Here is a 144179-nt window from a genome sequence, read left to right on the forward strand (position 1 = left end):
TATCTCTAGAGAGTGGTCCAAAGCCCTCTCTAAACAGGCGCAGTGGCATGTGTAGTGCAACCCTGTCTCAGGCTCCATGTGGCACAGGGGGCATGTCCTAGCCTCTACTCGTACTCTGTTGTATCTCCCAGTCTCGACCCGAAGCTGGTGTGAAGATGTGTGTATTTGGCAATAGCACATTGTATCCCATGAGATAAGTGGGTCTCCATGTATCTCGGTCTGGTCACAAAGCTGTCCTCCGTAAGCTAGAGAAGATGCTCTCTATAGAAAGTCATCTTCGTGTCCAGCTCATGTGCCGACTGTATCCATGTCCTCCTAGTGTCTAGTTGAGTGAGGTCCTCACGGATGACCCTAGTGATCTCGAACTGTGTAATAGTCAGAGTGGGTGCATCCAATGAGGGGGGCAATATGTCCATGCTGAACCATGTGCCTGAAACCAAGATGTCATCTCGCCATACCAACATGGTGTATCTTCCTGCATAGCTAATTGTCGAGAGGACTCAAGTGCTAGGTAGGCGTATATGTCTCTAGGAAGGTCCCACAGGCGGTGTATAAAAGAGATTGATCTGGTGAGCACCTCAACCACTAGTGGGGGGACAGGTAGCTCTGCTTAGATAATGTCACTTGGTGCTGAAGCCTTGGCTCTAATAAGCCGCGAGATCATAAAGACCAAAGGCTTCTCCATGTCTCCCATCCATCAGTGCGACCCGAGATGGTCCAATGAAGGTCCCCATATCTCAGCTCCATAGCGCAATGCGGAAGTCACCAAAGTGTCAAAGAGCCAGAGCTTTGTCCGAGGCTCCTGAAACTAAACCAGTGAACACATCCTCTCCAATCTACCCATTGTTGCAAAGGCTCTGGTCAATCTAGTCTCTACTACTCTCCTCAATGAAAATGTGGGTCCACTAAAGACCACCCTAAAGTAAGTGTAAGCATATGTATACTCCACTGTCTCCCGGCCGTATGTGAATGCGGGTACTGACCTCCTGATCCACTGTGGGGTGGTATTGAACACCATAACCTTGGTTTTACCAAGGATGACAGACAAACCACTTTCATTGGGCAAACATATGTAAAGCATCCAAGTCTCCGAAGAGTCAAAGATCAACACAATATTATCAACATATAACAATAGTGGAATCCATGTCCCTGCCAACTGTGCACCTCTATCACCATCTCTCTCAATATAGTCATAAACCACATCTATGTACGTACCAAAGAGTAGGACAGAGTGGGCAACCCTACTTCATTCCGATAGTGGAGTAACCTAATGTAGATAGCCCCTTTGAAGTGCGTACATGCCCCACTACTGACATGTATAATGCCATGATCCCCCAAGTCAGCTCTGTGGGTGCTCCCATTTCCTATAGTTTGCGCATCAATCTAGCTCTTGGTACTATGTCAAATGCTTTGCGGAAGTCCACAAAGCTACAACAGATCCGTCTCCCATGTGATCTTCCCTCCTCAAAGAGAGAGAGAGAGAGAGAGAGAGAGAGAGAGAGAGAGAGAGAGAGAGATGAAATAAAATGTTATATTAACGTCTTCAAAAGGCCATAATGACCTATGAGACCCGAAAGTTACAAAGTGGTGGATCTGATACAAGTCAGAGTAACAAAATAACCTAACAACAGTACAAAACAAAGACATATACTAAACAAAATAACCTAACAACAGTACAAAACAAAACAGAGAGAGAGAGAGAGAGAGAGAGAGAGAGAGAGAGAGAGTGATTTGTTGAATAATAGTCTTATATTACATTTTATACTTCAATCCTATCACTGTCCTCTTGTAGAGACGGGCCATTTCAAATTTGAACTTGCTTGAACACAAAATCAAGAACGATTTCTAAGATTAATTATTCACTGTACTTCTAGGCAATATGAAGCTACCAAGAATTGAGCTTGAATAACAAAGGCAGAAAAATCATCATCTCATGGGAAGATTGGTTGCAGCCTTCTTGCATCAACCCCTTGGAGGATAAGACTGTTAAGACTGTTAAGACCTCCATCATTTTTGACAATGCATGAAATCAGCACTATTTGCAGTACTCAAGTTCTTGTAGAATCACAAACAGTAAAAATGCACAAGAGATTTTGGTGGCCAGCCATCAACAAGCACGTTACGTAGGAGCATATTGGAGTTGTGTCAGCCTGGAACCTGGATGTGGGACTGAGTAAGATTTCCTGTCATGCCTAGCAAGCCCCAATAGTAATTGTTGATCCCACAGCTTCAAAAATGGTTGCTTTCTCCCCAAATTTACGACATTTGGGAGCAACCGAATTTCGGCACCCATTTCAGATTCTGTCCACAAAAAATGTAATTCCATGCTCTCCTCTGTATTACAATTCCAAATATAAGCACAAACGAACGAAGAGCTACAAGGTGGCAAGGAAGCAAGCTTATGATTAATCATCAGAACCCAACGATCAGCGAATACAGACGTTCTAAGAAAACAAACTCATGATAATCACTCACAGCAATACAGAAGTTTAGTAAATGCCTACCATCCTTCCTAGTGTGCATAGAGAAATTCACAAGTTCCAAGCTATTAACCTACCTCACTTCTGTCTTTCACAGTACAACACTTAAAAGCACACATGAAATGTTCTGATCTAAACTCTTTCAACTTTCTTTATCTGGTGTGACAAACGAATTTAACTATTAAATTGGTTTGTGAGAAAATGGGAAGACAGATCACAAAAGTGTCGATACACTCAAGAGGTCCCATGCACACTCAGCTGGAAGCTCGAATAAGACTGAAGAGCGAGAGAAAAGCTTCAACTATTCCATGCATCAGTAGTGAAAACCAATTGAGCAGAAATGTGCTACGACAGGATTCACATGGCTATTGAAGAACAAAATTACAAGAGACCTAAGATATCAGAAATCTCAGTGTTGAACATATAGAGACGAGGTTAATCAGTATTATGAATCAACAAATTTCAAAGAACTAGCACCGATGGTTCTAGAATAATAAGACAATTGGATCAGAATCTTGCCAAAATCCTGCCCAATATCAAGAACCTACTCTTTGTTTGCTTCTATTCACAATAATAACGCATTAGTTACAACAACTTCAGTATACGACTGAAAACGCATCTGGGACATACAAATAGTAAGTCTTCAGATGGTAAAAACCACCCATTAGAATCATCATTCTGGTACCTTCATTCTAAAGCTCCTGTTTGTGGACTGCCATATCTCAAAAAGTTTGGTGAGGCAAGCTTCCCAGGACTAGGGACAATGCAAATCCTAAGCTTTTCCTTCATATTTACAACAAAGTACAGGAAAATGGAAGATCTTGCAACCCCTTCATACCCTTCTTGCAGAACAGGAGCCATGCGAACTTCCTCCTCAAAGAACGGGTGGTGGCCGCATAAATTCTATCCAACCATCAAATGTCACCTTCGTCAACTGCTAGAAATTTGCATCCCCATAGCCCCTTTCACGCTACCCAAGGGTGACCGAAACCTCTTGAGACACAAATACTCTTGATAGGGGCAGTCAACTCAAGATGAAATCTGCAGTCCTCCTATGACGACATTTGAGAGTAAACAATAAATTTCATGAGAAACAGCTGAAGCTTTGCCATCTTTGTTTCGATCTGCAGCATTTCTTTTCTATGGATGAGGAGGTGCCTTCGACCCTCCTCTGTTGCCTCTATCATGCGACGAGCTGTTTTTCCCAAGCTTAGGTGCCGTCTGAAGGCCTTCTAGAAGCTGCAGACAGAAGTCTGAAGTTACTAAAAAATTACTTTGTGGATTCTCAGTCAGTATGATGCAAAAATATTCAGCGAAAGCTAACTGGAGAGCAAAATGAAAACCGAGGTATTTATGATGCATTCACATAAGAAAAAGTGCTCTAGCACGTTGATAGCCCAGCATAAGTTTGAAAGCTCTAGAATCAACAACCAGCTTCCAAAATACCAGATATGTAAGTTACAGAGTGGTGGAGCTTAAGAAAATAATTGTTAAGTAATGCTCTTTGGCAAAGCTGTAAAATTTTAGTGTCTTAATGTATGCTCTCTTTCTAAGTCATTTCCCATTTGGCCACATATGTGCTTGAGGCAATGAACTTTGTAAAGAGTTGTGCATTCTCACATCTGTCAATGAATGTTCACATGCATATAGCCTGTAGTGCAGATGGGCCTACTTATGAAGTGGATGTGCACATGTATCAAACAGACTTGTAAAATAAACAACAGACTTGTAGCCTCTTCTCGCAAAACCTAAATGCCACCTAAGCGTCATCAACTGATTACAAACTGAATAGTGTCCCTTGCATGACTTTTCCTTATAAACAGGTAGCAATTCACAAATTAACATTATACCTTTGAAGTAGGTTGTATTTTCCTGCTTGTTCTCCTGGGCTCCCAGATTTCTGATGCTGGCTTTCCTACCTCTTTACTCTTCTCGGGCTCTTTGATAGGATGAGAAATTTCTTTCTCACCATTTTTGGCTGAATTAGCAGGTTGCTTTTTGCTCGACACCTCTGGCTTTTTCTCGCTCTCATGATTTGGCTGAGACTCACTGCCCCTGTGAGCAACTTCTTCATTGTCCTTGGAAGGTTGAGTTTCTTTCTTCTTGACAGATTGAGAAGTTGACTCCTTTCCGCTGGCTGGAACCGAAGATTGTACTGCACTATCCGTCACTTGTAATGAGGATTGCTTCTCTTTTCCCTTAGGTAAAACAGTAGACCCATCAGTCTCCTGTGCAGCATGAAAAGGTTCTCTCTTATTTGCATCATTTGGCTTCTCCTTACTTTGTGTTGCAAGAGGAGTCTCTTCACCAATTTCCTCACCAGCAATGGACAAAGTGTGTGCTTCAAAATGAGTAGCATCAGAGGGAAGAGCTTTATCGTCAGATTTGTCTTGAAATTTAAGCTGATTGTTTTCTGACGGCAAATTTCTTTTCTTGATAACTTTTCCTTCCTTGTTTTTGGACACTGACGGTAAACCCTCTTTGTTTGACGTGTTCTTTCGCACAAGAGTCTTGGTAGCCACAACAGTCTTCTCTTTTTTGTTCCTGATGCCAAAAGCTTTTACTTCCAAATTAGCATCTTTCTGAGGCCTTACTTTTGGGTGGTGAAGAGCTCGTTTCTTTGCCTTCGATGCATCTAATCTGCTTGAGCCAGATGATCCTGGAGCAAATACCAAAGCACCTTCGGTTTTATTGTTAGCAACCTTTGTATCAGCTGCACTTGTGCCTGATACTCCTCCAGCTGAACCAAAGTGCTTGCTAACTTCAATCAGCTTTCTTTTCTTTGTGGGCCTCGGAACCCCAAAGACAACCTTTGACCCTTGCTGCTTAGGTTTAGCTACACCTTCTGCAGTAAAACATTTGAAATCTGTAGGCAAGTTGACAGTACTGCTATCAAAGAGACTCGCTTCCTTCTGTACTGCAGAAGCTTCCGCAGCACTCCCTGGCACCGGCTTCTGCTTCATCGAACCACTTGATTGAGCTTTTTCAGTTTTCTGTCGCTTTGCAAGAGGGGTGTCACCCTGAAACATGCAAAAGTAACACCCATAATCAGTAACTATCCCTATCACAATACCCATTATACGTGAACGCCCCACTATATCACCTCATGTGGATCAGTCCTTGCCCTGGAGGATTCTTTCTTCCCCTGCTGGGCATCAGCCCAAAGGACCCAATGCCCATTACTCCACATCAGAGATGGTCTCAACTTTGATGTCTTCACTATCGATGTGTCGCCATCCCCTACATAAGACAGAGAATAAGCAAACTGTATTACCTTCCAATAAAGATCAAACAAGTGTCAGTGAGTCGAGCATACCAGGAAAAAAGACTTTGGCTTTGCTTTCACCGTCCTCGATTATTTCCTTAATCTCCCCTTCCCACCATCTGCACTCTCAAGTTACATATATAAGACTAATTGAAAGCTATGTGTGTGTAACTTACAACAACAGCAACCCTTGCATACCCATCTCGAATCCACGCATCAACTTGATCTCCCACAGACCACTTATGACTTCCCATAGCCTCCCTCCTCCTCTTTCTTGTGCCTTCAAAACCTACGTTTGTATTGGGATGGGCAAACCGTACCCTAGGAGCCTTTCCAGAGGAACCTTTGAGCTGAATCCATTCTTCGAGAGGGCTATACCCTGTTGCAGCATATAGACCCATAAAAAAACGTGCTGGTTCTCACATGCCAAAACGTCAGAAAACTACTCAGAACACCGGATTCATCCTTACCGTCATCTGCCAGCAGATCATCATAAAGAACGAAGACCTTTTCATCATCCACACTTTGAACTCTAGCAGAAAACCATACTCCACGAAGGCCCTTTTCGTCAGACATGACCTGAAAAAACATCAATTATATGGGTCCGGACTCGAGGATAAACAAGGTGGTCAACACTTAATATCTACACATGAAAATTATTTGCAACAAATAGCACAGTGATCTTGCCTCAACGAGAGAACCCGTCACAATCTTATTATCAGCAACTAGAACTTCTTGCTCAGGTCCACCTTCAGTTCTAGTTGTCAGCAAACCTTGTCTAGATGCTGGCACAGTCACTGCCATATGGTCAGTAGCCTTCTGTTTACTAAACTCCTTCAATAATCCTACCCCTAACTCTGTATTGATCCTTGCATCATTCTCTGGCCTGACAGCCATAACACTATCAGATGTCCAGTTGTCCAGCTGCACATCTCTTTGACTTGCAGCCTCCTTACCACTGGTAATCTTCAAGGGAAATTTCTTTTCCCTCTCTATGGACTTTGGTGTACCCGTTCTGCGCGGGGATCGTAGGGCCGTACTCTTTGGCTTGGTTTTAACTTTGTCCTCCAATCTATGAAGTCCTTGAGGACCAGCCTCCAGGAGCATATCCAAAGTGAAAGGCACAGAATCACCCATTGCCATAACAGATCCCACTTGAGTAATAGCATTTGCAGCAAGCTCAGCTGCCCTCACAACTGACTCAAAGTTTTCTGCTCTGACTGTAGCAGCAGAAACAGCTTCAAGCCTTTGCTTAGAAGCCACTTTTGCAGCAGCTAAAATGGAATTACAACTTTCCGGCATACCCCAAGCTTGAGAGGTTGTGTCAGCTTTATTTCCCAGTAGCCTAGAATCAACAGGTTCAGCAGCCTGCTTGCCAGCCTCCAGGACACCTTCACTAATTCTTTTTGCTTGAACAGCTGCCTGATAAGCAGCTTTTGCAGCTGCCGCTGCTGCCTTTGCCACTGAAGCTGCCGTTGCCACTGCAAAAGCTGAAGAGACCAGCTGTGATTCGATGTCTGCAATTAACCCAGCACTTTTTTGCGTTTTCAATTGACTCCATAGTGCCTCGCTCTCCTTCAATGCGGAAGCTGCGAATGATGCTGCTTCCTCTGCACTCACCTGAGCTTGTAACAAGTCTTTCGTTGAGTATTGCAAATTTACTGACTTCTCAAGAAAATTCTCAATCGAAGGGAGATCAGCACTTGGCATATTGGCTGAGCTTGGAGCTGAAACTTTCTTGGCATGCACAGCCACTAACGACGTCTCTTGGCTGGATTTTGGTAATTGTGTGTTTGCAACAACCACAGCAAGGGCTTCTGGAGCAGAGGGAGATGACAAATAGCCTGTGCTAGAAATTCCAAGGCAAGCCTGCCCTGTTTGCAAATGAGAGGTGTTGAATGTTGCTGGAGTGCCAACACCTGGAGTGATGCCAGTTAGATAAGCAGAATTCACATCTGCAGATGCACCATAACTTTCAGAGTGAGTCTTTTTCCTTTTGCGAGGCCGCAGCTCTGACAAAGGCTGCTTATTTTGCAATGGATCAACTATAGGTGTAGGTGTAACAGACATACCCCCTACGACTGGTGTAAAAAGTGTTGTACCGAATGAGCTGACAGGCATGACTGTTCCAGAAGAGGAAGGTGTGCTTCTTCTAGTGTCGGATGTTACATCAGAGTTAACAACAGTCTGGGCATGAGTAAACAAGGGTGGGGTGTTACTGTACACAGCAGCTTGAGTTTGTGGTATCCATGAACCAGGAACAGTAGCAAACCATTGAGGTGCCCCAGTTACAAAAGGCCCTAGAGGTGGTGTGGGAAAAAAAGTTTGAGGTGTCATTTGCTGAGAATCAGCACGTGGTTTGACAGGTTGAATAGTACTCTCATTAAGAGAGGATGAGACTGAGAGTGATGCTGTAGATGTCATAGACCCCGGAGGTGCCACTACAATTGTTTGACTACCCCTGCTGACAGAAATATCATGTGCAGCATCAATAGTTTTTGGACGAGAAGCCTGAGCTTTTGTACCAGAAGCTTCTGAGGCTCTTGCAGGTTGACCTGCGGCGCCCCTACCATCTATCATAGCATTGGTCATTCCAGAACTGCAGTTGGGTTTTGAACCAGCTTCGGCTGCTTTGGCTGTTGTCAACGGAGAATTTGACAATAGAGCAGTATTTGCATGAGAAGAATCTTTCAGAACATCACGGGAGTTTTTAACCTGAATCCTGTCAACAGCTGCCTGCCACTGCTTCTCCCAGACAGCTCTTTCTGATGCTTCAGTGTCCTTGCCTACTTGCCCTGCACCCATTTAAGAAGGTCAGCCACTTGTATGCAATAGGAAATACCTGTATATACATTCAGCTTGAGCTGCAGTCAATTAGGAATCATCTTTAATAGCATCCACTATTGTGCAGAAATGTGACGATAGGATACAAACCTCCAGTAGCAGTTGAAAAGGCAGCAACCATTAACGCCTCTTCTGGAGCCGCCCCCTGGCTGCATCGTCATTATGCTTTTGAATTAAATCAGGAGCTTTCCGGAACAGCAAACCACTACGACGAAGTAAACATGTAAAAGTCCTACTTACATGAGAGAACCATACACAAGAATCTGCGCACGCAATTGCACCTGCTGTGGCTCACTAAAAGGTTGGGAGGATGAAATCATGGGCACTGATGTCTCCAACCCATTAAAACCCGGTGAAGCATGATGCCTGGCAGTGACTGAGGAAACAGTTTTACCAATAAACGCAGGTGTAAGGCAACCCTCTTTAACTGCAGGGGAGGCCTCTACATTCTGAACCATGGGTGAGGACGCTTTTTTTCTTGCCAACGAATTCTTAGTGCTTGGTTTCTTGGGGCTTGCAAAGCCTTCCATACGTTCAGTACCCTTTTTCTGAGCCATACTTTTTGGGGTTCCTTTGCGCCTTCCGAGCCCTTCCGCTCCAGCATTCATTAGTTCTTGATCAGATCGAGCTTGAAGTGGACTTGCTCTAGCACTATCCTTTAACCTATTATTGCGACTGGAAGAATCCGCTTTCCTCTTTCCAGACTTCTCTTGAGAGGGACAGGGATCCTGTAGTTTTTACACCAAAAAACAAAAGCAAACTTAGAGAAAAAAAATCTCAGTACAAAGCTGAAATACAAATTACACAATTCCCAATATGTACTGAATAATCATCGACGACATAGAAACACTAGAGAGTTGAACCGGTATTGACTATAGAAGAGTATTTGACTGTCCAACTGTAAAAGACATATTCCGCCTATATATTTGTGTGGCGCTACCTGAATAAAAATGAGGCTCATTGCACCAAAAGAAGTCACATTCACCACAGCCAATGATAGAGAGGAAAACAGGTGCCCAAAGACTAGACGAAGCGTTGCCCACATACAACTTGGTCTATTAACCGGACAGTGAAGCTTCTTTGATTAGGGGAAGATTAGGAGACACAATGAGGATATCTACGTGCATGTAGCGGCTTCAAAGCTTGCCCTTGACACTCTTCCTTAGCCAAAGGATGATCTTGTTATAGCACATCCGTTGGACTACGGAGACACTGGCCAAGGAGTTTGAGATGACAAACCTCAGTTTACTTCAGAATTTCCTCGGTCTGGAGATTTGGGAGACAGAGGGGGGTATTTTTCTCTCTCAAAAGCCCTTTATCCAGGAATTGTTGAAGGCTTTTGGCATGACCAACTTAAACCTACCACTAATACTATGGATCCCAAATAGAAGTCTTCCCTGTATGACCTCTCAAATGTAGTTGATGCCTCGAAGTATCAGAAACTGGTCGGCTCTCCTCTTTGCTTTTGAACACCCGTTTTGACCTCAGTTTCCGTGACGGACTTCTAGGTTCCTTTACGCAAAAGCCCGCACAGTCACACCTTCAACAAGCTCTTCAGATCTTATGGTATTTGAAACAACCACGATCATTGGGCATTTGTATGTCGCTGGAGATTACTCTTCAAAGATGGAGTGATTCAGATTGGGGTGGAGACCCAAATTCACAACAATCGACCATAGGTTACACCCTTTCGTTTGGTGCAAGAGCGATTCCATGGGGGATAAAGAAGCAATTCATTATTGCCCCACAGAGGCCGAGTATCATCCAGCTCGTAGTGCTACATATGAGTCCGTTTAATTTCGCAGGTTCATCTGATAACCCTACTAATATCTTCACCAAACCTCTTCCACGCGCGACTTTATCCCTTCATGCCAGCTCCCTTTAATTGATTTCCCATCCAAAAACTGAGAGGGGATGTTAAGAGTTTCAACTCCTATCCTATGATGGCTTCCTATTTTCGAGAAGTAGACTAGGGAGTGAGGGTTGTTTTGTGGTTGTGACTAGCCGTATGCAGAAAGACGTACCTTCGCGGTCGCATATCCCGTGTGGGACCCGGTAGGCTCGCATGAGGTGGGGATCCCTATTCCTAGGTGTCTAACGAGTTAAAGTCTATCTTCTACAATCTTCAGGTATGTGTGACTTTATGAGTATGTGGCATAAGTCAGCTACATGGCATGATAAGATGTCTCACTTATTGGCTGAGGTCACTTTGTAGAGAGCACAGCCCACTTATGGGGATGAATGAGTTTCTAGGTATCGGGTACACCTATATAGGGAAACCACCCCCCCCCCCCCAAGGATCGTACTCTCCTATTCAATTGTATATAGCATAGATCTGTCAACCTTGTGGGCAATCACCACACTCTAGCATTTTTTCTCTTGATGTCTCCTCTCTCGATCATTTTCTCTCGTTGCGCACATCAAAAAAGAACTACCAATTCTAGGGCCTCAGGTGCGCCCAAACATGGGCGAGAGCACCTCAAGGAGACCCTAGAAAAAAAATACCCTAAAGCCCTAGTGATTGGGAAATCGGCCTTCAATAAGGGGTAGACAGTAGCCTCAACTTTCAGGCTCATAAAAATTACGCACATCAGTGGGAGTACAGGAACGAGATGGGGTCCTTAGTACAATGATCCTAGGGCCGGAATTCTTTTTAATAAGGCCCTAGAATAAGCTAATTAAGTTGTGTTAAATTATTTGTGCCAGGACGAAATGTTCGGACAAGTGCGAACAGGTGGTGTAGAAGTAGTGTCCGATACGGCATTGCGCCGAGGAGCAGCTAAAGTTTTCTTAAGTAGCATTCATGTGTGCACTTGTGATTTAATTTGCACATTTCATTATTAGCCTAGGAACTTTCAAAAGTTAAAAGTTGAATGGTTTTTAGGTAATTAAGTGTGCCACTTGGCACACTTACCTATGCAAAAGTGACTCTCTCTCTTGCTCTCACCCTCCCTCATCCTCTAGCGCCCCCTCTCTAGCTGGCTATATGAGAGTAGCCTCTCCCCCTCTTATGAGTTCGGCAGTGCACACCCCCCCCCCTCCCCCCCCCCCCCCCCCAAAATAAGAGCGTACTCTACGCGATGGAGTCCTCCATTGAAGCTTGAGAGCAGCCCCTTGCGACATATGTGGTAGTCTCGTGCTCCCATTGTCTAGAACAAGGGCTCTCACAGTCATAGCCACCTTTGTGGGAGGCAAAGAAGGCTTTGTTGCAACATTGCCCTGGGCTGAAAAACTGTTTACCCTGGGACCCTTTCTTGTGGCTATTAAATCCATCGGAATCTCCCTTCGACAGATTGCTGGTCACTCTAGCATTCTCAATCAACTGGAACATATTCATGACAGTAGTCTTTGTGCAGTAGTCCCTGATCTTCTTGGGCAATCATCAACAGTACTTCTCAATCTGTTTTGACAATGGCACAAACCTGTAAAAGAGGTGACTGGCAACAATGCGGCCCAAAACTGTTTATTGTACTCTTCCATATTCGCACACTGTTTAGCATTCAACTCGTGCCATTCTGTCATCACATCCACTTCAAAAGTGTTTGTCAGCCATGGAGGCCCAAAAAGCTGTTTGAATTGGACCCACGTTGTTGGGGCTTGTTTGTGATTCAACAATGCGGTCCACCATTGAAGCGCATTCCCTTTCAAGAAAGTGGCAGCCTTGCATATCTTCGAAGACTCTGTGAAGTTTCCTCCAGCATAAGCTGCATCAAACTATTGTATGAAGGTCAAAGCCTTCAGTTGATCTTCAGTTCCTCGGAAAGTTTCAAACTTCACTCCATGCCAACCTTCATACAGCCACATTGTCATAAACAAGTGCTGGCAAAAGTGGTGCTCCATGATTGTCCATTCCAACACTCGCATCACCAGTTTTACCTGTCATATCTCCATTTTGGGCGTATGGCTGCGAAAAACCAGCCATACCAAATTGTGTTCCTGTCACAAGACGGGCACCACGTGCCAATAGAAAAGAACAGACTGAACAGACTTTTAGCACTTCAATAACAATTGAATTGAGAGAGAGAGAGAGAGAGAGAGAGATGACACGCGACACAGTGGCGGAATTCCACCCCAGAGAGTATTGGCCCCAAACCTTGGCACCCCTTTCGATATTTCTTTATATTGCATCAACATAGTACAAGCCGATACTCTAGACTTTGCACCTTCTCCAGGAAGCATGCGAGAGAATGAGCCCTAACCTCATATTTAAAGGCCCTTGGCCTAAAAAGCAGTTACAGTGAAAAGCATTCAAAACTCAAAAGCTTCTCGTCCAAAAGCAATGCCAAAAAGCTGCCAGCGTAAAAAGCGAAAATCCGTACAATCCTGCCACGTCAGCACTGCCAACGTAAAACGCGGAAATCCGTACAGTTCTGCCACGTCAACAGTCAGCAGTCAGTGGAATTTCCGGAACCGTACAGCTACCACGTCATCTGGTTTTGTCGCAAGCCTTTGTGGGTCCTGCTTTATTTTAATTCCTTGATGTCTCTTGGGGCCCTATCGGACGGGGTCCCCATAAGTTGGTAGAACTTCTTCTTCTGTTACTTGTTCTTCTTAGGGTTTAGGCCCCTCGGTCGGCATCTGCAAGTTGGCTCCATTCTTCAAGACTTTAACACGTCAGCAGTTTGTGACAGTTCCAGGCACTCTAAATTGACCATAGGCACCGTGAAAACCTAGTTGGACACCCATGTTCGCATACATAGGGTTACCCATGCCTGTTTGCATTGTCCCGAACACATTCCCTGACATATAACCTGTGGAAGGTCCAGCCATAGCTTGAAACACTAAACCACCTCCAAAGTGACCAGGATAAGTAATAGGTAATGGAAGGGTCTGACGCATAGCCTATTCATTACTCCCTTGACCATTCACAAACGGTTCCTGTCCAGCTCAACCCCTCCCCTCGCACTGCGCGCAGCCCCCAAACCCCCCCCCCCCCCCCCCCCCCCCCCCCCCAAAATCCCTTGCTCGAGTGCGTCTTGGACCTTCAACAGCTTCATCGGCTTTTGACCCCACTCATGAGATCTTGACTCAGAGAACCCAACAGACCTATCAAAATGAAAGTAGAAAGAGAAAGAGTTCCCATGACAAAGAAAAGAAAGATACACGTCACCGACTGACTCTTAGAGAAAGGGCTACCTATCTCAAAGAGGGAAAGTGTTTTGGTTGCGGGGAATTTGGACAAATCTCCGCAAAGTGACCCAAAAAGGCACAGCAAGAACAGACTGAAGACAGGCCAAAGAGTTCTAGAGCAGCAGAGGAACGTGGCAGAAAAGGCAGATGAAAACAGAATTGGTACCACATTGCGTGGGGCCCGCATTTTCTTTGATGGAGGAGCCAAGGCCAACTTCTTTTCACTTGAATTGGCGGCTCGACTTGGAATTACGCCCGACACGCTGAGGCCACGGGCGGAGGCAGTTCTAGCGGCACCCGGATGGGATGTTGCCATTACACCGATCATTGGCAAACTTCACTTGCAATGTCAAGGGTACTTACGACAAGGACTGCTACCTAATGCCCTTAGGAAGGTTGTGACGTCCTCCTCGAAATCCCTTGGTACCACAGGAACAACGCCGTGGTTGACTATCGGGCTAAGAAAGCGATTTTGACAAATGAAGGGCAAAGAGATTGTACTTGATGAAATTCAGTTTCTTTACTCGATTTTCTGCAGAGAACTGAATGATGATTGAAGGTCGAATATGTTTTGACCTTGATAAAGAACGCCACGATTTTCTCCACACTCATGCCGATTGCTTTTCTAAGGGGCCTGCCAGGCGAGTTGCCACCATCACATCCTGAGGATCACACTATCGATCTGATACATGGAAGCACGCCACGGAACCCGCCACCTTACCGTGTGAGCCGAGCCCAGAATGAAGAGATTATGAACCAAGTGAAAGACCTTTTGGAAAAGCGTCTTATCCAGTCGAGTACTTCATCCTACTGCTCTCCAATGATGTTGGTTTTAAAGAAAGACGGATCTTGGAGAATGTGCATTGATTATAGAGCTCTCAATAAAATCACCATCAAGAACAGATTTCCGATTCCGAGGATCGATAATATTCTTGACTGACTACAGGGATCCTCTTGTTTCAGCAAGATTCATTTGAAAAGCGGATATCACCAGGTCAGAATCGCGCCGAGAGATGCTACCTTTCGGATGAGCTTCGGTTTTATATGAATTTTATGCTCCAACAACTTTCAACCGAATGATGGATAGGATTTTCAGAGAGTACAGATCTTTTGTTGACACTTTCTATGATGACATTATAGTCTTCTCCAAGGATGAGGCAAAACATACACACCATCTGCTACAGGTCTTTCAGGCATTGCGAGATCACAAGTTAGTAATCAATGCCAAGAAGAGTGACTTTTTCTTGCCGGAGATACACTTTTTGGGACACATCGTCTCAGCAGCAGGAGTACAGATGAACCCCGCCAAGATTGAGACGATACGTGATTGGCCGATTTGAAGAATGTCCATGAAGTTAGAAGCTTCTTGGGCTTATGTTCTTACTACCGGTGGTTCATTAGAAAATTTGCAGAGGTTGCTTTCCCTTTGCATATCTTGACAAAGAAAGGAGTCCCGTTCTCGTGGGGACTCACAGAGGTGACTGCCTTTTAGAATTTGAAAGAGAAATTGACTACGGGACCAATTTTGACTTTGCCGGATTTGCAAAAGTCATTCGAAGTATATTGTGATGCTTGTGGTCGTAGTCTGGGTGGGGTCTTAATGCAAGAAGGCCATGTCATTGCCTATGAGGGCCGATTGTTTTCAAGGCCGGAATTGACAGCACAGATTTATGAGAAAGAGCTTTTGGCGGTTATCCATGCTCTTACTCAATGGCGACATTACCTACTCAGAGCCGATTTTACGGTATTCACTGATCATCAGAGTTTAAGCTACTTCTTGTCACAGAAGCAGCTTTTGGAGAAGCAGATGCAGTGGGCTAACATCTTGCCACAGACCCAAATTTTTCAGATGTATTCAGTCGAATACAGAATGTGGAGGTAGTAGCGGGATATTCCATACGAGATGGCTACTTGATGAAGAAAAACGATACTGTGCGTTACACAGCCGTTGAGGGAAAAGGTTCTAACCGAATGCCACTGTCCACCATTTACGGGTGGAGCGTAAATGGTGGACAGTGGAGCGTTACTTCTTTTGGCCGAGACTCAAGAAGGATGTAGACGATTTTGTACGCAGTTGCTTGGTATGCCAGAAGGTCAAGTTTGACAAGCATAATGCACATGGATAGTTACAGCCGTTACCAATACCCACCCGCCCCTAGGAAAGTATTGCAATGAATTTCATTTTTGAAATCCCGAAGACACAGAATGGGTATCTAGCAAGCAAGCTCATTTCATTTACTGAAGAAAACAATTTTAGCAAGATTGTTCATTGCCCAGATATTCACATTACATGGCATGCCTAAGACAATAGTCTCTGACAGAGATCCCTGATTCACGAGTTTCTTTTGGAAGGCTATTTGGGAGAACATTGGCTGCAGTTCTCATCATCTTTCCACCCGCAGCAGATGGGAAATCTGAGATTGCAAATTCAGTCGTACTGGATTTATTGAAGTCTTACATTTATGATCAGAAGACTCAATGAGAAAAGTTTTTGCCCTTGGTGAAATTTGCCTACAATAACACGATCCACTCTTCGACGGGAAAGGGGCCATTTGGAATTATTGAAGGTGCTACGAAGGTTCCACCCTTCCTAAGCACGAAAGATAAGATTTTTGAAGCCCATCAGTACACCAGCGACTTGGACATTGCTTTTGTCAAGGTCCGGGAGGCTTTAGCCACATCTCAAGAAAGACACAAGAAGGCAACAGATCGACACCATCGCAATTTGAAATTAAAGGAAGACGATTGGGTGCTCTTACGATTTGAGAAGGCACGCCTGAGAAAGAAAAAGGGATAGGAGCGGCTTTATCCAAAGCTTAGCATGAGATACTATGAACCTTTCTAGATAAAAGAAAAGATAAATGATGTCCCCTTTAGACTGAAGCTGCCCGATACTTGGAGAATTCACAATGCTTTTCATGTGAGTCTCCTGAAGCCTTTGAAAGGCGATGTGCCCGATGATGGGGAGTCAGATGAGCGACCCGAAGTGGAGGAAAGCGAGGACATCACATGACAAATCACATTCAAATTCATTCTTAATCTCAGACCGTGATTAATCGGCAATGTATTTAGCAATCGCATCTAGATCTAGTCGAAACCTCACAGATGTCCGATAAACTAATCCATTATTGCAATCATGTCTATAGAGATTTATGAGACCGAAATCTTGCAGTCATTTCGTCTATCAGTCACTCAAACAAGTCAAATGCAAATCAATCAGTATCATTTTCGAGAATTCCAATTCATAAAGTCATACAGCAGAATACTATCAGCCCAACAGTATCCCTGAAACCCAAAGGAACATCAGTGACTCTTTATCAAAAATCGGGGTAATTTGTTGACAAAGGAGCGGAGTGACTCCCCTCTTCTGCATGCCCGCTGCACTAGGTTTACCCATGCTGAAATCGGAGTTCTATCCGAGTAGACTATGCTAAACCGAATGCTTCAAGGTAAAGTTTCACAATCTGAGGAGTATTTGCTAGGTCCTCCTCCTCCATCCACTTCGATCCAATGCAGGATAGTTCTTCAATTTAACCAAGAACCGCCCGATCACTTTACCTTTAATCTTTCTAACTTTATGTGCCAATATCTATCCAGGAACAAGGATCTCCTCGTTTTCTTCCACTTTGGGTTGCTCATCAAGCTCCCCATCTTCGGGCACATCACCTTTAAAAGGTTTCAAGAGACTCACATGAAATGCATCCTCCAAGTGTTACACAGCTTCAATCGGAAGGAGACATCATTGATCTTTTTCGAGACCTAGAAACGTCCGTAGTATCGCATACTAAGCTTTGGAATAAGCCTCTCCTTTCCCTTCTCTTTCTCAGGCATGCCTTCTCAAAACATACGAGCATACGAGCACCCAATCATCCTCCTTCAATTTCAAATCGCGACGATGGCCATCTGCTGCCTTTTTCTATCTTTCCTGAGATTTCTGCAAAGCCTCGCGGACCTTGGCAAAAGCCATGTCCAAGTCGCGCGTGTACTCAGCAGCTTCAAAAATCTTATCTTTCGTGCTTAGGAAGAGTGGAACCTTTGCAGCACCTTCAATAATCTCAAATGGCGCCTTCCCCGTCGAAGAGTGTATCGTAGGCAATGAGATGGCCTACGAGAGCATGGATAACCGCCAAAAGATCTTTTGAACAATCGGCTCTCGTATGCAATGAGATGGCCTTCTTGCATTAAGACCGCACCCAGACTACGACCACAAGCATCACAATATACTTCAAATGACTTCTGCAAGTCCGGCAAAGTCAAAACTGGTACCGTAGTCAATTTCTCTTTCAAAGTCCTAAAGGCAGTCACCTCTGTGGGTCCCCATGAGAAAGGGACTCCTTTCTGTGTCAAAATATGCAAAGGGAAAGCAACCTCTGAAAACTTTCTAATGAACCGCCTGTAGTACGAACACAATCCCAAGAAGCTTCTAACTTTATGGACATTCTTCAAATCAAGCCAATCACGGATAGTCTCCATCTTGGCCGGATCCATCTCCACTCATTGTGTCCCAAAAAGTGTATCTTTGGTACGAAAAATTCGCTTTTCTTTGCATTAATCACCAACTTGTGATCTCGTAATGCTTGAAAGACTTGAAGCAGATGTACTCTATGTTCCACCTCATCCTTGCAGAAAACAATGATGTCGTCAAAGAAAGTACCAACAAATAGTCTGTACTCTTGAAAAATCATGTCCATCGTCCGGTTAAATGTCGCAGGAGCATTGGTTAGGCCAAAAGGCATCACCAAAAACTCAAATAACCCAAAAGTCATCCGAAAGGCTATCTTGTAGACATCTCTCAGCGTGATTCGGATCTGATGACTTTTCAAGTCGATCCTGCTGAAGCGCGAGGATCCCTGAAGTCGGTCAAGTATATCATCAATTCTAGGAATCGGAAATTTGTTCTTGATGGTGATTTTGTTGACAGCTCTATAATCGATGCACATTCTCCAAGATCCATCTTTCTTCAAAACCAACAACACTGGAGAGCAATATGGTGAAGTAATAGGATGGACAAGACCCTTTTCCAAGAGGTCTTTCACTTGGTTCATAATCTCTTCGTTCTAGGCTTGGCTCACACTATAAGGTGGCCGATTCGGTGGTGTGCTTCCAGGTATTAGATCAATGGTATGATCTTCAGGACGAGCGGGTGATAACTCACCTGGCAGGCCCTCTGAGAAGCAATCGGCATGAGAGTGGAGAAAATCTTGGCGTTCTTTATCAAGTTCATACATATTTGTCCTATCCTCATCATTCAACTCTTTCAAAAAGATCGAGTAAACAAACAGACTCGATTTCATTAATTTTGAAATGGCAGAAGCCAATACAATAGGGACAGACTCGCCCTTAAGTTTTACATGGAGTACAATGATTCTGCCCTTCTCTGTAGTCAAAGTCGCTTTCCTTGCCCGATAGTCGACCACGGCGTTGTTCTAGTGATACCAGGGAATTCCCAAGAGAACATCACAAACTTCAAAAGGCATTATGTAGAAGTCCTCATGCCCCAAATACCCCTGACAATGCAACCGAAGTTTGCCAATGACACGTGTAATGGCTACGTCCCTGCCGGTGCCGCTAGAACTGCCTCTGCAAGTGGTCCCATCCGATCAGGAGTGATCTCGAGCCGCGTCGCCAATTCTGGTGAAATAAAGTTAGCCTTGGCTCCTCCATCATAGAAGATCAAGGCTTCTTGGTCATTCGCTTTGCCCCAAGCTCGACAAAGTTCTATACTCTCGTCCATCGTGATGGGATCAGTACCTAGTGCCCACGCCATCTGGAACCAGTCCTGTTTTCATCTTGCCTTTTCGCCCACGTTCCTCAGCTACTCTCGAACTCTCAGGCCTCTCATTGTCCTTGTCGTTCTGTTCTTTCTGTGCCTTTTTAGGGGAATTCGCGGAGATATGCCGAGTTTCCCCTAATCCAAAGCACTTCCCCTCCTTGATGTAGAGAGCTCTCTCTTGAGGAGTGAGCTTGGGTCATGCATCCTGTTCTTTCTTTTCTGGGTTACTCTTCCTCTTTCTACTTCATTTTTCGAAGTCTGTTCTGTCCTTTGCGTCATGACCTCATCTGTGGGGTAGGTCAAACTGCCTGAATGAATGGCAAAACCCCGTTTCGCATGACTTATCAACTCTTGAATGGAAGCTGACTTTTGTTCTAAGCAGTGATCTCGCATCTCTGTAGGTAAACCACTCAATCTGTTCTTTGAATGAGATCTTCTTAAATAAAGAGGCGGGTAGAAAAGAGCTCCAGAATCTCTCGCAATAAGCGTCCACAGTATCCTTCTTGGTCATCCGAAGATGGTTCCAAGCAGTTCGTATCTCGCGTTCATACTCTCGAGTCACCCAAGAAGAAATAAAATTCCTTTTGAATTTCAGCCATTTAACTGGCGCTGTCTTGCTTAATAGAAGCGTGGACCACCCAACTTCGAGCATTCCCCTTGAAGTAAGAGGCAGTTCTCCAAATCTTGGAGTGCTCTGAATATCGCCCTCCAAAGAAAGCTATGTCAAGCTGCTGTATAAAAGACAAAGAAGCATCTCTATAACCAAAAAACGTGTCAAATTTAATTGATTGTCCACCTTTCTTAAACTCTCGGACTTTCTTGCTTTTATCTTCAAGAAAGTCATATTGGTTGGCTTTATAAAAATTCTTCTTCTTTGCGTAAAAGCTGCTATCATCAGAGTCCGAACTCTCTGAAGACGAGTCCTCTGTAGAACTCTCAACCACGGGGCAGAGATTTAGGCTTCTTTGCCTTTTTCTTGCCCTTTCCGAAGCGTTGCTTTTTGCTTCGCTTTTTGCCTTTTTTGTCTTCTTCGCTCAAGTCAGAAGAGCTAGAAGAACTGTCAGAAGAAGAAGAAGAACTGGGTACTCCTTCAAATCGAACACGCTTCTTCTGCTTTCTTGCCGATTCAAAAGTAGACTGACGACCCAAATAACCCGGGAAGTCAACGCCTTTCTTCTACTTTTTGCCGTGCTTTTTAGCTTTGTTCTGCGCGTCAAAAAGCTGAGCAATTCGTGCATCAACCACCTCTTCTAATTCTTGCTCTGTGTACATCCTGGGAGTAAAAGGTTTCTTGAGAGCCAGTTTGAGGGGTGGTTCTGTGGTCTGCCGCCACTATGACTGCACCTCATCGAAAGAGGTCTGGCTCATATATTTTGCCAATTTTGGGTCCTTCACGAAATTAAGCATCATCTTTGTTGCATCGCCGATCAATCGTCGACACTCCATCTCTTCGAGCTCCGCCTAAGTAGGCCAAGGTGGGCAGTACTCCTCGCGTGAATTCTCGTTGTGATCTCTTTCCGCATCTCCGGATGCAGAGGAAGTCGACTGATCTCTGCCTAAAGCCATAAGTGCCGCGTAAAAAGGATCGGATTTCCCGTAGAAGAGAAATCGGCCGTGCTCTGATACCACTGTAACAGACTTGGACACTCCAAGTCGAGAATCTACCGCAACACCACAAGAATTCACTCCAAAACAGTTCACAGTTCACACTTGATTCGACACTGGCCCGGCGGAGTTCCGTGCCTAGAGATATTGGCCCCAAAGACTGGCATCCCTTTCGGTATTTCTTTTTTGTATTAATCTGCAACTCAAAGTACAAGCGAGTAGTCGGGACTCACTCTCAAACTCTGCGTCCAGATGCTCTGAGAAGTGAGAGCCCAAACTACCAATTTAATGAGTTTTCAAGGGATGCTAAACCAAAAGCTTCAAAATCAAAAGCTGTAAAAATAAAGCATGCTCAATATTTTCTCTCACAAGCTTCCTCTTTACTAAATAAAGCAAAAGCTCTTTCTTTCTTCTCTTGCGTAGAAAAAGCAAAACAAAAACCAGCCGCCTGCTTTTCCTGTTGCCGCAAAACACGGACGTCCGTACAGCCAACCACGTATTTGCCAATGCGTGAAATGCGCCGCAAATTCTGACAGCCAACCACGTCAGCCAGACTTTCCCGGGGGTCCATTGCCAAAGGGAAGTGTACTGGGCAACCACGTCACCAGTTTGTGACAGTTCCAATCTGGATGAAAGGAGAAGCCAACTCCTTGTTCAAAAGAGCCGAAAAAAGAAGCCGACTTCTTGATCAAAAGAGCCGAAAGAAGAAGCCAACTCCTTAACCAAAAAAAAAAAAAAACAAAACAAATTGATTGTCCCTCGGAATGACCCTCGGAAAAAAAAAAATTGAGTCGTTTTGCAGATATGTTGTAATCGCGGGGGACGATTACTCTCTTTCAGGAAGGAGGGATGTCACAAACTGCTGACGTGTCAAGTCAGTGAAGAACATAGCAAACCTTCAGATCACGGCCGAGGGAACTTATGGGGCCCCGTCCGATGGGGCCCAAGTGACACAAAGGATTAAAATAAAGCAGGACCCACACACACAAGAAGGACTTGCGTGGCAGCTTTACGGAAAATCCGGAAACTGCCACGTTATGATGACATGGCAGACTGTATGGATTTTCGTGTTTTAAGATGACTATTAACGTGGCAGTTGTAGGGAATTCCCTGATTTATGCTGGCAGCTTTTTGCCATTGCTTTTGGACCATAAGCTTTTCGGTTTGAAGGCTTTTCAGGTAAACTGCTTTTGGGGGCCCAAGACCTTTAAATATGAGGCCATGGGCTCATTCTTTGGCATGCTTCCTGGAGAAGGTGCAGAGTCTGGAGTACCGGCTTGTACTGTGTTAATGCAATATAAAGAAATACCAAAAAGGGTGCCAAGGTTTGGGGCCAATACTCTCCGGGGTGGAATTCCGCCACTCCGTGTCGCGTGTCGTCTCTCTCTCTCAATTCAATTGTTAATGAAGTGCCCAATGTCTATTTAGTCTATTATTTTCTATTGGCACGTGGTGCCCGTCTTGTGACACAACACGTTTTGCGAGACTGTCCGTACAATCTGCCATGTCAGCATGTCAGCGCGTTTTGCGGGCGTCCCTACAACTGCCACATCATCAACAGTTTACGTAAATTTTTGTGTGTGTATGTGTGTGAGGGTCCTACTTTATTTAATCTCTTTAGGTCCCTTGGCCCCCATCACACAAGGTCCCATAATTTGATGGGAACTCTTCTTTAAAAATAGGCCACTCGGCAAGACTCTACAACTTTCGTTGCTGCTTCTTCTTCTGTTGCTTCTTCAATTAGAGTTTAGGCCCCTCGGCCGAGATCTGCAAGTTGGCTCCATTCTTTAGTGACTTGATACATCAATAGTTTGTGACATCCCCCCTTCTTGAAACAATGTAATCGTCCGCAATTACAACATAACTATAAAACAACTCAAGTATACTCAAAAATATCCGAGGGACAATCCGTTTTCTCACTCCAGATTGGAGCTCTAGATTGGAGCTCTTGATATCCTGGGTCATTGGTTTCCCAAAAAAAATCTCAAAAATATCCGAGGGTTATTCTGAGGGTCATTCCAAGGGACAATCAATTTTCTCATTCGAGATTGGAGCTCTTGATATCCTGGGTCGTTGGTTTCCCAAAAAAATCTCATGCAATAAGGAGTCTCATTCCAGATCGGAGCTCTTAATATCTTGGGCCGATGGCTTTCCAGAAAAATTTCATCCAATAAGGAATATTCAGTGGTTGGCACATCACAATGCAGCACAAATGCTCACATATGCATATTACAAGACATAGAGACATGAAGCCGCCGATAAACACTCCACTCGCAAATAACCATCTTGGTCCGGGCCATGAGTTGTTCAACGACTCCCTCATCACTCCTCCCACAAATAACCTAAAAAGGCTCGGGTCATGAGATATAGAGGCCTTTTACAACCAAACACCCCCCACATGTTCCCCGCATCCAACGCACTTCCCCTCCCTGATGAAGCGAGCTCTCTCCTCAGGAGTAAGCTTGGGTCGTGCATCCTTCTTTTCTGGGTTGCTCTTTCTCTTTCTACTTTCATTCGCTGAAGTCTGTTCGGCTCGTTGTGTCATGACCTCATCGGCGGGGTAGGTCAGACTGCCAGAGTGAATGGCAAAGCCCCGTTTCGCATGACTCATCAACTCCTAAATAGAAGCTGACTTGTGTTCCAAGCAGTGATCTCGGATCTCTTTAGGTAGACCCAAGGTAAGCCGCTCAATCTGTTCTCTTAACAAGATCTTCTTGAATGAAGAGGCAGGTAGAAAAGAGCTGTAAAATCTCTCGCAATAAGCGTCCACTGTATCTCTCTTGGTCATCCGAAGATGGTTCCAAGCAGCTCGTATATCGTGTTCATACTCTTGCGTCAGCCAAGAAGAAATAAAAAGCTTAAATTTCAGCCATTTAACTGGCGCAGACTTGTTTAAAAGAAGCGTGGACCACCAAGTTCGAGCATTCCCCTTAAAATAAGAGGCAGCTCTCCGAATCTTGGAGTGCTCTAAGTAGCGTCCTCCCGCAAAAGCGATGTCAAACTGCTGTACAAAAGACAAAGCCTTCGAAGCATCTTTATATCCTGAAAAAGTGTCGAATTTGATCGATTGTCCACCTTCCTTAAACTCTCGGACTTTCTTGCTTTTATCTTCCATCAGTATGCCTCTGGTGTAAAGCAACAAGCTCTGATGTGGTAGTAACTCCTCCGGACTCCAGTGGTAGCTCTAAAGAAGTCTGTGGTCTATCTCTAAGACTAGCTAATCTTTCCTCTCATCAAGCTCTCTCTGTGTCTGCGCAGCTCGAGCAAAAACAAACCCAGGCATCTTTGATCCTCGTACCGCATGACTCTAGAGAATGGTCCAAAGCCCTCTTTGAACAAGCAATGGAAGCGGCCTCGTATCTCGTAGTAGACGGGGCAGTGCATGTGTAGTGCAACTCTATCTCAGGCTCGATGTCACACAGGGGGCATGTCCTCGCCTCTGCCGGTACTCCGCTGTATCTCCCAGTCTCGATCCGCAGCTGGTGTGAAGATGTGCGTATCTGGCCAATAGCACATCGTACCCCATGAGACAGGTGAGTGTCCATGTATCTGGGCCTCGTCACAAAACCATCCTCCGTAAGCTAGAGGAGATGCTCTCTGTAGAAAGCCATCTTCGTGCCTAGATCCTGTACTCGCTGTATCCATGTCCTCTTGGTGTCTAGCTGGGTCAAGTCCTAGCGAATGAGCCTGGTGATCTCGGACTGTGTAAGAGTCAGAGAGGGCGCATCCAGTGAGTACTGGAAAGGAGGCAATCTGTCTATGTTGAACCCATGCGCCTAAAACCATGACGTCATCTCCCCATACCAGCATGTTGTATCTCCCTGCACGGCTAACTGTCGAGAGGACTCAAGTGCAAGGCGTGCATATCTGTCTCTGGGGAGTTCCCACATGCGGTGTATGAAGGAGACCGATCTTGTGAGCGCCTCAACCACCAGTGGGGAGGCACCTAGCTCCGCTCGTATAATAGCATGTGGTTCTGAAGTCTTGGCCCTAATGAGCCGCGAGAGCATAGAGACCAGAGGCTTCTCCATGTCCCCCCATCCATCACTTCGGCCTATCCTCCCGTGATGGTCCAGTGAAGGTCCCCAAATCTTAGCTCCATAGAGCAATACAGAAGCCACCAAAGTGTCAAAGAGCCACAGCTTCGTCCGAGGCTCCCGAAACTGGACCTGTGAACACATCCTTTCCAATTTACCCAATGCTGCATGGGCTCTGGTCAATCAAGTCTCTGCTGCCCTCCTCAGTGAAAGTGCTGGCCCACTGAAAACCACTCCAAGGTAAGTGTAAGCATCTGTATACTCCACCTTCTCCTGTCTGTATGTGAAAGCGGGCGCTGACCTCCGGATCCACTGTGGGGTGGTATTAGATACCATGACCTTGGTTTTCCCAAGGTTGACGGACAAACCACTTTCTTGGGCAAACCTATGCAAAGCATCCAGGTGACGTTGCATCCCCTCCGGAGAGTCAGAGATCAAAACAATATCATCCGCATATAACAATAGTGGAATCCATGTCCCCGCCAGCTGTGCACCTCTATCACCATCTCTCTCAATGTAGTCAGAAACCTCATCTACATACATACCAAATAGAGTAGGAGAGAGTGGGCAGCCCTGCTTCACCCCAACAGTGGAGTAAACCGGTGTGGATAGACCCTCTGGGGTGCGTACATGCCCCACTACTGACCTGTATAATGCCATGACCCCCCAACTGAGCTCTGTGGGTACTCCCATCTGTTGTAATCTTCGCATCAATCTCGCTCTGGGCACTGTGTCAAATGCTTTACGGAAATCCACAAAGCTGCAATAGATCCGTCTCCCACGCGATCTACCCTCCTCAATGATGGCTCTGAGTGTCAAGATATGGTCAAGAGTAGAAAAACCCCTCCTAAAACCTGCCTACACGGCTGTGCGCATCCCCTCCCTCTCTGCCCATCTACTCAGCTGCTGCCCAAGAATAGATGCGTACAACCGTGCCAGTGTGAGTCCAATCATGATGGTGCGATAGTTCCCAGGCTCCATAGGGTCTCCCGACTTGAAGATTGGTACAATAGTAGATAGGCTCTAGGTATCAGGCAAGCCCTCACACATGGCACGGTTAAACATAACTGCTAGAAGCTCTGCTAGTAAATCTCTCGCATGCATGAAATGCTCAGCCACTAAACCATCATGATCATATTGCTCTCCCAATCTTCATCCTGTCAATGGCCTTCCTCACCATCTCAGCGGTGAAAAAAACACATGTGTGCGGGCATGGATCGGGGGGTCGGGAAGGGGGGGCTGCTCAGGAACTATGCACAAAGATGATGCATACTGGCCCCAAGCCTCTGTAGAAGTGATGGCAAGGGGGGGGGGGGGGGGGGGGGGGGGGGGGGGGGGGGGTGGTCATGAAAGAGCCTCCACGCCTCACGTGAGTCCTGACTCAAGAATAGCTGGTATAGATCCTGCTCTAGGCGAGCTAGGAATGCCCTCCTCTTCCGCCGCACTAGGCGTCCGAAGTCAATCTGTGACTGCCTATGAGTGATGTTCCCCAAAAGCACCTCCCTCTGAAGTCTAGTTCTAGTGTCCCGGCATTCCTCATCATACCAACTATTATGGGGCATGCTCCCTGAACGGCGTCTCTGCTCAGGTTGGGTATGTGGGTATGCCTCTACTGCTGCATCATGTAGTGTCTGTGTCAGTATAGTAGTAAGCTCCTCCAGAGGTCGCCCTGGTTCCTCTGTGCACAGGCGTCTATAGATCCCATCTATGTATACAGAGTCCGTCTCCCGCGTAAGGTGTAGCGAGTAGGGGGTGCGGGGTGCTGCCCGTAGCCTGTGTGCTACACTAAACTGAAAAGAAATGGTCATCGATATAAGAGCATGATCCACTGCCACACCAACAGGTCTGGGTCCAACCATGAGGTCTTGAATACTAGAGATGAGGCTTGGTTCTGCCATGACATAGTCCACTGTGCTGGCTCCATGTCTGTGTGGGAAGCATGTGAAACCTCCCGAAGCAAGAAACCTCTGTAGGCCATTCCAGATGGCCAGTCCATTTGCGGTGCCCATGTCTATCAGGTGTCGTCCATACTCAGTATATTCCGCATCGTGTGATAGTCTGGACAAGCCCGTCTCTACAACATCTAGCTCCCTCATCATCTCCTCTGAAGTATCATAAAACACTTTCTGGTGATGCGCAGTCCTAGCATTGAAATCCCCTAGAATGATAATGTCACCATCTCTAGAGAACTCCCATATGTCATCATCCAAAATAGAAAAGGGGACTGTCCTCTGGGTGATGCATATCCCGACGTACTCGAGGGAAAGTAGCAAATAGCAATGTAGAGCACCTGCCTGTCTCTGCTTTCAATCTCACCCACATGTACCTAGCTTGCTCATCCCTGCGCCTATATGTATCAATGGCTGCAAGTCCTCTCTAAATAACACTGCCACTCCCCTCGAGCCCCGTCCTCTGTGTTCTGAGCATGTCTCCTGTCTGTAAGCTGTCTCGCATCTGTATCCACTAATGTGAGGCATGGATTGCCCAGGGGCCTGGTGTGTCTTAGAGTAGAAGATGATGTCTCTTCCAGTAAAGCTATCCTCAAAAGCACCCACATCAAGACGCATGGATCCATTACAGTTCCAAGTAGCCACTTTAAGTGTGGTCCCATAAGTCTCGCACCCTCATGTGGAGCGTCGCTCCACTATTACTACTCTTCCATCTCGGTAAAAGGCAATCTTGCCTTTTCCCCTTGCTGCTCTAATCCACGGCATTACTTCTTGCGTATGAGCGATCTACGAGAGGGTAAGATCATCCCCGAGAAAAATGCTCGTCTCTTTAAGAGTTGGCCTTTTCTTCAAGGACTTTTTCGCTTCCAAGGAGGGAAAACGGAGGATGAGTGCCCTTTCTTTCGAGGTTTCCCCACTGCTTCCAATTTTCTTTATGTTGCCCACTCTCCAAGCTCTTGTGTGCGTCGGCTCATGAACCCCCATCAAGGCCATGAGTTCTTTTACCTCTTCGTCCACATTGCCTTTGTCTTTAAGACCGCAAATTCTCACATGTAAAGCGCGCACACGTCTTCTTTGCTCCTCCTCTAGTGTCTGATTAATGACAGTGGGTGTGGACGTGGACGTTATCTCCTTGCCTTTTCCTTTCTTGGCCACCTCGATCCATTTCTCGGCTTCATCCGCCTTCTGCTGAGTTTTGGTAAGAACATCCACCCAAGAAGTCGTCATCTCTTTGTGTTGCTCTTCTCCTTCTTTGATGGCCCGTACTTGCTCCTTGATAGTGTTGATTTCTTCGATTACTGAGGGTCGCAATTCGCTCACTTCCAGTGTGCTGCTTGATCGTACCCTGATGCCCTCAGCAAGCTCTCCCTAAGTCTGCGCAGCTCTAGCAGGAACAATCCGAGACACTTCTGATCCTTATATCTCATGACTCTAGAAAAAGGTCCAAACCCTTCTCTAAACAAGCAGTGGAAGTGTCCGCGTATCTCATAGTCTGCCGGGAAGTGGCATGTGTAGTGCAGTTCTGTCTCTCGCTCTAAGTTACATAGGTGACATATCCTGGCTCATGCCGGCACCCCTCAGAATCTGGAACAAGTCCTGCACTTGGCTTTGGCTTCTTCCCTTTATGGTCTGACTTGTCATCCTTATCCTGTGACTTCTTCTGTGGGCATTCATTTGCAAAATGTCCTTCTTGTTCACAAATGTAGCATTTCTTGGCCTCCCAAAGAGCTTTCCGTTCTTCAAAAGTTTTGCCAGAAAAATGCCTCTTTTGTCCTTGTCCTCGTCCCAAAGAAGACTTAGACTGCTTCTTGGACGTATCAGCTTCTTCCGTGGAGGGCTTCTTTGTGGGAGGCTCAAAAGGCTTTGCTGCAACATTGCCCTTGGCTGAAAACTGTTTGCCCTCGGACCCTTTCTTGTGGCTATTAAATCCATCGGAATCTCCTTTCGACAGATTGCTGGCCACTCTTGCATTCTCTATCAACTGAAACATATTTATGACAGTAGTCTTTGTGCAGTAGTCCCTGATTTTCTTGGACAATCCGCAACAGTACTTCTCAATTTGTTTTGACAATGGCACAAACCTCTAAGAGGTGATTGGCAACAGTGCGGCCCAAAACTGTTTATTGTACTCTTCCAGATTCGCACACTGTTTAGCATTCAACTCGTGCCATTCTGTCATCACATCCACTTCAAAAGTGTTTGTCAACCATGCAGGCGCAAAAAGCTATTTGAATTGGACCCACGTTGTTGGTTCAACAATGCGGTCTACCATTGAAGCGCATTCCCTTTCAAGAAAGTGGCAGCCTTGCGTATCTTTGAAGATTCCGTGAAGTTTCCTCCAGCATAAGCTGCATCGAACTGCTGTATGAAGGTCAAAGCCTTCAATTGATCCTCAGTTCCTCTGAAAGTTTCAAACTTCACTCCCTGCCCACCTTCCTTGTAATCCTTCAGCTGACTCAAACGAGACACGTTATCATAAACAGGTGCCTGTAACAGTGGTGCTCCATGATTGTTCATTCCAACACTCGCATCAACTGTTTTACCTGTCATATCTGCATTTTGTACGTATGGCTGCGAAAAACCAGCCATACCAAATTGTGTTGCAGGCACTCGAAACTGGCCGTAGGCACCCTGAAAACCTGGTTGGACACCCATGTTCGCGTACATAGGGTTACCCATGCCTGTTTGCATTGTCCCGAACACATTCCCTGGCATATAACCTGTGGAAGGTCCAGCCATAGCTTGAAACACCGAACCACCCAGGATAAGTATTAGGTAATGGAAGGGTCTGACGCATAGCGTGTTCATTACTGCCTTGACCATTCACAAACGGTTCCTATCCAGCTAAAGCAAGCTGCTTTGGATCATTGGACACCGCTAGTTGCTCAACCAGATGGGCTTTCCCTCGAGCATCATGAGTCCTCTGCGCATTGGAAATCTCCTTTTCCTGCAACGGCACAGTCATGCCTCGTGTAGGAGGCTAAAAACCCTGTGTCGGAGCCTGTAAGAACTCCTGCATCCTTGGGTTGTTAGCCAACTCCTGAAACATGTCCATGCAGCAACGCAGTTGACTTTTAAACAACCTGTCCTCTTCTTGAAGAGTTGAAGGAATTTTCTCTGTGCCATGTGAGGAAGATCCCTCTTCAGGTACTTGGTCTCTCTTCTCTGCCATATCAACAAGCTCTGTGTTGCTTTCACCCACAACAATCCACGCTGCACTTTTTGAAGAAAAAGTGACTATCCCGTCGATGGAACCATATAACCAGCATGTACAACGTAGAGGGCGGTACTATTTCAATTACCTGTTAATTTTACACAGAGCACTGAGAAGAGAAGAGAACACAGTTGCGTCCAGCAACTAGAATGTCACTGCGCACACGAGACCGACACCCTGTAGGCCCCAAAGACTGGCGCCCCTTTCGGTATTTCTTTATTTAAATTAAGGTAGGCGATCTGAGTACATGTTCATCTGAGTAGATGTTCATCTGAGTAGCCCAACTAGTGGGGCATTACCATATGTGCCAAAGGGGAGAGAGAGATGCACGAGAGCAAGTCATCGCACTACATGAGACAAAGGAGAAGGCAAGCTTTCCATTAAAGCTGTAGACTTGCACCCACTACTCACACACACACACACACTATAGGTCACTTATGATCAAAAATCAGCCTCCTCTCTCAAATTGGGCGCCCCCTCTTCATGCTGGAAGTGGCAAAACTGCCTGGAGCCGCCATGTGTCCAGTTTGCCCCTTTTGAGTTAATTCTCTAGTTCCCACTGACTTATAAAGTTATAAGTGACTTTTCGAGTGGCCTAAACTTCATTTGGCACACACACGCTTCCATACTCATCAGAATTCAGTGCTAACTGGCCCGACCAGTCCCAGATTGACCGACCCAAACTCCCGCTATGAGAAACCTATTCGGCCGCAGCCGTTTCACACTGGCCATGCAATGTCCACTTGCACCTTTTCAAGGGTTCCGGGGAAAACAAGTAAAAAACTTTTAAAAAAATTTAAAAAATTCTAGTACTTATTTACGGAAGGCAACAGGAAAAATACACCTCCTGGTGACAGGGTCCCCATACCTGAACTCCATAGAGCATAGCTGGAGTCACTAGAGTGTCAAAGAGCCATAGCTTTGTTAGCGCTTCCTGAAACTGAACCTACGAACACATCCTCTCCAGTCCTCCCAAAGCTGCATATGCTCTCATCAGTCTAGTCTCCGATGCTCTCCTTAGTGAAAACACCGGTCCACTGAATACTACCCCAAGATAGGTATATGCATCTGTGTACTCCACAGTCTCCTAGCCATTCATAAATGTGGGTGTCGACCTCCTGACCCACTCTGGTGTGGTGTGGTGTTGAACACCATAACCTTGGTTTTTCCCAGATTGACCGACAATCCACTATCACGAGCAAATGTATGCAGAGCATCCAAATGACGTTGCATCCCCTCTGGGGAGTCTGAAATCAGCACAATATCATCAGCATATAATAACAGCAGAATCCATGTCCCTGCTAGCTGAGCCCCCGTGTCTCCCTGCCGCTCTACATAGTCTGAAAACTCATCCACATACATCCCAAAAAGAGTCAGGGATAGTGGGCATCCCTGCTTTACTCCAATAGTGGAGTGGACCATGTCAGACATTCCCTCAGTGGTGCGTACCCGCCCCATCATTGTCCTGTATAGAGCCAGAATACCCCATATCAGCTTTGTACGCACACCCATGTCCTGTAGTCTGTGTATAAGTCTGGCTCTCGGCACTATGTCAAAAGCTTTGCGGAAATCCACAAAGCTACAATAGATTCTCTTGCCATGGTGTCTACCCTCCTCAATAATAGCTCTGAGTGTCCGAATCTGGTCAAGAGTGGAGAAACCTCTCCCGGAACCTGCTTGCCCTGGTGCTCTTATTCCCTCTCGCTCTGCCCATCTACTCAGCTCCTGCTCGAGGACGGATGCATACAACCTAGCTAATGTGTGGCCAATCATGATGGTGCGATAATTCGCGGGAATCATGGGATCTCCTGACTTGAAAATAGGCACAATCGTAGACATACTCCAGGTCTCCGGGAAGCCTTCATACATGGCTCGATTAAACATCATAGCCAGGAGCTCTGCAACATATCCCTGGCATGGATGAAGTGCTCTGCTACCAGACCATCATGATCATGCGCTCTCCTTGTCTTCATCCTGTCAATGCCTTTACTTACCCTCTCGGCAGTAAAGAAAGAACATGTCTCTGGGCATGCTGTAACAGACTTGGACACTCCAAGTCAAGAATCAACCGCGACAGCACCAAATAACCACTTCAAAACAAGTCACAGATCACAATAGATGTAAACTGGCCCGGCGGAGTTCTGTGCCTAGAGATATTGGCCCCAAAGGTTGGCGCCCCTTTCAGTATTTCTTTTTATATTAATCAAATCAAAGTACAAGAGAGTGGCTAGGGTTTCACTCTCAGACACTGCGTCCAGATGCTCTGAGAAGTGAGGCCCTCACCACTAATTTAAAGGTTACAAGGGATGCCCAAAAGCAGAGCCCCAAAAGCTTCAAATCAAGAGCAATTGCTCTCTCTCTCTCTCACAGAGAGTCAAAACTTGAAAGCAAAAGCATTCTCTCTCTTTCTCATATTGTAGAGAAAAAGCAAAATTTGCGTCGCTCATCATTTTCCAAAAAAAATAATAATAATAATAATAGCCTCCGCGATTTTCGAAAATTAGGGTTTTTCGCAAAAATTAGGATTTTGCAGGAATTTTAGGGTTTCTGGCAGAAATTAGGGTTTTTGTTGTCCGTAGCCACGTCATAACTTTAAGACATACCCCCCTCTTGAAAGCATTGTAATCGACCGCGATTACGCCTGCAAAACCAACAAAAGCCATAAACCATCTTAGCAGACACTGACTGTTAGTACCTACGTACTAGGAACACACATCTAGCACATGTACAAAATCGATAGTCACATCACATGACATCACAGGACATCACCAGACATCACATGACATTCAACATTCATTCGGATCTTAGACCATGATTTATCGGCAATGTAGCTAGCAATCACATCTAGGTCCAATCGGGACCTCAACGATGTCCGATTGACTAACCCCTATTGCAACCATGTCTATTCGAGATCAATTAGACCAAAATGCTGCAGTCATTTCGTCTATCAGTTCCTGCACTCACAAGAAGTCAAGAACAAATCAGTATCATTATCAGGAATTCCATTTCATAAAGTCATCCAGCAGAATACTGTCAGCTCTCAATATCCCTGCAGCTCAAAGAGACATCAGTGACTTTAGTATCAAAATCAAGGCATCTGTTGACAAGGGAGCGGAGTGACTCCCCTCTTGTGCATCCCACTGCACCAGATGTCCGGCCAAGCTGAATTATGGGTTCCGTTTGGAGTAAACTATGCTAAACCAAAACATCGAGGTAAAGTTTCACAATCCGAGGAGTATCTGCTAGGTCCTCCTCCTCCATCCACTTCGCATCAAATGCAGGAAAGTTCTTGAACTTAACCAAGAACCGCCTTCGGACTTTACCTTTCTTCGTATCGTTATGTGCCAAAATCTGTTCATGAACAAGGATCTCCTCGTTTTCTTCCACTTCGGGTTGCTCATCAGGCTCACCCTTAATAGGTGTCAAGACACTCACATGCAATGCATTGTGAATCCTCCAAGTATCTGGCAGTTTCAATCGGAAGGAGACATCATTTATCTTGTCAGTGATCTGGAAAGGTCCGTAGTATCGCATACTAAGCTTTGGAAAAAGCCTCTCCTTTCCCTTTTTCTTTCGTAGGCGTGCCTTCTCAAAACGTAAGAGCACCCAATCATCCTCCTTCAATTTCAAGTCGCGACGATGGCGATCCGCTGCCTTTTTCTGTCGTTCTTGAGACTCCTGCAAAGTCTCGCGAACCTTGGCAAAAGCCGTATCCAAATCTCGCGACTACTCATCCGCTTCAAATATCTAATCTTCGTGTTCAGGAAGGATGGAACCTTCGCAGCACTTTCAACAATCTCACATGGCGTCTTCCCCGTCGAAGAGTGTATCGCGTTATTGAAGGCAAATTCCACCAAAGGTAAGTTCTTTTTCCATTGAGTCTTCTCATCCGAGATACAAGACTTCAATAAATCTAAAATCACTGAACTGGCAATCTCAAATTGCCCGTCTGCAAGTGGAACGATGACGAGAACTGTAACTGCGTGGACATTCCTCAAATCGGGCCAATCACGGATAGTCTCTATCTTGGCCGGGTCCATTTGCACTCCTGCTGCTGACACAATGTGTCTCAAAAAGTGTATCTCTAGTAGGAAAAATTCACTTTCCTTTGCATTAATCACTAACGTGTGATCTCGTAATGCCTAAAAGACTTAAAGCAGATGATCTCTGTGTTCTGCCTCAGAAAGTGCCAACAAAAAACCTGTACTCTTGAAAAATCCTATCCATCATCCGGTTAAATGTCGCAGGACCATTGGTTAAGCCAAAAGGCATCACCAAAAACTCAAATAACCCGAAAGTCGTCCGAAAAGCTATCTTGTAGACATCCCCTGGCGCTATCCTGATCTGATGATATCCACTCTTCAAGTCAATCTTGCTAAAGCACGAGGATCCCTATAACCTGTCGAGTATATCATCGATCCTAGGAATCGGAAATCTGTTCTTGATGGTGATTTCGTTGAGAGTGCTATAATCGATGCACATTCTCCAAGATCCGTCTTTCTTCAAAACCAACAACACTGGAGAGCAATACAGTGAAGTACTAGGCTGGACAAGACCCTTTTCCAAGAGGTCTTTCACTGGTTCATAATCTTTTCATTCTGTACTCGGCCCACACGATAAGGTGGCTGATTCGGTGGCGTGCTTCTAGATATCAGATCAATGGTTTGATCTTCAGGCCCTCAGAAAAGCAATCGGCATGAGTGTGGAGAAAAATCTTGGCGTTCTTTTGATCAGGTCAAAACATATTCAACCTTTATCCATCGTTCAGTTCTCTCCCAAAAGAATGAGTCAGAAACTGAAGTTCATCAAGTACAATCTCTAAGCCCTTCATTTATCAAAGTCGCTTTCTCGGCCCGATAGTCAACCACGGCGTAGTTCTTGTGGTACCAAGGGATCCTGAGTAGAACGTCACTCGCGTGCCCTGAACACTCCTGTCATTGCAAACGAGGTTTGCCAATGCTCGGTGTAATGGCAACATCCCATCTGGGTGCGAGTTGAACTACCTCTGCTTTTCTATCTGCCACATTCTTCAGCTGCTCTTGAACTCTCATGCCTGTCGTCGTCTTTATCATTATGTTCTTTCTGTGCCTTTTTAGGGCACTTCGCAAAGATATGTCCATGTTCCCCGCATCCAAAGCACTTCCCTTCTCTGATGAAGCGAGCTCTCTCCTCAGGAGTAAGCTTAGGTCGTGCATCCTTTTTCTCTGGGTTGCTCTTTTTCTTTCTACTTTCATTCCCAGAAGTTTGTTCGGCTCGTTGTGTCATGGCCTTATCTGTGGGGTAGGTCAAACTACTAGAGTAAATGGCAAAGCCCCGCTTCGCATGACTCATCAACTCCTGAATAGAAGCTGACTTCTGTTCCAAGCAGTGATCTCTGATCTTTGTAGGTAGACCCAAGGTAAACCGCTCAATCTGTTCTCTGAATGAGATCTTCTTGAATGAAGACGCGGGTAGAAAAGAGCTCCAGAATCTTTCACAATAAGCATTGATTGTATCTTTCTTGGTCATCCAAAGATGGTTCCAAGCAGCTCGTATATCTCGTTCATATTCTTACGTCAATCAAGAAGAAATAAAAGCTTCTTAAATTTCAGCCATTTAACAAGCGCAGTCTTGTTTAAAAGAAGCGAAGACCACCAAGTACAAGCATTCCTCTTAAAGTAAGAGGCAGCTCTCCGAATCTTGGAGTGCTCTGAATAGCGTCCTCCCGCAAAAGCGATGTCAAACTGCTGTATAAAAGACAAAGCCTTCGAAGCATCTGAGTATCCTGAAAAAGTATCAAACTTGATTGAGTGGCCACTTTCCTTAAACTCTCGGACTTTCTTGCTTTTATCTTCGAGAAAGTCATACTGGTTAGCTTTGTAAAAATTCTTCTTGTTCGCATAAAAGTTTCCGTCATCGAAATCTGAGTTGTCTGTAGACGAGTCCTCAGTAGAACTGTCAGTCTCTGGGCGAGATGTAGCATTCTTTGCCTTTTTCTTGCCCTTTCCGAAGCTTTGTTTCTTGCTTCGCTTTTTACCTTTTCTGTCTTCTTCGCTCGAATCTGAAGAGCTAGAAGAACTGTCAGATGAAGAAGAAGAAGAAGAAGAAGAACTGGGTACTCCTTCAAATCGAACACGCTTCTTCCGTTTCTTTGCCTTGTCAAAAGTCGACTGACGACCCAAATATCCCGGGAAGTCAGTGCTTTTCTTTTGCTTTTTGCTGTGCTTTTTGGCTTTCTTTTGCGCGTCAAAAAGCTCAGCAATCCGTGCATCAACCACCTCTTCTAATTCCTTCTCTGAATATTTCCTTAGAGGTAGAAGGTTTCTTGAGAGCGGGTTTTGGGAGTGGTGTTGTGGTTCTCTGTCACTCCATCTGTACCTCTTCCAAAGAGGTCTGGTTCATATATTCTGCCATCTTCGGATCCTTGGCAAAATTGAGCATCATCTTTGTTGCATCGCCGATCAACTGGTGACACTCCATCTCTCGCCGCTCCGCTTGAGTAGGCCAAGGCGGGCCATACTCTCTGTCGGAATCTTCGTTGTGATCCCTGCCCGCATCTCCAGATGCAGAGGGAGTCGACTGATCCTTGCGTGAAGCCATAGGTGCCGCGGAAAAAAAAAATCGAGAAACGGATTTCTCGTAGAACAGAAATCGGCCGTGCTTTGATACCACTGTAACAAACTTGGACATTCCAAGTCAAGAATCAACCGCGACAGCACCAAATAACCACTTCAAAACAAGTCACAGATCACAATAGATGTACACTGGCCCGGCGTAGTTCCGTGCCTAGAGATACTGGCCCCAAAGACTGGCGCCCCTTTCGGTATTTCTTTTTATATTAATCAAATCAAAGTACAAGAGAGTGGCTAGGGTTTCACTCTCAGACTCTCCGTCCAGATACTCTGAGAAGTGAGGCCCTCACCACTTATTTAAAGGTTACAAGGGATGCCCAAAAGCAGAGCCCCAAAAGCTTCAAATCAAAAACAATTGCTCTCTCTCTCTCTCACAGAGAGTCAAAACTTGAAAGCAAAAGCATTCTCTCTTTCTCATATTGTAGAGAAAAAGAAAAACTTGCGTCGCTCATCATTTTCAACAAAAAAAAAAACCTCCACGATTTTCGGAAATTAGGGTTTTTCGCAAAAATTAGGGCTTGCTGGAATTTTAGGGTTTCTGGCAGAAATTAGGGTTTTTGCTGTCCGTAGCCACGTCATAACTTTGTGACACATGTCTCTAGTGGGTCCCGCAGAGGTGGTTGCCTTGATGCTGTGTAGAGAGATGTGGCATATTCCCCCCATGTCTCAGTGGACGTGACAGCGGGTGGTGGTGAATGCTCGTGGAATAGCCTCCATGCTTCGCCTGAGTCCTGACTTATAAATAGCTGATATAGATCCCGCTCTAGTTGAGATAGATAGGACCTTTTCTTTCGTCGCACTAGGCGGCGAAAGATAATCCGTGACTGTCGATGTGTGGTAATACCCATGAGCACTTCCCTCTGTAGTTTGATCCTCGTCTCTTTGCACTCCTCATCATACCAACTGTTCTGGGGCATGTTCCCAGATCGTCTCCGTGTGGGCTGGCTGTGGGGGTATGCCTCTGATGGTGCATCATGGAGCGTCTCTGTCAAAATATAAGTGAGTTCATCTAGTGGCCGTCCCGGCTCCTGGGTGCATAGTTGCCTGTATATCTCATCCATATACACAGAATCCGTCTCCCTCATGAAGGTATACCGAGTGTGTATGGGGACCCCACCTAATGGAGCTGTGCTGAACTGAAAGGTCAGGGTGAAAGACACGATAGCATGATCAATTGCTACTCCAACTGGCCTAGTGCCCACCATGAAATCCTGAGAGAATGGGATGAGACCTGGCTGGGCCATAACATAATCCACTGTGCTTGCACCATGTCGGTGTGGAAAGCAAGTAAAAGCTCCGGCTGTCGAAAATCTTTGTAGGCCATTCACAATGGCCAATCTGTGTGTGGTTCCCATATCTATAAAGTATCTACCATACTCAGTGTATTCCTCATCTTGTGATAGTCTGGATAGACCCATCTCTGTGACGTCCAGCACCCTGAGCATCTCTACGGAAGTATCATAAAATATTGGCTGGTGGTGGGCAATCCTGGCATTGAAATCCCCTAGTATGATAATGTCACCATCCTTGGAAAACTCCCATATGTCATTATCCAAAATAGCAAAGGGGGATTGTCCTCTAGGTGATGCATATACTGACGTACTAGGAGGAAAGTAACAAATAGCAATGTAGAGGTATCTGCCCGTCTCTGCCCTGAGCCTCACCCACATGTACCTAGCCTGTTCATCCTTGCGTGCTATATATATCATTGGCTGCAGTTCCTCCCTGAATAGAACTGCCACTCCTCCTGAGCCCCGTCCTCGATGCTCCGATCTGGTCACTTGTCTGCACGCTCCCATCTATATCCGCTTACCTGTGGCATGGATTGTCCCGATGCTTGATGCGTCTCACAGTAGAAAATGATGTCTCTCCCCGTAAAGCTATCCTTAAAGGCCCCTACATCAAGACGGAGTGACCCGTTACAATTCCAGGTTTCCATCTTTAGTGTGGTCCCATAGGTCTCGCACCGTCATGTGGGGCGTCGCTCCAATATCACCACCTTTCCATCCCTGTAAAAGGCAATCTTCCCCTTTTCCCTTGCTGCTCTTATTTCCGACATTACTTCTTGCATATGAGCAATCTGCGAGAGGGTGAGGTCATCTCCAAGAAAGATGCCCGTCTTCTTTAGAGTCGCTCTCTTCTTCAAGAAGTCTTTCTTCGCTTCCATGGAGGGGAAGCGGAGAATGAGTGCCCTTTCCTTCGAGGTTTCTCCGTTGCTCCCACTTTTCTTAGTGCCCACTCTCCAAACCCTTGTATGCGTCTGCTCGTTGACCCCCACCAAGGTCATGAGTTCTTTCACCTCTTTGTCTACATTATCTTGGTCTCTGAGGTCACATACCCTTACGTGTAAGGCTCGCACACGTCTCCTTTGCTCCTCTTCAAGTGTCAGGTTGATAATGGTTGGTGTGGGGGTGGGAGTTATTTCCTTGCCTTTCCCTTTCTTGACAATCTCGATCCATTTTTCGGCCTTTTCTGCTTTCTGCTGCGTCTTTGTGATGACATCTACCCACGAGGTCATCATTTCTTTTTGTTGCTCCCCACCTTCTTTGATGGCCCGTACTTGTTCTTTGATCGTGTTAAGCTCTTCAATGACAGAGGGTTGAAGCTCTCCCTCTTCGAGGACATTTTGCGATCGCACCTCTACATACTCTTTCTTGAGTAGTGCGATTTCCTCATCTTGGGCCTTCACGAGATCTTCGAGTGTACGTATCTTGCTTTGTTGTGCTGCACGCGTGCGTCGAGGCCGTTAATAGTACCTAAGAGGTAGCAGTTGATCTTGCAAATGGACTCGCTCAGTTCTTCTTTGCATTTTTGGATGGCATCCTCCACTGGGTCATCCTTGCTATTCGGCTTTCTCATGATTGACAGGCCGCGACAAAGGGAAGAGGAAGAGTCACGGTGTTTTTTTTTTTTTGGTCTCTCTCTACGCGGACAGAGTCGCAGGTTTTCTCTCTCTACGCGGTTTTTTTTTCTCTCTCTACGCAGACAGACCTATTCTCTCTCTACACTCTCGGATTTTCTCTCTCTCTACGCATTCTCACTCTACCCTCAAATCCATTCACTCTCTCTACGTCTAAATTTCTCTCTCTACGCTAGGAAAGACCACTCTCTCTCAACGCTACAACTCCCTCCTCTCTCTACGCTCGTGCAAGAGGGGCCATTCTCTCTCTACGCGAGGAGGGGGAGGAGCAAAGGTTACGGTTTCGAGGAGCGGGTTGCAGAGCACGCGAGGGCGGATGCAGAGCAGCCGCGAGCCGGGGGGGGGGGGGGGGGGGGGGGGGGGGGAGGAGCAAAGGTTACGGTTTCGAGGAGCGGGTTGCAGAGCACGCGAGGGCGGGTGCAGAGCAGCCGCGAGCCGGGGGGGGGCAAAGCAGCAGGAGAGGGAGAGGGAGCGGGAGCACAAGGGCAAGGGGTGCGGGTGCGCACATGCGGGGCGGGAGAGGGAGAGGTTCACCTGCGCAGGGGCAGCAGCGGGGGGCGAGAGGAAGCGGGAGCGTAGGGGCAACAGCGGGGGACGAGAGGAAGCGCGAGCGCATGTGAAAGAGAGAGAGAGAAATGAAATGAGATGAAATGTTATATTAACGTCTTCAAAAGGCCATAGTGACCTATGAGACCAGAAAGTTACAAGGTGGTGGATCTGATACAAAGTCAGAGTAACAAAATAACAACAGTACGAAACAAAGATATATACTATGGGATCCTAGATTGGTCGCTGTGAACTGAGCAAAAATGGGGGGGCGGCTTGCTGGGATAGCTGAATCACAAGAGATCTAGCATCGGTCGTTGGCGGATCTCATCAATCTCCTCCATGGTTAGTAGTCTGACTAGGCGTCTTGCATGCCTGGCCAACGTGCTCCGAATCTTCTGACGTAGCCTCCATCGATATTGTGTAGTCCTCCGCAGTCATGGGTGCCTAGATTTCCCCAGTTCAGTCGGTCGGTCGATCAGTGTGCCTCTGGTGTGAGACGAGGGGGAGCTCTGTTGTGGGAGTGGCTCTTGCGGATGTCCTATGTCTGCTCTGAAGAAGTCTGTAATCCGTCTTTGAGACTGGCTAGCCTCACCATTCATCAGGCTATCTCTGTGTCTGCGCAGCACGAGCAAGCACAGACCCAGGCATCTCTGATCTTCGTATCCCATGACTCTTGAGTGTGGTCCAAAACCCTCTGTGAACAAGCAATGGAAGCGGCCTCGTATCCCGTAGTAGACGGGGCAGCGGCATGTATATTGCAGCTCTGTCTCAGGCTCCATGTCACACAAGGGGCATGTCCTGGCCTCTGCTGATACTCCGCTGTATCTCCCAGTCTCAATCTGCAACTGGTGAGAAGATGTGCGTAACTGGCCAATAGCACACCGTATCCCGTGAGACAAGTGGGTATCCATGTTTCCGGGTCTTGTCACAACACCATCTTCCGTGAGCTGGAGAAGGTGGTCTCTGTAGAAAGCCATCTTCGTGCCCAATTCCTGTGCTGGTTGTATCCATGTCCTCCTGGTGTCTAGCTGGGTCAGGTCTTGGCGGATGAGCTTGGTGATCTCTGACTGTGTAAGAGTGAGAGATGGTGCGTCCAATGAGTACTGGAATGGTGGCAGACTGTCTATGCTGAACCCATGCGGCTGAAACCATGATGCCATCTCCCCATACCAGCATGTTGTATCTCCATGTATGGCTAACTGTCGAGAGGACTCAAGTGCTATGCGAGCATATCTGTCTCTAGGAAGTTCCCATGTGCGGTTTATGAAGGAGACTGATCTGGTGAGCGCCTCCACCACTAGTGGGGGGGCCGCTAGCTCTGCTCGGATAATGGCCCGTGGTACTCATGCCTTGGCTCTAATAAGCCGCGAGATCATAGAGACGAGAGGTTTCTCCATGTTCCCCCATCCATCTGTGCGACCCGGCCTCCAGGAGTGATGCAATGAAGGTCCCCATATCTCAGCTCCATAGAGCAATGCTGAAGCCACCAAAGTGTCAAAGAGCCAGAGCTTCGTCCGAGGCTCCTGAAACTGAACCTATGAACACATCTTCTCTAATCTACCCAGTGTTGCGTGGGCTCTAGTCAGTCTGGTCTCTGCTGCTCTTCTGAGTGAGAATGCAGGTCCGCTAAAAACTACTCCAAGGTAAGTGTAAGCATCTGTGTACTCCACAGTCTCTTGGCCGTATGTGAATGTAGGTGATGACCTCCTGATACACTGTGGGGTGGTATTAAACACCATAAACTTGGTTATACAAAGGTTGACAGACAGACCACTTTCGTGGGCAAACGTATGCAAAGCATTCAGTTGACGTTGCATTCTCTCTAGAGATTCGGAGATCAACACTATATCATCAGCATATAACAAAAGTGGAATCCATGTCCCTGCCAACTGTGCACCTCTATCCCCATCGCTCTCAATGTAGTCAGAAACCTCATCCACATACATACCGAAAACAGTAGGAGAGAGCGGGCAACCCTGCTTCACCCCAAAAGTGGAGTGAACCGGTGTAGAAAGTCCCTCAGGGGTGCGTACATGCCCCACTACTGATCTGTACAATGCCATGATCCCCCAAATGAGCTCTGTGGGTACTCCCATTTCCTGTAATCTGTGCATCAATCTACCTCTGGGTACTGTGTCAAAAGCTTTGCGGAAGTCCACAAAACTACAATAGATCCGTCTCCCATGAGATCTGCCTTCCTTGATGATGGCCCTGAGTGTCAAGATATGGTCAAGAGTAGAGAAGCCTCTCCTCAACCCTACCTGCCCAGCTGCACGTATTCCTTCCCTCTCTGCCCATCTACTCAGCTGTTGCTCAAAAATGGATGCATACAACCGTGCCAGTGTGTGACCAATCATGATAGTGCGATAATTCCCAGGCTCCATGGGGACTCCTGACTTGAAGATAGGTAGATAGGCTCCAAGTGTCCGGTAGGCCCTCACACATGGCACGGTTAAACATAACTGCTAGAAGCTCTGCTAGTAGGTCTTTGGCATGCATAAAATGCTCAGCGACTAAGCCATCATAATCATATGCTCTCCCACTCCTCATCCTGTCAATAGAAGCTCTGCTAATAGGTCTTTGGCATGCATAAAATGCTCAGCGACTAAGCCATCATGATCATATGCTCTTTGAAGGAGTACGAGCAGAAGTGCGACACGAGAGAGAGTGCGAGAAGAAGAGCACGACGATATGGTGAACTCGCTCTACTCTAATATGTAGAGCATAGTGAGTTCTTATTAGGTTTTTACAAAAGAATATGTGTACATACCTGGCGGCCCGCCCACTTACCTGGGCGACCACATTGGGCTTTATACCCCAATAACCTCCCACTTAAAGTCCAATGTGGTACTTTAAGTGTGAGAGAAGCTACTATACAAGCTAATATACAAGAGATGTAGAGAAGTGATGTACTACCCTACACCTAACTGCTTGCGAAAATGCGCAAAGCTCTCTGAGGGAAGTCCTTTTGTAAGTAGATCAGCAGGATTTTCTGTGGTGTGAACTTTGACAAGCTGAAGTTGCTTATCCTCGAGCATTTCCCTGATGGAATGATACTTCACATCCACATGCTTTGTCTTTGAGTGATAAAGTGGATTGCGAGCCAATTGTATAGCACTTTGACTATCACAATATAACACAGGCATCTCTTCTTTGATTCCCAAATCTGTTACTAGTCGATTAAGCCAAATTGATTCTTTGCATACCTCTGATGCTGCAACATATTCAGCCTCTGTAGTAGACTGAGTAACACAATCTTGTAATCTAGAACGCCATGATACTGCTCCACCAACCAATGTAAAGACATACCCTGACGTAGACCTTCGGTTGTCTAAGTCACCTGCATAATCTGAGTCTGTAAAACCCTTTACACTTAGCTCCTGACTCCCATAGCATATACGCATACTCTTTGTAGACAACATACTTCTGACCTTCTCTTGTATGGTCCTATTCATCCTCTCAGCAACACCATTTTGAGGAGGATTGTAAGGAGCAGTAAGTTCACGTTTTATACCTTTTGACTCACAAAAGTCCTGAAAGGCCTTTGAAACATACTCTCCACCATTGTCAGTGCGTAAGCATTTAAGCTTCTTCCCACTCTGATTCTCCACAAGTGTCACAAACGTTTTGAAAACACTAAACGCTTCATCCTTGTCCTTGAGAAACTAAACCCATACTTTCCTCGAGTAATCATCTATAAATGTCATAAAGTAACAAGCTCCCCCTAGAGATAGGTTAGGCATGGGTCCACACAAATCACTATGAACAAGTGCCAACTGTGTATCTCTTCTACTGCTTCTATGCTTATGTGGCTGCTGTGTTTGCTTACCATACAGACAATCTTCACAGAATTCAAAATCATTAAATGAAAAGCCAGGTAAATAACCAGAACGAGACAAGATTTCCATTCCCTTCTTGGACATATGTCCTAACCGGTTATGCCATAAAGAAACGTTCGGCTGCTCGATTACATTGATTACATTTTTAGAGACATTTGATACATAAATCATGTAAAGTCCTCCAGACTTTACTCCATGTGCTACTGTCATAGAACCCTTGGATATCTTCCACATGTTCTGTCCAAAAGTGGTGACGTAGCCAACATCATCAAGTAAACCTGTGTTGATCAAGCTCTTTGTAATTGCGGGAACATGTCTCACATTCTTCAGCGTGAAAGAAGAGCCATTCTGAAACTTCAATTGAACATCTCCAACACCTAAGATCTCACATGTCTACCCATTGCCTAGCCGAACATGATCTTTAGTGGTCACATAAGAGGTAAACCGCTCCTTGTTTGGAGACACATGAAGTGATGCCCCTGAGTCTATAATCCAGTCACTCAGTGCATTTACATCAGATGCTGTAAGAAGAGCTGAGTCCATTGTATTCTTCAAGAAGTAGATGTCTCCTGACACTAGACTGTTACATTGAAGTAAACGCTTTCTGCCAAAGTCAGCATAATGGTAGAAAGTGTCAATTCATCCATTTCGCTCCATTCATCTTCGTCCATATCTTCTGGTTTTATCCCCTTGAGCTTTATAGGTTTTATCTGCTTCTTTTGTACCAACACGTGCCAAATCTGCTTCTTCCACAATGGGAAATTGGTTCCATCCAGCTTCTTGATATTGTAAAGAGCAATGTCCTGTGATCGAGCCATAGCTATGCTTCACACTAGTTTACTTTCCTGGGGAAAATTTGGCAGAGTTTCCCCTGTAAACTGACCTCTGAACCAATATCAACCTGTCAAATGAACCAAGAAAGCTTCAGATTCTGCATAAATTTCGGCAGAGTCTCCTTTGTAAAATGGCTCTGGCGTACTCAAAAAACAAACCAAAAAACAGCTCAAAAAACACTGTCTCTCTGACACTGTAAGCTGCGGGTAAACCTGTCCTGCACATGTACTGTCTCTCACTGTCCTGTAAGCATAGACTGTGACAATGTATCAATGGCAGTAAAGCAAAGATGCAATCCCAACTGTCTAACTCAGAGTCAATACATCCTAGCTGCGTATCTAAGGGTGCTCGAGGGATCGCTCCAAGACCTGTATCACCGAAAGGATCTCAACATTCGAGAATCCCCCAGCTCAATAAAACCTCACTCGACCCTCAACAAAGGCTGCAGTAAATCTGACAGTACATAGACATCCCACAAAGTCATACATCCACAAATTTCCCATTATATGCTGTAACCGCTGCGGCGATTGTTTGCTGCGTGACTCACAGCCAGCAAACCCTCAATAAACATACATCATCTCTGACAATACATCCCATGTGGAAGTACCTGCAATGTCAGGATGAAATCTCGAATATCAAGCAGCAAACAAAAGCTACCTGGAACTAGTGGATGTCGCCTACAGTGTGTGTGTAGATGCGCCCGTGTCGTATGTGACACGTCTCCAAGAACTGTGAGCCGTCCTTCGATGTGTAGACAGCCACAAATCAACACTCTGGGAGTGTCGATATCCTCAGCACCTGCAATCGTAGGCCGAACACCCCAAATTTGCAGAGTCAGATCTGCACCCGCTGAGACCAGGTAGTCGAAAATGGCCTGCGCAGACCTCTGTCGAAGCCGAACAGTGGCCCAGATGACCTCAGAATGAAATTCTGACAACACCAAGCCCTTAGGGCTTTCCCACGAGATTTGGGGCCGTGTCTTCGCTTGTCGAATTTCACTGCAATCTGAGTTGGTAACTCTAGCCTCCTGCAGTGCTGCCCGAAGCCTCAATCTGAGCTCTGATACCAGTTGAAGGAGTACGAGCGGAAGTGCGACGCGACAGAGACTGCGAGAAGAAGAGCACGACAATATGGTGAACTCGCTCTATTGTAATGTGTAGAGCATAGTGAGTTCTTATTAGGTTTTTACAAAAGAATATGTGTACATACCTGGCGGCCCGCCCACTTACCTGGGCGACCACATTTGGCTTTATACCCCAACACTCTCCCAGTCCTCATCTGCGGTGAAAAAAGCACACGTGTGCGGGCATGGATGGGGGGGTTGGGGACGGGCAGCTGTCCAGGTACTGTGTACAAATATGATGCGTATTGACCCCAGGTCTCTGTGGAGGAAATAGCGAAGGGGGGGGGGGACTGCTCATGAAAGAGCCGCCACGGCTCACGCGAGTCCTCACTCAAGAGTAGCTGGTATAGATCTTGCCCGACTCGAGCCAGAAAAGCCCTCTTTTTCCGCCGCACCAGGCGTCGGAAGTCCATCTGTGACTGTCTGTCAGTGACGTCCCCCAAAAGAACCTCCCTCTGAAGTCTGGCTCTAGTCTAGCAGCACTCCTCATCGTACCAGCTGTTCTGAGGCATGCTCCCTGATCGGCGGCTCTGCTCAGGCTGGGTGTGTGGGTATGCCTCTACTGCTGCATCATGTAATGTCTGTGTCAGTATAGTAGTTAGCTCCTCCAGAGGTCGCCCCGGGTCCTCAGTGCATAGGCGTCTGTAGATCCTATCCATGTATACAGAATCCGTCTCCCGTGTGAAGGTGTAGCGAGTAGGGGCTGCTACCCGTGGCCTGTCTGGTACACTCAACTGGAAGGAGATAGTCATCGACACCAGAGCATGATCCACTGCCACTCTGACCAGTCTGGGCCCAACTGTGAGATCCTGGATACTAGAGATGAGATTCGGCTGTGCCATGACATGGTCCACTATGCTGGCTCCATGTCTGTGTGGGAAGCATGTAGAACCTCCCGCCACAGGAAATCTCTCTAGGCCGTTCAAGATGGCCAATCCATGTGCGGTGCCCATGTCTATCACGTGTCGCCCATACTCAGTATATTCCACATCGTGTGATAGTCTGGACAGGCCCGTCTCTACAACATCTAGCTCTCTAAGCATCTCCTCTGAAGTATCATAAAACACTGCCTGGTGATGGGCAGTCCTAGCATTGAAGTCCCCTAGGATGATAATGTCACCATCCCTAGAGAACTCCCATATGTCATCATCCAAAATAGAGAAAGGGGACTGTCCTCTGGGTGATGCATAAACTGATGTACTCGGGGGAAAGTAGCAAATAGCAAGGTAGAGATATCTGTCTGTCTCTGCTTTTAGGCTCACCCACATGTACCTAGCCTGCTCATCTCTGCGGGCTATATGTATCAATGGCTGCAGATCCTCTCTAAATAACACTGCCACTCCCCTCGAGCCCCGTCCTCTGTGCTCTGAGCGTGTCTCCTGTCTGTAAGCTGTCTCCCACCTGTATCCACTGATGTGAGGCATGGATTGCCCAGGGGCCTGGTGTGTCTCAGAGTAAAGGATGATGTCTCTTCCAGTAAAGCTATCCTCAAAAGCACCCACATCAAGACGCATAGATCCATTGCAATTCCAGGCAGCTACTTTGAGTGTGGTCCCATAAGTATCGCACCGTCATGTGGAGCGTCGCTCAAGTATTACCACTTTTCCGTCTCGGTAAGAAGCGATCTTGCCTTTTCCCCTTGCCGCTCTAATCTCCGACATTACTTCCTGCATATGAGCGATCTACGAGAGGGTGAGATCATCCCCGAGAAAGATGCCAGTCTCTTTAAGAGTTGGTCTTTTCTTCAAGAAGGACTTCTTTGCTTCCATGGAGGGAAAACGGAAGATGAGTGCTCTTTCTTTTGAGGTTTCTCCACTACCTTCATTTTTCTTTATGTTGCCCACTCTCCATGCCCTTGTGTGCGTCGACTCATGAACCCCCATCAAGACTGTGAGTTCTTTTACTTCTTTGTCCACATTGCCTTTGTCTTTAAGACCACCAATTCTCACATGTAAAGCGCGCACCCGTCTTCTTTGCTCCTCCTCTAGTGTCTGATTAATGATAGTGGGTGTGGACGTGGGCGTTATCTGCTTGCCTTTTCCTTTCTTGGCCACCTTGATCCATTTCTCGGCTTCATCTGCCTTCTGTTGAGCTTTGGTAAGAACATCCACCCAAGAGGTCCTCATTTCTTTGTGTTGCTCTTCTCCCTCTTTGATGGCCCGTACTTGCTCCTTGATCATGTTGATTTCTTCGATTACTGAGGGTTGCAGTTCGCCCTCTTCCAGTGTGTTTCTTGATCGTGCTTCGGCGAGATCTTTCTTGAGTGACGCAATCTCTTCATCTTGAGTCGTCACGCGATCTTCCAACGTATTTATCTTGCTCTCTTGGATCACCATGCGTCCTTCGAGCATGTTTATGGTGCCTGAGAGATTGCGGTTCATCTTGGTAATGGTCTCTGTCATTTCCTCTGAATGGCATCCTCTAGGGGGTCGGCTTTATCGCTCAGCTTCCTCATGCTTGATCGCCGTCCGAAAAGAAGTCACTAAACGCACGTGTGCACCCACACTAGCAGCGGACGCGGTAGTTGGGCGAGTGGGAGAACACGAGGAGGTATTGAAACCGGCCTGTTCAATCCAAAAAGGGCGGTAGACTTTACTTCAAACCTTGATTTAGCTTTCACCCATTATTAGTCGTCTATTATACCTGCGCTATAGTGACACAAGAGAGGGGAATGGGATACAGATGCTAGAATGCACCTGTATGAGAAGACGGACACCAGATTGGCCCCTAACTTAGGCGCCCCTTTCGATATTTCTTTACTGTTCAAAAGAGGGAATAAACGCTGTGGTTCCCTACAAGCTGCCCCGCACAAACTCGGCTGAATTTCCACTGTTCCAGCCCGATTTCGGTAGCATAACTGTACTAGAACCCTTCACAGTCAGTATTCCCACGCATTGACTGACTTTTCCGACGCATACGGGCACTTTGCAAAACCTGGCGAGAATCTGCAGCATGCTGAATTCTCTGTTTTCAGCCCTGAAAATGCGCCAGATCACCTGTACAACGGTCCCCTTGCGTCCCCGAACCTCCTGGGGGTATTAGGGTCCGTTTAGGGCCAAAACCCTAAACCTGCAAAAATACACAGCAGGCTGTAATTTACTGTTTCGGGCTCCGTTTCGCGTGCCGGTCGCATCCGTAGCAAGTCCTTGAGCTCCCGCACCTGTAGGGCTACTTGCCCTTTGAATCGGACGAGATTTCTGGCGTGAAACCTCTCCGAATTCACCTGTACTTGCGGGGGATTAGCCGCTAGCTAATCCAGTACCTGTGCAAGAGGCTCTTGCCTCGGCAATCGCGCATGAACCCACACAACTGTACATTGGTCAAATGAAAAGCCCACTAGAGGGGCATAACATACTGCCAAAGGGGAGAGAGAGGGCAGTGCGTAGCGTGCAGGGCATCACTCCTGGCACCGCACTGTGCATAAGAGGGAAAGCAAGCACTCCATAGCTCTTAACCTGTGACAAAACTGAAAATGAGGCTCTCTCCTCTTCAAATTCAGCGCCACTTCTTGTTGCATGAGGCAAGTGCACCAGAATGTGCCACTTGGCACATTTACAAGCATTTTCCCGTTTCGGGGTTGCCGCCTAAAAATATCCCAACCGGTTGCCCAGTTGACTTCACGGCAGAGTAAGAAAATGTTCCCTTTGTCATTCCGGAGGTAATGACGCCAACACATTTTCAGGTCCCCAAAATTGCAGTTCCCTAAATTTTAGGAGATGCTGCCATTGTATCTTTCTAGGTCATCCGACCCTCTTTGTACACTGCGGCCACATCCAGAACTGAAATGTAGCCTCTGTAGCAAAGGATTCCACTTTGGCTAGTCAATGACCCCACTTGGCTAACCATAGTCCTTGTCCAACCTTAGTGCTCTCTTGCCCTCAGGCTTGGACTCCCTCTGGACAGTTCCACACTAGCTATGCAATGCAGGGCAGTTAGATTTCCCGAGGGGTGTTTCCAAAAAGTGAAAGTAAATAGATAATAAGAAAGAAATCAACAAAAAGGATAGATAGTAGTCACACGTTGGTGACATACCCCCCTCTTGAAATCTCAAACGTCCTCGTTTGCATCTATGTCGTACATGCTTACTGTCAACACTGATGTATTCAACACCTGTCGACACATATACGACACATACATGCTCATTGTCAACCCTGGTGTATTCAACACCTCGTCGACTCATGTATTGCCTGCGAGTGAACCCTGTCCCAATGAAATAGTGGTAGCTACGCACTCTGCCATTGCTTTGAGTCACTAACTTTCCAATGACAAAATGGTAGCTGCACATTTTGCCACTGTCTTATAGTACACGTTGGATCCCGTAACACTTTCGAGCATACCCAAACCGACAGTTTAAGAATGCAGTTACACATGTACTCTTCAATAGAAGCAATCACTGTATCCTTGACAAACTGACAAGAAATACTCACTTCTATAGCACTAACCAAACTTTTGGACATTCCATAAGAGCAATTGCCAAACTGACAATCTGTACAGCTCTAACATTTATGTAACAGGTATTTCATTTGAGCTCGCTTTAAATACCATGTACATCATTTGTTTCAGAAGCCATTGTCACACTGACAATCCACTTAGCTTTGAAACTCAAGGGGTCAAGGTAGGTTGCAAATCGAAGGCTTCCAGGTAAAGTGATAACACAGTTGGTGACTCTACAAGTTCACCTTCTTCCATCCACTTAGCATCCATTGGTGGATAGTTTCTGAACTTTACCAAGAAACGCCTAGCAACCTTGCCTTTCACTTTCCTTTCTTTGTGTGCCAAAATCTGTTCAGGGACCAAGATCTCGTCAAGTTCCTCGACTTCCGGCTGATCTTCAGCTGGCATATCTTCTGGCACATCACCCACATAGGGTCTGAGAAGACTCACATGAAACGCATTGTGAATCTTCCAACTGTCAGGCAATTTCAGTCTATATGCAACATCACTGATTATGTCGCATACTTGAAAAGGCCCATAGTAACGCATGCTGAGCTTTGGAAACAGTCTTTCCTTGCCCTTCATCTTCTTTAACCTTGCCTTTTCAAAGCGTAAAAGCACCCAATCACCAAGTGAATATACCACTTCACGACGGTGACGATCAGCTGCTTTCTTTTGTTTTGCCTGAGTCCTTTCTAAGGCCACTTTGACCTTCTTGTACATTTCATCCATGTCCTAAACATACTTATCTGCTTCAAATATCTTGTCCTTTGTATGCAGTATGGGAGGAACTTTCTTGCCACCTTCAACTATCTCAAAGGGTGCCTTGCCAGTTGATGAATGCACTGTATTATTGTATGCATACTCCACCAATGGCAAATAATGCTCCCACTTTCCTTTATACTCTGACACATAACACTTCAGCAGATCTAGGACAGTAGAATTTGCCTCTTCTGACTGCCCATCTGTTTGAGGATGAAATGACGAAGAGAATTTGAGCGTGGTGCCCATATTCTCAAACAAGCCTCTCCAGAACAAACTTGTCATGCGTGGATCACGGTCGCTAACAATCGACTGTGGCATGCCATGATACTTGAAAATATTGCTCATAAACAAGCGTGCCATCTGATCTGGCTTTATCTTCTTCCTGACAGGAATAAAATGAGCCTGTTTGCTGAATCTGCAAATAATGGTCCAAATACCATCGTTTCCTGTCTGCGTTCTCGGAAGATCAAAGATAAAATCCATAGCAATACTTTCCCATGGTTTATCTGGAATAGGTAGTGGTTGCAATAACCCTGGTGCCTTTTGCCTGTCAAACTTGACCTTTTGGCATATTAGGCATTCTCGCACAAAGGCATCCACATCTCTTCTCAATGTAGGCCAATAGAAGAATGTCTCAACCGCTTTAACTGTAGCATCGATACCACGATGCCCTACATACGGTGGGACGTGACTCTCTTCCATAACTTTGCGTCGCAATGGCTTTGTGACACACAATCTGCCATGCATCATCATGAACCCATCTTTGAGAAGATAGTGTTCATGACGTTGTCCATCCATTAGTTGCTCGAAGACCCTTGCAAAATCTTCATCATTTTCATACTGTTCTCTCATATCATCAAGTTCATGATGATAAGGAATTGACACAGCTGAAATTTGTGGCTTCCTTGACAAGGTATCAGCCACAACGTTCTTCTTGCCTTCCACATGCACAATCTGAAAATGGAACATGGACAAGATATTTGCCCATCGCATATGCTTCTCAGATAACTTTGTCTGTGTCAAGAAGTACCGCAAGGTCTGATGGTCCGTTTGGACAACGAAATCTGCACCTAGCAGGTAGTGTTTCCAACTTAATAGCGCATGAATCACAGCCAGTAACTCTTTCTCATAGACCTGCATGGTCATCTCTGGCCCTTGCAAAATTCTGCTCTCATAGGCTACTACCCTGCCATCTTGCATTAGCACTGCACCAATGCTACTACCGCAGGCATCACACTGGACCACAAATGACTTCCTAAGATCTGGCAACACAATGACTGGATCTGAAGTCATCTTTTCCTTTAAGAGATTAAAAGCTGAAAGCTCTTTTTGTGTCCATCTAAAGGTGACTGCCTTCTTTTGAAGAGCATGTAAAGGTGAAGCAATCTCAGCGAAATTTCGGATAAACCTTCTGTAATAGGAGCATAGTCCCAAAAAGCTTCGAACATCATGCACCGTCTTCAAATTTGGCCATGACTTGATCGCTTCAACTTTTGCAGGATCCATTCTGACACCATCCTTTGAGACAATGTGTCCCAGAAAGTGAATCTCTTCCAGAAAAAACTCACTTTTCTTTGCATTGATGAGCAACCTATGACTGTGTAGCTCTTTGAACACAATGGCCAAGTGATGCCTATGCTCCTCTTCATTCTTTGAGTAGACAATCATGTCATCAAAGAATGTACCAACAAACTGCTGGTGTGGACGGAAAATTCTGTCCATCATCCTATTGAACATAGCAGGAGCATTTGTGAGACCAAAGGGCATCACTAAAAATTCGTAAAGGCCAAACGTCGTTCTAAAAGCAGTCTTGTGCACATCCTCTGATCTAATGCGGATCTGATGGTACCCACTCTTTAGATCTATCCTGCTAAACATAGCTGTTGCTCCTAATTTGTCCATAATATCATCAATTCTAGGTATAGGGAACCTATTCTTGATGGTATTCTTGTTCAGTGCACGGTAGTCGATGCACATACGCCATGAGCCATCCTTTTTCTGCACCAACAACACTGGAGAACAGAATGGAGATGAACTGGGCTGAATCAGCCCCTTTTCTAACAACTCCTGTACTTGGCCCATTATCTCTTTCTACTGAGCCGCACTAACCCTGTACGAGGCTTATTTGGTGGGCTACTGCCTGGCACCAAATCTATCGCATGGTCCTCGGGTCTCTCTGGCGGTAATTGAGACGGTAATGAATCGGAAAAACAATCACTATACTGTTGTAAAAACATTGACCTTTCTTTATCTAGCACAGATAAATTTGATTCATCACAATCTGACACTTCACGTGCAAAAACCAAGTACGCAGAAAGATGCTTTTTCATTACAGAAGTAATAGCAGAAGCTGATACAGTAGGAATAGACTCCCCTTTAAGCTTTACATCCAGAATGTGAGTCTTTCCCCTGCTCTGTACAGTGATCTTTTTGTTGTAGGCATCCATGATTCCCTGTACACGAAACAACCAAGGAATACCTAACAACACATCACATCCGTCCAGTGGCATGATGTAAAATTCTTCAGCATCTACATAGGACTGGATATGTAGACGCAACTTTCCAATGATGGGTGTCACAGCCTCTGTATGGCCAGGACATGCCAAACCTGCCTCTGCTGTATACCCCATGTCTTCAAGTCTGATTCCCAACTTTGAAGCCAATTCTGGGGAAATGAAGTTGGCTTTGGCACCTGGATCAAAGAAGATAAGCACTGTTTGATCCCTGACCTTTCCCCATGCTCTGCAAAGCTCACTTGCATCTGAATTTGGCTTGTCGCCCACCATATCTGGCACTAGACCAGCCATGGGCTTCTTTCCTTTCTTGTCTTCCTTGTCATCAGAATCAGCTGGCCTTTTCTTTGTAGGACAGTTGTAAGCAATGTGGCCAGGCTCCTCACATATAAAGCATTTGTTCTCTGTCCTCAGGACCTTCTTTTGCTCTTCTGACTTGCGAGGAAAACGTCTTTTCCATTTCTTCGCTGGTCCCTTTTCTGATTCAGCCGTAGCTTTATCTCTCCCTGCACTGGCTAACTCCTGAGTCTCTTTAGGAGCCTCATTGGGAACGTGCTTCTTGGCTGAATTTTTCTTGCCTGATCCTGCCTTGACGCCAGTGTTAAATTCACAATCTTCTCCCTTGAGCAAACCATTGCCAGTGTTTGCTACCTCGATGAGCTGCGTCAAAGTAGTGACTTTTGTCTTCGTGCAGTATTTTCTCAATCCTTTGGGTAGGCCACAACAGTATTTTTCAGTCTGTTCTGTCAATGGCACAAACCTATAGGAAGTTACTGGAAGTAGAGCTTTCCAAAACTTCCGATTGTAATCATCCAGATTTCTGCAAGTAGCAGCATTTAGCTGGTGCCATTCTGTCATGACATCTGCTTCAAAGTCATCAGATAACCATGCTGCTGCAAAAATCTGCTTGAAGTAAATCCATGTGGACGGAGCTTGCCCTTGAAGCAATAAAGTTGTCCACCATTGTCCCGCATTCCCTGTCAAGAAAGTGGCTGCCTTGCGGACCTTTGAAGCCTCTGTAAAGTTCCCCCCTGCATAGGCCTTGTCAAACTGCTGGAGGAATGAAAGAGCCTTCTTCCTGTCATCAAACCCTGTAAAGGTCGTGAAAGACACACCTTTGCCACCTTCTTTGTACGGAGTTGGCCTCTCCAGCGGCGTTAAATTGTCATATGGAAGTGATTGAAACATGAGAACACTATTAGGGTTCATCTGTGTTCCTTGGCCGCTATTAACTTGACCTGGAAATGCCATATTTGGTTGCTGATTTGTAATTCCAGCCATACCAAAATTTGCTTGGGGCATCCCAAATTGGCCCTGAGTGCTCTGAAACCCTGGTTGCATACCCATGACACTGTACATGGGGTTAGGCATCATCGTTTGAGCACTCCCGAACACTGTTCCTGGCGTGTAAAACTGATTTCCAGGTGCATGACCAGCCATGCTCTGGAATACGGATCCACCTCCAAAATAGCCAGGGTGTACTGAAGGTGGTGGGAAGACCTGTTGCATAGCCTTTAAGTTGCTTCCCTGCCCATTAGAACCAGCTATAGGCTGCTGAAAGGTGGCGGGCTGAACTGGTACAGCTTGAAAGACTGGCATCTGAGCCACCTGTTCTTGCACCTTAGGCATAGGTTGTGGAGACTGCATGTTCTCCGTCAAGTGTACAGGTGTTTCCATTGATTGTGCAGTATGAATCACCTGTGCTCGAGCCTTAACAAGCTTTAGAATATGATCCAGTGACCCAACTTGCTGAGACGGAACGGGAGGTTGCAGAAAGGCTAAAAACCTCCGGTTCTGCATTACTTGTGTGAACATAGCCACAGCAGTAGCCAACTGGGTCCTGAATATATCGTCATCTGTCTGTGGTGGTCTTGAAGACTCACCCACTTCATGTGTCTGTTGACCCTGTGAAGAGGAAACCTCTTCAGTCACATCATCAGGTCTGTCAGCCATAATTGCAATTCCCTGTGTCTGGTCTATGATCCCCTGTGTCTTCAAGCCCAAAACTGCCCAAGGCTCACTTCTATGGGAAAAAGTGATTTAATCCCGTCGATGGAACCATGAAACCGGCCTGTTCAATCCAAAAAGGGCGGTAGACTTTACTTCAAACCTTCATTTAGCTTTCACCCATTATTAGTCGTCTATTATACCTGCGCTATAGTGACACAAGAGAGGGGAATGGGATACAGATGCTAGAATGCACCTGTATGAGAAGACGGACACCAGATTGGCCCCTAACTTAGGCGCCCCTTTCGGTATTTCTTTATTGTTCAAAAGAGGGAATAAACGTTGTGGTTCCCTACAAGCTGCCCCGCACAAACTCGGCTGAATTTCCATTGTTCCAGCCCGATTTCGGTAGCATAACTGTACTAGAACCCTTCACAGTCAGTATTCCCACGCATTGACTGACTTTTCCGACGCATACGGGCACTTTGCAAAACCTGGCGAGAATCTGCAGCACGCTGAATTCTCTGTTTTCAGCCCTGAAAATGCACCAGATCACCTGTACAGCGGTCCCCTTGTGTCCCCGAACCTCCTGGGGGTATTAGGGTCCGTTTAGGGCCAAAACCCTAAACCTGCAAAAATACACAGCAGGCTGTAATTTACTGTTTCGGGCTCCGTTTCGCGTGCCGGTCGCATCCGTAGCAAGTCCTCGAGCTCCCGCACCTGTAGGGCTACTTGCCCTTTGAATCGGACGAGATTTCTGGAGTGAAACCTCTCCCAATTCACCTGTACCTGCGGGGGATTAGCCGCTAGCTAATCCAGTACCTGTACAAGAGGCTCTTGCCTCGGCAATCGCGCATGAACCCACACAACTGTACATTGGTCAAATGAAAAGCCCACTAGAGGGGCATAACATACTGCCAAAGGGGAGAGAGAGGGCAGTGCGTAGCGTGCAGGGCATCACTCTTGGCACCGCACTGTGCATAAGAGGGAAAGCAAGCACTCCATAGCTCTTAACCTGTGACAAAACTGAAAATGAGGCTCTCTCCTCTTCAAATTCAGCGCCACTTCTTGTTGCATGAGGCAAGTGCACCAGAATGTGCCACTTGGCACATTTACAAGCATTTTCCCGTTTCGGGGTTGCCGCCTAAAAATATCCCAACCGGTTGCCCAGTTGACTTCACGGCAGAGTAAGAAAATGTTCCCTTTGTCATTCCGGAGGTAATGACGCCAACACATTTTCAAGTCCCAAAATAGCAGTTCCCTAAATTTTAGGAGATGCTGCCATTGTATCTTTCTAGGTCATCCGACCCTCTTTGTACACTGCGGCCACATCCAGAACTGAAATGTAGCCTCTGTAGCAAAGGATTCCACTTTGGCTAGTCAATGACCCCACTTGGCTAACCATAGTCCTTGTCCAACCTTAGTGCTCTCTTGCCCTCAGGCCTGGACTCCCTCTGGACAGTTCCACACTAGCTATGCAATGCAGGGCAGTTAGATTTCCCGAGGGGTGTTTCCAAAAAGTGAAAGTAAATAGATAATAAGAAAGAAATCAACAAAAAGGATAGATAGTAGTCACACGCTGGTGACAGGTATGGCAAGGGAGGGGCAGCGATAGAGTACGGACGCGAGAGAGAGAGAGAGAGAGAGGGAGGGGGAGAGAGAGAGAGAGAGAGAGAGAGTTAAAAGGAAAGCGATAGAGATAGAGTACGGGCGAGAGAGAGAGAGAGAGAGAGAAACAGCACTAAAAAGGGGGGGGGGATAGACGAGAGAGTTACAATGCAGAAAACGTAAAAGTAGAGAGTTCAGGCGATAGGCGATAGAGTTAAAAAAGGGGGGGGGCGATAGAGTTAAAATGTATGTAAAAATGTAAAAAATGTAAAAGGTAAGGAGTTTAGGCGAGTGGGGCAGCGCGACCTATCGCGATAGAGAGAGGGGGGGAGGGGGGGGGGGGGCGATAGGCGATAGAGTTACAATGCAGAAAACGTAAAAGTAGAGAGTTCGGGCGATAGGCGATAGAGTTAAAAAAGGGGGGGGCGATAGAGTTAAAATATATGTAGAAATGTAAAAAATGTAAAAGGTAAGGAGTTTAGGCGAGTGGGGTAGCGCGACCTATCGCGATAGAGAGAGGGGGGGGGGGGGGGGGCGGGGGCGAGGTGGGAGAGCGGCGCTGAGGGGGGCTGCGTGTAACAGCGGGCAGCAGCAGAGCGCGCCGGAAAGAGAGAGAGAGAGAGAGAGAGAGGAGAGAGAGAGAGAGAGAGAGAGAGAGAAATGAAATGAAATGAAATGTTATATTAATGTCTTCAAAAGGCCATAGTGACTTATGAGACCAGAAAGTTACAAGGTGGTGGATCTGATACAAAGTCAGAGTAACGGAAATAACCTAACAACAGTACAAAACAAAGATATATACTATGGGATCCTAGAGTGGTCGATGTGAGCTAAGCAAAAAACTAAGCAAAAATGGGCGGCTTATCACAAAAAATCTAGCATCGGTCGTTGGCGAATCTCATCAATTTCCTCCATGGTTAGTAGTCTGACCGGGCGTCGTGCATGCCTGGCCAGCGTGCTCCGAATCTTTTGACGTAGCCTCCGTCGGTGCTGTGTAGTCATTCGCAGTCGTGGACGCCTGGATTTCCCCAGTTCAATCGCTCGGTCGATCAATGTCCCTCTGGTGTGAGACCAGGGGGAGCTCTGCTGTGGGAGTGGCTCTTGCGGCTGTCCCATGTCTACTCTGAAGAAGTCTGTGATCCGTCTTTGAGACTGGCTAGCCCTGCCATTCATCAGGCTCTCTCTGTGTCTGCACAGCTCGAGCAAGAACAAACTTAGGCATCTCTAATCTTCGTATCCCATTACTCTTCAGAGTGGTCCAAAACCCTCTCTGAACAAGCAATGGAAGCGGCCTCGTATCTCGTAGTAGACAGGGCAACGGCATGTATATTGCAGCTCTGTCTCAGGTTCCATATCACACAAGGGGCATGTCCTAGCCTCTGCTGGTACTCCGCTGTATCTCCCAGTTTTAATCCGCAGCTGGTGAGACGATGTGCGTAGTTGGCCAATAGCACATCGTATCCCATGAGACAAGTAGGTAACCATGTATCTTGGTCTCGTCACAAAACCATCTTCCGTAAGTTGGAGAAGGTGGTCTCTGTAGAAAGCCATCTTCGTGCCCAATTCTTGTGCTGGTTGTATCCATGTCCTCCTGGTGTCTAGCTGGGTCAGGTCTTGGCGGATGAGCTTAGTGATCTCCGACCGTGTAAGAATGAGAGATGGTGCATTCAATGAGTACTGGAATGGTGGCAACCTGTCTATGTTGAACCCATGCGCCTGAAACCATGATGTCATCTCCCCATACCAGCATGTTGTATCTTCTTGTATGGCTAATTGTCGAGAGGACTCAAGTGCTATGCGAGCATATCTGTCTCTAGGAAGTTCCCATGTGCGGTTTATGAAGGAGACTGATCTGGTGAGCGCCTCCACCACTAGTGGGGGAGCCACTAGCTCTCCGCGGATAATGGCCCTTGGTACTGATGCCTTGGCTCTAATGAGCCGCGAGATCATAGAGACGAGAGGTTTCTCCATGTTCCCCCATCCGTCTATGCGACCCGGCCTCCCGTGGTGATCCAAAGAAGGTCCCCATATCTCGGCCCCATAGAGCAATGTTGAAGCCACCAAGGTGTCAAAGAGCCAGAGCTTCGTCCGAGGCTCCTGAAACTGAACCTACGAACACATCCTCTCCAATCTACCCAATGCTGCATGGGCTCTAGTCAATCTGGTCTCTGCTGCTCTTCTGAGTGAGAATGTAGGTCCGCTGAAAACCACTCTGAGGTAAGTGTAAGCGTTTGTGTACTCCACAGTCTCTTGGCCGTATGTGAATGTAGGTGCTGACCTCCTGATCCAGTGTGGGGTGGTATTAAACACCATAACCTTGGTTTTACCAAGGCTGACAGACAAACCACTATCGTGGCAAACATATGCAGAGTATCCAATTGACGTTGCATTCCCTCTGGGGATTCGGAGATCAACACAATATCATCAGCATATAACAGAAGTGGAATCCATGTCCCTCCCAACTGTGCACCTTTATCCCTATCGTTGTCAATGTAGTCAGAAACCTCATCGACATACATACCGAAAAGAGTAGCAGACAGCGGGCAGCCTTGCTTCACCCCAATAGTGGAGTGAACCGGTGTAGAAAGTCCCTTCGGGATGCGTACATGCCCTACTACTGATCTGTACAATGCCATGATCCCCCAAATGAGCTCTGTGGGTACTCCCATTTCCTGTAATCCGCCCATCAATCTAGCTCTGGGTACTGTGTCAAAAGCATTGCGGAAGTCCACAAAGCTACAATAGATCCGTCTCCCATGAGATCTGCCTTCCTCGATGATGGCCCTGAGTGTGAAGATATGGTCAAGAGTAGAGAAGCCTCTCCTGAACCCTGCCTGCCCAGTTGCACGCATTCCTTCCCTCTCTGCCCATCTACTTAGCTGTTGCTCAAGAATGGATGCATACAACCGTGCCAGTGTGTGCCCAATCATAATAGTGCGATAATTCTCCATGGGGTCTCCTGCCTTGAAGATAGGTACGATTGTAGATAGGCTCCAAGTGTCCGATAGGCCTTCACACATGGCACGGTTAAACATAACTGCTAGAAGCTCTGCTACTAGGTCTTTGGCATGCATGAAATGCTCAGCGACTACGCCATCATGATCATATGCTCTCCCAATCCTCATCCTGTCAATGGCTTTCTTCACCATCTCAGCGGTGAACGTGTGTGGGCATGGGTCGGGGGGGGGCGTTTGTCCAGGTACTATGTACATGGATGATGCGTACTGACCCCAGGTCTCTGTGGAGGAAATAGCAAGGGGGGGGGGGGACTGCTCATGAGAGAGCCGCCATGCCTCCCGCGAGTCCTGACTCAAGTATAGCTGATATAGATCCTGCTCGAGTCGAGCCAAGAAAGCTCTCTTCTTCCGCCGTACCAGGAGTCAGAAGTAAATCTGTGACTGTTTGTGAGTGACATCCCCCAAAAGCACCTCCCTCTGAAGTTTGGCTCTACTCTGGCGGCACTCCTCATCGTACCAGCTGTTCTGAGGCATGCTCCCTGATCGGCGGCTCTGCTCAGGCTGGGTGTGTGGGTATGCCTCTACTGCTGCATCATGTAATGTCTGTGTCAGTATAGTAGTTAGCTCCTCCAGAGGTCGCCTCGGGTCCTCAGTGCATAGGCGTCTGTAGATCCCGTCCATGTATACAGAATCCGTCTCCCGTGGCCAGCGAGTAGGGGCTGCTACCCGTGGCCTGTGTGCTACACTGAACTGGAAGGAGATGGTCATCGACACCAGAGCATGATCCACTGCCACCCCGACCAGTCTGGGCCCAACTGTGAGATCCTGGATACTAGAGATGAGATTCGGCTGTGCCATGACATGGTCCACTATGCTGGCTCCATGTCTGTGTGGGAAGCATGTAAAACCTCCCGCAACAGGAAATCTCTCTAGGCCGTTCAAGATGGCCAATCCATGTGCGGTGCCCATGTCTATCAGGTGTCGCCCATACTCAGTATATTCCACATCGTGTGATAGTCTGGACAGGCCCGTCTCTACAACATCTAGCTCTCTAAGCATCTCCTCTGAAATATCATAAAACACTGCCTGGTGATGGGCAGTCCTAGCATTGAAGTCCCCTAGGATGATAATGTCACCATCCCTAGAGAACTCCCATATGTCATCATCCAAAATAGAGAAAGGGGACTGTCCTCTGGGTGATGCATAAACTGATGTACTCGGGGGAAAGTAGCAAATAGCAAGGTAGAGATATCTGTCTGTCTCTGCTTTTAGGCTCACCCACATGTACCTAGCCTGCTCATCCCTGCGGGCTATATGTATCAATGGCTGCAGATCCTCTCTAAATAACACTGCCACTCCCCCTGAGCCCCGTCCTGTGTGCTCTGAGCATGTCTCCTGTCTGTAAGCTGCCTCCCACCTGTATCCACTGATGTGAGGCATGGATTGCCCAGGGGCCTGGTGTGTCTCAGAGTAAAGGATGATGTCTCTTCCAGTAAAGCTATCCTCAAAAGCACCCACATCAAGACGCATAATCCATTGCAATTCCAGGCAGCTACTTTGAGTGTGGTCCCATAAGTCTCGCACCGTCATGTGAAGCGTCGCTCAAGTATTACCACTTTTCCGTCTCGGTAAAAAGCGATCTTGCCTTTTCCCCTTGCCGCTCTAATCTCCGGCATTACTTCCTGCATATAAGCGATCTGCGAGAGGGTGAGATCATCCCCGAGAAAGATGCCAGTCTCTTTAAGAGTTGGTCTTTTCTTCAAGAATGACTTCTTTGCTTCCATGGAGGGAAAACGGAGGATGAGTGCTCTTTCTTTTGAGGTTTCTCCACTACCTTCATTTTTCTTTATGTTGCCCACTCTCTATGCCCTTGTGTGTGTCGGCTCATGAATCCCCATCAAGGCTGTGAGTTCTTTAACTTCTTCGTCCACATTGCCTTTTTGTCTTTAAGACCGCAAATTCTCACATGTAAAGCGCGCACCCTTCTCGTCTGCTCCTCCTCTAGTGTCTGGTTAATGATGTTGTTGGGTGTGGACGTGGGCGTTATCTCCTTGTCTTTTCCTTTCTTGGCCACCTTGATCCATTTCTCGGGTTCGTCCGCCTTCTATTGGGTTTTGGTAAGAACATCCACCCAAGAAGTCGTCATTTCTTTGTGTTGTTGTTCTCCCTCTTTGATGGCCCGTACTTGTTCCTTGATCGTGTTGATTTCTTCGATTACTGAGGGTTGCAGTTCGCCCTCTTCCAGTGTGCTTCTTGATCGGGCTTCGGCGAGTTCTTTCTTGAGTGACGCGATCTCTTCCTCTTGGGTCGTCACTCGGTCTTCCAGCGTGCTTATCTTGCTCTCTTGGATCAGCACACGTCCATCGAGCATGTTTATTGTGCCCCAGAGAGAGAGACTCACACTGCGAGAATCCTGTGAACCCTGCCCTTCAGTGGGGGAGAGAGAGAGAGAGAGAGAGAGAGAGAGAGAGAGAGAGAGAGAGAGAGAGAGAGAGAGCATGTAACTGGGCAAGTGGTTCATTAGAGGAGGTTGCGTGTTACTAGTAAAGGCAAGCAAAAACTTTGTTACTAGAGTTAAAGGCAAGCCCATATGACTTCTGAATCAACACCTAGTCGATAAACAACAAAGGCTACAGGTCATGTGCAATGTGACATGAAACATTTCGAGGTTTTGTCTGTTTCGGGGTTTCGAGGTTTTGAAAGGTTTTGTTTTAGGGCAAGAAAAAAGCGAAACAGGTTTCAAAGTAATACGATTTTTTTTTGGTTTTTTGTTTGTTCAATTAAATCTATATTCATATTTATATGCGCACACACACACATATGTCTGTGTATATGCGAGAGAGAGAGAGAGAGAGAGAGAGAGAGAGAGAGAGAGAGAGAGAGAGAGAGAGAGAGAGAGTATGTAACTAGGCAAGTGGTTCATTAGAGGCGGTTGCGTGTTACTAGTAAAGGCAAGCATAAACTTTGTTACTAGAGTTAAAGGCAAGCCCATATGACTTCTGAATCAACACCTAGTCGATAAACAACAAAGGCTACAGGTCATGTGCAGTGTGACGTGAAACATTTCGAGGTTTTGTCTGTTTCGGGGTTTCGAGGTTTTGAAAGGTTTTGTTTTAGGGCAAGAAAAAAGCGAAACAGGTTTCAAAGTAATACGATTTTTTTTTGGTTTTTTGTTTGTTCAATTAAATCTATATTCATATTTATATGCACACACACACACACACACATATGTCTGTGTATATGTGTGTGTGTGTGTGTGTGTGTGTGTGTGTGTGTGTGCGCGCGCACACTGCATACCCACATCTATAATTATAAGGTGTGTGCATGCATGTCTAAGTAAGTAAACATACACACACATACATATACATTTACTTTCTTTTCTACACATGCACACACTCTCAGATATTCATTGACATGTATAAAGTTAAAGAAACAAAGGAAGGTAGAGATAGAGAAATTGAGTGCCAGACTGTTTTGGAAGCTTCGGGGGGGGGGGGGGGGGGGGGGGGGGGGGGGGGGGGGGGGAAAGCAAATATCAATTTTCTTGCATGCAAAAAAACCCAAATCTATGTTTTTGTTTGTGTCTGCGGAAATTTTGTATCATTAGGATGCTAATTAATGCCCAAAAAAATTTGTATCATTAGCAAGCTAGATATTGCCCAAAACTAGTTGAATCCAAAGCTCTTGTTACAAAGGTTGAAACCTTAAGGTTTTGGTTGTTTCAAGAAGTTTCGCATTTCCCTTGTTTCGCCAAAATGTTTCAGGGTTTGGGTTTCATAGCTATGAAACACGTGACCTGAAACGAGTTTCGCATTTTCGACAGTGCTTTTGAAGCGTGCAAAAAGTTTTGGGGTTTCCATGTTTCAGAGCTGCAAAGCGCTTTTTTTGTGTCACTGTGGGACTCGTGCACTGTTTGAAGATACGATCTAGGATTAGAGAGGAAGATGGGCTAGCCACTAAACCAGTCTCTTCAAAAGGGGGGGGAGGGAAAATAGATGTCAAAATGCTATATATAGACAAGAGAGGGCACATCTGAGTCATAGTTTATCCATGTACATTGATTCTTATCAGCAAAATCAAAATTCAGCATCAGGGTTTATTTCAGTACCTCATGAGGACCGGATTCGACCACCTGTCTGGCTGAGCCAGAAAGATGAGAGTCTGAAGATCCTTCTGCAACCCTTGCACCACCAGCGATATCACTTGTACAGGACATTCGAGCATCTGCTAATCCTTCATGTTCAATCATCTTCTCATGTCCTTGAACTGGAGCATTTTTGGGTAGAGAGTCATCTGCACCTCCCTCTTTCTGAACATCTAGGAGCACATGTAAGATGCCGCCAGGATGACTAGCTTCTGTTGGGACCTTACTTTCATTGGATAGACTAGGTTTTGCAGAAAAGAGAGAAGACCCTATTGCCTTGTCTTCAGTAATGCGTTCATTAAGCATTTGTTCTTGCAGTATGGACTCATTGCCATCACTTGCTAGTTGTTCCTGCTTGAAACAATCACTTCCACCTTCAACAATCTTCTTCAAAATATCTTTAGAAGAAGAATCCACTTTGGAGGTTCTATTGGATTCACCCAAGCCTTTTAGACCTAGAGCACCGTCAATGGCATGTTTGTGAGGATCCATGTTATTATGTGTGACCTTTAAGTCACCGTGGCCTCCAGACGTCTGTGGTGCTTCGATGGCAGGCAGTTCCCTTTCACTGATATTTTCCTGTGCAGCTAGACAGGTCAAGTCAGTTGCACCAGAAATACCTTGCATCTCCTCTGATTGCTCCAAGCTCTTTGCAGATCTGTTGTTCCATGTCCCTACTGCTCCCGATTCATGTGAACCACCTTGCTCAAGTACAGGAGTACCAGGCATTGGAGACAATTCAGGGACTCCAGCAGGAACTGCTGCAATCACCGGGACAGCAGAAAGAGAGCTTTCAGCAGGCTCAATTGCTGATGGTTTAGAAGCGGTTTCCCATTTCACATCTGAAGCTTCTCTTGCAAAATCATTACCTTCATCAAGGTTTTTCAACTCCTCAGTAGATGCAGCAATCTTTTCAACAGCATTCTCATCTGCCGTCGGTTCTTCTAGAATGCTCAAAATAGTTGTCTCTTGCAGATTTTTTGAGATAGAATTACACTTGGTGCCAATTTCTTCTTGTATGTTTGAGACTTCAGCTGACTGTTTATTTGAAGCATTCTGTTTTTCAACTGGATCTACCAAGACACTTTCAGATTCAATGCAAGAACCTCTGGAAGTGTTGTCAAGGCAAGAGCCTCCTGCAGCAATGACGCCTTTCCCAATGTCGGCAGTCACACACGTGTCTCCCAGCAGGTCTGAAGTTTGAATCATAGGTTCTGTGCTTAATTCTCGTGTCTCCTGGGCTAATGGAGTACTTAAAATCAGATCAGAATCATTTTTCATCTCCACCGGATCTGAGATTGTTGAAAGCCTTCTGTCATTTACTTCCGCATCTGCATCTACCTTTGAGCCAACAGTATCTACTGAAACACAAAACACTTGGACATTATCTACTGAACGAATAACACTTTCTGTAGGATCAACAGTCTCTGTCTTTTCAGACGCTTCTATATCATCGATCCTTGAAAGTTCATGCTGGAGACAATCCACCAAATCTCTCTTGCTGCACTCCTGATTTCTGTTTGCCTCTTTGCAGGAAACAGCCAAAACAATGCTTTCAGGTGTGCAATTTGTTGGGGATGCTGTCAAGGTTTCACAACTCTGCTCTTTGACAGATGCTAGATGTTGAGCTTTATAATTCTGCTTGTGCTCGTCCACCTGCCTTAGGTGGCTCTCCCCAACTTCTGCAGAGCTTTCACTAGGTAATCTTGCATCAAGTATAGTCACAGACGTCTGTGAGGCCTCCACAGATGCTAGATGTCGAGCTTCATGGTTCTGCTTGTGTTCGTCCCCCTGCCTTTGGTGGCTCTCCCCAACTTCTGCAGAGCTTTCACCAGCTAATCTTGCATCAAATGTCGTTACAGACATCTGTGAGGCCTCCACAGCTCCATCATCAACATCTTCCCTGACAGAGCTATGAGCCTTTACTTCCAACACCTCTTTATCCTCTCCAACCCACGCGGTTCCTTCTTCGCACTGCCTGAAAGTAGAAGGTAGAAGTAGACCTCTATCATCTTCAACTAAATCGTTCATACTCTTGTCCTTGCCTCCAAATGCCTCAGTAATCATACTGACATCATCCTGACCATCTATAAATAAATGAGCATCCACTTGATTGGCAGACCCTGGCCAGCTTTCACAGTTGTCAAAGGACTTCAAATCATCCTGCTTGCCATGAGACAGAAGAGTATTATTCTCTTCTGAGGATGCCTGAAATCTGCATTGCTCTTGTCTCACAAAATCCCAATGGCTTTCTCGTGGCCCATCAGTATCAATCAGAACATGGGTGTCTACTAGGCTTCCCAGCTCAAACCTCAACTGGACTTCAAGAGGTTCATCTACACCAAAGTGTGCCCGTGTCTCTTCATGGTCTCGTTCCAAAGATGACAACTCATTGGTTGGAATATCATTCACATAACCTTTATTTTGCAGGTGCAAGTCCTCACTGTATGAATCCATGCCTTTCAATTGAAAAACATCGTGCCTGCAAAACAATGTCAGGAATTAGTCACTGCCTGAACAAAACAAATAACTTAAAACGATTAATAGCCCTTCACATGCAAAATGACTCCACACACTAGTTGAACGACAACACAGAAACGATGTTTTACCTTAAAAATCCTCTTGTTGCTGACCTGTATCACACGGTTAAACCAATGTAACTGCTGCTTGATCTTGGCACTTTGCTGATATAGATAGCAAGGCCTTACAGCTCAGATTATATAGTCACACTTTTAATCCTATTGCATGATGTCTTTAGTGCCAAAAAACCAAGTTTTAGGTGAACCCTTGATTGCACAAGATGAAACCCCAATTGAAATATCACTAGCCTCATAGAACTACAAACTTCATGTAAATTAGTGATGAACAGTCTACTGCAGTGAGACTTCCAAGATGATGAATCCTATTTCTAACCTTAAACCATGGATGAAAATGGCTCAAGGGCCCTCTTGCTCGTGTACATCTCTTCCTTGACAGAGATACAGAGACACAATGGGCCACACAGTGACCCATAGCAGGGCTCTCATGTAGACTGCCAGAGGCACTACCCCAAAATTGACCATGGGGGTTTCAGATTGAACGTAATGTGCAACCGGTTCCACACTGTCAATCACGTGCTCGATACTATGTGGACATCACAGTGTGAAAGAGGGAAACTGAGAGATTTGGAGAGAGAATCAATGAAAACTACTGGTAACTGCGTGCAGATGTGAAGGATCTGCTATATGTGAATGGAGGGGCAATCTCTGGTGATTTATAAGTCGAAAAAACTGAGGGCTGTATGTGCAAGTAAGATGGGCTCTCACTGTTGGATTCACAACCAGTGGTGAAGGTATCATATCCAGCATATCCATGCTGTGACAAGTTTTAGGGTTAGAGTTTCTGCGTCAAGGTCATAGACGCATCAGTCCAATGCGTTCATTTGGTCTGCCTCATATTCACTCTGTCACAAGACGGGCACCACGTGCCAATAGAAAAGAACAGACTGAACAGACTTCTAGCACTTCAATAACAACTGAACTGAGAGAGAGAGAGAGAGAGAGAGAGAGAGAGAGAGAGAGAGAGAGAGAGAGAGAGAGAGAGAGAGAGAGAGAGAGAGAGAGACAACACGCGGCACAGAGTGGCGGAATTCCACCCCAGAGAATATTGGCCCCAAACCTTGGCACCCCTTTCAGTATTTCTTTATATTACACTGGCAGCTTTTTGGCTTTGCTTTTGGACCAGATGCTTTTGAGTTTGAAGGTTTTTTACTGTAAACTGCTTTTGGGGCCTAGGGCCTTTAAATATGAGGTTAGGGCTCATTCTCCTGGCATGCTTCCTGGAGAAGGTGCAGAGTTTGGAGTACCGGCTTGTACTGTGTTGATGTAAATCACGAAAATCCGTACAGTTCTGCCACGTCAGCAATCAGCGGAATTTTTGAAAATCCGTACAATCTGCCACGTCAGCAGTCCAGTGGAAATGTGCTGCTTTCTTCTTCTGTTGCTTTTGCTTCTTCTAGGGTTTAGGCCCCTCGACGAGCTTCTGTAAGTTGGCTCCATTCTTCATGGCTTTGACATGTTAGCAGTTTGTGACACACACCCCCTAGAAAGGTGGTCCATGCCAATCTCTTGGTCAAAGCCAGAATTTCCTTTGCATGAACAGTTCTCTCTATGTGGCATTGCATCTGTGATCATTTGCATGGCACTAGGACATCTAAGTGACCTTAGGATTTGGAACTAAGTTGACTATGTTTTGCAGACTTCGGCCGAGGGACCTTAGGATTTGGAACTAAGTTGACTGTGTTTTGCAAACTTCGGCCGAGGGACCTAAACCCTAGAGAAAAGATTTACCAACTTATGGTTTCCGCCAAGGGGCCTAAGTTATTAAAAGGCCACAACAGAAGGAAAATTGAAGTTTACCAACTTATAAGTTCTGTTGAGGGGCCAAATACCTTTAAAAAGGGAACCACAATTATTTAATGGCGTAAATCTTGTTGACGTGACCTATATCCCCGCTGGGATTTCACTGCTCTTCATTCTCCCACAAAACACTACAAAAGATTGGATTGGATCCTCCGTGCGAGAAGAACCATCTGAGCTTTGATACCACTATAACCGGCGTGGACACCCAAGCAAGAAATCAATAGCAACACACAAACACAGACTACAACAAACTCGAACGGAAGAGAGAGAGAGAGAGAGAGAGAGAGAGAGAGAGAGAGAGAGAGCTGACACGAAGGGTAGAGTTCTGCTTCCAAATGTACTGGCCCCAAAGTGTGGCGCCCCTTTCGGTACTTCTACCTTTATTGATAATCACAAAGTACAACCCCAAGAGGATGGAGCTCGGCAATCTACAATCATGCAAACTCAAGCACTCTTTTATAGGTACAAGGGGCCATAAACTAGGCACCCCCAAAAGCATGAAGTTGCTAAAAACACTTGCCCAAAAAGCAGCCCCGAAAAGCCCCTGCTGCCGCAAATCGCAGCACAATTTGCGAAGGATGTGCCACATTTTCAAGTCGACCATAAGTTGCCACGACATCATGGACTTTTAAAACCTTGCAAGGTTCACAATCTTGTGGTCTTTTTTTATGAAGGTCTTGGGCTGCCCATTTGCCAAATTTCAATCATAAAAATGGGTACCTTACTTGGAGAATGTACAATCATGGGTTGGAGTAAAAAAACACTCATGTGTACATAGAGGCGAGCTGCGAAGGAGGAAACTTCAGCACATCATGAGGCATGGATGTTGAACCACTTTCAATGCCAACAAATCCATTGACAAATTCTACTAAGCATGCTGTGTCAGAAAACTGATGACACATCACGCTATCTACTAATGGACAAAACATAATAATGACGTGGCAACTTATGGCGGCCGCACTTGCAAATGTGGCATGCTATCTGCTAATGGACTTTGAAGGGCCAAACATAATATCTTGTTTGAAAACATAAAAAAAAACGACCTTCTTCTAATAGTCTCTCTCATTGTTGCAGCGTCAAACGAGACCCTTTGTGTTGGATTTTCTCAAGAATCCCGGGAATTTATTCAATGTGGAAAGGATTCCAATTATTTGCCGGTTGGTCTTTTGTAGTAAACTCTAGTCTTCCTTCCATAAGCTTGTATCTAACCGCAGCATGGAACATAAGCAACTTGTTTGGATAAACAGTATTCCTGTAAAGGTGATGGGAGTCCAATAGTGCAACGTTCACACTGGTCCTCCAAGGTGATCAGCTTAAAGAATAACACCGAAAGATAAACGTCGAGAAACCTTTGATTGTAATCTTCCATGGTTTCTGTGGCAAGCATTTTCAAGTTACCCTATTCTCCCAAAAGCTGTACTTCAAATAGGGATGTCATGTGGCTCCGGGCAAAAATATTCTTGGCAGCCTGCCAAGTCCTTGGAGCGTGCGGCTTGGTAGCTATAGAACTCCACTGCATAGCATTGTCTTTTGGAAAACTAGCAGCTCAAAAACATGTCAGTGCAATTTGCGGGGGTGTTGTCATAGTCAACGATGCGGAAGTGGGGAGAATACACGAGAGACAGAGAGAAAGAGAGAGAGAGACTCTGTTGAACCAACCAACCTTGGCAATGAATTGTGATAATACAATGGGGGCAAGGTGTACTAATATAGTCCCCTTAGTAAATTGCCTTACCCCGACTTTGACAAATAAGTATAATAAATACCTAAAAGCCAAATAAATATTGGGATCACATTGAGCAATTCACTTGAGATGCCATAACTTTAACACCCTCTCTGCAGCTCATAGTGGACATAAATAGTGAGACAAAGTCGATGAAGAAGCTACTATGGATACCCCAACACCGGCCGGGATACTGGATACACCTCAATCATGCTACTCTCAACTTTTTAACTTAGAAGAATGTCATCTTGAGCATCGGTTACCTTTAGAAAATTGAATTGTAGACCACACTACGTCCAAGAATCCCAATTCGTGAACTGTGAACAAGATAATGAACTTTTTTTTTTTCCGAGAAAAAGATCCTTCTATTAGTTACTGAAACTGCCCATAGGGCTACAACCACCTCTTCAAGAGAGGGCTACAACAACCATGGTGGGAGACTCTCCCAATGAAAAAAAAACCAGCATATGTACAATGGGGCTAAATCAAGAAATGGGGGGAGGGAAAAGCCACACAGGTGGTCGGTAATGCCATCGGAGTACACCCTGGACCATGGTGTAGAAAGGCCCAGGACGCCAGAGTCAAAGGAAAGCCTCTCTACGCTCCCGCATGCGGTCGGAGCTGCCCTGTAGTCCCTCGAGCTGTCCTCTGAGAGTGTGGATCAACTCTAGCCAAAAATCGCGAACAGTCTTTGCTGGTGGCACGGGGCGAGCCTCAAAGATGCGGAAGCAACGGGCCCGCCAGATGAACCAGACTGTCAGGCCACTGATGAGCTCCCAACACTCCTCTCTCTCACTGCACCACTCCTGTGGAGTAAGCTGTGTAGCAGGCTGGAGTGTAGGTCGCCCCTCCTGCATCACTATCATCCTGCTAGTGGAAGATAGCTCAAACTGAAGTGCCGGGCCAGAGAGGGTGGACCAAGCCGCTGCTCCCCAAGTGTATTGTCGAGCCGTGGAGAGAGCAGGCATCAGCCGAAGAACTCGTAGCCACACCTACTGGGACGAGGGATAGTCCCAAAGACAGTGACGCTGACTCTCCACTAGGTGGTCACAAGCTGCACATGCGGCCGAGAGACCACTATGCACTAGCCAACTCCCAACTGCTATAGCTCTGTGTGCGACGAGCCACTGAAACAAGGTGACTCGCCTCGGCTGTCTGGAGTCCCACAACCTCTCCCAAAATGCTGCCAAGAACTCAGCTGTGAGACCCTCCTCCTGCCAATGAGGTGCTGCAACGGGGTGGGCCTCTCTCTGTGCTGCTAGTATATGACGTCCCAGTCGAACAATGTACTGAAAGAACGGGACTCCTGGGTGGTCTACATAAGAGAAGGGATCCCTCCATAGCCACTCACCAGGATCCCACTGTACTCGTGCCAATAGACAACACTCCCAAGCCCATAGCCTCCAGTGTCCAGTCTCAAGAGCTGCTGGGTCAAGGTCCATGACACAAGTCCTCCCACAGATGCCCACTTCTCGGATTCTCTGAAAACAACACTCTGCTACCTGCGGGGCCTCTACTGCAACTCGCTGAAGGTGTCCCCCACCCTGAAGCTCGAAGAAAAGGGCTAGGGCAGTCTCTAAGCAGGCCCTGACTGAGATGAGAACCTCCAGTCGTGTGAAGGCTCCCATCCACCGCGGTGCTACTGGCTCGAGAGGCGTGAGCCACTCAACTGGAACTGAGTCTGAGATGTCCTAGCACATGCTCTGCACCCCTCTCATGCCCTGTAGCTGGAGACCCTACACCTCCTCTGACAAACCTCTGAACTCCACCTAAAGAGCGCGCTGGACCTGCTGCCATGGGACCCCAAGGAACATGAGGCCGACTACCAACCAAGTGGCCTCTGTGAGTGCTAACCATGGGGTTCCAGACGAGGGGCTGCCGTAGGCGCTCCTCCGTGCATGTACGCTGTCAGGCCGACTACCAACCAAGTGGCCTCTCTGAGTGCTAACCATGGGGTTCCAGACGAGGGGCTGCCGTAGGCGCTCCTCCGTGCACGTAGGCTGTCTCTGCTCCAGGCCACGCCGCAAGTGCTCCCAAGATCAAAGCAAACTCACAGCGAAGCAGTCCTCCAATCTCCTTCTCAAACCAACTCTGTGCATCTCTGTAAAGATCCATCTGGTCGAAGGTTGCCAAGCGCCTCCTGCTTGAGGCACCCTAGCACGAAGCCGTTGTAGCAAGAACTCCTTCCAGGGCTCCTCACCTGGAAGAAGTCCTCTGACGATGAACTTCCCAAGAAGGGCTCTGCTCTGTTGTGTTGGATCAATGATCCCAAGCCCTCCCTGTGAACAAGGAAGAGTGATGACCTGCCAAGCCACCTTGGCTCGGGCTATCTAAGTGTCACGTCCTGACCAAAGGAAGTTCCTGATCAACCTCTCTACCTGGCTGATACAAGAACTTGAGAAGATCCAGCAGGAAGTGATGTACCACATAGTCGCCAACAACACTTGGTTGGCAACTACTACTCTGCCAGCCAAAGAAAGTCGTGTTAAGCTCCAGTGTAACAACTTTCTCCTGATAGACAGGAGAAGGGGAGCAATCTACTGCTCAGGAGACATGTCCAAACCAACCTGACAGCCCAAGTACCGAACTGCAGTCCCTGGGGGAATCCACCTAAAACCCTCTCCAAGCATCCAATCTGGCACAGGAGCACTACCAACCGAGAAAGCCGCTGTCTTTCTCCAGTTGATCAGTGCGCCCGATGCACAACAGGTCTCCAGAGCCTGCTCACACCTGTAAAGGTTGGCCTCCTGGCCATCTAAGTACAAGGCTGAGTCGTCGGCAAACTCAGCGTCCAGCAGCTCATCTCCCCGAATAGGGAGTGCTAAGCCCCGTAGACCAACCTGCTGCGACACCAAAAACCTAGGCCTGAGGCCACTCTGTCAGCAGGAGAGTCTTGCCTGTCCAAGCCCTCTGTCCAGAGAGCCTCTACCCTCTCTCTGAGTGCTGAGTCCAACAAGACCCTCTCTGGGATGCGAAGCATCGTGCTCCCACTCATGTGCTTGTCTGCTACTGTGAGGATCACTGGTGCATGGTCCGAGAAGGAGGTCCTTGCCAGGATGCCCACTGTCCCTCCCAAGTCACTGAAGTGGTCACTAGTGTAGAAGCGATCTATCCGCGATAGATTCACTCCTCCCACTCTGCGGTCCGATCGAGAGAAGGCAAGGCTCTCTGGGGGCCTCACAAAACCAGAGTGCTGCCAAACATCCGAGACCCTCAAAGTCATACAAAACCTCTCCCAAGCTGCCAACTCAACTCCATGCACACTAGCATGGCTACCACCAACCCTGTCAGAAGGGTCCTCCAACATGTTGAAGTCCCCTCCTATGCACCAATGTTCTGCCTGTGGCAGAGACTCAACTATCCATGACCAAAACTCTGCACGAGCACTCGCCACATTGGGCGCATAGATGTTCAGGAAACCCACTAGGCCACCCTGAACCTGCATAGTAATCCACTGAGCCCTGCCTGGCACAATAATCCCTCTGCCCACAATGGCCTGCTGCAAAGAGTCCGCAATAGTCATACATACCCCACCTTGGATGCCTCCAGGTCCAAAAGCAGTTGACCAAAAAGTATCATATCGTCCACGCAAGAGCTGACCACAACGTCTAATGCGGCTCTCACACAGATGGTGCTCCTGAAGCATAAGGAGATCAATCTCTCCTCCCACAAGGCAACGCTGAAGCTCCTGACGCAGTCGGCCCTGCTGACGCTGAAACAGAGGCTCACATAGTCCCTGCACGTTCCATGAGACGATCCTCATGGGGAGCGAGAAAGAACAGATGTTGCCGCAGCAGGTAGACGGGCTATCTTCGAGGCTGGCTTGGATAGAGAGTAATCCGTATCCGAGCGTCCTCTAGATAGGCGTGACTACAACGAGTGCCTGGTCCAAGCCCAAGCAGAGCAAGCCGTACGTAAAGCAACCTCCCCTGTCCAGGTGTAACTATGTCAGACTTTGTAAATAATTAATTTATTTACGAGAAAAGAATTATCTAATTAGGTGTGTGCACATCAGAATAGATCTAGCAGTTTCTGGGGCCTCAGGTGCGCCCAAGTTTGGGCCAGAGCACCTCAGGGAGACCCTAGCAGAAAAATACCCTGAAGCCCTAGTGATTGGGAAATCGGGTCTTCAATAAAGGGGTGGATAGTAGCCTCAGATTTGAGGCTCAGAAAATTACGCACGTTAGTGCAAGCACAAGAATGAGATGGGGTCCTTACAATAATAACCCTAAGGCCTGATTATTTTACGGCCTTAGGATAAGTTAGTTAAAAGTATTCTTAAATGATTTGCGCTGGACCAAATGGCCGAACAACTGCGAACAGGTAATGCCAGAGCATTGCTGGCACAGCAATGCGCTAGGGAGCAGCTAACGTTTTCATTTGTTGCATCTATGTGTGCAGTTGTGCACTTAATTGCACATTTCATTAACTAGCATAGGATTTTTAAAGTCAAAAGTTGAATGGTTTTTAAATTTTAAAGTAAGTGTGTCACTTGGCCCACTTTCCCATGCAATCTCTCTCTCTCTCTCTCTCTCTCTCTCTCTCTCTCTCTCTCTCTCTCTCTCTCTCTTCATGCTAGCGCCCACTCTTCTGGGAGGCTATAAGAGAGCAGCCCCTCCCCCTCTTGCCAGGTTGGCAATGCACTACCCCCCCCAAGTTGACCATCTTCTACGCAGTGAAGCTCTCCATTGAAGCTTCAGAGCAGCACCTTGTGGTGTATGTGGAGCCTCTGAGCACCCATCACCTAGAACAAGGCCTCTCATGGTTGCATGCAGCTTTGGGAGAAGTTTCCTCGGGTGAAGTAGTAGAAAACTCTCTTTCTCCCTTGTCTAGCTGCTGCAAATTCCTTGTTTTCAACCCCTAATCACTTGTATTAGGGTGAATTTCAGCAACGTCTTAATAGAATCTCATCCCCCACTACCTACTCTACACATACACCAAGTTTGGAGCATTTCCATCGCGAAAAGGACCTCCAATTTGGCATTGGAACACGCTCAGGTAACAATTTCTGGTTATGTGCAGAAAATTACAACAAGCGTGTGTGTCTGTGTTTTGCATGTTTCTGTGGTTGGTTAATTGCAGGAATGATTACGTCCAAAGTGGCACAGTTAGCGGAAGATAGACCCTCATTCGTGAGAGCTTCCGATGAGTTTTGTGGAATGTAGACTCTCCCCTACGAGAGCTTCCCAAAATCTCGCAGAAGAGGATAGATCCTCTCAGTAATCAGAGAGCAGTTCTTCTACTCTCTCAGTCAGAAGCCGAAAAAGGCCAAGAAAGAATAGAGGGCGGGCTTTCGCCCCGTTCCTGTGCTTGTAAAGATTCTCCCTTAGTAATAAAGATATTCTCTTTATGGGGGGGGACCAGCCCATCTTCTGGTCCCGAATGAAGTGTCAAGCTTTCTCTCTCTCTCTAATCCTCTTGAGTATTTGAAGTGCAATTAAACGTCACGTTACGCTTCCGTATTTTTGTGATAGTGGTATCAGAGCAAGGTCATCTCTTTCTTCCTTAAGGGATTGACGACTCTTGGCAGACTGCAGAAATGGGAGGACGCGAGATAGAGTTCTCTCCTTCAACAGCAGGTGGAAGAGTCGCAAAAAGCTCTCTCCCATCCAGAAGTCCAAAAGATTCTCCATACTCTTGAGAAAGGGAAGGAGAAAATGCCGATGGGGTCGGGAGAAATCCGACAGAACCCAAAGGCGCCAGAACCAAGGAAAGATCCTTTGATTGGAACCTCCGCATGCACGAGAGACACAGGAAACCTCCAGAACGTCATGTGCGGTTTAACCCAAAGATTCAAGAGCAGGATCCCCCTGATTCCCCTCGGTTCTCTTTCATGAAGGATCTGGATGACATCGTTGCTCCGGAAGACATGTTTCTTGACGATCCGTCGCAGCAAGAAGTGCATTCAAGGGAAAAGACTCCTGTCCATTAGGAGTCTAAGCATAGAAAGAAGGAGCACCATAAGAGGAAGCACCACAGGCAGAAAGCATTCAAGTCGGGAGACAAAGATGTGAAATTCGACACCTACAATGGACGGCGTGATAATGACAAAGCTTTGGCTTTCATCCGCCAATTCGAAGTTGCATTTGCTTAAGGGAATTTTAAAGAAAGATCCAAGCTTCGCCATGTTAGTATGTACCTGAAAGGCACCGCCAGCAGTTGGTGGTTAACCCTTATCCTGGAAGATCGTAAACCCCAAGATTGGACTGCTTTCAAGAAGGAGTTCTACGCACAGTTCCTTCCTCCAGACTATGAGGAAGAGGTAAAGAAAGAATGGGATCGACTTTCACAGTCAGAGAACGAAACTGTTCCACGCTATGTGGATAGGTTTTGGGACGTTCTCTTGAAAGTCACTCCATTCAAGAAGATTGACGATTCGGAAAAGATGCGCAAGTTTGAAGCAGGATTGCATGAAGCCTTGCAAAAGGCTATGAAGCTTTACCCTCGAGGTAACTTGCAGATACTTATGGAATCAGCCCGCATAGCTGATGGAATACATGACAAGGGTACTCCCAGGAAGATGGAGCAAAGCACTTACCATGCCAAGCAGAAGGCTCTCCATGAGCAGCCTACCTCTACTTCTTATTCTCAAAAGAAGAAAAGAACCGCCTCCGAAGCAGAAGCAAAGCCAAATCAGCCCAAGAAAGGGAGATATCTCTCTCCTGCTGAGTTGCGAACTTACATTAGTGAAGGAAGATGCTTCAAGTGTGGACAAGTTGGTCATATGAAGGGTGACTGTCCTACCAAACCTCCACAACCACCCTCTTCCAATGCAGTCCCAAATGTACAGGGAAATACAACCAAGGATGGAAAAGAAAGAGCTCTTCTTAAAGCATTGGGTAGCATCAACAACCAATGGGCTCTCATTTTGTTTGACCCTGGCAGTACAGACAACTTCATCTCTACCAAGCTAGCTGATGACCTGAACTTCCAGCCCAATCGTTTTGGAGTTTCTATTCAAGCACAATCTGCTTTCAAAGGGCAAAACTCAAACTCTACTCCAATCATAGGGAAGTTGAATCTAAAGGTCGACGACTACAAAGATCAAGAGTCTTTCTTACTAGCTTCACTTGAAGGATGCGATGTTATCTTGGGAATGCCTTGGCACTACAAGATGCATCCCATTCCTGACTATGTTCAGAAAACCTTATCCTTTGCTCATAAAGGAAAGGAGTATCTTGTACTTGCAGATGCAGGTGATTGGAATATCCCTATCGCCAATCACATTGCCATCAAGAAAGTAATGAAAAAGTGTGTTTCAGCGTACTTGATTTTTGCAAGAGAGAGAGATGTGTCTGTTTCACAACTTTCTTCCTCTTTAGAGCAAAAAAGACTTAAGTTATTAGAAAGTTATAAAGATTGTTTTGCAGATGAACTTCCAAATAAACTCCCACCTCCTCGACCTGAGGATCATACAATTGATTTGATCCCAGGAAGTTCTCCTCCAAATCAGCCCCCTTTTCAAGTTAGTCTAATGCAGCAAGAGGAAATTCTCAAGCAAGTTAACGAACTTTTGGAGAAGGGCTTAATAAGGCCTAGTACTTCTCCATATTGTTCACCTGTCTTGCTAGTATAGAAAAAGGATGGCACATTCCGCATGTGCATAGACTATAGATCTCTAAACAAGATCACAATCAAGAATCGATTTCCAATCCCTCGGATTGACGACATTCTTGACAAGTTACAAGGAGCAAGTGTTTTTAGTCGTATAGACTTGAAGAGCGGTTATCATCAAATCCGCATAGCTCCTCAGGATGTGCATAAGACTTCATTTAGAACAACCTTCGAGTTGTATGAATTCTTAGTGATGCCTTTTGGACTCACTAATGCGCCAGCCACATTCAACAGAATGATGGATAGAATCTTCCACTCATATAGAAGCTTCACAGTCGTTTTCTTTGATGACGTCTTAATCTTCTCAGAGACGGCAGACGAACACTATAAGCATCTCGCCTTAGTGTTTGAAGAATTACACAAACACAAATTAATTGTGAATGCTAAGAAGAGTGAGTTCTTTCTAAAAGAAATCCACTATTTGGGCCATATAGTATCTCACAATCAGGTGAGAATGGACCCTGATAAGATTCAAGCAGTTGTAGAATGGCCTACGCCAACTACAGTACATGATGTACGAAGTTTCCTTGGCCTCTGTTCTTATTATCGGCGTTTCATTCGAGCTTTTGCCGCGATAGCAGGTCCCCTCCATGACCTAACTAAGAAGCGGATTCCATTCCATTGGGGGTCTGGACAAAAACAAGCTTTCGAAAAGCTTAAGCATCTACTCAGTCACGGACATGTTCTCACCGTCCCTGATCTTCGCAAACCTTTCAAGGTATACTGCGATGCATCTGGAGATTGTGTAGGAGCAGTTTTGAACCAAGAGGGTCACGCAATAGCCTATGAAAGTCGGCGCCATAAAGATGCAGAGTTGCATGTTTCCATATACGAGAAAGAGTTAATGGCAGTAATTCATGCTCTTTCCATTTGGAAACACTATCTGTTAGGAGCTAATTTTATTATCAAGACAGATCATCAAAGTCTTCGCTACTTTCTCACACAGAGAAAGTTATCAGAAAAGCAGATGAGATGGGCCAACTTTCTTTCAATGTTCCATTTTCAGATTTTACATACTTCTGAAACGAAGAATGCAGTTGCAGATGCTCTCTCCAGGCGTCCAAAGATCAATGCACTAACAACAATTTATCATGAGGAACTAGAATCTCTCAGCGAGATGTATCCTCAAGATCCAGACTTCGCCACAATTTGGGCAGATCTTCAAGTTGGTCACTCAAGGCCACCTTATTCCATAAGGGATAATACGTTCTATCGTCAACAAGCAATATGCATAGCTCAGCCCTTACGTCAGAAGGTGATGGATGAAGCACATAATTCTCCTTATGCCGGGCATCGGGGAATTGCTTCCACCACTAGTGCCCTCAAAAGGTATTTCTTTTGGCCAACACTCCGTGCGGACATTGAAAAACATGTACGTGAGTGTTAAGTCTGCCAAAAAGTAAAATATGACAGACATAAAGTTTATGGCAAGCTTCAGCCGCTCCCTGTGCCTAACACGCCATGGGAAAGTATTGCCATGGATTTTATTACGGATCTTCCTAGATCCAAGAATGGAAATGATGCAATCTGGACTATAGTAGACAGATTCAGTAAGCAAGCACATTTTCTTCCAGTAAAGAAGACGATCAAAGCTGATCACATGGCTAGAATATTTCTAGCTCAGATTTTTAAACACCATGGATTGCCAAAGACTATTGTCAACGATAGAGATCCCCGCATGACTAGTCTATTTTGGCAAGCATTGTTTGAAAACTTGGGAACTAAGCTTGATTTTTCATCAGCTTATCATCCTCAAACAGATGGTCAAAGCGAAATCGCTAATGCCACTATTTTAGATCTCCTCAAGTGCTATGTTTCGGAACGACAATCCGAATGGGAACAGTACTTACCAATAGTTGAGTTTGCGTATAGTAATACCATACATTCCTCAACTGGTAAAGCTCCCTTCGAAATTATTTATGGGAAGCCACTCTTACTTCCTATTATGGTGACCAAAGAAAACATCTTCGCCGCAGATGAATTTGTGCGCAATATTGATATTGCCCATCAACAAGTAAAGCAAGCGATTCTTCGTACTCAAGAGCAACAGAAGAGAAAAGCAGACAAGCACAGAAGGAATCTCAATCTTAAAAAAGGACAATATGTCTTGCTTCGGTTTGAGAAAGCTAGATTGAAAAAGCGGGTCCGAAAAGGGAAAGTTGTCAAACTTTCCCATAGATTTTACGGCCCTTTCAAAATTACAGATAAAGTCAATGACGTGACTTTGAGATTGGATTTGCCTTCTAACTGGCGCATCCATAATGCTTTTCATGTCAGTCTCCTCCGACCATATGTTGGACCTCCTCCAGTGGCGCCAGTACAAGAAGATCCTCCAGAAGTCGAAGAGACTGAGGAAATCCTTCAACCTGAACAGATAATACACCACTCGGAGAGACAACTCAAGTCGGGGACTCTACATCGAAAGTATTTAGTCAAGTTCAAGAATTACACTCCTTTAGATGCAAAGTGGATGACTGAGTCTGATCTTAAAGACTACCCAGACATCTTGCACAGTTATGTTGACGCTCTACAGTTGAGGTCAACTGTTTAGAACCAAGAGGGATGTAACTATGTCAGACTTTGTAAATAATTAATTTATTTACGAGAAAAGAATTATCTAATTAGTTGTGTGCACATCAGGATAGATCTAGCACTTTCTGGGGTCTCAGGTGCGCCCAAGTTTGGGCCAGAGCACCTCAGGGAGACCCTAGCAAAAAAATACCCTGAAGCCCTAGTGATTGGGAAATTGGGTCTTCAAAAAAGGGGTAGATAGTAGCCTCAGATTTCAGGCTCAGAAAATTACGCGCGCTAGTGCAAGCATAGGAATGAGATGGGGTCCTTAGAATAATAACCCTAAGGCCTGATTATTTTACGGCCTTAGGATAAGTTAGTTAAAAGTATGCTTAAATGATTTGCGCTGGACCAAATGGCGGACAAGTGCGAACAGGTAATGCCAGAGCATTGCTGGCATAGCAATGCGCTAGGGAGCAGCTAACGTTTTCATTTGTTGCATCTATGTGTGCAGTTGTGCACTTAATTGCACATTTCATTAACTAGCATAGGATTTTTAAAGTCAAAAGTTGAATGGTTTTTAAATTTTAAAGTAAGTGTGCCACTTGGCCCACTTTCCCATGCAATCTCTCTCTCTCTCTCTCTCTCTCTCTCTCTCTCTCTCTCTCTCTCTCTCTCTCTTCATGCTAGCGCCCACTCTTCTGGGAGGCTATAAGAGAGCAGCCCCTCCCCCTCTTGCCAGGTTGGCAATGCACTACCCCCCCCAAGTCGACCATCTTCTACGCAGTGAAGCTCTCCATTGAAGCTTCAGAGCAGCACCTTGTGGTGTATGTGGAGCCTCTGAGCACCCATCACCTAGAACAAGGCCTCTCATGGTTGCATGCAGCTTTGGGAGAAGTTTCATCGCGTAAAGTAGTAGAAAACTCTCTTTCTCCCTTGTCTAGCTGCTGCAAATTCCCTGTTTTCAGCCCCTAATCACTTGTATTAGGGTGAATTTCAGCAAAGTCTTAATAGAATCTCATCCCCCACTACCTACTCTACACATACACCAAGTTTGGAGCATTTCCATCGCGAAAAGGACCTCCAATTTGGCATTGGAACACGCTCAAGTAACAATTTCTAGTTATGTGCAGAAAATTACAACAAGCGTGTGTGTCTGTGTTTTGCATGTTTCTGTGGTTGGTTAATTGCAGGAATGATTACGTCCAAAGTGGCACAGTTAGCGGAAGATAGACCCTCATTAGTGAGAGCTTCCGATGAGTTTTGTGGAAGGTAGACTCTCCCCTACGAGAGCTTCCCAAAATCTCGCAGAAGAGGATAGATCCTCTCAGTAATCAGAGAGCAGTTCTTCTACTCTCTCAGTCAAAAGCCGAAAAAGGCCAAGAAAGAATAGAGGACAGGCTTTCGCCTGTTCCTGTGCTTGTAAAGATTCTCCCTTAGTAATAAAGATATTCTCTTTATGGGGGGGGACCAGCCCATCTTCTGGTCCCAAATGAAGTGTCAAGCTTTCTCTCTCTCTCTAATCCTCTTGGGTATTTTAAGTGCAATTAAACGTCACTTTATGCTTCCGTATTTTTGTGACACCAGGAGTCCTCACATAGCATAGCAAGCACTGTGTATAGGCAAAGAAGTAAACCACAATGTGTCTACATCCTGCTGAGTCTTGAGGTGTCACCGCAAATTTGGCCAATGGCCACAAAGTCTGGAGCATGTCTGTAACTCCTAGTTCTCCCATGTGGTGAGAGAACTCTAGGACCTGTGTGTGTAACCATCCCAACACTGAGTCGAGAGTCTACTCTGTCTAGTCTCTGCCTCTGCAACAGCAGAGGGGGAAGGAGAAGCCAACTGCTGAGTCCAAGGCCTCTATCCCCCTAGCGGCAAGGAACAGAACATGGACCCTGAAGCAAGCTGCCTCATGGTCTGCTGAGGGGTCGCCGAGAAAACGAGTGAAGCCGTAGTCGAAGAAGTCCCATCGGCGCCGGATGTCAATGCTCATCAGACCACGAGGGATAGCTGCGAGGGATGATGTCTGTATCTGCAGAGGGGGCCGCAAGAAAGGTTGTCCCTCTCTCGCTAGGCGACTCGTGGCGAAGGCGCTGCCAAGAGATCGCCTAGCCGCAAGAGAAGGCCCTGCCCCCTGGGTCGACTGTGGAACTGAAGCAGGAGGGGGGGGAGAAGGAGCAGGGAGGAGCGGTGGAGAAGAGGGGCGGGAGGGAGCGACAGAGGTAGCCGGGCGGGGGGAAGAGGCGGCGGGAGCAAGAGGCGGGGAGGAGGAAGAGGAAGAGGGAGGGAACTCTCGGGGGGGAGGGGCTGTCGAGGGTCAAGCTAGGGTGGGGGCTGGAGCAGGGACCTCATCTTGCTCAAGAGGACCAAAACGGTTCCCCGTGGGAACCCACTGCTGCTAAGTAGGCGCCTGAGGACCACTCTGAGGGCCAGGCTGACGCTGTGGCCCCTGTCGTCGTCTACCACGGGCCTGCTACCATCCCTCCTCCGCTGGAGCCCCAAGCTGAGAGGGTGGCTCTACCTGTGTGCGTTGTGTCTCTGGCTGTCTGTTGGCCAGCCCTTGCAGGCTGGGGCTGAGGCTGTGGGGTAGGTCGAGGCCTCCTCCGTGGAAGGCCTTCGCTAGATGGCCCATCTATCGACAAATGAAGCACTGGTTCGGGAGGCCCGAAGACTCCACACTCTGTCTAAACCAACCCCCACTCACCCGAGGCAGAAGATAACCTTCGAGAGCGTGTGAGTGTCTCTAACCAAAACGCGAACTGAGGGAATACCATCCGCCTTGGCAGCTACTGAGGCTGCCGTGCGAGGTGTCTCCAGGACAGTCCCAATGTCTGAGTCGATCCTGGTTAGAAGTGGTAAGTACTCCCTCCGCAAACCCGGAAAGCAGACAGAGATGGGGATGTCTGCCTCCTCTACTAGAACATCCGAAGCAGGGTCGAAACCATGTCTCCACTGTCGAAAGTGGGCACGTGCTGCTCGGATGGTCAATGGACTCATGGCGATGACCTTGGACGCCATCTCGGAGGTCTCAAACTTGACCTGATAGTAACCTCCTCCGAGTATCTGTACGTCCAAGATCTTGCCCACCTCTGCGAGAAGGCGGGCCTGGAGAAGATCACGCAGCTCTCCTCTGCTAGATCGGGTGCTGAGAATCTTGCAGATGACAGAAGTCGCCTGCAAGCGCTCTACCTCTGCGGCTAGGCTCGCTTGCTCTGTCGGTGAAAGAGCAAGTCGAATGGTGGGCTCAGTGGGGTCGGGCGGAGGGGCTTCGAGCGAGTCCCTCTGTGGCGGAGCTGCAGCCTCCATCTGTGTCTACTACTGTGTCGGAGAAGCGGATAGAGTAATTTCGTTGCAAACGACCTTGACGAGCACTGTCCAAAGAGTAGCACTGCAAATGCCGGCTGAAGGAGACCTTCGGGAAGAAAGGCAAAAAACGAAGGAAGCGGGGGGGGGCAATGTGGGTTGGCTGGGAAACGGGCAGCGGGCGTGGCAGGGCGGGGCAGCAAAAGGGCAGCAGGCTGGAGGGGCTGCGGGCTGGGAAGCGGGCGCGGCAACAGGCGGGGTGCGTGGACAACGCACAGAGCGAGCAGGGGGTTGGCTGCGCAGGGAGGCGGGCAGGGCGGGCTGCGCAGGGAGGCGGGGGTGCAACCTAGGGGCAGGGAGGGAAGGCAGCGATGGCGAGGAAGGGGGAGGGGGGGGGAGCACGCAGGCAGCAGTAGTGAGCAGCTCCAACCCATTGTATCACCAACCTAGTGGTGTCAAAGGGGACATAAAGATAATGAACTTTGAAACACATCTTGTCCATAATCCAACCAAAAACAATGGATTGGTGCACTCATCCATAGTGTTTTAGATACGTCTGATTGGTTCTGTGCCACATGCATGTGCCTTGAACTCTGACCCACGGTTTCAAACACAAACAACTCGAACTCCAACACAAGGGTCCAAATTAATTATATGGAGCACTTCTTTCCCCTCTCTGCCACTCACAAGCCTCTCTCTGTCCGAAGCTATTGATGACAACTACCCTCTGACTAGAAATCTGGTGTCGTGGCCACTGTGGTCGCCACCACGTGTGCCATGCCAATCTCCTCTATCAATTTTTTATCATTGTTATCTTTGTCCACCTTGCCTTTGTCTTTGTCTTCCTATACGTTCCTACTTTTGTCTTCTGCTTCAAACTCTCGAGCGGAACAAAGCATCGTGTCACATTTATAACAACTGTGGTCGGACCTCGTGGGTACCGAGGCAACTAACTGAGTACTAATACTACCGTCCTTGTCAAGCTTGCCTTTGTCGTTGTCCTCTAGCGAACTCGTGCATTTACTTTTGACTTCACAATCTCGAGCTAAACAATTTGTCGGTTTCCTTGAGAACTGTGGTTGAGCATGGGCCGCTCACTGGATGTTGATCTGCTTTCCATAGCCGATAGTTGGTTTTGGTTATGGTTCTCCATTGATGGTGAGGTAGCATGGGAACAGCCCTCAAAATTTACCACTAGATAGGCCTTCCAAACTATCCAAGGGTGAATGTCACAGTTGCATATCAAGATGCTCATGTCGAAGCTATTAACTACGGGGCGTCTCAATATGTTGTAAGTTGAACTTGCTCGTGGACTAATTGGCCTTATCTTAGCATAACATTTTCAAACGCTCCCTCTTCGTCTTAGCGTTTCAAGACGCAGGCAACAAGAGCTCAAGTGTCGAGTTCCCTTTGTCTCCCTCCCAACCAGCGTTTCAAAACGCTTCTCTACACCTACTGGCAGTGAACGAGTAAACCTCCTAGCATTTCAGTACGCAGAACTGAACAAACCACCCTTGGCTTGGCAAGGTTTTCCAATGTATTGAGATCCACAACCATCCCTTGCCACTAGCGTCTTAAAACGCAATGGAGATAGATACCACTGCCACCTGAAGGAATGACGTCGTTAAAGCTGATTTTGGCCACCTTTCAAAATGCTCCAAAAAATGCAAGATGAGCCTTCCTTGCTGCCTTTGGATGCTGCCACCACTCCTTTCCTACGCGTGCCCTTCTCCTCGATGATCAAAGATCCACGGGCTCTCATTACATGTCAAAGTCGACGATGAGGAAGCATAGAGTAATGGGGAGAATACGAGAGAGAGAGAGAGAGAGAGAGAGAGAGAGAGAGGCTTTGTTGAACTAACCAACCTTGGCAATGAATTGATGATAATACAATGGGAGCAAGGTGTTCTTATATAGTCACCTTAGTAAATTAACCTACCCAGACTTTGACAAATAAGTAAAATAAATGCCTAAAAGCCAAAATAAATATTGGGATCACATTGGGCAGTTCACTTGAGATGCCATACCTTTAACAGTCTGTACAGGCCTACCACATCATCAGTTGATCGCCAGTGTGTTTGTACTGCCTTATTTTATGGTCATTGGGTCACTTGGGACCCATCGAACGGGGTCCCATAAGTTGGTAAAGACTTCTAAGTTCTTTTAAGAGTTACCCCATTCAGAGAGGATCTGTAAATCGGTAAGACTTCTACTTCTTCTACTGCTTCTAGGGTTTAGGCCCCTCGGCCAGGATCTACAATTCGCCTCAGGTCTTCAGTGGCTTAACACGTCAACAGTTTGTGACACTCCCAATTGAAGTAATCGTTCGCCATTACTGTATATGTCACTAGCATGTGACTACTATCTATCCTTTTTGTTGATTTCTTTCTTATTATTTATTCATTTTCACTTTTTGGAAACACCTCTCTGGAAATCTAACTGCCCTGCATTGCATAGCTAGTGTGGAACTGTTCAGAGGGAGTCCAGGCCTGAGGGCAAGAGAGCACTAAGGTTGGACAAGGACTATGGTTAGCCAAAGTGGGGTCATTGACTAGCCAAAGTGGAATCCTTTGCTACAGAGGCTACATTTCAGTTCTGGGTGTGGCTGCAGTGTACAAAGGGGGTCAGATGACCTTGAAAGATACAATGGCAGCATCTCCTAAAATTTACGGAACTACTATTTTGGACCTGAAAATGTGTTCGCGCCATTACCTCCGGAATGACAAGGGAAACATTTTATTACTCTGCCGTGCAGCCAACTGGGCAACCGATCGGGAGATTTTTAGGCGACAACCCCGAAACGGGAAATGGCTTGTAAATGTGCCAAGTGGCACATTTCTGTGCACTTTCCTCATGCAAGAGAAGGTAGCGCTGAATTTATGGCTGTGAGGCTCATTTTGGAGCTCTCTGTCACAGGTTAAGAGCTATGGAGTGCTTCCTTTCCCTCTTATGTACAGTGCGGTGCCAGGAGTGATGCCCTGCACGCTACGCACTGCTCTCTCTCCCCTATGGCAGTATGTTATGCCCCTCTAGTGGGCTTTTCATTTGACCAATGTACAGTTATGTGGGTTCATGCGCGATTGCCGAGGCAAGAGCCTCTTGCACAAGTACTGGATTAGCTAGCGGCTAATCCCCCGCAGGTACAGGTGAATTCGGAGAGGTTTTACGTGCGAAATCTCGTCCGATTCAAAGGGCAAGTAGCCCTACAGATGCGGGAGCTCGAGACTTGCTATGGATGCGACCGGCACGCGAAATGGAGCCCGAAACAGTGAGTTACAGCCTGCTGTGTATTTTTGCAGGTTTAGGGTTTTGGCCCTAAACGGACCCTAATACCCCCAGGAGGTTCGGGGACGTGAGGGGACCGCTGTACAGGTGATCTGGCACATTTTCGGGGCAAAAAACAGAGAATTCGGCGTGCTGCAGATTCTCGCCAGGTTTTGCAAAGTGTCCGTATGCGTCGGGAAAGTCATCTAATGCGTGGGGATACTGACTGTGAGGCGTCCTAGTACAGTTATGCTGCCGAAATCGGGCTAGTAACAGATGGTATTCAGCCCAGATTGTGCGGGGCAGCTTGTAGGGAACCAAAGCTTTTATTCCCTCTTTTAAAGAATAAAGAAATACCGAAAGGGGCACCTATTTAGGGGCCAATCTGGTGTCGGTCTTCTCATACAGGTGCAATCTAGCAACCTGTATCCCTTTCCCCTTTGTTGTGTCTTGTAAGTACAGGTAAAGTGGGCGACAAATTAAATGGGTGAAAGCAAATAAAGTTTAAGTCTAAGGTCTACCGCCCTTTTTGGATTGAACAGGCCGGTTTCAGTATATCTGTAAAACAACTCAAGTTAGTTCAAAAATTCGGAGGGTCATTCCAAGGGACATTCCGAGGCACTATCAATTTTCTCATTCCAAGTCTAAGCTCTTAATATCTTGGGTCGTTGGCTTCCCAGAAAAATCTCATGCAACAAAGAGTATATTCTCATTCCAAATCGGAGCTCTTGATATTCTGGCGTGGCAAAATTAGCCATCACACCCAGACCGCAGTGATCTTGAGCGGGTGTCTCGATGCACTAAAATTACAGACCCAAAGCGATCTCACCCAATTAGGAATATATTCAATGGTCGACACATCACAATGCAACACAAATGCTCACATATACATGTTACAAGACACAACGAACAGCGTCGCTAAGCACTCCCCCGAGACAGACGGTCTACGGTATGAAGCTACTCAACGACTACCTCGTCACTCCCCCCACAAATAACCTAAAAAGGTCCGGGCCATGAGCTCAAAGGACTGATACAACCAAACGCTCCTCAAACTAGAGCCTACGTCGCTTGGAAGTTTCAAGCATAAAACCAGACGCTCCCTAGACATCCCGTCTGCATCGTTCAAAGGTTTTCAAGCTACAACGAAGCGCTTCCCCGACATCCCATCAACGTCGTTCCCAAGTTTTCAAGCATACAACGACACACTCCCCACACATGCCATCTGTGTCGTTTCGAGGTTCATACAATATCAAAACTGCATTTTTCACTACTCCACCCAGGAGTAGACCACCATGCATTGAAACCAGTATTTAAACTAGAGTCAAACAAATTAAATCAACAAACAGGTTTAAAACAGATACCATCCATTTCAAACAAATTCCAAACAGAATCACCAAACAAGTTCTCAAACAAAATTCAGAAAACTACTAAATCGAACTGAAAAAGCATTCTTGACATCACTCAAACTCACATACGACTCGCTTTCCTTTCTGAGATCGACACCAAAAATTAGGCTTAGGTTTGTTCCAAAAATTTGTAGCCAACCGTAGCATGGTCCATAAGCTCTTAAATCGTCTAAAATAGCTTGGACAAGCAGTGTTCCTATAGCAATGATGGTAGTCCCAAGACATAGCAATCACACTGGATCTCCAAGGTTATCAGCTCAAAAAGAGACACCTATTACGAGATGTCCAAAAAAAAACTCAAGTTGTAATAATCTGCTAGGGTTTCCGTGGTAAACATTTCAAGATACGACACTCTGCAATTCGGACATAAAATTTCTTGAAAGCTTTCCAAGTCCTTGGGGTGTGCGGCTTGGTAGCTATAGACATCCACCATTGCATGGCAATGCTTCTTAAAAAAACAATGGCCCGAAAGATCCGCTCACGTGAATCTTTCTTATATACCTAGATGAATCCAGGATAAACCCAGATTCAACCTTTGAGGAAAGTGCAAGGTATAGACCCATTATAGTCACCCACAAGACAATATAGCCATCAGCTCCATCATGCATAGTATTAACTAAATACCATGACATCTCCACGAACGTCATCAGTGCCCAATAGTGGGTGTAGAACTAGGTACTGACATGCTCCCACACACAACACACACCACACGCACACACGTGAGCATACATCAACATAAAGTTCAGCGTACTGAGTTCCTGTCATGACTTATCTCCTCCTCCTCTTGCAAGTGCTCTTGGGTTCTTTATGGCTTATGCCCCATAAGACAAAGCGATGAAGACGGGAGCGCACTCGATGTACGATGGACTAAGGGTGAAAGGGGCTAGTAAGTCCGGAGCAAGGACACGAAGATTCTTTTATAAAAATTTCTGTAAACTTTGGAAGCACCATCTTGCTATGTCTGCTCTTTGGTGGGACCAGTATGTTTTCTGAAGAGCACACACCAAAAGCTCTAATACCACTGTAATGGGACAGGCATCACGTGCCAACAGAAAAGAACACACTGAACAACTTTAAGCACTTCAAATAACAATTGAAATGAAAGAGATACAAGGCACACAAGATGGGGAGTGGTGGAGTTCCACCCCAAGAGAGCACTGGCTCCAAACCATGACACCCCTTTTGGTATTTCTTTCTATTGCTTCAACATGGTACAACTCTCATGACACTACTCAGCATCTCCAGTGGGTAGGCTGCCAGAGTGAGAGCCCATGGGTCTTATTTAAAGGCCCTAATCCAAGAGCAGTTTACATGAAAAGCATCAGCTTGAAAATCATATGGTCTCAAAAGCACTTGTGTCAAAAGCTGTCCAGCACAAAAACAGGAATTTTGTATAGCTCTGCCATCGTCAGCATGTCAGTGCAATTTGCGAGGGCGTCGTACAGGCCTGCCACGTCATCTGTTGATCGCCAGTGTGTTTGTCCTGCCTTATTTTATGGTCTATGGGTCACTTGTAAGGTGCAGCGGAAGTGAAGTTGAACTTTGCTCAAGATGAGTGTTCCGAACTGTGCTCAAGATTCCTTTTACTTACGGAAGGGAGAGCCTTCCGTTCTTTAATGAGAGAGTGCAAGCGATCACAAACAAAGTGAATAGACACTGTGCGTGAAGGTGCTTAGACTGAGAGATAGAGAGAGAAGAGAATACGACACCGGGAAGTCGTCAAACCCTCCTCCAAGGGCCCCACTCTCTATGGGGAGAGCGGTCTACTTATGATGCACAAATCTCTACAATGCTTGGACTTGCCAACGATGTCGACGACGATGAGGACGACGACGAGACGGGCTGAAATCTAAAAATGCTAATGGCTGAAATCTGCAAATCTTTATCTGTTGAATTCTAACTCTACGTCGGTGACGATGTCGATCGCGACGATGCGACGACAACGCGCTGAAAACGCACACGCTGAAATCTGTGTTTTCCGGCTAAGACTGCAAACTTTGCGGAATCTGACTGTGCGGCAAGGATCTGCTGCGGGAAGGTGAGATATGCGAGGTTCGGGACTTCTACTGCGGATGCTAACTGCTGAAACCTGAAAACGCTGGTCTTCTTGTTGGTTCCGTCGTGGTAGATCTGCAAAACACTGAAATGCTTAGCGGATGCAAAAACGCTAGGGCTGAAAATGGTCTGACTTGCGGTGGAATACTACTAACGCTAGGGCTGATCTGCTGTCGCTGTGTAAATCTGCTAACGCTAGGAGTCTTCAGCTTCTTGTTGTCGCCAAGTTGTTGCCAATGCAAAAGCGCTGGTTGATCTGGTCCAAAAACGCCAGCCTTCTGCTGTGATGCAAAAACGCTAGGCCTCTTGGAGGTTCTACTGAGAAGTTGCTTGTTGAGCGTGTGCTCCTGCTGCCTCTTCTGCCAGAAAGTGCTAGCGCTAGATTTCTATATATACAAACTTATGGAATTTTCCCTACCCAGTTTCCAACAAAAGTCACTTAAAAATAATAAGTGCAAAATGTCAAAAATAGGAAAAATAGGTTCTGTGCACTGGAAAATGCTCCTAATGGATTCTGATGGTACTACTGATGATCATGCTGTGTGCAACCGGAGGATATGCATCTAATCTAAGTGACTCGTCATGCACGGTCTGCGATCAGACTCACAAAAGTGCCAGATCACTTCCTAGTCTAGACTGACTTGACTGAACTAAACCCCGGTCATGCTGTAGCTTGTCCATGGACACATAGGGTTGGATGTGTCACGTGACATCCCCTCCTATTCAAAGTGAGATACTGGTACCGAACTGTATGGTGTCGAGGGAGATCGCCAATAGCATCCGGAATCCTAGAAATGACTCTTCGTTGGCGCACTCTGATGTGTAGGTCATGCGATACTTGAACTTCATAAAGGTCTGCAACGCTTGCTTCTTTGGGTCGCACCGAAAGCGACACAAAGTCTTCTGTGGCTCCTTCAATGCTTCAACTTCGTCTAGAGTCATGCTTCTTTCTTCTTCAAGAATCTCAATGGCTAAAAATTCATGAAACCACTTCCAGCACAAAAACACGAACATACCTATTCCATGTAAAGTGAGTGGATAAAATCTCGTCTTCTCTAAAGACTGTGCATGCAATGTAGATGAACAAATAGACGGAGTGCCAAACCGTTCACCACACACGCAACAATGAGATCGAATCTCGTCTTTTTTATCTAAATCAATCAACTGTGGCAATTCACAACGGAAATGCCCATGATTAGTGCTCATACTTTCTTGTGCTCTTTCTACGACTGTGTCGTGCCAAGGAAGAGACATGGAAAGTGACTTTCTTGAATGCATACTTTTCAGCTTTTCATGAATAATCCGCATACATCCGTGCTCATTCATGAGTGAATCGTCTCAAAGTACAATATGGCATGCCTAAGAAAAGGGATCGCATAAAGACGTTGACTAAAATACAGGAAACGATCACGAATGAAACACTCGTACAATGCGTGCTGACAAATCATTCGAGCACATAATACTTCCTGTGAGGGTTCTCAAGACCTAGGCTCGAGGGCCAAGATCAGTTCTTCCTAAGGGGGTTCTTTGAACCTAGGCTCGAGAGTCAAGATCGGTTCTTCCTGATTGATCGAATTTGCAATGAGGTTAGCTTCGCTACAGAAAGTATCGACTAACACCATCATTCTTGTGAACAATCACATCGTGGTCATACAAATCATCATGCTCGTGAGAAAACACATCTTGATCATGCAAATCATCATGCTTGTGAATAATCACATCTTGATCATGCAAATCGTCATGCTTATCATTATCATGCAAATCATGTGTCTCATGCTTAGGAGAAGAAGAGACGAAGAGAGTCTCCTTTTCCCAAATCTCTTGCAGCTGTGCCTGCACTTGAGAGAAGAGTCGCGACATCTCTTTCATGTGTCGGTCGTTCATTGCTTTTCTTGCTTTATTCTCGCGATCAAATTCTGCTTCTCTTACTTTGGCTTCCAAGCGTGCTTGCTCGCGCTCACGCGCTATGGCTGCCATTCTTTCTTCGCTTTCACGTACTATGGCTGCCATTCTTTCTTCACGCTCTAACTTCCTTTCCATAAACATCTCGTCCAAAGCCTCCATAGGAGTTAGTGCAATCCTTGACATAGATGGGGAGTCAGAAAAACCTCCTGATGGGGAAACTTCTTCTTCGCCTCTCTCATGCTCATCACCTCCAAGCGAAGTATCCATGCCACTTCGAGTGATGACCATCCACTGAAGTCTTGGGTTCTTAAGTTCACGAGGAACTTGGGTTCTTGGGTTCTTGGGTTCTTGAATCTTGAGGTTCTTGAGGTTCTTCTTTCGCTTGCAATCTATGTTAGAGAAGGATCGTCTCTTCACCCGAGTTCTGCTCTTTTCTGCAGGTGCACCCCTTGGCCGCCTTGCGCTCACACCAAGGTTGCTTTTTCCCACCTCACGTCGATTGGCCCGCCGCTAAGTGCACGGTCCGCTCTCAATGAGTGAAAAGAGGCACAAGGGGAGACTGGACAAGCCCTTCTTTCTTGGGTTTCCTGTCACTCTTCAAAAACACGATTAGGAATCGACACACCCAAGAGAACTTGGGTTACGTGCGACCGCAACAAGCAAAAAAAATTATGTGGTTCTTGTGGTTCTTTCCTTGAGTGATACAGAACACTGCCAAAGCTCTAATACCAACGTAAGGTGCAGCGAAAGTGAAAGTTGAACTTTGCTCAAGATGAGTGCTCCGAACTGTGCTCAAGATTCCTTTTACTTACGGAAGGGAGAGCCTTCCGTTCTTTAATGAGAGAGTGCAAGTGATCACAAACAAAGTGAATAGACATTGTGCGTAAAGGTGCTTAGACTAAGAGATAGAGAGAGAAGAGAATACGACACCGGAAGTTGTCGAACCCTCCTCCAAGGGTCCCACTCTCTATGGCGAGAGCGGTCTACTTATGATTGCACAAATCTCTACAATGCTTGGACTTGCCGACGATGTCAACGACGATGAGGACGACGACGAGACGGGCTAAAATCAGAAATGCTAATGGCTGAAATCTACAAATCTTTATCTGTTGAATTCTGACTCTATGTCGGTGACGATTTCGATGGCGACGATGCGACAAGGACGCGCTGAAAACGCAGACGCTAAAATCTGTGTTTTCCGGGCTGAAACTGCAAACTTCGCGGAATCTGACCGTGCGGCGAGGATCTGCCACGAGAAGGTGAGATCTACAAGGTTCAGGACTTCTACTGCGGATGCTAACTACTGAAAACTGAAAACGTTGGTCTTCTTGTTGGTTCTGTCGCGGTAGATCTGCAAAACGCTGAAATGCTTGGCAGATGCAAAAACGCTAGGGCTGAAAATGGTCTGACTTGCGGTGGAAATCTACTAACGCTAGGGCTGATCTGTTGTCACTGAGCAAATCTGCTAACCTAGGAGTCTTCTGCTTCTTGCTGTCGCCAAATCGTTGCCAATGCAAAAACGCTGGCTAATCTAGTCCAAAAACGCAAGCCTTTTGCTGTGATGCAAAAAGGCTAGGCCTCTTGGGGGTTCTGCTGAGAAGTTGCCTGTTGAGCGTATGCTCCTGCTGCCTCTTCTGCCAGAAAGTGCTAGCGCTAGGTTTCTAATTATACAAACTTATGGAATTTGCCCTAGCCAGTTTCCAACAAAAGTCACTTAAAAATAATAAGTGAAAAATGTCAAAAATAGAGAAAATAGTTATGTGCATTGGAAAATGCTTCTGATGGTTCTGATGGTACTGCTGATGATCATGTTGTGTGCAACCGGAGGATATGCATCTAATCTAAGTGACTGGTCATGCACGGTCTACGAACACACTCACAAAAGTGCCAGATCACTTCCTATTCTAGACTGACTTGACTGAACTGAACCCTAGTCATGTTATAGCTTGTCCACGGACACATAGGGTTGGATATGTCACGTGACATCACTTGGTCCCATCAGACGAGGTCCCATACGTTGGTAAAGACTTCTTTTAAGAGTTACCCCATTCGGCGAGGATCTGTACGTTGATAAAACTTTTGCTTCTTCTATTGCTTCTTCTGCACCTAGGTTTAGGCCCCTCGGCTAGAATCTACAAGTCGGCTCAGGTCTTTAGTGCCTTGACACATCAGTTTGTGACACTCCCAATTGAACTAGAAGACTGAGTAAGTTGCCGGTTGGAAGCCCTTGTGCTTTCTGGTGCTGCAGGAGGTGGTGCTCCCTGAGGGAATAGAGGTGGCAACATGTAATTCTGGAACTGTTGAAAGCTTTGGAGAACCAGGAGATTCTGTTTTGCAGACGTCGCGAAGTTCATCGAGAAGGAACTACCGATACATTGCAGAATCCAGAAACGTCATCTTGTTCCCTCTCTTCTTGGGAGGACCGGTATGCTTTCAAAAAAGCACACTAGTCAAAATCCAGATACCATTGTAACGGAATAGCACCAAGTGCCGACTAAAAAGAACAGATTGAACAAACTTTTAATCACTTCAAAACAACAGAACCGAAAGAGAGAGACTCTACACGAGACATGGAGTGGTGTAATTCTGAAAGAGTACGAGCGGAAGTGCGACGCGAGAGAGAGTGCGAGAAGAAGAGCACGACGATATGGTGAACTCGCTCTACTGTAATGTGTAGAGCATAGTGAGTTCTTATTAGGTTTTTACAAAAGAATATGTGTACATACCTGGCGGCCCGCCCACTTACCTGGGCGACCACATTGGGCTTTATATCCCAACAACCTCCCACTTAAAGTCCAATGTGGTACTTTAAGTGTGAGAGAAGCTACTATACAAGCTAATATACAAGAGATGTAGAGAAGTGATGTACTACCCTACACCTAACTGCTTGCGAAAATGCGCAAAGCTCTCTCAGGGAATTCCTTTTGTAAGTAGATCAGCAGGATTTTCTGTGGTGTGAACTTTGACAAGCTGAAGTTGCTTATCCTCGAGCATTTCCCTGATGGAATGATACTTCACATCCACATGCTTTGTCTTTGAGTGATAAACTGGATTGCGAGCCAATTGTATAGCACTTTGACTATCACAATATAACACAGGCATCTCTTCTTTGATTCCCAAATCTGTTACTAGTCGATTAAGCCAAATTGATTCTTTGCATGCCTCTGATGCTGCAACATATTCAGCCTCTGTAGTAGACTGAGTAACACAATCTTGTAATCTAGAACGCCATGATACTGCTCCACCAACCAATGTAAAGACATACCCTGACGTAGACCTTCGGTTGTCTAAGTCACCTGCATAATCTGAGTCTGTAAAACCCTTTACACTTAGCTCCTGACTCCCATAGCATATACGCATACTCTTTGTAGCTTTCAGGTATCTCAATATTCCTTTCACTGCCTCCCAATGTTTCTTGCCTAGGTTTGACATGTATCGACTTACTACTCCCACTGCAAATGCAATGTCTGGGCGAGTAGCAATCATTGCATACATCAAACTACCCACTGCAGATGCATATGGAATCTTATCCATTTCAGCCTGTTCTTCCTCAGACACAGGACAATCTTGTTTGCTAAGTTTCACATATGGTGGCAATGAAACACTCAGTGCCTTTCCCTTCTCCATATTGAAACGTTGCAAAACCTTGTCAATATACTCTGTTTGAGATAACCAAATCAACTTCTTTGATCTCTCTCTCTCAATGCGCATACCAAGTATATGACTTGCCTCACCCATGTCTTTCATGTCAAACGATTTTGCCATCTTTGACTTCAAAGCTGAAATTTCTTCCAAGTGCTTACCAGCAATCAACATGTCATCCACATACAAAATAAGGATCAGCCAACTACCATCCTTAGCCTTCTTTGTATATAGACAGTGATCGAACTCACTACGTTTGTAGCCTTGAGAAAGCATAAACTTGTGGAATTTATGGTACCATGCCCTCGGTGATTGTTTTAAGCCATAAAGACTCTTTAACAGCTGGCATACCCAATCTTCCTTGCCTTTCTCAACAAACCCTTCTGGCTGCTGCATGTAAATTTCCACATCTAAATCACCATGCAAGAACGCTGTCTTGACATCCATTTGGTGCAACACCAAATCTAATATGGCAACCAATGCAAGAAAGCATCTCAATGTAGTCATCTTGACCACCGGAGAGAAGACTTCATCAAAGTCAATGCCTTGTTCTTGCTTAAAGCCCTTGGCAACAAGCCTTGCTTTGTACTTTGGCTGACTATCATGAGCGGTGATCTTATACCTGTAAACCCATTTACAAGGTAGAGCCTTTTTGCCCTGTGGTAATTTAACTAGCTTCCATGTCTTGTTTTTATGCAGAGCTGTCATCTCTGACTGCATGGCCAATTGCCAATTCCCGGAGTCCTTCATTTGCACTGCTTCCTTGTAACATGAAGGCTCATTGCAATCAGTCAACATGACATAGTTCATAGATGGAACAAACCTATCAGGAGGTCGCGTGACACGTCCATATCTACGCACAATAGGTGGCTCAAGCTCAGCCACAACCTGTGGTTCCACTCTATCCTGTCCTTGCTCCTCTTGAGCCCTGACATTTTGTCTTGCACGTGCAAGTCCATCTTCTTGGAAGACAACTCTTCTAATCTCCTCAACCCTCTCTCGTTTAGAATGATATTTGGATTCATTAAAGTGAACATCATTGCTGCGGACAACCTTTCTGGATTCGGGATCCCAAAGTCTGTACCCCATCTCCCCAGAATTACCATAGCCTAGAAAGATGCACTTTCTACTCTTTGGCTCAAGTTTGTTCCTAAATTCCTTTGGAACGTGAGTATATGCCTCACAGCTAAAGACTCTGAGATGCTTGTATGAGGGCATTTTGCCTGACCATACCATCTCTGGCACTGAATCCTTCTGCAAAACCTTGCTAGGAGATCTATTTACAAGATGAACAGCTGTTGATACAGCTTCAGCCCAAAACCCATTTGGCAGATGTGCATTAGACAACATACTTCTGACCTTCTCTTGTATGGTCCTATTCATCCTCTCAGCAACACCATTTTGAGGAGGATTGTAAGGAGCAGTAAGTTCACGTTTTATACCTTTTGACTCACAAAAGTCCTGAAAGGCCTTTGAAACATACTCTCCACCATTGTCAGTGCGTAAGCATTTAAGCTTCTTGCCACTCTGATTCTCCACAAGTGTCACAAACGTTTTGAAAACACTTAACGCTTCATCCTTGTGCTTGAGAAAGTAAACCCATACTTTCCTCGAGTAATCATCTATAAATGTCATAAAGTAAGAAGCTTCCCCTAGAGATAGGTCAGGCATGGGTCCACACAAATCACTATGAACAAGTGCCAACTGTGTATCTCTTCTACTGCTTCTATGCTTATGTGGCTGCTGTGTTTGCTTACCATACAGACAATGTTCACAGAATTCAAAATCATTAAAGAAAAGCCAGGCAAATAACCAGAACGAGACAAGATTTCCATTCCCTTCTTGGACATATGTCCTAACCGGCTATGCCATAAAGAAACGTTCGGCTGCTCGGTTACATTGATTACATTTTTAGAGACATTTGATACATAAATCATGTAAAGTCCTCCAGACTTTACTCCATGTGCTACTGTCATAGAACCCTTGGATATCTTCCACATATTCTGTCCAAAAGTGGTGACGTAGCCAGCATCATCAAGTAAACCTGTGCCGATCAAGCTCTTTGTAATTGCGGGAACATGTCTCACATTCTTCAGCGTGAAAGAAGAGCCATTCTGAAACTTCAATTGAACATCTCCAACACCTAAGATCTCACATGTCTGCCCATTGCCTAGCCGAACATGATCTTTAGTGGTCACATAAGAGGTAAACCGCTCCTTGTTTGGAGACACATGAAGTGATGCCCCTGAGTCTATAATCCAGTCACTCAGTGCATTTCCATCAGATGCTGTAAGAAGAGCTGAGTCCATTGTATTCTTCAAGAAGTAGATGTCTCCTGACACTAGACTGTCATCCTCTACAACAGTGTTTGTCACATTTATTTCTTGAATCTTCACTGAGGACTTGTTCTTCTCACCATGGTCTTCAGCTTTCTCTTTGCCTTTTCCTGCTTTCCATTCTCTGCAGTCTCTTTTCATGTGACCCTTCTTGCCACAATGGTAGCATTCTATGTCACTCTTGCCTTTAGCACTGCGGGACTTGCTACGAGACTGATTCCTCTTTCCACCTTTGTACTTTTCTTTGGTCCTTCCCCTGACAACTAAGGCTGTTCCTTTGCCTTTGTCCATTGTCTTTCTATTGGTTTCTTCAGTAAGCAGACTTCCTTCTACACCTGCTATGTTCAAACCATCTGGAGGTGCAGAATTACTCAAAGCTGTGCGAAAAGTGTCCCAACTTTCCGGCAATGTGATCAACAGGAACATAGCTCTAACAGGTTCATCAAACTTGACACCTTGAGCTGACAACTGACTATAGATTGTGTTGAATTCATTCAGATGATTGGACATAGGTGTCCCTTCTTTCATCTTCAAGTCAACAAGCTTCTTAAGCCAGTATACCTGTGAAGCTGCACTCTGCTTCTCATAAAGATCACTCAGCTTTAACCATGCTTGATAAGCCGACATCTCGTTTGCTACATTGAAGTAAACGCTTTCTGCCAAAGTCAGCATAATGGTAGAAAGTGTCAATTCATCCATTTCGCTCCATTCATCTTCGTCCATATCTTCTGGTTTTATCCCCTTGAGCTTTATAGGTTTTATCTGCTTCTTTTGTACCAACACGTGCCAAATCTGCTTCTTCCACAATGGGAAATTGGTTCCATCCAGCTTCTTGATATTGTAAAGAGCAATGTCCTGTGATCCAGCCATAGCTACGCTTCACAGTAGTTTACTTTCCTGGGGAAAATTCGGCAGAGTTTCCCCTGTAAACTGACCTCTGAACCAATATCAACCTGTCAAATGAACCAAGAAAGCTTCAGATTCTGCATAAATTTCGACAGAGTCTCCTTTGTAAAATGGCTCTAGTGTACTCAAAAAAAAAACCAAAAAACAGCTCAAAAAACACTGTCTCTCTGACACTGTAAGCTGCGGGTAAATCTGTCTTGCACCTGTATTGTCTCTCACTGTCCTGTCACTGTCCTGTAAGCATAGACTGTGACAATGCCTCAACGGCAGTAAAGCAAAGATGCAATCCCAACTGTCTAACTCACAGTCAATACATCCTAGCTGCCTATCTAAGGGTGCTCGAGGGATCGCTCCAAGACCTGTATCACCGAAAGGATCTCAACATTCGAGAATCCCCCAGCTCAATAAAACCTCACTCGACCCTCAACAAAGGCTGCAGTAAATCTGACAGTACATAGACTTCCCACAAAGTCATACATCCACAAATTTCCCACTATATGCTGTAACCGCTGCGGCGATTGTTTGCTGCGTGACTCACAGCCAGCAAACCCTCAATAAACATACATCATCTCTGACAATACAATGTACATCCCATGTGGAAGTACCTGCAATGTCAGGATGAAATCTCGAATATCAAGCAGCAAACAAAAGCTACCTGGAACTAGTGGATGTCGCCTACAGTGTGTGTAGATGCGCCCGTGTCGTATGTGACACGTCTCCAAGAACTGTGAGCCGTCCTTCGATGTGTAGACAGCCACAAATCAACACTCTGGGAGTGTCGATATCCTCAGCACCTGCAATCGTAGGCCGAACACCCCAAATTTGCAGAGTCAGATCTGCACCCGCTGAGACCACGTAGTCGAAAATGGCCTGCGCAGACCTCTGTCGAAGCCGAACGGTGGCCCAGATGACCTCAGAATGAAATTCTGACAACACCAAGCCCTTAGGGCTCTCCCACGAGATTTGGGGCCGTGTCTTCGCTTGTCGAATTTCACTGCAATCTGAGTTGGTGGCTCTAGCCTCCTGCAGTGCTGCCCCGAGCCTCGATCTGAGCTCTGATACCAGTTGAAGGAGTACGAGCGGAAGTGCGACGCGACAGAGACTGCGAGAAGAAGAGCACGACAATATGGTGAACTCGCTCTATTGTAATGTGTAGAGCATAGTGAGCTCTTATTAGGTTTTTACAAAAGAATATGTGTACATACCTGGCGGCCCGCCCACTTACCTGGGCGACCACATTTGGCTTTATACCCCAACAAATTCCACCCCTAGAGTGCATTGGCCCCAAACTATGGCGCCCCTTCTGGTATTTCTTTGTATTGCTTCAACAAGGTACAACGCTTTTGGCTCTACTCTGCATTTCCCGTGGATAGAATGCTACAGAGTCCATAACACATATTTAAAGGTCCTTGGCCATCCAAAAGAAGTTTGCATGAAAAGTAACACTTCTAAAGGCTCCTCGTCCAAGAGAATGCACCCCAAGGGCTGTCCATATAGTGCTACTATATCAGCTATCAATTCCACAAATCACGGCCAGGTCAATACACAACTGCCATGTTGCTAAATGGACTAATTTCTTTTTTTTGAGTAATTTCTATTTATTAAAATTAGGATATTTAAATGTGTACACTTGAATTGTAAAAGTTAGGAACTGTCGACCTCGAGGACAGACAACTCTGATGTCTCATATGATGGGTAATATTAAGTATCGCGAAGGAGTTGTATCGTTGGTTGGGTGAAAGAGACGGGGAAGTGGGTATTCCCGATGTGTTACGTGATGGGTGATGGGAACATCGAATAGGGAATTTCCAATGGTCTAGGCGAAAATGCGACTTGGAAAAAGGAATACACGTAAAGACGTAAGCACAAGAATAAAGATGAGTTCTTTTCTTGAAAAGCGAAATATTTTTAAGTGCCTTCCGAGAAAGCAAATGCTTTTCCGCGAGGAATCTAATTCTGCATTGCATCTGTGCCTGAGAACATCTAGGGACGCCTGGGAAGTGTTGTGTAGATCGATTTTCAGCACACTGAGTTTTTATTGAGTTTTTAAACAGGTTCGCATATTTTATTGAGTGATTGGCCGTCCACTCAATCAGTGGGCAGCCACTTAATTAAGACAAGGCTTATTTTATTAAGAAAAAACACCAGTGCGGCCTTTAGGCTGAAAACAGCGTACGTTTCTCTCTCCCTCCTTTATTCCAGTGCCCCATGGTCCGACTATTCTTACCACCCTCTAAGGCCTAAAAATTCAGCCAACGCTTCTCGCTCAATCCCCCAATTCTGCCAGTGCTAGCAACAAGGAGCACTGCCCTGCAAGTGATCGCGTGAAGTCTCAAGCGAGCGTCGCTTTTTCACACTTGGAGCGACAGGTACAGATGTGAATATGCTCTTCGAGGAGTTGTTTTGTGTTTGTGCTTTTTGAAGGTACTCCATCACGGAGAAAGAGCAAGGAGGCCTCCGCCTACGCTCGGGGATTCTGGAAACGGAAACCGAAACAATCTACAGAGTTTTCATACTCCGGAGGCAGACGGAATTGAGAGTTCACCTCTCGGAATTTTCCGCACGGGAAGGAGTTGACCATCGAGTCTGAGATTAAGAAGGGAGGGGTTTCTCCGGTTCTTGTGCCTATAAAAAGATTCTCCCTAATAAAGATTCTCTTCAAGGGGGGGACCAGTCCATCTATTGGTCCCCCATACTATGTCAATCTTCTCCCTCGTCTCTTTTGGTTGAGACTTTATTTATTTTAAGCTTGTTGATTATTCGTCTGTGCCCTCGTTTGTGACATGCCACATCATCAGTTTCTACAAAGTGTGTGCACCCCAAGGGCTATCCGTACACGCTGCCATGTCAGCTATCAGATTCGCAAATCGTAGCAAGGTTCGTACAAAGCCGCCACATCATCAGTTTCCTACGCAAAGTATGTGTGTGTGTGTGTGTGTTGTTCTGCTTTATTTATGGTTTTAGGCCCCTTGGCCGATATCTGCTGTAAGTTGGGTTTCGAAGGATTTTTAATCCTAACCCCTTATGACTTTTAGGCCACTTTGGCAAGGATCTGTAAGTTGATGAGAACTTCTTCTTCTGCTTCTTCTCTTAGGGTTTAGGCCCCTCGACCGGGATCTGCAGGTTGGCTAGGTTAGGCTCAAGGTTGACACGTCTTCAGTGGTTAGCACGTCAGCAATTTCAGACATCAACAGTCCTTGGCGGGGAGAATATGTTACGTCCCCATCACCGGGGATGGGTATCCAGTGTCCAAGCACACGTAGCATGACACCAGCCAATATCGTTGATCACTTTTAAAATGAGACAAGGCCTCATTTGTAAACGACGACAACCTCCATTAGCGGAGAGTCACTGGTCGACCCGTGAGACTAGGCATGCGTGAGGTCACCTTGAGGAGTTGATGCCAGGTGGTATGAAACGCTTGGGCTTACACGTCAGACATTGCCAAGCTAGGGGGTGATATTGGATGGTGGCTATGGTCAGGTGGTTCTTCCAGCGCGTGTCCACAGGCGATCCAAGTAGCCGGAAGATGCTCCCTTACAGTTGTTTCACGACCATACCCCAAACCCACATGAGTGAGCAAGTAGGATATACTAAGCCGCTTAAAAGAACCATGTTGAAGGAACTCGGAAAATTGGCCCCATAAGTTCGTAAATTTGAAAGAAGCGGTGCTTTCCTGTCAAAGGATTAGGAAAGCGGCACGTATCGGGGGTAGCAACTGCTCGTCAAAAACACAAGACTCCAGAGTCAAGATGTTCCCCGCGGCACATGAAGTTTCTATCATGGTTCCAGAGCACCATAGTCAACCACACACCTACTTCATGCCATAGAATGCAATTACAGCTCTAGACTCCCATTGCACTCCAAAAAGCACTTGTGTAAGTTTTTTGTCAGTCCAATCACAAACGGCTGGGTTCAAGAATACACATTCACTACAACAATGTCGCCACATGGGCTGCCGCACTCAAATTTCATTGTAGCAAAGCAAAGAACCATATGCAAGACAGAAGAACGTGTCTATGGAAATGCTACGCTTGAGAATTCCCAAGCACTAACAAGATGGTTCAGAGTTCATAGGATCAAATCACATACCTAAATAATTTGGTTGAAGCAGTCGACACGACGTGGATTCTGTGCTTGTATGTAAAAATATATCTCTGAAAGTCATTATAGCCTTTGTTCAGAAGCTCACAGGAAACTTGCAATTTCTTGGCGGAAAGATATTCCAAGATGCACACCACAATGGCCAAACATCAGCCCTCGTGTTTGGAAGAGAACATGCAGAATCTGGAGACAATTGGGTCAATGTTGAGGTACGAGAAAGTTCAGCAGGAAAATCGGGTGAAATTAGGGTCGAATCGGGCCTGCAGAGTGAACAAAAACGCAGGGAACAGAGAGGGAAGACTCCTAACCTGTTTACGAGGCAGTTTGACTTCAAGATTTTGAGAGCACGCAAGCGCGGGGTCGATCAAAGTGAGCTAGGCCATCGCCATAGCCGGAGAGCTCGAAACCCCTGTTTTCAACTTTTGGACCGTGTGAGTGAGCACACGCCAAAATTTTATTACTCATACTCTTCTGATGATCCCGGCTCTCTCTCTCTCTCTCATTTCTGTCCTGAAATGACGATTACATTTGTTAATACCTATACAATTTTCCCGACATATGACGAACTTGGGTTAGCAAGAGAGCTAAGGGTGGGTTCACAATGGGGAGGCAGAAGAAAGGAAGTAAAATGCCAACTTCCGGCTGGAGGAGAAGTGTTTTGTACTCTTCCACCCTCTGGTTGTTCACATAGGAGAGTTGGAAGAGGGAATGGGACAATCTCTACCGCCACCCGATGTGAACATAGTGGGGAGGCGGAAGTGCAAGAAAAGGATAAAAATAAACTCTTTATTTATTTGAAAAGTATCACATGATATAGAAAAGTGATGTTTTCGTGCTGATGTGGAGGGTAGAAGAAGGCATGGGCGAGGGGGCGGTGGGAGGGGGGGGAGAAAGGAAGCCAATTTCTTCCACTGCGTGACAATGAAAAGTTAGCTTGCCTCCGCCTAATGTGAACAGACTTGTTCATTTGGCGTGAGCTCATTCGTGCGCAGCATTTCAGCTTTCCTTCCGCTGCCTGATGTGAATCCAACCTAAGATCCCCGTCCCCCTTCATACTTGTGGGAGCAATGCCTCAATCATGCACCAAAGATGCAAGTACATGAGGCACTCTCTGAGTAAACCGGCTACAAAAGGTGATTTTGCTTACTTTTGTGCACTACATGCGACTATAATATTGTATTTTTGCTTTGAGCTGACAATACCCTCTCAATAAACGTATGCACTAAAAATTGTCATTTGCAAGCGACTCTTTGTAGGGACTACAGTGCTTTGTTCATGCCCTTATAAGTGTTGTAACCACCCTTGCGAGACTGTTTTTGTCAATTCTTGCAGAGCATTCACCCCTCGCAACCACTAGGTGGGATGGGGCTCTAAGTCGCTAGGTGTATTTCTGGCTGGATGTCTTTTGTAGGACTAAGGTTGTTTGCACGCCAATTGCCCAAGTTTGCAAAGAAGGTTTTTAAGCCTCAGATGTCAAACAGTGTAACATGGTCGTTGCTTGCAATCATGAGCAGTAAAAATAGTGTGGAAAGAAAAGCTCATGTGCCCAACATCAAGTAGGGCTTACTTTAAAAAAAGGGGCACAACCAAATAGGCTAGAAGCATTATGTAGAAAATAGCATAACTGTAAAACAATCAATGTTGGCATGTAAGCAGGTGCTTGCCCCGCCCATCAGTACATTGCAGGTAAGCAACCCTATTCCTAGTCTTTGGCATAAGGTTTCACGCTTTCTAATACAAGACGCTCTTTAATATAAGATGGTTTTTGACATCAAGGTAACAAGAAGCATTCTTTTCCGTTTTCCCTAGAGGAAATATTTACAACCAAGCCACGGGCCATGAACAAGAGCTCAGGAGAGCACAGCATTGGAGATAAATTACTTTTGGAATTCATGGAAACTTGAGGAAGAAGCATGAGAATCACCCTTTGGATGCCACAACACCGTGACACCCCCCATTGCTACATTAAGGTGAGGACTTAAATAGTTAGTGTTTTGACGCCTTGGTTGAAAAAGAAAGGAGATCCATTGTGGTCAACTTTAGCTATGATGTCCTTCATATTCTTGGGATAGGCAAATCTCAAGTGTTCTAGTGTTCACAATGTGCACCCACCAACATACACACCTGCCCCACATTCTTTAATACTGGGTCTATTGTGTATTCATTAATTAATTTGTGGCCAAGATTCCTTGCACTTTTTAAGTTTAACCACTGGCATATTAGTTGCATCCAGTGCACGCGTTGCCATTGTTCTGCTTCGCAAGCAAGCTCTCCCCTACCCTGACAGTCTCGCCTGCATTGCAGACATCACCCCTCAGTTGTGCTCAACCATGTCTCCCCTATCATGCGCCCATCATGCCTTTTCTCTGATGAGTCACGATGTGACCTTCAACCTGTGCGCCTTTTTGTGCAAGCTAGGAGATACAATGGCCCCTCCATTCCTGAGGTCCTCGAGGTAGCAACGAGATTCACAATAAGCTCAACTCCATCTCTTGCTCCATCTGATTGTTGGGAGACTAGTCGATGTTGCCATTGCCAATTGCTTCTCCTGTCAGTCTTTGCCATCAACGTATGATTCGTCCTGCAGGCTCTGCTGCTCCATCCCCACCTTGCCCTATCATTGCTAACCAAGTCCCCCCCCCCCCCCCCCCTTCCCCCCCTTCTCACATTATAGCCAGTATGCATATGCACGCCTGAAGGCATTTAAGGGCAGCTCTTTGCCTTGCCATCGACAAATGGAAGCACGCAGTAGGAAAACCCATGCAGCCAGTTGCGTGCGCGAGAGAGAGAGAGAGAGAGAGATTCCTTGCTTCTCAGCCACCTTATCTTCTCTGTGAACGACATCTTTCTCCCTTGCCCAGCCTCGCGCTCCTGCAACCGTGGCCCTGTCTTTCCCTCCCTCAGCATTGTCTCTGCGTTCCGTTGCCCAACCTCTCACACAACAATCGGGACGACCCCAAGGAATTAACAGAGACAACATGACGCCCGTGCAATCTCCCTTGATTTTCGTCACACATTCAGTAGCCTAGGTGCACACAAAGTATCCCCAGGCCCACAAAACGAGAGAGGGAAAGGACAGACGCGCGTCCAAATAACAGATATTAATTTTTTTGCTTTGTTTCATTTCCTGCTCCATCGTCCACGCAACATCTGTGCAGATTCCTGTGAAAAGAAACAAGAAAAAGATTAGAGGGACATACTCGGGAAGCAAATTGGTCAAATATTAGCTTATAGCATGTTTAATGCGCATCTCCATTAGCAAAAGTTCAATCCAATACACAAACAAATGTAGAGAGTTCGTGTGAATCAGTTGGACTAGCTAAATCATCAATAGAAGACTATAAACTTTATTTATCCATCATCTAAGGGAGACGTACGTATTGAATGTGTATACTAAGCAAGCTTAAAATCTCCATTGAGTTCGTGGTAATTTGGTAGAAACCTTTGAATTAAGACTCCTCTCTCTTTATCTGTTTCCTTCAGAGCACCAAAGACCGCCAAACAACGCTAGCTCAATTGATTGGAGCAAAGTCCTCGAGATTTAACGTATAGGGTTCAACCCTCCCTCGATGTTCAAGTGACATCTAGCCTTATTATATAGATGGGTTCACCACCCTTGTTGAATAGGATTTGCCTCCAACTCATGGGGTCAAGTGTGGTGGTCTTCGTTTCAATTCTACCTTTTGAAAAAACCACCAAGGATTGATATTATATGACTAACATATGGACCTATATATTTCCACTCTCCTTTATGTGGCCTCTCTCTCTCTCTCTCTCTCTCTCACACACACACACACACACACACACACACACACATATTAAAGATTACCTTAGGCACTCACAATGAGATATAAAGATTGAATTTAGCAAGAATGGTGGTGTATGGGCGCAAGTGAATTCTCTGAAGGATGCTTCATTGCTTTGGCTTGTGATGTGAACATTGAAAGGTTCATTCATTGTGTGAGATAACCACCCTTTAATAGATATTTCTACTTCAAAGTAGTCATTTTTCTGAGATTACTCCCTCCTTTAGGGTGAGATTACTCCCTTCTTTAGGGTAGAGATCCATAGTAGAGACACCTAGGTCAAAATGTGTATTTTTAAGGTGGATTTGCAAATCTAATCAAATTTGTGATGTGAAGATTGGTAGCGAAAAGGCAAACTAGATGATACCAAGATTGATATTTCATCTTAATGCCCTATTTGGGATTATTTGATTTTTTAGGCTTTTGAGAGATTAGAGATACCCGAGCCCTATTAATAGGACAAATTTCAACAAATCACAAAAGGACACATAAGCAAGATTTCAAGAATATTCCAAAAAATGGTCTTTATATTAAGGGTCAGTGTAGCTACTTCTTGGTGACCGTCTACTTATTGGCCCTTCTACCCTAACCTAGAATAAGATGCCAAAACTCTAAATTTGGGTGTAATCCCCATTTGACATACCTTATCTCCACGCTCCGTTTGGGACTATATACCTCTACAAAGAGCCTTAAGTCCTAGGTTGCTCAAGGTTCTTTGATTGGAACTTTCACACCTAAGGGTATTTACATACTCAATATCCGCTCTCCATTGTGTAAGATAAATGGCAGCCTTATAGTCACACACTAGCAGACCGGTATATTTATAATTATAGAAGACACTATTACTCTAGTGCACAGTTGGAGCATGTTTGCTCGATCAAATTGCTCTAGATCGCTAAACAATGGTTCAAGTCGCGAACACTATCCATAGTTTTGGATGGGGCCTGAGTACTGCCCAAGATTTTTGCATCCCCTTTGATGTATACCCAACAAGTGTCATCCGTGTCATTTGGCACACTTTGAGTGCCAAATATGGAAATTAATGTAAAAAGAGCTTAAGATATAGCTTTTTGTGACTAGTTTGTATGTATGGATGACAAAGTGAAAATTGTGATAATTGTTTCCAACTACAAGATGTAGACATTGACTAATCTTGTGAATTGTATCGATGCACTTAAGAAGCTCATGCATCTAGAGACTGGCTAATCTGGTGAACTGTATTGATGCACTTAAGAAGCTCATGCATCTAGAGGTTGACTAATCTTGTGAACTGTATCGATGCATGTAAGAATCTCATGCAATCTTATGGTTATGAGTCCACTTTATCAATTGATTCCCAAATATGTCTAAACTAATTAGTTCACTTTCTACGTTTTAATCATATGCTCTCTCTCTCTCTCTCTCTCTCTCTCTCTCTCATCTCCAAATGTTAAGTACATAGATTAAGGTGGATAGATTAGGCTTGCATTCATGATGATGGTGAGAGCATCATGTGCAACCACACTAAGCACAATTAGGAGACTCAATGCACAAAGAAAATGGACACAAATTGGATTGATTATTGAACTATATTTGCAAGTACATAGTGAGCCATTATATAGGTTTTTGGGAGGAGCTTTGAATGACATCATAGGTGAAAGTAGGCATCAAGATCAGCCCAAATCTCTTATAGGCATACATACCTCTCCATGAGTGTGTGTGTGTGTGTGGGTCGGTGTGTGTACCATGTGGAATCAATGCAAGCATCAACTGAAAGTGGTAGGCAAAGTCTAATAGGCAGATGCATTGAATCGGGGACGGTTATAGAGCGAGCTCAATGGAGTGAGCTTTGGAGCGAGTTTTTTTTTTTTTTTGAGGGCAACCACCACTACCTCCCATTGCCACCCCTTAGCACCCATCGCCACCATCACCTAAGTCCACCGCTAGTGGTTAGTGGTGCTAGCTTACTGCCACCGTGAGCCGCCCCTAATCCTACCACCATCGCCCTCTTTCCAGTGAGCTCACTCCCCCCTATTTCTCTCTTTATAACAACAAACAATGCACCCCACTCTCTCCCTCTTACAATTTTTTCCTCCCCCCACCCTTCTCTCCCTCTCTCTCTCCACCAGCCCCTATCTCTTCCCTCTCTCTAGTCGTTCTCCTTCCCCTTCTTCCCCCTTCTCGTTCTCTTCGTCCCCCCATCTCTCTCTTCCTACCCACCCCTCTCTCTGGCTCCCTCATCTCTCTCTCTCTCTCTCTCTCTCTCTCTCTCTCTCTCTCTCTCTCCACCAGCCCCTATCTCTTCCCTCTCTCTAGTCGTTCTCCTTCCCCCTTCTCTTTCTCTTCGTCCCCCCATCTCTCTCTTCCTACCCACCCCTCTCTCTGGCTCCCTCATCTCTCTCTCTCTCTCTCTCTCTCTCTCTCTCTCTCTCTCTCTCTCTCTCCTACCTCTTTCTCTCTACTCACCCCTCCCTCTTCCCTCTCTCCAATCGTTTCCCTTCCCTTCTTCCCCCTTCTCTCTCTCTCTCTCTCTCTCTCTCTCTCTCTCTCTCTCTCTCTCTCTCCACCAGCCCCTATCTCTTCCCTCTCTCTAGTCGTTCTCCTTCCCCCTTCTCTTTCTCTTCGTCCCCCATCTCTCTCTTCCTACCCACCCCTCTCTCTGGCTCTCTCTCTCTCTCTCTCTCTCTCTCTCTCTCTCTCTCTCTCTCTCTCTCTACTCACCCCTCCCTCTTCCCTCTCTCCAATCGTTTCCCTTCCCCTTCTTCCCCCTTCTCTCTCTCTCTCTCTCTCTCTCTCTCTCTCTCTCTCTCTCTCTCTCTCCACCAGCCCCTATCTCTTCCCTCTCTCTAGTCGTTCTCCTTCCCCCTTCTCTTTCTCTTCGTCCCCCCATCTCTCTCTTCCTACCCACCCCTCTCTCTGGCTCTCTCATCTCTCTCTCTCTCTCTCTCTCTCTCTACTCACCCCTCCCTCTTCCCTCTCTCCAATCGTTTCCCTTCCCCTTCTTCCCCCTTCTATCTCTCTCTCTCTCTCTCTCTCTCTCTCTCTCTCTCTCTCTCTCTCTCTCTCTCTCTCGTCAATCCCCCTATCTCTCTCTACCCATCCACTAAAGGTCACATACAACCCATGAGAGAGAGAGAGAGAGAGAGAGAGAGAGAGAGAGAGAGAGAGAGAGATCCTCCATGCAAGGTCACGTATGACCCATGGGACCAAAAACATGCATACAAAGGGTGTCTCCTCTCAGGACATAGAGGGTAATGGTAGTTACATTGGCATTGAGTAACCTGAGGGTCGATAGGGCTGGGATAGGATCTGATTGTTTGAAAAGGAGAACCTTTGAATGCGTACAAATTTATTTATTTTAAAGGATGGGGGAAACTAAGAGGCTAAGGGGTGATGTTTGGTGACGTGATGGGGGCATTAGGAGAGCGAAACTCCTGTATGATGGCCTTCCCTCCATGGTAAACCAAGTTCTTGAGCAATCCAAAACCCGATGTCTTTTAGGAGGCGTGATTGTTGGAGTAGCCAAAGTCGTCCCTCCTTGTTCCCAAACTCAAGGAAAGTGAGTCTGACTGTGTGAACTTTGGTAACTTTAGCTTCAACTTCCTTAACCTTATCGGTGGCGAGTTTGATGATTGAGTTGAATCGTGCCTCGAGCTTGCTAATGCAAGCTTTGAGATCGCAATTCTCTTCCATGACTCAATCGAGGGCCACTTGGAGGTGTTCAATGCAGTCAAGCTTGCTTCGAGCTGCTAGGACAACAGCAAAGCCCTTCCATGTCCTCACAAGGTTTTTTGGGGTTGTAGTCTTCTCTTTGGTTTTCATGTCACGCACGATGAGACTAGGTTGGCTTGCAGCTTAGGAATAACGGTTAAAGCGTGTGAGTGTGTAGACTAGTGTAAACCTAAAAGATATGTATGTGGTGGTCACGTGGGTTGGGGTCGAGTGCAAGGCACATCGAGGTTGAGTAGTGGGATGAAAGAAAATACATTTTCCCTAACAGAAGAAAATAAGGAGAAATTTGAAATTCTCCCTGTTTTTAAGTTAAAAAATTTGAAGGTTTTGCCAATATTTACACAAAAACTTATTTAAATTTTTTGGTTCTCTTCAAGGACAGCTTAAATATAACGGGGATTTTACAATTCCAACCGGTTAAAAACATTATACCCCCGTTTTTTTTTACTTTAATATGGGGGTTGGAGAGGACGAGCAAGAGGGGGGGGGGGGGGGGGGGGGGGGGGGAGAGCATCGTTATTTAAACAAGTGGAAAAAAAGTGATAAAATCACGAGGCCTACCCATAAGCATTCCTATATGTATAGAGAGAGAGAGAGAGAGAGAGAGAGGAGAGAGAGAGAGAGAGGAGAGAGAGAGAGAGAGAGAGAGAGAGAGAGAGAGAGAGAGAGAATATTGTTCCTACGACACCAAATGCAAGCCCACTCTCAAACAAAACGTGAAACATCAACCACTCTCTCACAAGCTCTCCAACCCCTTGTGCCTGCAAAGTAACCTCTAATAGTAATTAATAAGTCCTACTCCGAACTAACAAGACACTTCCATTCTTTGACCACGACTTGGTACTTCGTCCATACAAAGGCGGCCACCACTGTCAAGTAGATCAATTAAAGCAAGTTGAAATTGACTCCATGCATTTCTTTTGAACTCTACAAAGTAGACCATTGAAAAACAATCAGTGACGCAACCAAATCTTGCCCAATCACGTGGGTATTGTGTGTGTATGTGAGACCCATTACTCCCTAATTTATGACCGCAGGGCAGGGGTGCTAGAGGCGAGAGAACTGGTACAGGGTTTGCTATATAGGATCAGGAGCATCAACGCAACACATTGGTAGAATTCGTAGGCAGCTCTGGCCGAGGCCGAGGCCCCTATCTAGAAATGAAGACTATGAGACTTGAGAGAATATAACCAGTTGGAAGTCGAAGGCAGACTCGGAAAATGTTGAGCATGCAGTAAATAGTTAGGGAGGTGGTCACGACCGCAGATAACCAGGCGTTGGAAAAGCCCACCGAACCTCTGAGAGAAGCCCCAAGAAAGTAAAGCATGGCAATTTCTGCCTTTGAGAGTCCGTCATACTTTGAATGCACACATAGCTCGACGCTCCGAACAAGACAGAGCATGCACCATGTGATAAAGCATGGCCGTTTTTGCCTCTGAGCAGTCGCCTCGCATCACACATTCAATGCGCCCACAACAGCATGCTCCGAGACACAGCACGGCAAAAATGACACACCACGCTAGATGTAAGAAGCGTAGGGTAGACTTTATGGCGCATGCCTTCACAAAATCGACGTTGCCTTCATCAATGTGATGCAGAGAGTGTACCTTCGCCAACTTGGCCCTGCCTCCCTCCTCCGCCTCCCTCTAGCAGAGCACTCTCCCGCACATGTGGCTACGCCATTGTATATGTCAGAGGACACAGAGAGAGAAGGCTGAGCTCAGACACACACACACACACACACACACACACACACACACACACAGATCTGCTCAGTCCAGTGCTAAGCCTTGCTCCCGCTGCTTCCCCAATAATTTTTTTTATTGGCAGATGAGGTAGTGGGTACTCATTGTTTGTATACACCTTATACACTCATCCTCATGAACAACACTCATTGCAAGACGATACTCTACGCTCAATACTCTCTCTCTATCCCTTTCCTCCTCAGCCTCTCCATTTCTCTCCGTGGGTAATGCTTCATCATTGTCTTGAGAGCAATCTACAACAGTAAATATTCTCTCAGTGTTTTGCATTGCAGGGCAAGCTTGCTAGGCGCCCGCTCCGCAGGCAGAGACTCTCTCTTTCCCTGTTTCTTTTTTTGGCCTTGGTCGAGAGGAAGTCCACGAGAAGAGAGAGAGAGAGAGAGAGAGAGAGAGAGAGAGAGAGAGAGAGAGAGAGAGAGACGCCCGAGAGAGATGGAGAGGAAGTGTGTGACAGGCAGGGGAGGTCCGCGTGCATAGGCTGGTGGAAGGCGCAAGAGAGGGACAGGCAGCAGCCAACGAGGGAGAAAGAGAGAGGGATAGGGTTGCCGCCAAGCCCACTTCGCAAAATTAGGCCTCTCTCTCTCTCTCTCTCTCTCTCTCTCTCTCTCTCTCTCTCTCTCTGCCTGCGGAGCGGGCGCCTAGCAAGCTTGCCCTGCAATGCAAAACACTGAGAGAATATTTACCATTGTAGATTGCTCTCAAGACAATGATGAAGCATTACCCACGGAGAGAAATGGAGAAGCGGCAGAAATGGAGAGGCTGAGGAGGAAAGGGATAGAGAGAGAGTATTGAGCGTAGAGTATCGTCTTGCAATGAGTGTTGTTCGTGAGGATGAGTGTATAAGGTGTATACAAACAATGAGTACCCACTACCTCATCTGCCAATAAAAACAATTATTGGGGAAGCAGCGGGAGCAAGACTCTCTCTTTCCCTCTTTCTTTTTTTGGCCTACCCCAAAGGATTGGGCCAAAAAAAGAAAGAGGGAAAGAGAGAGTGGAAGAAAGTTTAAGCAAAAAAAAAAAACAAACTATCCCAAGCACTAGCGATATTGCTTTTGGCTTCTTTTTCCTTCTTTATATATATAAATATAAAAAAAAGACAATGTTCTTCCCCTCTCTCCCTCTCACAAACCCCCCCCCCCCCTCCCCAACCCCAACCCCTCCTTCCTCTCTCTCTCTCTCTCTCTCTCTCTCTCTCTCTCTCTCTCTCTCTCGCCATGCTCGCCCTCTCCAACCCCCCTATCAAAATTAAAAAAACCATAGGGTATAGTGGTTTTAACCAACTGAAATTGTAAAATCCCAGTTATATTTTGAGCTATCATGAAAGAAAACCGAGAAATTTACACAAGTTTTACTGTAAATACCGACAAAACCTTCAATTTTTGACCTAAAATCCGAAAGAAGTTCAGGTTCGCCCTTATTTTCTTCGAGTAGGAAAATGTATTTTTCTCGCTCTCTCTCTCTCTCTCTCTCTCTCTCTCTCTCCCCCCCTACCAGCCCCTCTTTTTGGTCCCACCTATCCCCTTATTCCCCTTTCTCTTTCTCTCTGTTCACCCCTCCCCTCCCCCGTGCTCGCTCTCTCTCTCTCTCTCTCTCTCTCTCTCTCTCTCTCTCTCTCTCTTTCTCCACCTCCCCTCTCTTTCTCTCTCCCCATCTCCTCTTATCTCTCTGCCCCCCCCCCCCCCCCCCCCCCCCCCACCCCTCTTCCCTCTATCTCTCCCTCCCTCCCAATCCCTCCCTCTCTCTCTCTCTCTCTCTCTCTCTCTCTCTCTCTCTCTCTCTCTCTCCCCGTGCTACCCCACCATTTTCTTCCCTTTTGTCCCAGGGAGAGAGAGATAGAGGGAGACAGAGAGAGGGAGAGGGAGGGAAGAAGAAGATAATTTTAAAGTCGTACAAAATTATCCCAAGACTCCCTTCTCTCTCTCTCTCTCTCTCTCTCTCTCTCTCTCTCTCTCTCTCTCTCTCTCTCTTCCTATCTCTCTCTCCCTGGGACAAAAGGGAAGAAAATGGTGGGGTAGCACGAGCGGGAGAGAGAAGGGGGGGGGGGGGGGAGGGAAGAAGAGAATTTTAACGTCGTAAGAAATTATCCCAAGACACATTAAAGATTTATCCAATGAGGAGAGTTGAAGGAAGAGAGAGAGAGAGAGAGAGAGAGAGAGAGAGAGAGATGCGGAGACTAAGAGAAAGAGAAGGGGGAAGAAGGGGAAGGAGAGGGGCCCAAGGGGAGGGGGGGAGCAGAGAGAGAGAGAGAGAGAGAGGGGGGGGGGGGGGGGGGTAAACGGGATTTGACCCCACAACATCCTTAAGCTAATGCTAGGTGTGTGCACCTTAAACCATTCAACCTTTTCCGTTTTCTTGTCGGCCTAGAAACTTCTGTAGATGATAATCTTACTGCAGCAGTGAACCCGAGAGTTAGAGACTCAATTGGGCTTCAAATTGGACATACATGGGCTCAAATGAAAGCTATGACAAAAGGCTTTGTAAGTAAACATTGTTTGCACAAAATGGTTGCAATGGGCTTGAGAAATTGAAGCACACAATAAGCACAATGCTCACACATATACACAATGTAATCAATCCAAGAATTATTGTGCAAAGGGAAAACGTAAAGGATGCAATGCAAGAGTTATGAGTGATGACCGGTTCAAGAAAAAAGAGAACTTGAATGGGCTAGCTTAGAAGGGGCCTTGATGCAAATGCAAGCTTGCTATGACCTAGTGCTAAATTAAAAACAATCTAGCTCTAAGCTCTGACACCACATGTTAAGTACACAAATTGAGGTGGATAGATTAGGCTCGCATTCATGATGATGGTGAGAGCATCAAGTGCAACCACACTAAAGCACAATTAAGAGACTCGATGCACAAAGAAAATGGACACAAACTAAATTGATTATTGAACTAAATTTGCAAGTATATAGTGAGCCATTATATAGGCTTCTGGAGGGAGCATTGAATGACATCATAGGTGATGGTAGGCATCAAGACCAGCCCAGATCTCCTCTAGATCGTGCATACCTCTCAATGAGAGAGTGTGAGTGTGTGTGTGTCTCTACCATGTGGAGTCAATGTAAGCATCAACTAAAAGTGGTAGGCAAGTTTAGTAAGCAGATACATTGAATCTAAACATAATAGAGTAAAAGGAGAGCTCCATGGTGTGGGCTTAGGCACAAACACATGTGTCCATATTGACATACACATTTACAAACGTACGTGTGTGTGTGTGCGTGCATACACACACACACACACACACACACACACACACATATATATATATATATATATATATATATATATATATATATATATATATATATATATATATAGTTATATATATAGTTATATATATAGTTATTGTGCATGCATATATCTCCAAAGTTTATGTGATTCCTTTCCCTACTATAATGTGGTAAACCCACACATGGAATATTGTAGAGGTAAATCAACTTAATTGAAGGTTTTTAGACAAATGAAAAAAAAACGTTTTGGCCACCTACTCAACCTATGTTAGATCTTAGAAGAATGTCACTTACTTTCTTATCAAAAGATGAATTACTCATTTAGTTTCGCCATTACAATCGTGAGTGGAGGAGTTGTATTAACTCCAAAAGGAATGTAAAAATATCCTCAATAAAAAAAAGAAAAAAAAAATTCCCCCCAACTCACAATAGTGAGTGGATGTATTGAATTCTTCAAACTAAATGTACAAAGCAACCTCAAGCTCGTGTCAAGCCTTGAGGGATCTTGTAATACATCGATAAGCTACTTGGTCTCAACAAGAAAACTCACCCTTGGGCTTTAAAGCTTCACCTCCTGTGCGAACCCTAAGCACAGTGCTTTGGAGGTGCCACCAAGTTGTTCCCAAAACCTGCTAAATTTAAACATTCTAAATTTAGACAATTTATGACAAGTTAGAAATTTATCCTAAATCTTTCGAGACTTCATATTTGAAGTTTAAAGAGTTATTCAAATGACTTGAACTTAGCACAACTACTTTATATTTTTAAACTTCTATAATTGCTCTAGGTCATCTCCTTTGTCATGTACCTTTATCAAGGCTTCTAAGGATATATTCATCCTTCTTGACCTATACTTATGTCAAAAATAATTAAATAGCAATTACCATTTCTCTTTTAAGGACTTTTTTCCTTTTAGTCCCAAGCCTTTGACCAGGTTGGTCAATAAGCACTTAATCAACTTCACTTATTCTCTTTTATTTCGTTGGACTTAAGTAGCCAAATTAAGATGAAAAATACTTGTAGAAGGTTAGAAATTTATTTTTCATGAGAATGGTGTTCCAAAGCAAATGTTATTTGATACAATTGTCAAACGTCTATATCTTTTGGAGATATATACATACCTATTTTCTTTAAATATATTCAATATATATCTCCTAATGGCTTCAAAAAATATATATGCACTACTACATAGTGCAATGACACTTTAAAGAGAAGAAAATGTTAAAGGAAAAATATAGCAGAAGAAAAACACAAATGGATCAATGTGCACTCGACTATCTCTTTATATGAATATGTAATTTTTTTGACTTTCCACTTTCATGGGTCTTTTCATTTTTGAAACTCGCCATTCACTTATGCAATTAAGATGTTTTGAAAGTCCTTTTATTTTTTTTCAAGATTGGGGAGACCTAATTGCTTTAAAGATATAGTAAATAAGGTTATGATGGATAAACTCTTTGACCTTGGTGTAATGTGCTTTTGAAAGATAGTTACAAATCTTGTTGGTTACATGTCCTAGGGTTTACAATTGTCTTTCCTAATTTCAAACATATACAATACAAAATGCTATTTTTAGACCTTGTTTAGGTGAACAAAATATTCCTACAATGATGTGAGTATAAACGGAGGATGTTTCCTTTGTTTACAATCTCAAATAATGGAGCAATACAGTAGATAATAACTTGGAAAAGAGGTTTTAAGACACTTATTAGAACATGGTTCATTTGTCTACCAACCCCTAGATTTTGTTTTTTTTTAACCAAGAAAAAAGTTTACGACTTCTTCAAAAATAGGACTCTATTAGAAGAGTCTGCTTTTTTGGGTTGTATATTTATGTGCTGGCTTGAGGTGAAAGGAGGGGAATAATGCAGTGTGCTAGTCTCCACCCATAGTCTCCACCCAACCATGCTATCTTATAGCCTCCCCCTAGCGTACACACTGTCCGATCGTGCAGGTGGCCTTGCCCGTAGGACCCGTGTCCTTACATTACCCCCCTCCCCCCCCCTTGGAGAATCGTTTTCGTCCTAGAAAATGAACGTAGGAAAATGTTTTTTAAGTGCGAAGACATTCTCCCATGTAGAACTTTCTTCAGGTCTATCTAGCTATTTTACCAACACATGTCGTCTGACTTGATATCTGGTGCAAAGCTTACGAGAGTCAAAATCTTTTATGGTTCATGAGGGATGCTTGGCGGTTTTATAATGTCAACTAACACACCTGTGTCAATGACATTATCATTCCATCCTAGCTCTTTTTGTAAACGACTGACATGAAAAACAAGATGAACTCGTTAGTGCTCGGGAAGAGCTAACTTATATGCCACTTGACCTATACTTTGAGAACGGTCCACAATATCATGGTGAAAGTTTAACAACCTTCCTTGTCTTTGAATGCTCTGGAACCTTGAGGAAAACCTTGTCTCCTTCTTGAAAAGTAGCAAGGCAGCGATGCTTATGTACGTTTTTCTTATATTGATCTCGAGCTCTCTTAACATTCTGTCGAACTCAAAGCATATCAAAATGGTCTTGGAGGAAATCCTTCACTTTTTGTATCTTTTTCATAGCCGACCCCATCGTAATGGGTGATCTAGGTTAAAACCATATAAAAGCATAAATGGACTAAACCATGTAGTCACATGCTTTGACGTATTATAAGAAATTTCCAATATAGGCAAGTAGTCTTCCCAATTGGTTTGCTTCTTGCTAACATACACTCGTAGCATATTCCTAGCACTTGATTAACCCTTTCGGTTTGACCATCTGTTTGTGGATGAGCAGCCGTACTAAGATTAATTGTAGTTTCCAACTTTTGGAACACAACTCTCTAGAAGTAATTATCAAACTTTCAATCTCTAACACTAACGATACTAGCTAGAAGACCATAGAGTCTATATATATGCTCTATAAATAGCCATGCTAATTTTGGTGTCTTAATTGTAGTCTTAGTGGGAATGAATCGACACATCTTTGTTAAATGGTCTACAATTACCCATATAGCATCATGACCACTATTTATATTAGGTAGTCCTACTACAAAATCCTTAGAGATACTCTCCCACTTACCTTGTGGAATCTCTAAAGGATGTAAAGTCCACCTACCTTGAGGCGCTCTGCGTTATTAACTTGGCACTGTTGGCAGTTTAGCACGTACTCTTGAATATTATGATGTAAGCCTGGACAATAAAATTGTCGTCGAACTAAGGCATACATCTTAGGAATACCTGGATGACCAGCACTTGGACTATCGCGACACTCAAAGAATATGTGGCGCCTAGTGTCTGAGTCCTTTGGCACACATACTCTACCCGTGTGGAGTAAGTAGCCATTATCAATGAAAAAATTCTTGCATCGCTTAAGCTCGTCCTGAGTAGGGTGGAGATCTATGTGTTGGAGTTTTTATCTGCGCGTGCGAAAACATGTTGATCTGGCCATGCAGAGACATGTGAGTGTGAGGGATCCCTTCTTAAAATTGCACTCCACACTTTAGCATATGATTGATTTTGTGCACACTTGCCACATAATGACTCCAAAATTCACTCTTTATTTCCATGAAATCAAGTGAATCAATCTGAGGCATCTGGCTTAGTGCATCCGCTACTACATTATATCGCCCCTTGCGATATCGTAGCTTATAATCATAATCTTGAAGGATCTCTGCCCATCTAGCTTTATGATCCTTCAAGTCTGTTTGAGTAGTAAACCATCTATACTCTCATGGTCAAAAACCACTTCAAACTTGATACCATATAAAATAGTGTCGCCACTTTTGTAAAGCGTGAACTATGACATAGAACTCCCTCTCATAGACAAAATAATTCTGTTGAGCTCTATCCAGCTTTTTACTTTCAAAATCTATAGGTCTTCCCTCCTGGAGAAGTACCACACCAATTTCTTTATCACTAGCATCAATCTCTACCACAAACGGCTTAAGTGGGTCAACGATTGCTAGGATGGGAACAGTGGCTGCAACTACCTTGAGCTGTTCAAAACTGCATTGTTGGGCTTCTTCCCAAGAAAAGGTCTTATCTTTTGCTTTAAGCTGATCCGTCATAGGAACAACAATTTAGGCATAATCACGGATATATTGTTGATAAAATCCACCGATGCCTAAGAAGATTTGAAGCTCCTCAACCGTATTGGGACGTGGGGACGTGGTCATCGAAGAATGGCGGCAACCTTTTCGGTGTCCATCTTGATGCCAGAATAAGAGATTACATGACCGAGGTAATGTATCTCTATTTTAAGAAATTGCACTTGCTTGGCCTTAGCAAACAGGGCGTGAGTTTGTAGCTGTTTGAACACTAATTGTAAGTGTTCTATGTGTTCATCTTCAGTCTTACTGTAAATGAGAATGTCATCAAAGAAAACCACATCAAATTTTCCAAGTTAGGGACGTAAGACACTATCCATGCATGTCATAAATGTAGTTGGAGCATTGGTTAAACCAAAAGGCATAACCAAGAAGTCATAGTGCCCGGACCATGTTCTAAAGGCAGTCTTAGAGATATCTTGCAAAAGGATACGCACCTGGTGGCATCCTGAATGAAGATCTATCTTTGTATAGTATCTTGTCCCATGGAGTTGATCAAACAACTCATCCACTTGAGGCAGATGATACTTGTTCTTGATGGTTATGGTGTTTAATCCACAATAATCTATGCACATGCACATAGTACTATCTTTCTTTTTTACCAATAGAATTGGCGATGCCCAAGGCAAAGTGCTAGGTCTAATGAAACCACAAGCGAGGTAGTCAATCAACTGATGCTCAACGTCCTTGGCGTCGCTAGCACTCATACAATGAGGTGGTTTACTCACTAGTTTAGTGCCCGATAGGACATTTATGCCATGTTGCACATCATGTGTAGGGGGTAAACCCGACGGTAAATCGCTTGAGAATACATCACTATACTCTGTGAGTTAGTGAGTCAGATTTGGTCGTGCAAAAGGAGAAAGTAAACTAGAGTTATCTGGGATGAAGAATCTTGTAATTCCTTTAATGTTTGTTTTACAACAGTTGCACATTGCTCAACATAATTAAAAATTATTCAAGCTTTTGAGATGGGAGATACTGTAATTGTTGACACGGATTTCAAGGGATAGTAAGCCTCCGTTAATCCCTTTATTGGGAAGTTTAGGCTTCATGCCCAAACCTATGTCCACAAAGAAGACTTTTTCATCTCTCCTCTCCAACATGAGGATGTTATCCTAGGGGCACCATGGTTCAATTGCATGGCTGCCAACACGAAGTTTCCTGAAAGGAGAATCTACTTCACCTATAGGGAAAGAGCATGTACATACATACTAATGAGTCAAGGAACACCATATCCTTGGTAAATACGTTTGTTTTTGATAAGTCAATGAAAAGCTCTATTTTTACCTATATGATTTTTGTTAGAGAATCTGTAAACGATTCTAATGTTTTCACAAGTATTAATAAAGGGAATCAAGAGGAATTAGAGATGTCTAATTCCCTAAATGGATTTCAAGATGTTTTCATTAATGGCATCCCTAGTGAGCTACCTCCAAATGAGGGGATGATGACCATGCAATAGAGCTTCTACTAGGACGCGCACCGCCTAATAAACCTTCTTATTGAGTTTCACAAGCTCAACAAGAGGAGGTCATGAGGCAAGTGCATGAATTGGTGGAAAAAGGGATGGTGAGGCCTAGCTCCTCTCTAATTTGTTCTCCGTTCCTTTTAGTGCAAAAGATAGATGGTACATATCGTATGTGTGTGGACTATCAAACACTAAATCATACCACTATCAAAAACAGATTTTTTGTGCCTCGAGTAGAAGATTTGTTTGATAAGCTACAAGGATCTACCTACTTCATTAAGATTGACCTTAAAAGTGGCTATCATTGAATAAGGATAGTGGATGAAGATATCCTAAAGACCGCGTTTCGTACAACGTTTGGTCTTTATGAAGATCTAATCATGCCTTTTGGCTTGACCAATGCACCAACCACATTCAATTGTTTGATGAAGAAAATATTTAGACCCTACTGCAAGTTCACTAGAGTGTTCTTTGATGATATCATCATCTACTCTAAGTCCTTGGAGGAACACAAGCAACATCTCCAAGTGATTTTTCAAGCATTGATGGAGAACAAGCTTTTTCTCAACCAAAAGAAAAGTAAATTTTTCCTACAAGAGATTCAATACTTAGGTCACATTATCTCTCAAGATGGTATCCATATGGATCCATCAAAGTTGGAGGTAATAAAAGCATGGTCTAATTCAAGGAATCTACATGAGCTAAGAAGCTCTATTGGTATGTGTGCATATATAGACGCTTCATAGCAAAATTCTCTCAAATAGCAGGACCATTGCATGACTTAACAAAGAAGAACGTTAAGTACTCATGGACTGCTAAAGGACAAAATTCTTTTGACAAGATCAAAGAGAAGCTTACCTCCCAACCAGTCTTTATGCTTCCGGATCTCTCAAAGCCATTTGAGGTCCAACGTGATGCTTGTGGTGATTGCCTTGGAGCATTTTTGCTTCAAGAAGGGCATGCCATAGCATATGAGATACGAAGGCTCAATGCCAACAAACGGGTCTTGGGCATATACAAAAAAGAGCTTTTAGTTGTTCAACATACCCTAGACACATGGAAGCACTATCTCTTGGGGGCTCCATTCATCCTACAAATGGATCACAAAGCCTCAAGAACTTCATGACGCAAACCAAGCTCTTCGAGAAACAAATGAGGTGGGAAAATTTTCTTTAGCAATTTAAATTTCATATTGCTTACATTGCTGGCAAGCACAATCAAGTGGTCGATGCACTTTCACGACGACCAACAGTTAATGCGGTGTCTATAAAAACTCACAATGATCTATCTTTTATGATAGATGGGTATTCAGCCCTTGCTTTGGGGAAGAAAGAGGAACCATTCACCTTGCAGGATGGTTATCTTCTCCATGGAAAAGGCTATGTGTTACCCACTCCCTTCGTGAGAAAGTCATGTATGAATCCATGCTGCTCTCTATGCGGGGCATAGAGGCATTCAACCTACTCTTCAAGGAGTAGAGACGTACTTCTATTGGCATACCATGAAAGTGGACACAAGAGTATGTTTCAAAATGTGTGGTATGCCAAAAGACTAAGTATGATAGACGGAAGAAACCTGGATTACTCCAGCCATTGGCAATCCCTAATTCACCATGGGAGAGTATATCCATGGATTTTATCTTTGGATTACCTAAGTCTATCCATGGGAATACGGGAATATGGACAATAGTTGACAGATTTAGCAAACAAGCACACTTTATTCCTGTCAAAGAGACTATTAAGGCACACCAAATGGCAACCCTCTTCATATCTCAAATTTTCAAACACCATGGATTACCAAGGGGACGGGTATGGAGAGAGCTTTTGAAGGAAGCTTTCGAGGGAGCTTTTTCATTTTCTTTTACTTGGGTAAATATTTTCTAGCAAAAAGCTCCCTCCTCTGTCATCACTGGAGAGAGATTTTTGGAGATAGCTTTCTTTGTTATTTATCAATCCTTTAGAATTTTCAAACTATGGTTGTCTTTGATAAAACTTATGCTAGAACCGTATTCAAAGGACAATATGGTACAATCCACACTTTCAGGACATGTGAGTCACGACACAAATCACAATTGTAGTTTAGCACACATAATCTATTAGCAAAGAAATATGTTATGCACAAAGCAGACGAACTGCAAAACGACTTTAACCTAGCACATAGCATATATAAACAAAGTAATATGGTAAGCTCTAAGTAGACAAACTACAAAACATTTAGTGCCAACCAACAAAGAAACATGCTATGCACAAAGTCGACGATTTTCCAAAAAAATTGAGATGACATCATTTTAAAGATGGAATTCTCATTAAAAGAGTTTCAATACAAAAATCACTCTGCAATTACATACAAAGTCGTAAGCGCTCAATGGCAATTATTTTGCACGTCTACAATTGAACACACACAACAGATCTTCATTTGTAAGCTTCCTCTGATGGACGAACATATTGTGGTTCAAATCCAAGCCAAAATAGCGTAGGAAAATGTAGTATATGTGCTTACATGCCATATATGGTTACTTTGCGCCACTCATTCTGCAAAGTCTCCACATGTACACATCGAACTAGTGGCAACATGCGCTTCGTATCTCTCTCCTCAAACTTGAGAAGAAGATGTCTCCACCATGAATTTTTCATGCATGCCTGCCTTTATGTGTTGAATAACATGTGCCTCCATGGTTATGGCTGATTGAATTCTCTTAGAGGCCTGAATTGATACCCTTGGCCGATAACGCACATTGTTGGTTTTCCTTGTTGCGATCTCATTTACTGTGAAGTCCCCTGTCTCCAAATTCAACAACTCCAAGGCATTTATGTTTGTTCCCTTCTCCATAGGCCAAGTTTTAGGACTCTTGTAGGGCATTGAGTGATTGTGTTGCAGACTTTTCACGTGTGATCCACACTATTGTTGCAAAACCACATGAATTGTGTCTTTGAAGTGCTTCCTTGACCAGTGGAATCACCTCTTTCTCATGTACAAATCCCCCAAAAGGATGGTGCAACCGCACCTGCACCAATGTTTCTTATATTTTTCTTGCATTTACCAAATCTAGAACCCAACCACTCTTGACATTGAACTCTACTACCCTTTGGTATACGACGCAGTGCCCACATTGTCTTATGAATATCTATCTCTTCTACTACCAGACCACTCTCGTTATCTTTGACCTCTTGAGCTGCCATTGTAAATGTTGTTTGTGTTCCTCGACGATTGCTAGGAACATTCTGTGTAATATATTCAGGTCGATGTGACGCATTCTCCTCCTCACAATGTATTGTACTAGCATTTTTTTGCCCCTTCTAGCCACTATAATATTATCTCCATCCATTTCTGGTCTTTTATATGGGGGTGTACCTCCTAGACCATCTTCAATGTCTTTAGCAATGGCTGCCAGACTTGGTGCTTTTCTTTTCATTGTTGTGCACGTTGACCAAGTTTTTTTGTTGATGGACCTGCTCCGTGATATCTACCTTCGAGAAAAGCAAGCATCTTCACACTTTGCAATAATGAGTTTGATAGATCAGAAATGCATGCATCGTACAAGCTCAACAATTCTTTGTTTCCCTCGTTGGCTAGCTAGTTGGCATGCTTTGTTTCTGCAAGATTTGTAGTTGGAATGTATGACAAATCATCTACTTCCTGCAACATAAAAAAAATATAGTTAATGCATTGAAGTAAATAATTTTACATGCCACTAATACATATTCTACATAGTTTTACCGCAACAAAGTGCTTTCTCCAGGGAGGGTAATGCACGTGCCACGAATTGAGCCAACTATCCATCTAGGACAAGTTACTATCAAATACTTTACTAGTTGCCCACCAAGCTTGAATAGTCCTATATAAGCTTGTTGCCTCATCCTCGCTCCTTGCACATCGCCAAAGTTCATACAGACGCTTGTGCTCATCCTGGAAATTTTTATGTACGTATTGCATGGTGTGAATTTGCAAACTTTGCTCCTAATGAAACAAGCAAGAACGTTCTCTTCCCTCCATAATATTGTCAGGCCCTCCATTGAATACAGATCGAACAACTCTCCAATTTGCCCTAGCCTCATCTCCCATGAATCCTCTAAAATCTGCGGGAAGGTGCCCACTTTCCAAAAGCACTAAATTCATAATTTCCCAAAACATGGTTTGCGCCTGTGTGTCTTCTTCTTTCATCTCACAAATGGCTATTGTTTGCATTTCTTGGATCCTATAGAGTGCATTGATTAATCTTTGTTACAAACAAAAGAAAAAGAATAGGGTCGATATGTCAGTAGGTCTTAAGTAGGGTCGTAGACATGGACTGCTTGTTGTCCATCCTGCTACTCTACGGACGTGATCAAAGCAAACCCAGCTTTTTTGAAGGGCTCCACTACCGTCTTGCCGCATTCTATTTACAAGCTCAACACTAGATCATGGGCAATTGACTAACATTTTGAACACATGACATCTTTTGCTTTGATCTGTGGATTGTCATGGAAAAAAAAACCGGTGAAAAACTTGTAGCCGCAACTATTTTTGAGCTGGATCAATTGGGACTCTGCACCAACACCAATACGTGTCGTTGTAGCTTCTCACATCCAATGTTTGAATCTGAGTTACAAACCACAAAGATGCAGGTAAGAACATATAGAGGGAACACACATGATACATATATTAGACATGAGAGAGCTTTACCTCTGTGTATGAACTAGTGGCCGCATCTCCTCTAGCACAAAGAGTAGCTCATTACTATTGAGCTCCTCCCCATTTTCACGGACCACCGCTCCCATAACCATCTTCTTTGCAAGATTTAATTGCAAGTGCTTAGGTCTCGTCACTGGGCTTTCAGACAACACACGTGACACAAGCTCTCTAGTTTGTCTGATTGATGATTGCAAAACTCCCTTGGCCACGAGATGATTCCAAGATGTATAAATAAACGGGTCCAATTGCAATCAACCAATAAGTAATAGACAATGCATGGACACTCCCGAAGAAGAATTGGACAATTGCCACAATGAAAGCAACTAAGTGTTCCATTTTCGGAGCTAAACAATCTGTTTTATCGTTTAAAAAATTTACTCTCACAACTAGGGGTATTTTGTATTATTTGGAAAACTTGAGGGGCATTTTGGGATAAATGACAAAATATGGGGGGTATTTTGTAAAATTTTGAAATTAGTGGGGTATTTTTGGAATTTCCACAAATTAGAGGGGTTTTTGGGTTATTTTCCTAATCTTTATCCATACTTGACAATTGAGATCTTTTTTTTGAGAGCTTAGCATGTTACTTGTCACAAATCGCCTCCCAAAAAGGCAATTATTGATAAAAATAATGAAGCAATTTATCTCCAAAGCCTACATAAACAACTCAAATTCTAGTTTTAATATCTTGTATTGATAGATAATCAGTCTTCTTATGAAAAGCAACAATTTGTTTATCTTATAAAAAAATTTACTTTCACAACTAGGGGTATTTTGGATTTTATGGAAAATTTGAGGGGCATTTTGGGAATAAATGACAAAATATGGGGGGTATTTTGTAAATTTTTGAAATTAGAGGGGTATTCTTGGAATTTCCACAAATTAGAGGGGTTTATTGATTATTTTTCGTAATCTTTATCTATACTTGACAATTGATTTTTATTTTTGAGAGCTTAGCATGTTACTTGTCACAAATCACCTCCCAAAAAGGCAATTCCTACTACCATGCTAACCATTCTTCTTATGAAAACATACGATTTGTTTTATCTTTTGAGAAATTTACTCTCACAACTAGGGGTATTTTTGATCTTTTGGAAAGTTTGAAGGGCATTTTTGGAATCAATAACAAAACATGGGGGGCAATATGGAAATTTTTGAAATATGAGGGGTATTTTGGAAATTTCCACAAATTATAGGAGTTTGTTGGTAAGTTTCTAGTTTATATGGCTCAGAAACGCAGAAGCAAAACGCAGGCGCGCGCGCACACACACACACACACACACATATAGAGAGAGAGAGAGAGCACGCTCTAAATTCGTAGGAGCCGATTCTACAGTTCATGCCATGCGTGTTTGTGTGTGGTCGATTTGAGACGCTAGCACTCAGGCCAATCCAGCGTCTGTGTCCAATTCTGCAGTTCATGCCATGTGTGAGTGTCCGATTTGAGGCGCTAGCGCTTGGTTATATGGGTGCCATGTGAGAAAAGAGCGATTCTATTGGTCCCTCTCACTATCTCTCTCATACGCTTGCTTGCCTGGCAAGTCTCTATCAAAAACGAGAGGAGGATCAATTTGTGATTCAAGCCTAGCAACTGAGCGCTAGCGCTTAGGATTCTCAGATCTTGGGGAACGAACTGCTTGGGAACAAACTGCTAGCACATAGGATTTGAGGCGCTAGCGCTTAGGATTCTCAGAGTTTGGGAACGAACCTCGTGGAGCTCATCCACATGTTAATTGCCTAAAGAAGCAGGCAAAAAAGCAAGCCTTTTGAAACCCTTTGCAGAGGCTTCCATTAGAGCTCTCTTGCCTTTTAGTTTCTGGGAAGGATTGTTCCACCTTTATTCTCTTCGATGATGCATCAAACAATCACAAGGACAAGGAAGACCTGGATTACAACAATAGATGTCCTTCAACCATTTGGATCAGTGATTAGCATAAGGTACCTTGTCTATCTCTTAGACAACCATGTTTGTTTTTGCTGTGCGATCTATTTGCATCGTCCCGCTTCTTTTCACTTATGGAACCTCCAAAAGAAAATAAAAGAAAAGCTAGTTGATTGCTAACTTGTCCGTAGGTTTATGCTTATGCACACTTGGTCTTTGAATTTTTTTTCCAGGTAACATGCATAAGGATTCATAGACCTCACAACTTTTCGTTAAGAATGAAGATTTTCGTTGCTATGTATGTGCTAATGTTGCCAATGTAAATGCCAATGTGGCCTACATGTGTTGATGCTTTTTGCATGTTAATAGAAAGTAGAGAATACGATGCGATTGAGGAGGGTTGTGAACATTGAGTTTGTAGTTGTGAGGCAGACGGAGCTAAGATCAAGAAAGAATGCACTGAGAGCCACAAAAGCATTTAGATGTCATAATCCAAAAAACATGCAAGAAAAAGTATCATTGTCAAATGTTAACCGACTTATCATCGCGCGACTAGACATAGCACTCACCATACATGTCTTGCATGAGGGAGATAGAGGGAAAGCGGGAGAGAGATGGGGAGTAAAGGGAGGCTAGCAAAATTTCTTATAAATAGGGGTTGGCATAAAGGATTTTAAGAGTTGCAAGAGAAGGAAAAACAGTTTTATGTTAAGTGCATCAATCTAGAATACACTTCCAGCTGCTGAAGGCTAGCTCTTGGGATTGTTGGAGACCTGACTGATTCCAAGGTAAGTTTTCAAACAAACCCTTTGACTTCACCCCATCTCCCTCCTTCTTTCACCCGGCTTATCCCTTCACTCCCTCTCTCTCTCTCTCTCTCTCTCTCTCCCACTTTCCCTCTATCTCCCTCATGGAAGACATGGGAGTGTAGCGCTCACCATACATGTCTTGCATGAGGGAGATAGTGGGAAAGCGGGAGAGAGAGAGTGAGTGAAGGGAGTATGTGTGGATTTGATCTTTGGCTAGCAAAATTTCCTATAAATAGGGGATGACCATAACGTTTTTAAGAGTTGAAAGAGAAGGTAAAACAAGACTGTTGCATACTAAGGTAATGATCTATTACTAGCTTTTGAAAGTGTCCCTCTCTCTATGTCTCACCAGGTTCTCTACCTTCTCTCTCTCTCTCTCTCTCTTATTTTCAGACTATCACCATCAAGCTTGTCATGTATGGTGAGCGCTATACATGATGAGCTTGAGTGTGATAGTCTGAAAGTAAAAGAGAGAGAGAGAGAGAGAGAGAGAGAGAGAGAGAGAGAGAGAGAGAGAGAGAGAGAGAGAGAGAGAAAGAGAGAGAGAGAGAATCGGGTGAAAGAGGGAGGGAGAGATAGTAAATCAGGGAATCACTGATAGCAATTTAGTTTAATAATAGACATTTCAGGAAAACCCTAATTGTAGAGAATGGCTATGACATGGAATATACATGATGAGCTTGAGTGCGATAGTCTGAAAGTGAGAGAGAGAGAGAGAGAGAGAGAGAGAGAGAGAGAGAGAGAGAGAGAGAGAGAGAGAGAGAGAGAGAGAGAGAGAGAGAACCGAGTGAAAGAGGGAGGGAGAGATAGTGAATGAGGGAATCACTGATAGCAATTTAGTTTAACAATAGACATTCCAAGAAAACCCTAATTGTAGAGAATGGCTATGACATGGAAACAAACATTGGAAATACGCTTATTGACATGTGTGCCAACGATGGAAGCCTTGAAGATGTAAATATTGTCTTTCACAGATTACCAGCACAAGATCTTATAACTTGGAGTACAATGATCTCATGCTATACTAAGTACAATGAGTATGTCTTTGCCTCAGATTGTTTTGATGGGATGGAAAAATATGGATTTGTATAGAGAGAAAGAAGCTAGCTCCAATTTGGATGTCCTTTTATACCTCTCTTTTCCTTTTCTTAGATCTCCCGCCCTGTTCCTTCCTAAAGCTCTACATTAAGACTCAGCTTGAGGAAGGAAGAGAGTGAGAGAACCCAGCATATACTAGAGATAATCAAGGTTTTTTGTTTTGGTTGAAATTGCAGAGTTGTCTATCTTTGCATTAACATCTAAGGCAGAAGATGGCCAAGAAAAGTGATGCCGGTGCTACTGTCAAATTTATTTACAATGGAGAAGCTATTGGCATTGGAAAAATAGACAAGACTTCAAATTTGGCCAAGCTTCATGGCAGCAGATTGCCGTCTGGATGCTTTTCCGTTGCTGTGCTTGAGGTGTATGAAGGGAAGGATGCTCCTTTGCCTCATGTCCCTCATGGGAATGAGGAGATGACTACTTTAAAGAAGGCCGAGAAAAATTTTATTGCATGGCGTAGAAGTGAATTGGTAATTTTCTGTTTCATTTTTCTAAGGGCTTGTCATTGATATCCTCTAACACTAGAATGGTAACAGGACACTTTTATGTCCTTGGACACTTTTGTGTCCTGTTAAGTGACCATTTCGCTTGAATTATTTGAAGAGTATGAAAATGAATTTCTAGGTGCTATATATCCACAAAGTTGCCTTATGAGCTGAAAAAAGCTTAGCATTTTTTTTGGAGTATCAATCTCACCATTAACCTTACTTTTGCACAACATTTTTGAACCTAAAGTGTGTGAAAAAAACGGGTCCTGTTTTTGGCTTTTTTTCAAATTTTGGCAACTATACCACTCTAAACTTCATGTTTTTGAGGTTTAGATGGATAGAGGTTAGGCCTTCATATTTCTCAACATGTTTTGATGCTTGTAGGGAGAGCTAAGTGTTAAAATTGAAAGTTATGACCAATTTACAAGAATTGCATAATCCTCTTTTTTGGCCAAAATTAGCACTTTTATGATTTTTTTGGTGGCTTTCTTGATATCCAAATTCAATTTTGATTGTGTAAGTGTAATGTATAATATAAAGCTAATAAGCTATATAGCATAGTATATGATGATGGTTGAGTTTTTTGATTGCTGAAGAATACGATACATTTTAGAGTAGCAAGTGTAACTTTCTCAATATTGCTAGTTTCTTAGGCCAATCGTGTGTATTTTGTAGGTAGTAACCATATCTAATCATAGACTACAAACTTGGCTAGATATTGAGTAGTTTATATGGGTTTCTAGAAGTCATAATGCTAAACCCAGTTTTTTCATGTTTGCTGTATTTAGCACTTTATCATTGTCCCCAAAGTTCCAATTGTAAGAGATCCATTATCCTTTTGACATGCTCCATGGCTCCTTTTGAATCCAAAGGCCCAAAGGGAACTAAGAAAACATGTATATAGTATCTGTATTGAGCGTGACTATAGAAACATTGTCTATAGGTCCGTAGAATGGCAAAAATGCAACTTTTTTGTACCTATTTTTTTTGCCCAAAAAAAAATTAGTGAGGTAAAAGCAACCATATGTTTTGGTCACCAACCCACTGAAGTTAACGGGGCATTTTATCTCATGTCCTACAAAAATCCCCACTCTTATTTATATGCAATCAACCGTAAGAAATTGCTGTTTTGGGCAAAATGCACTCGCCCATCAACTTTCGAGGCTTGTAGTGACCAAGGGATGAGAAAAATTAGAAGTTTCTCAATTTTTCCATATGTAGTAGTGTTTGAACTATAAGCTCATGAAAGGATTTTTCAAAATGAGTGGATCTACTATGGTTTTATAATTTTTTCCCAAAACCCTGAAAGGACACTTTTATGTCCTGTTAGGTTACCATTCTAGTGCTAAGTGAAGAGTGTCGTGTGTATATCTGGAATGAGTTAACTTGCTGAATGATCTTAGATTTGTATTTTATTAAATAGCAAGTCACCAAGATTGCAAGGATAGAACCAACACAAATGTCACCATCTGCTCTACTGTCAGCCACTACACTAGCGGCCAACCGGTTACTGTTGTCCAATCTCCACCTTTTTCAATGGTGGAAAAAGCTTAAAAGGCTACAAAGGGTAAGACAAAAGTACAAGAAGGGACATCTTCTGGGTTTGTGAGAGATGTCAGCTTAGATGAGGATATCGATGACAAGGAGATGGAGGCTTACATGACAGTAGGGGCAAGTGCCAGTGGGGAATTCCCCATTAACGAGGATGTCACTATATGATAGGATATGTTGTCCAAGCATCTTGGGAATTTGAAGGTCTGGAATTGATCTTTGTATTGAAATTATGCAACGACTAATGCGGAATGAGGTTTTGGACATAATTTGGTTGTTGCAAGTAGAGCATGAAACTCTGTTGCCATGGGTCCCTCTTTGCCGATTGCTGAAACTTGAGAAAGCAAGACAAGTAAGCTGGGATTCCAAGCGTCTTCAGCCACTAGCATATACCTTTTTGTTGGAGGGATATTATGAGCCCAAGGGATCCTTCATATGCTCTATCGATGCACCAGGCCATCCTAGCGTGGATGTTGACGATACAATCATTCAAACATGGGATCCATTGTGGCAAATGGTCAATGAAGAGTTTGAGGGTGACATCAAAGACACATGTTGGGGTGACCTTTGTGGAAAAATGCTATATACATGGGATGGGAACCATAGGTTGGCCGCTTGGATGGAAGTTCTTAAACATAGTGAGTTTGGTTCTCTATGTGGTTAACTTTAATGCGTGTTTTGGGGTTAATTGGGGAGTAAAATTTCCTATAATTGTAGGCATAGCCTATAAGAAAGATATAGATTGCATCCAAGGGTTCTTGTCAAGCTTGTGGCGGTAGACTCTACAAATGAGGTTGACATGTGAGCATAGTGATGTGTATAAACAAGTACCTTGAGGTAGGTTCGCATCAAGTGCTGACTTTATAATCAAATAATACTATCATCCTATGCTTGTCGATCCAATGTAGATTGAATGAGATGGGATACGTGGAAACATCTTACACTTATATGTTATGGATGGTGCGAGCAATGGGTGTTGGAATTAGGGTTGCAGAGAAACGCACAAAGCTTGGAGAAGACGAAGGAAGCTCAAGGCACACAATAGAGATTGTATTACTTAGTGTGCAATGGAAAGATAGATAGCCCTAGAGTGATGGGCGTATATACAATGCACGGGGGAAAAAACCTCCTAAAGAGGGAAAAAATGCCCCGACGATCCTAGTGTGTTCACACACATCACTACCACATGTATATGGTAATAAATCCCCCCTGGAGTGATGCGGTGAACGAGAGCTGGCACATGAGTAAAGGGAAGTGACATGCCCTAAGAACATGATCAGTCCACAAAGGGGAGTAAGCCCAAATCTTTATGGAAAGCTTCAAGCTTCTCACGAGACGATGCCTTTGTGAAAAGATCTACAAGGTTGTCTTGTGTTGGCACATAAGCCAAGCTGATCTCTCCTGCTGAGAGCCTCTCCCTGACATAGTGGTAATGCACCTCACTTTGTGCGAGCATGAAAAACTGGGTTCCTCGCACAACTGCCAATGCGCTCTGATTGTTAGTGTAGATAGTGTTGGTAGTGTCTTGTCCAGCACCCAAATCAGCCATAAGGCGTTTGAGCCATACACACTCAACGTAGCTGTGAAGACTTCCCCATATTCAGCCTCACAACTCGAAGTGGCCACAGTAGGTTGCTTCTTGCTCAACCATGATATACATGAACTGCCAAGCATGAAACAAAAACCACTTGTGGACACTCGCGTGTCAAAACAACCAGCCCAATCTGAGTCCGAAAAAGCATGTGAGTATGGCGGCAATGATCCCCCTTGGGATAAAACAAGCCAAGATATAAAGTGCCACTAAGGTAGCAAAAAATCCTCTTGACAGCCTTCCAATGCTTAGACCCTGGGCTATGCATAAATCTGCTGACCTGTGAGACTGCAAACTGAATATCTGGCCTCGTGTTGCATACATAAATGAGGCAGTCAACAACAGTTTGGTAAAGAGTGACATCAGCAGGATCACCAACATCATGTAGACTCAACTTCAAACCTGTTTCCATGGGAGTGGCAATAGGTTTGCAATCCTCAAGTCCAAACTTACATAGCAATGTCTCTATGTAACTTTTCTGACACAAGGCAATACCAGCATCACACTGCTTAAACTGTATACCCAAATAATGATGCAATAGCCCCAAATCTTTCATTTTGAAAGTATGATTCAAATCAGCCTTAAATTCAGCAATATGTCTCTCATTTGGTCTAGTGATCAGCAAATCATCGACAGAAAGAACCACAATGAGAAGTACATCATCCTCACACTTTACATACAATGTGCCTCATTTAACCAAATGAGTGTCAGCCTTCTCATACCAAGCACGAGGAGATTGCTTCAACCGATACAAAGCCTTCTTACATCTGCACACTTTGTCCTCTTGTCCTTTTATGACAAAACCGCGAGGCTGCGTTACATAAACTTCCTCAAATATGTCACCATTCAAGAAAGCAGTAACAATGTATGATTGATGTACATCCCAACCAAAATGAGCTGCCAATGCACATAGAAAACGCACAGTAGTCATACGACAAGTGGGAGCAAAAGTCTCTTCATAATCTATGCCTTTTTGCTGTGCATAACCCTTTACAACAAGTCGAGCCTTATGGCGATTGATCTCGCCATCCGGCTTGCATTTCAACTTGTAAACCCACTTCATACCAATGGCCTTTTTTCCAGGAGGCAAATCACATAAATTCCATGTGTCATTTTCTATAAGTGCATCATATTCTGATTGCATGGCAGCCATCCAATTTTTTGAATTTTGTGCTTTATCAAAAGATAGAGGCTCCTCAACATCATGTAAGCTAGACATAGCCAAAGCATAACAATCTGATGTATAAGATGCATGGCGAGCGCCTGAGCGAGTACGACTAGACAAAGGTGCATCCAATTTATCGTCATGCAAAGTGTGCACCAGCCATTTTGGCATACCTCTAGCTTGCTCATTTTCAGCCCTTTCCTGATCAAGTACATCATGTACATCTGCATTAGTAATAGGTTGATCTGTAACATTTTCATAAACCCCCCTAGGCTATACAATTGCCTCATTGGAACTTACATTCGTATTTCCACCATTGAAAAGAGGCAACAAAGTGTCATAAATGTCCTGTGCGCTTACATTACTGTCTCTAGTACATGACAGCAAGGGCTGAACAAAAACTTTCCACAAACACTACATCCCGTGAAACCAGAATACGTTTCGTTTGCGGATGATACAACCTGTAACCTTTTCTTTCAGCACTATAACCAACAAAAATACTTTTGATAGCCTTATCATCCAATTTTTTGCGATGTGTTTGTGGCACCAAAGCATATGCCAAATAGCCAAAAACACGCATGTGCTCAATAGAAGGCTTTCTATCATGCCATGCTTCATATGGAGTAATAGGCTGCAAAGCTTTCGTAGGACACCTGTTAAGTACATAAGTGGCACACATGATGGCCTCAAGCCAAAAGAAATGCGGCAAAGCTTGACTTTTGACCATACATCATGCCATTTCCGTCAGTGACATGTTTTTCCTCTCAGCAACACCATTTTGTTGAGGCGTATAAGGCACTGTACATTGGTGTTTTATCCCATGACTAGCCAGAAATGCATTGAATTCATGAGACATATACTCCCCCCTCGATCGGAACGGAGGGTGCCCATAGTACATTTCGAGACATTTTCAGCCATAGCCAGAAATTGTTTGAAGCACATAAAAACTTCGGACTTCGCTTTAAGCGGAAATACCCATTCATGCCTGGAGTAATCATCAATGAAAGTCACGAAGTACAGGTAATTGCCCAAGGACGGAGTTTGCATGGGCCCACAAAAATCACTATGCACAAGCTGCAACCTGCATGTGGCCCGAACTGAACCATCCTTTGGAAACTTAGAACACTGCATCTTACCCAGAATACAACCTTCACAAACATGTTTGACAGGTGCTTCAAGAGGCGGCAAAGAAGCAACCATATCAGATTTCTGCAAATGCAGCAAACTGGCAAAATTCAAATGACCAAACCGTGCATGCCAAAGTTTTGCATCTGGAATAGCCCTTGAATTTGCAACAGCATTTGAAAAATTTTGTCCACACTTGTCATACAAAGTGAGCTTATACAGCCCATGGCACAAAAGGCCAGATGCAACAATTTCATCACCAAAACTGAGATCATGAACTGTACATCTATCATCCACAGATTTGACTACAAGTCCAAGTCTAGCAAGTGCAGATACAGACAACAGATTCTTCTTGATCCCAGGTACATAAAGTGCATTAACAAGTGTGAAGGAACTGCCATCAGCAGCAGTGAGCACAATCTTTCCAACTCCCTGAACTGGATAAGAGGCATTGTTGGCACAAGTGACAGAATTCCCATGAGGGACAGACTCGAGAGAGGTAAACAATTCACGATGTGAGGTAATGTGCTTTGTAGCACCACTGTCGAAATACCACACATGTGAATCTGCAGCAACTGACAAGCATGCATCATGGACAACAAGATTGTAAGTGCACTCTGCGCTAAAAGCCCATTCTGCATCAACATCAGCATCATAGTCTCCTTTCACAGACGACTCAACAATGGCTGCATTTGTAGTGGAACCAGCATTTGCAGTGGAACCACCCTCTTTCTTCTTAGCCTCTTTGGCCTTCAACTTAGGACACGACTTGATCAAGTGATCATTAGCTTTACAATAATGGCAATGCATCTTCTTTTTGCCCTCATCACTAGAATTGCCAGACGAAGTGCTGCCAACAGAAGCATTAGGAACAAAAGTTTTGCCACTCGCAGCAGAACCATAAGAAGTGGCTGCATTGCTGTTACCACCCTTTCTTTGAGAAGCAATAAAAGCCTGTTCAACTACATGCTGTCTAGTCCTGTTTTTTCTGGAAAGTGACTCTTGCAACAACAATGTGCATAATGCATCAAACTTGACAACTTTGTGGATTTCCTTGGGTCATAAGTCTCCAAGTACTAGCAAAAGTCTGGTAAGAATCTGGTAAGGCATCAAGAACAATCTGCACAAGGGAACTGTCTGAATGACTTCACCTGCAGAAATAAGCTGCTCATTGATATCCTTGACACTAGCAAGGAAAGTGTCCATATCATCTTCCTCATGCATAATCTTTGACTCCAGCTCTTTACGCAGCAAAGCAATTTTAGCCTCATTGCGGCTTGCATAAAGACCTGCTAGAATATCCCAAGCCTGTTTTGCAGATTTTGCTGAACGGATGTGAGGAACAATGGTGCGCTTCACAGACAACGGAATCAATGCATGAGCTTGTGCATCCTTTACATCCCAACAAGCTTGTTCTGTCGTAGGCAAAACAACTCTAATAGCAGCAATCCTTGCAGCAAGACCTGCAACATCCTCAACATCGCCTACATCCTCAGAACCAGGACGTACATCAATGCCCTGCACAATATTCCAGACGCCCTTTGACACAAGAACGTGTTGCATCATATAAGCCCACATAGGGTAATTGTCCCCATCCAACCTGTCCTCAGCAGCAACAAACATCTTGAACACATTTGTGTTGTTGTTGTCATCCATGGTAAATGCTGCACCTGATGTGAAAACTACCCGAAAATAGGAGAAACGGAGCGGGAACAACACGTGCTATATAGCAGAAACCGTAGAAGATTATAAGGGACCTGCTATGCAAAAAACGGCACTGACAGAAACTGTACACAAAATGACAAAATAGCCGGTGCAACACTGCTTGTAGTGGAAACGGAGGCCGAAATAAGCCCGAATCAAAAATCTGAGCAGACATGTGCGAACGCTTGCCAAAGCTCATAGAAATCGGAGAAAGTGAGCAGGTGTGCTGGAGCAGCTGGCGGCTAAGCCCGGGAGGACGCAACCTGCTCTGATACCAATTGTTGGAATTAGGGTTGCAGAGAAACGCACACAGCTTGGAGAAGATGAAGGAAGCTCAAGGCACACAATAGAGTGTGTATTACTTAGTGTGCAATGGAAAGATAGATAGCCCTAGAGTGATGGGCGTATATACAATGCACGGGGGAAAAAACCTCCTAAAGAGGGGAAAAATGCCCCGGCGGTCCTAGTGTGTTCACACACATCACTACCACATGTATATGGTAACAATGGGCCTCGTTTTGAAGGAGACAATCATGGAGAAATTGCCATGGGTGGTCTACAACTGGATGCAGGCAGACATTGACAAGAGGGTAGGGAGAAAAGCATGGTATAATGTGTCTGTGGCTCTAATTTCGCAAAACTACTACATCTTGTGAATGCCACTGTAGTTTTTACACAAGTTTACGTTAGATATTGCATCTTGCAAAGTTATTTATCAGTAATGCAATACATGCAGGAAAAGTACACACTTACATTGAAAAAGATCATCATCGAGAAGGATAGAATGCTTCCTTCATAGTTTCAAAGCAATTACAAAAAGGCATTCTTTGAAACAGATGCACCGTACAAAAAAATAACAAAACATGCATTGGCCATTGTTGATCCAACGTTAGGAGATGATTGGTGGAGGTATGTTGTTTTGATCTATCTTGTGGAATTGATCCTTGTTGGTCTCAATGCAGGACATTGCAAACAATTGAGTGGACTAGCTGCCCAAAGTGGCTAATAGAGGAAAGATTGTACGGGCTGGCATGTGCAGATCTTCTACATGTGAATAAAATATTCATTCTCCATGCAATCGCTTTAACATACTAGGCAGACGTTAAGAGTTTGGACATACCACAGACATGTGAGCACATTTGAACATCACCTTAGCAGTCTACCTATTTGGCTTCACATGGGGCTCAATTATAATGATAGATGTTTTCACAACCCAGGAGAGTCAAGTGTGTTTAGGGAGTGGTTGCAGATTGAGGTTTTTTGGGCGTCAATTACAAGAGAAGCGGGGAACATACAAAGCAACATCCGGAGTATACATTTGACCTCGACTTCTGTCATCGATGATGCCAAGCTTACTCATAGAGGAAAGGGCTTCGCTTATGAGCTGGCTCTAATGAAGAAGGGAACTCAATCAAAGGTGGCCAAAGCATTGGCGGATGCAGGAAAAAGATGCCTTTACAGGTTAGATCAATTTATTCAGCTGCTTTTAAAAGAACTTACTGTTAAGTACTTGTGATTCTGTAAAATGTATTAGATGGTTGCAAAAGCGTAAGTTCAACATCAAAGGTGTTGCCAGCTTGCAAAAAATGTTGGAGATCAGTAAACCAGAGCACGTGTTCAACCCTTTGCAAGTTGCCCGCAACTTCAAGGGAAGAGTCTACCAAGACCTACCTTGGTTCTTAGAGTAGGTATAGAAGTGTCCACAACAGTAGAGTCTAGTGTTCAATTACCTCACGGGGAGGGGTTTGATACATTTTCACATGTACTATCATTCCGTGATTTGAAAACACTCCATTTATGAGCACCATCACCGTGGCAATTTCACTAAATAATTTTGCTTTGTTATGCAGATAGAATATTTTGTTCGCTCTTTTGGCTCACAACGAGAGGCTAGAATGAAAGAAAAACATGCGTTCTATTGATGTTCGTAAGAATCATAGTCTTGATTGTTCAACTTGTTAATATGGTCTTGTTGTTCAGGAAAAGGAAGTGAGATGTCCGCAGAGGAGGTGGTAGATTTTGCCACGAGTCTAGAAACAGAAATATTGCATGTCTCGAACTTGCCACTAGTTACGATACCTTCTATCAGTAATTTACATGGTTTTTCTAGTATGATTCAAGAGCTTGTTGCTAAGTTCATGTTTTTGTTTTGCAGCTGGCGGTGGTGATCGTGTTCAGATTCTGCATCTCGGATGACAAGACAAAGGATGACTTGAAAAATGAACTGTTAAGCAATGTCAAGCCTCATGTGGTGGAGAAGTTTCTGATGCCATTGCGAGATGGGTCATGCAAATCTGCGATGGTTCATCGATGAACGCATATATTATTTTCCTGCCATCAAACGTACCTATGTATGGGCTGTCTAAAACAGAAGTCACGGATTGGAACAAGATGGAAGCATGCCATTTTGGACAGCTCGCACGTCTTGCATTGGCAACAACCAATGACAGAGGTGTATTCGTGGTTGTTTGTACGTTAGATAATTATGGAATGGTGCATGAAATGGAATTAGTTGTTGGATGGCGAGAAGATCACTTGAATGTGGTTGTGTAAGACACCTGTTTGCAAGACAAAAAGTAGAACCGTGCGCACATTGTTGGCGTCAGCTATGAGAAAAGAGCAGACTTGGACTACAGAGGCCATTGACATTCCATTAGATGATGCTTGATACGATTCTTTGTAGGAAAATGATTAGACACAAGAGGAGGATGGGACACCACTGCGAGGTACAGTTCGTCTCTTTTTGGCTCTAAGTATAGTTTTTATGTGTCATGTTACTAAATCCTTTGACAAAAAATTGTTGTGTATGGGGGTATGGAACATGGGCATTGGTTCCTTTGGCAGTTGCGTACAATACACCAATGAGAACGACGTTGTCGTTCAATACGGGGGTGATTGCGGTGCATTGGCCTTAATGGGTAGCCAAATGTGCCGCATGATGACAATGTTTGAGAGCAATGAGGATGTCTTTAGTAGACTAAACAATGTATTGGAGATGCAAGCACATCGCCTAGGAGAAATTCGAGAGAGAGACAAGAGAGTAGCAGATGAAGTTGAGCGTTCCCTAAAGGCAACATCGCTTGTGGAGCTGCATCCAAACATTGTGGAGCTGGATCCACCAGCCCATCCCATATAATAGACTAGCAACAAGATACCTCACATTTTGCAGAGAATGTTGTTTGTGGTCGGGTATTGTATTCACATTCTTTAAACAATCCAAGAATTATTAAATGTGTTTTGTTTGCTTGCAAATACTTGTAAAGAATGCCTTTTGCTTGTTGTCGTAGCACGGATCATGTGAAGTGAAAGAGGGTGTTCAAACTTGTATGCTTTTTTCCTTGGGTATCTGTTGCTGATTTTTGCTGTTTTGTGACCATAAATTAATAACTATGGTCGTTCTAAGTAGGTGCTACATGGAGCAAAAAGAGGGCTTTTCGTCTTTTTGCCTCAACACACTGAGACATTTTGTAGACAATGCTGTTAGTGGCCAACCACTCTCTATACACGTTTGAAAAGTCTAAGAATAAATAAATGTGTATTGTTTGCTTGTTGTCTTAGAACAAATCATATATAGTGAAAGAGGGTGTACAAACTTGTTTGCTTTTTGTTTCTTGGGTGATTTTGGCTTTTGGTGAACATAAATAATCACCATGGTTGTCCTAAGTAGGTGCTACGTAGTGCAAAGAGAGAGCTTTTTTGTCTTTTTGCCTCGACACACTAAAACAAGCATAGAGAACGCCTTTTCAAAAATATAATCATTTGCTGAGTTTTTTGAGAAAAGCTTCCTCAAAAGCTCCCTCATAAAGCTTCCTCCAATCCCCTACTCGATTATCAACATCTATTGTGTCATATAGAGATCTTAGAATGACCAGTAATTTTTGGAAGGGTCTCTTTGATAACCTAGGAATTAGATTAAATTTCTCTTTTGGCCTATCCACAAACGGAATGAACAAAGTGAAATAACTAATCTAACAATTCTTGATATACTAAAAGCCTATGTCATAAAAGTAGATCAAAGTTCTCATTGAGAGAAGTATCTACCTCTTATAGAGTATACGTATAATGACATTGTACATACTTCTATGGGGAAAGTACCTTTCGAGGATAAACAAGAATCTTTTCCAAAGATTAAAAAGGTTATATCCATCTCACAGCAAAGGCAAAAAGGGCTGCTGCTAATAAGCACAAAAGAGCCTTAGCCTTCAAAGAAAATGATTGGGTCTTACTTAAGTTTCCCAAGGCTGAATTGATGCAACGGGCAAAAATCCTACGGGCCATCAAAAGTGTTACACTAAACTAGCAAAAAGATATTATGGTTCTTTTCAAATCTTGAAGCCAATCAATGACATGGCTTATCAACTCAAGTTGCCCAACCATTGGCTCATACACAATGCTTTTCATGTGAAGGCTACTTAATCCCTACAAAGGAGAGTCACCAAGAGAACCAAAAAGAAATCAAAAACCAAGAAGAGGTCCCACAACCTGAAGCTATCCTTTGGCATGAAGACAAGGTACTACGACATGGTAAGATTATTCGATGGTATCTTATTAAGTTAAAAAATTATCCTGTTGAAGATGCTAGATAAATGCAAGGAATACAGCTTAATGATAGCATGAACCTTGTCAATGCTTACAGTGCTACACTAGAGTAAGCAAATGTAAATGCTTTCTAAATGAACAATGTTTTTGTCTTATAAGACTAATCCTCTTTCGTGCACAAATTTAAATAGTATGCATCCTTAGAATCATGTTGGTAATGACGACGTCACTAAAACACCAAGTAGAGTTTGTCACTCTACTTTGGGAGTATGATATGGACTAAAGAGCAGACACGCTTGTGGCAGTTAAGTCTCCCAAGCACCAAATGGACTAGTCATCCATTCTTGAATGATGTCGTAGGCTAAAAAGGGATCCTCTACCCGCTAAGAAACGTAGACTAATGACTAAGACTTTCTCTCTTCTACCTCATAGTCAAGGACGACTATGATTTCAAGAGAGAGGTAATGTCATAAAATCTAATATCTAACCAACCCAAATGATTTTCTCATATTAAACTGATCACTTAATGTGGGAGAATAAACGGGAACAAGGGTTAGAGTATAGACATGTGCTTATGGATCTGTCTCAACACGAGGCCAAGGTTAAAGGGGTCCAAATGAGAGATGGTCTATTAAAGAGCAATGCTACCTAATGGAGCTTAAAGACCTTAAGGTTAGCTTCATTCAAGACCTCCAAAAGTTAGTGTTAAAAAGTCCTTTGACCTTAGGCAAAAGCTAGGGTTGACCTTGAGGTGGAAATCCTACCCAAGCATGAGGTGCTTGTTGTGCTTGTTGGCTAAGGTGCTTAAGGTGTTTGTGGGAACCTTGTCCAAGCTTGAGGTGCTTCTCATGCTTAAATGACTAAGGTGCTTGAAGTGTTCAATTCAAACATGATCTCTCAAGAGGCATAAATGATTTGCATGCTTAAATGACTAAGGTGCTTGAAGTGTTCAATTCAAACATGATCTTGTAAGAAGCATAAAAGACACATGTCAAGATCCTCCCCATTTGGCCCCTCATGATGTGCTTGAACCATATTGGATAGGATTTAAAGTGGTCCAATGAGAATCTGGATGCATAAAAATAAATAATTAAGTTCTTTCTCTCAAAGAGGAAAAAGAGGACACATGTCCAAATGATATAATTAAATAATACAAAAGAGAGAGAGAGAGAGGGAGAGAGGGTGGGGTGGACCAATAATGAGAGGGGGTATACTCTCCCACACACACTCTCTCTCTCTCTCTCTCTCTCTCTCTCTCTCTCTCTCTCTCTCTCTCATTGTGTGAAGTGCAAAGGCAAGAGCTTCATCTTCTTCTCCAAGCTTGTTGAGAAGTTGAGAGCCTACACCAACACTCTTGGCTATGGAATGCAAATCCAACCAATAGCCACGCTTCAATGCTTAAGCTTGTCATTTTCTTCATTTTCATTACTATGCTATTATGCTATGCTAAGCAAGAAGAGTGATGATAAGTGAGGAACTATTTCTTTCTCCTATGAATGATTCTTCTTCCTCTTCCCTACCCTCATTCCCCGCTAGCTCTGTCCACCTTCGAAGGTGTTTGAGGCCTTGAGATATTTAATGCTTTTTGCAAAGTTTATGTAATCTTGTGATGCATGAATCTTTGCATATTCATTGCATCACCTAGGTCACGAGGAACACAAAGATTGTATTGTACCAAGTCTCTGTTGATGGGAGAATCTATAATACAAACGGCCTTTGGAGGGGGGACCGACTCCAAGTAAATCCGGTCCTCAACTATTGTC

The 144179-nt window shown here is 44.9% G+C and overlaps 1 protein-coding gene across 2 annotated transcripts; it reads right to left on the reverse strand.

The window, feature by feature from the left end:
* Positions 1-2878: 2878 nt before the first annotated feature.
* G2484-1 (protein) lies at positions 2879-104190 on the reverse strand. 2 transcript variants are annotated; one of them, XM_086490681.1, is made up of 12 exons: positions 104022-104189; positions 103702-103896; positions 64506-67023; positions 8830-9317; positions 8680-8738; positions 6433-8540; positions 6216-6324; positions 5944-6124; positions 5797-5864; positions 5584-5720; positions 4331-5500; positions 2879-3719 (listed from the first exon to the last, which is right to left on the reverse strand). In XM_086490681.1, exons 3-12 carry the CDS (start codon positions 66996-66998, stop codon positions 3621-3623), a joined length of 6912 nt encoding a protein of 2303 aa, XP_086346807.1. In that variant the 5' UTR covers positions 66999-67023; positions 103702-103896; positions 104022-104189; the 3' UTR covers positions 2879-3620. The 2 variants fall into 2 exon arrangements, with proteins under 2 accessions (XP_086346807.1, XP_086346812.1); XM_086490686.1 differs by lacking the exon at positions 103702-103896 and having other exon boundaries at positions 104022-104190.
* Between the last annotated feature and the right edge of the window lie 39989 nt (positions 104191-144179).

This window comes from Adiantum capillus-veneris, chromosome 2, assembly GCF_014529385.1.
Source record: "Adiantum capillus-veneris isolate H3 chromosome 2, ASM1452938v2, whole genome shotgun sequence".
Taxonomy (NCBI): Eukaryota; Viridiplantae; Streptophyta; class Polypodiopsida; order Polypodiales; family Pteridaceae; genus Adiantum; species Adiantum capillus-veneris.

Excerpts from the sequence above, each read along its gene's own strand:
- G2484-1 (XM_086490686.1), bottom strand. The coding sequence starts at position 66,998 with ATGGATTCATACAGTGAGGACTTGCACCTGCAAAATAAAGGTTATGTG. Across the intron at positions 9,318-64,505 it reads TCGAATCCGGTCCTCATGAG|GATCCCTGTCCCTCTCAAGA; the intron begins GTACTGAAATAA and ends TAAAAACTACAG. Across the intron at positions 8,541-8,679 it reads CTTTTCAACTGCTACTGGAG|GGCAAGTAGGCAAGGACACT; the intron begins GTTTGTATCCTA and ends AAATGGGTGCAG.